This window comes from Leuresthes tenuis, unplaced genomic scaffold (genome assembly GCF_036924035.1).
Source record: "Leuresthes tenuis unplaced genomic scaffold, fLeuTen1.0.hap1 SCAF_9, whole genome shotgun sequence".
Taxonomy (NCBI): domain Eukaryota; kingdom Metazoa; phylum Chordata; class Actinopteri; order Atheriniformes; family Atherinopsidae; genus Leuresthes; species Leuresthes tenuis.
The window spans coordinates 3,223,515-3,345,231 of NW_027325363.1; the positions used below are offsets into that span (position 1 = coordinate 3,223,515).

A 121,717-nucleotide genomic window follows, 5' to 3' on the forward strand; every position below is an offset into this window, starting at 1 on the left:
GGTAACTAGATTAGCACCTAATCTATGAAGTACAGCTCTGAACTGAACTCTCTCTATTCCCAGCCCTTATACACCGATAGCTACCAAGAACAATCCATAAGAATCAATTATTCAAACTATGAAGGTGATGTTTCTTTGCCCAATAACCCATCATTTATTCCAATTAGTCTGACACAGAAATATATAAAATACCTCAGTTCAAGGGTTCTGACAGCAACAGTTCTCCAGACTGTCTTTCAAAGTTTTTCTTTTTCACTTTCAGTCCATTCCCTCAGTTTACAGATAACAGACAACTTGGCAAAGAACCAGTTTCACGTAGTATCGTTAAAGGACAAGCAGCCAGTCACAAAGACACACGTTTCCTTCTTGTTTTTTTTTTTAGTTGCAGCTATCTTTGATGTTTAAATGTCACAGTTCGGCAAAATAGAATTTTTTTGCAGCAACAAGGTGAAAATTTGGCATATCTCAGCATTGGTGTGCAGCGTGTCCTAAAAAAATGAACAAAAAATGAAAATGAAGCAGATGAACAGCATCTGAAAGAACCACAACATTGCACACATGCATCTGGACCTTCATTTGATCCATCTGTTGGCCCAAGCCTCATCAGCATGGACTTTATTAGGACTAAGACAGCTCATACAAACGTTTGCATCTAATTCCCGTTTTCCTGAGAATGTATGATGAAATGAAGGGGGTTTGACACCGTTCTGATCTGGAGGTGGGTGGGTCATATCGACTTCCTCGTAAGAGCAAAACAGCAATTTATGAGTCCACGATTCATGAAAATTATGATTAAATATTACATTTTATTATTCCTGAAGATTTCTACGAGTTATGCCCCATAAATCTTCACTAATCTAACCATTGTTGATCGACTGTTTGGTCTTTTTGTACATGATGAAACACTTTATTCCACTCCGGTCCAGTAGGCTATAAGAGTTCAGTGTGATCCATTGACTGGTGATCATATGACCCATTATTTTTTCAAGTAAACGCTCTTTACCAGAAAATGTCCCGGGTTAAATACCGCCCACTGAAGGGAAATCGAAACCTAAGAGTGTATAAAGTGAGGTCCGTTTAAAAAAAGCCATTTTGTTGCAAAGCCCAGGATCCTTTCCTGACTCACAGCAAGCTGGCTCCTGACAATGGCTTTTAATATGCAGACACCTTTTTACAACCCAGTAAGTAACCCAAATGTGTGCGTTTTGAACCTGTTTCCGTGAGAAATGGAGCGGTGTGGCAGATAGGGGTGTGATCAGGGTTTGTAGGTCCTGATCAGGCTTTCTGAAGAGAAACTGAATCCGTTATCAGACAACCTTTTTCGCTCTGTCTTTATGATAATAAGTTGTTTTGGAAACGTGCCATTTTTATTGTTATATTGTGTGATTCTTGCTACTGGAAGTGTTCTAACCACAGACAGAAATGAGTTTGGCAGATGTCTGTGTGTGTCTATCTTTAACAGTCCTGTATACATAAAGACTGAACCCATGTTGAACCACCAAATAACATCAAACATGTTAGAAATCACTCAAACCTTTTGAACGCACAAATACTGTTAAACTCGTCTTAACTGGATAAGTAGGCTGAGAAATCAGTGGCAACAGGTCTGCAGATGGTCCAGAACGCGGCGGCGCGTCTTGGATCAGCCTAAAAGAACACGTCCCCCTCTGTTCATTGAGCTCCTCTGGCTGCTCTGAGCCGTCTGCATCAGATTCAAGTCCCTGATGTTAGCTACAAAGAGCTTAATGGAACGGCTCCATCTACTTGAATGCTCTTGCAAAGGCAACTCGGTCCCTCCGTTCCTCCGTTAGCACTTACCTTGTACTTCCCTACCCCCTCTATCTCTGCACTTTATCTTTCTGCACCTCCTTCTATGCCTGCACCCTATCTCTACTCTGTCCCCTCTGACAGAGTCGGACTCCTGGGTTCCTTCTATGGAGCTTATTGTTAGCTTTTTATAAAGCTGTTATATCTTCATTTGTAAGTCGCTTTGGATAAAAGCGTCTGATAAATACAGAAACATAAGTTATTCTAACATGGCTTTATTTGTATGGATGAGCAATACTGTGCAAAGGTCTTGAGCCTTCATTCAGTTCTACAGATATTGCCTGGAAATCAGGAAATCCATGTAAACGTAAATGTAAATACAGAATATAAGGCAGAAACAGAGTTTTTTATCAGTTCTGAGCAGCTTTAAAGTGAACATCTGGTCAGAGCTCCTTTATCCTCCCACACAGCCTGAACCCTCTGAGACAAGCTTTCTGTCATATCTTTAAGGAGTCTTCAGGAATAGTTCTCCAGGCTTCTTGAAGGACATCCCAAAGCTCTTCTTTGGATGTGGGCTGCCTTTTGTTCCGTTCTCTGTCAGATGATCCCACACTGCTTCAATAATGTTGAGGTCCGGGCTCTGGGGAGGATTCATCCCTCCATAAGACCTGTTGCCACTGATTTTCAGTCCACTTCTTGTGTCATTTGGCACAGCTCAGCCTTTTCTCCCTGTTTCCCTTCCTTAAGAACGGCTTCTTGACAGCCACCCTTCCATGGAGCCCATTTCTGATGAGGCTTGGGCCAACAGTAGATGGATCAGCTGAAGGATGTGTCTTTGTGACGGGCTGCTAGTAACGAAATGCCTAAAAGATACAATTTAAAACTGAGTTGTCTGTTATGTGTGGAAGCGGCACTGGTTCATCCCTTGAGTTAGGTGCCTTGTTTATTCTTAAACGACTGAAAATATGTTGAATTTGGGAAGAAAAGCTGAATAAAGAATGTGTCTCAGTATGAATAGTGCACAACTTCAAAAGCAGCCAAAGTCTTGCAGCAGAACACAACAAAGCCAAGAGGTCAACAAATATTCAAAGTATTTGCTGCTGTCACAGTTTCACCGTGTGTGAAGTATTTTAATAAGATTAATATTTAACTTTTTATCTGTTGTCTGCAAAGTTACCCAGCCTACAGTTTGCTGTCAGATGACACTAACTACTCGTTAAAAGCAGTTCCTCTGTCTTTCAAAACGATTGTTTTAATGAAACAAGCCCTTGTGGTCTGGTGACTGAGATGGGAAGGATGCCAGCGTTTTATCAAGTTTCTGTTTCACAGCAGCCAGAGTTGAGCTGGTGCTGACTGCCAGACGTTTAGCAGTAATTTATTCCTCTTTGCTGCATGAAAAGCTGTTAATATGTCGAGCCCTGTCCACTCTAGAGAATCCCTTTCACTGGATCCATCCAAGGTGGCCTGCAGGAGGGAAAATCAATCGTCATCAGTGGGCGAGTTCTGCCTGGAGCTGACAGGTAATTTTTATCTCACAGAAACAAAAATGGCTGACTGAACAAGAATTGCTCTGCTTCACTTGTTGTCTCCACATCATCTAAAAAGTGTACTGGACCACTGAATAACACAGAAAACACTTACATTGTAGGAGACATTTTATTTGTTAATAATAAACCTCTCGGTTTTCCTCTTTTCCATTTAAACTCGTACCAAATCCAGCTGATCCTAACAACTCTGGATGAAAATGGCATCATGTGCAGAAGATGAAACACTGACTTCTCCTCTCAGGAGCTTTCATTTCATTGTTTTAGAAACCATGCAGACCTGCTGCATGCTTTTGCTTGTTTTTATTCACTTTGAATTCATTTTAATTATTTTATTTCTTTCTATTTATATTCTTTTACATATTTTTAAAGCTTTTATTTTATATAAAGTACTTTGAATGGTTTTGTACATGAAATGTGCTGCAAATAACTTTGACTTTGACTTTACTTTTCAAGCCTGAGGCAATATGAGTGCAACGTGTCAGATTTTCCTCATTTGTCTGCGTTAAAAACGCTGTTGGAGGCTTGTTGAAAAGATTTAAAACATGATTTTCAGCGGACTGGAGGACAGAAGTTGTCACCTTTTAATTGTCCAGAAAACTTTCAGAATATTTCTCACACAAAGTCTTAGGTTAGGGCATCTTAAGAGGGTTATTTTCTAAGTTCTGAAAAATGAATTTAAGCCAAATCCTGTCTTCTACTTTCCTCCAGGTTCCATGTGAATCTGCAGTGTGGTTCTTCGGCCGGAGCGGACATCGCGCTCCACATCAACCCACGTTACGAAGGTCAGGCCTTCGTGGTCACCAACACCCTCCAGCATGGCAGCTGGGGAAGTGAGGAGAGGAAGTACAGCTCACTTTTTCCTGCTGGCTCCCCCTTCAGCTTGATGATCACCGTCTCCCGTGATTCCTATCAGGTGTGTTGGATCACAAAGCTGCTCTGCTCAGTTAACTCGTTACTTATTTCATGCAAAACCGTTCAAAATGAAGCATTCATTCATTCACGCTGACAGAGTCCATCTATTCATGGAATTACTTCTGTGCAGCTTCTTTTTCTTCCATCAGTGAAAAAAAAGCATGTTTTTGGTTTCGTATGATTTCCTTGAAATGTTCCTTTTTGGCCATAAGTATCCTTGTCATTTAGAAAAAGAGCCGCAGATATGACGCCGTGTTTTCCCCTTTCTAGTTGAACGTAAATGGCTCCCACTTCATGGACTACAGGCACCGCATCCCATTCCAGCAGGTCGACACCATCTCTGCTGGTGGGAAACTGGAGATTTCCTCCATTGTGTTCCAGAACCCTGCGGTGAGGACGCCAAAAACAAAATCCTGCAGGCTGCATCTTGCCTTGTACGTCTCTGTGTTTGAAACAGTCTCTAACCATGTAGATAAAACAAGCACGTATGATTTATCTTTCTGTTTAGTTCCCCGCCCAGCCAGCATTTCCTGCTCATCCAGGGTTTGCTCCCCAGTTTGCTTTCCCCACCCAGGCTGCCTTCCCTTCTTTTCCAGGGTTCCCCTCTCAGCCTGCCTTCCCAGGGCAGCCTGCGTTTCCTCCTCAAATGCCTGTAAGTAAAAGTCCTTTTCTTTTAATTTTCAGCTCTTTCAGGAAGACAATAAAGTAAATTCAAGGGGAAAATTGATTTTGGTTTTACAAGCAAAAACTATTACTTTTCAACTGTAAAACAGCTCAGTTAATGAAACCATCTGAAATATAATGTATTGATTTGTTTTCTTGGGTTTAACACTTCTTATCTAGAATTTGAAGGGGTGAAAATCAGCACTTTGCCACATGTAGCTGTATATTTTCTTCTTTATCTCATGCCTCTGCTCAAATGATGTGATAGTGACAGTAAACTGGCAGTTAAAGATGCCCTTATATGTATTTATGTGTTTTTCTTTTCCATATCTGCACAGACTATACCGTACAGGAACTTCATTAGTGGTGGGCTCAATTCCGGCCGGATCATCACGATCCAGGGGACTGTAAACCCCAACGCCACCAGGTATGACTCAATAAAATGTTCTTGCCAGATTGTACTTTGAAACCAACATTGTTGAAATATAAATTAAAAAAATAACCGTACATCTGAAAACTGAGAGAGTGGGTTTAGAATTAAGCAACATATTCTGGCTCAGTTTAGCAGAAACACTTCCTGTATTAATAAAGGTTTTATTGTGCACACCTGAAAGTGCTGAATGTCCCTATAATGAAATTGGTTTTGTGGCTTCTGTCAATACAACAGTGATTTCTGTGAGAAGAGACAGTTTTCTCTGAGTAGCTGCAGGGATCATGACACATCGTTTCAGTTTGGTACGCTTAAGTTCCTGCTGAGGTTTAAATGCAGTATGCCAACAGTTCATGCAGCTTCCTCATGCAGACATTTCAGTTTCTGCACTGTGAGAACTGACTCTGGTAACCTCATACTGACTGATCACCAGATGGCATGAAGTGTCCCACTTCCCCATTTCTGTATCTGTCTGTGTCATAAAGGAAGTTTAATCTGCTTCATGAGGTTTCAGGGAATATTTGCTGTATGACATTATTTTTCTTCAATGGATGCTGAATCTGGTTTATATATATCTATGTTCTGTGTACCTTTTCTGTCTCTTATTATATAAGCAGGTATCGCACTACTCTGTACACCTGCATTTTATCTCTACCTCTAACAGAGTCTGAGTGTTTTTTCCTTCTATGTAGCTTATTGTTAGCTTTGATGTTAGCTGTAATGTTATATCTTCATTTGTAAGTCGCTTTGGATAAAAGTATCTGCTAAATGCATAAACATAAGCAAGTGTTCATCAGGTTGGAAAGGAGTTGGATACACACATTTGTTGCATTTGATCATGAGTGTAAGTGCCAGTTAAGCATTAATAATTTAAGTTAAAAACAGTTAAATATTAATTATGATTTCATTGTAATTCTATAGGTTTAGAGTATGTTGGTTTAAAATACACAATTAGTAATGTGTAAAAGGTTAAAAAATGTTTCTATGCTCTAATTTCTATGATGCGACGTCATTATATAACGTTAACTGCGGTAGGCTAATTGACTGTGTGTACTTGAGTTTTTTGAGTCAGAACATGGTGGAAGCAACACCTTATAGTCTGCTTTGTTGTTTTTAAGTAAACATTTTAAAAGACTAAGAAGTTGTCATCTCTCGTGTGGAAAAAGAGATGGTACAGAAAAGAAGAAATAAAGGAGTTTCACCACAATGAGCTAAGCAGTCTTTTCTGTCTCACCAGGTTTAATGTGAATCTTTGCTACCAGTCTGGCATTGCTCTGCATTACAATCCCCGTTTCAACGAGAACTGTGTGGTGAGGAACACCAAGCAGTGGGACCAGTGGGGCTCTGAGGAACGGGGCGGGGGCATGCCTTTCCGGCGGGGAAACGCTTTCACGGTATGCCACCAAACTAAAAACACCGCGCTGCCACCATACACTGACCTAAAACCTGTACTATGAAGCAGGTTTAGCAGCTTGGCGAAGTAACTTTCAGGTTGGGTCACTTCTCTCTGAGTTTTATCTGCATGGCAACTTATGCTGGAAGCTTAACCCGCTCTGGAGCTGGTTAGGTATAAAGATGGGAGATTACACCTGTGCCTTAGTAATGAATGATTACTCATGTTTGTATGACATGGCAGTTCCATTGATCAGCTTATTACTTTATTTATTCTCGTTGTCAGCCACCAACTATGTGAAAAAGGATGCAGACTGTAATCATTCTCTTTTCCTCCTTTTGTTATATTTACTTCCTGGTTTGGCTGCAGCAGTTGGTGTTTTTTTTTAGCCTGCTGTGTTCAGTCAGCTGCTCCCCACTCCAACCATTTTACATGTTTCTAGAGCCAGAGACCTCGATCAGCTTCCTGAGATCTCCATTGTCAGGGTCAGTTTAAGCCAAGTCACCAGTAAAATATCCTAAATATGTTGAATCTGCTTCGAAGAACAGGCCCCGGATCAGAGGGAGTTGTCTGCTTCTCACTGAAGGCACCGCAGCCTCAGCTGCCTGAAATGCTTTTTCTGTACTTCCTGATCTGATTTTTATGACTTAAGCTGCTTTGAACGATGACTTTTATTTCTTTCAGCTGACCATCTGTTGTGAGAAGCATGCCTTCCGGATCGTGGTGAATGGGACGAACGCACACGTCTATAAACACCGCTTCCAGCCTCTCCAGCAAATAACGAACATGGAGATTGATGGTGAAATCAGCCTGACGTCTGTGACTGTGTAGAGACCCGGGACCTGTGTCTGGTCATGACATCCTGGTTTCCCCAACAGAACACACTTATGTACTAAAGTATACATCGTTGCTGATTGATCGATCGGGTCATGGCATCGTTTCTCTGGTATAAAGGGTATAAATGGGTTTGAAGGCCTGAGATGGGCCACCAACAACTGCCAGTTCATTTTTGTAAGTTTTCAAAAGCAAAACTAATTTGTTAAAACTAACTAAAAAGGTTTTAGTAAGAAATGCAGCAAAGTCTTTTAAAAAAAAAAAAAATCCCCAAGAAGCAAAAAAGGTTTATTTAGAAAGAAGTCGTATGTTATTGATAAGCTGGAGATGTTGACTCCGTCTCTTCTGACTTTATTTAGCTGCATTTTAATCAGAGTAAAACACCAAAAACATAAAAGATAAAGTGAAAATATATGGATATAACCTTGATTTTATTACACATCCATTGCTTGTATTATGTGTGGTGTTGTACATATATAGCCTGCGTATTCATACAAAACACAATTTAAATTTTTATTAGACTGTGCTTTGCATCTCTGAAACGTAATTGTTCTTAAAGGCAAAAACCCACCAACTGAAACTTCACGCTGGGTTCTGATGATGGTCTGTGTGCATGTTACCCATGTTATGTTGAATGGTCAGTTTATAATGTAAGGGAATGCAAAAATATGCAAATATCCTCACTGGAATATGCAAACATTAATACTTTTTCCATTAAAAATAATGATGTCATGTATTGATCGACTGTTTCCTTCTTCACTAGTGAAGCAAATCTGAGGAGATATTTGGTAAAGTTCCAAAGAAGCAATGTGGATCAGACACATTTTAAATAACCAGTTTATTGAGAATAAGCTGGGCTGTGGAGATAGGCTACATTTTGAGTGGTGGTAATTCAGTAGAAGAAGTAGTTACCGTAACTGGAAGCAAGCCTCCAGGAGGAAAACAACGGTGGTGGACATCCCCAAGAGACATCTTCTGCAGGATTTACTTTAATCTCTGGGATATTATATCTGGAAAGATGCTGGTTGGTCTCATTATTTATTGCTGGCTCAGACCAGAAACTATAAATCTTTTGGGTCCTGTGAGTTGGGGTCTTTATGAATAGACTTTGCTTCCCTGAGATTCATATCTGACAAATTTGGAAGCTGGTTCTGCTCCTCGGACTCTTGATTCTTTGAGCCCATCCTGACCAGTTTTTGCTGGTCCCTGCTGTGCTACTGGGAGAAGCTGTTGCCATATGGGAGGTGTGGTCTACAAAAATGTTTCTGTAAGTGTCAAAGTAACATACATGTGAATGTCAGGATGTATTGTGGCGAGGTGAGCATGTCCAGACTTTACCTAAAAGTAGTTTTAATTTTAGGGTCGATTGGAGAATGGAACTACATTGTAGCTTCTAACTTTTTAAAATTATTGTAGCGGTTACATGCATGAAGTTAGGTATGTCTAACTCACCTGTAAATTTCAGTCTTAAACCAGTTTTGGGAGGTGCATTGCTCCTGGAAATAGGGAGGAATAGGAAATAGACTTTTTCACTCTGCTGTACTTTTACAGTCTTCATTGTGTGACTCTATTCAAACAGTTTATATGAACCCTAAATACTTAACTGACTTCCTTTCCAAAGACACTACTTTTGTTTCCGTAATTATGACTGATACTTTTCTCTTGTAAAGCCCCGGAGAATGTTTCATATTTCCTGTTCAGAATCACTGTGTTTGCTGCCACCTGCTGGTCAGTTCCCATAACTACACCTTGTTAAAGTACATATGATGTCGTCATCAGCCTGCGACAGCCTTCTTCTCCACACTGAAGGCAACATGATGGAAATCTCAAGTACTTCAAACATTTCTCTGAGAGAGTTTGGCTGCGAGCAGAGCTTACTGTCTCGACCCGATGGCTCTGCGTCTTTCGTGCAAGGTGAAACTAGCACCACGAACACTCTGATTTGGGTTAATGTTTTACTTTTGCTCTCATTTTGACTCAAGCCACACGACGCATCCTTCATATCAATCCGCTCGGCAAGTTGCATTTTTACTTTGTAAAGTTGTGTTAATTTTAAGAAAACACGTAAAGTTAAATTTTTTCAAACGTTGGATGTTTGGTTCCTAAATGATCTGCGGGTTTCAGTTCATGATAACCAACATACATGATGCATTTTCTCTTAGTGACACACAAATATCGTAAAGGTGTAAAACTCTTTTTAACGGGTGATGTAAAATGTCAAATACCACAGCATTTCAGTCAGGCTGAGGTCTGGACTCTGACTGGACCATTGCAACACCTTGATTCTTTTCTTTTTCCCACATTCTGCTGTAGATCTGCTGCTGTGTTTGGGATCTTTGTCCTGTTGATGAGCCAGTTTCAGCCCAGCTTTAGCTGTGGGACAGATGGCCTCACATCTGACTCTAGAACAGTCCTGGTCCTCAAGGCACACCACCCTGCATGTTTTCCATGTTTCCCTGCTCCAGCACACCTGATTCAAATGAATGGGTCGTCCTCAGCCTTCTGCAGAGCTTAAAGACCTGACACATTCATTTGAATCGGGTGTGCTGGAGCAGGGAAACATGGAAAATATGCAGGGTGGTGTGCCTTGAGGACCAGGATTGGGAAACATTGCTCTAGAATACTATCCAGAGGAGTTCATGGTGGACTCAATGCCTGCAAGGTGCCCAGGTCCTGTGGCTGCAGAACCAGCCCAGATCATCAGCCCTCCACCACCGTGCTTGACAGCTGGTATGAGGTGTTTGTGCTGATATGCTGTGTTTGGTTTCCTCCAAACGTGCTGCTGTGCATTAGGACCAAACATCTCCACTTTGCTCTGGTCTGTCCAAAGGACATTGTTCCAGAAGTCTTGAGCTTTGTTCAGATGCAGCTTTGCAAACCTAAGCTGTGCTGCCATGTTCTTTTTAGAGAGAAGAGGCTTTCTCCTGCAGCCCTTCCAAACAAGCCATCCTTGTTCAGTCTTTTTCTAACTGTGCTGCCATGACCTTTAACCTTTACCATGCTAACTGAGGCCTGTAGAGTCTGAGATGTAGCTCTGGGCTTTTTCACCTTGGGGTGAACTTGCTGGGACGTCCACTCCTGGGAAGATTGACAGCTGTCCTGAATGTTTTCCACTTGTGAATAATCTTTCTCTCTGTAGAATGATGGACTCCAGATAGTCTGGAAATGGCCTTATAACCCTTCCCAGACTGATGGGCAGCAACAGCTGCTTCTCTAAGATCATTGCTGATGTCTTTCCTCCTTGGCATCGTGTTAAAACACACCTGAAAACTGACAGAACTTCTGCTCACACTGACTGATGATCAGTTAATCAGAGCATTGATCAGCAGCACCAGACTGCTACATGATCCCTTATTTCCTCTGTAAGCAGTAAAAAAAACATATTTTCTGTGTATTTTGTTCTTCTATGAAGGAGATTCGAGTGTGATGGCCGGAGTTTATGGACCTGCTGAGGTTAAAGTCAGCAAGGAAATCTATGATCGGGCAACCCTGGAGGTGTTGGTTCAACCCAAAGTGGGACAGGCGAGTAAGTAAAAGAGCTATTTGTTTTCAAGAATCTCTGAATGTAATTTATTGAAAGTTTAACATAATGAAAGCAGCTTAAATCCTCACGTTATATGGAGAAAACTGCAGACATGAGTGCACTTCTTTATCATCTTTTGGAAAAAGCAGCAGCTCTAAGCCGTTCAGTTATTTAATCTTTTGTGAAATTAAGCAGTTTCAACTTGCTGTGTTAAAGAAACTCGCCCAAAGTCAGACCTGAGAAGAGCAAAAGTCATTACTGAGATTAGAAGCTGCAGTACCACAACCCACCACAGGGTGGAGGAAGTGAGCCATTTGCTTCCCGCTCTGCATCAGGTATCTCAACATGTTGGTTTTCTAGGTGTGAGGGAGCGATCACAAGAGCAGTACCTGCGAGAAACCTGTGAAGCATCTCTGCTCCTGTCCCTTCATCCTCGCTCTTCGCTCACTCTCATTCTGCAGGTGATACATGACGATGGTTCGGTATCCTTCACTTAAACTGTGGCTGGGAGTTAAATCTGCAGCTAGGACATAGGAATGTGTTTTTCTGGCGAGTGTTCTTCCTTACCTGCCCCTCAGCTCCTGTCCTGCTGCTTGAATGCAGCCTGTATGGCTCTTATGGATGCCGGGTTGCCCATGAGTTGCCTCTTCTGCGGAGTAACCTGTGCCATCAGTACCGATGGACAAATCATCACAGACCCTACTGCAGCTCAGGAAAAGGTACATCTGAGGCTTAACAAAGCATGTGGATATAAAAAACCCAACCTTTTGTCGAGTGATCAGTGTATTTACATGTTCCCTCAATAAAGTCAGTATTCACTCCATCCCTGTCTGGTTTTCACACTCAAAAGGAAAGCAGAGCTTTGATGACCTTCGCCATCGACAGCACAGAACGCCGAGTAATGATGTCATCGACCAGAGGATCTTTTTCAGTTCACGAGGTCAGTCGGTTAATTAGCTTTGTTTGGAGTGCGGCTGTGTTATTTTTTTGTGTTATTACTGCGTCTGAATCGTCAGATTTTTGCAGACTTTTGTTCTTTCTTCCCCCACAGCTGCAGCAGTGTGTGGCACTCAGTCAGAAAGCATCAGAGAAGATCTTCCAGTTCTACAGAGACTCAGTGAGACGGCGATACTCCAAAACCCTCTGATGGGAGAAGCAGCTCTCCTGTTTTACTTTTTCTTTTGCAGGCCATTTAAATGTAAATGATGATGTTGTAATAAAGATATGTGGAAATGAGATGGCTTCCACGTGAAAAGGAAAAGAGGAAAGATGAAAGTGCAAAACGAACAAGTGAATTTATTGGGATTCGTTGAGTTTCACTTTAATATTCACATGTAACACGAGGAGGTGACCCAGAACATGTCTTGTACCTGTAATTCAGTGCCGCTGGTTCAGCTGAAGAGGTTAAAACACTGAGACACCACAGATATGCGTAACACTCACAGTATGGTGATGACATCGGCTAAGTCTTGATACAACACTGGGGGCTGCAGAAAATGTAGCACTGGAGATATTTGCAGGTCAGCTGTTGTCTCTATAAAACTTTACAGCTAAATAGAAAATGTTGGCCTTCACCTCACAGTCTTTGCTTTAATATCTACCAGAGTTCCTCAGCTTAATGTTCTTATTAATGGCACGTTTAAGCTCATGCCAGTATGGCCATAGGTTGTCTTTTTTACCCCATTTTCAGCTGTTACTGCAGCAGTTAAGGACCAAATGAAGGAGGAGATTCACATTTGGAGCTGCACAAACGCACCATGCAGGCTTCACTTATGTCCCTGACTCATGCATCATCGGGCACAGGTAGCTCATCTGGACATTATTTCCACGTCTGCCTGCGAGAAGCCATTTCCTGATGCGTCTGACTTCTTTTTCTGGCGTAGAAAGCTGAACCTGAAGCGTTTAGTAACAGACTGTTTGCTTCTATTTGCAGAACAGCTCATAAAACGATCGTCCTCGAAGTCTGATGTATATTTTTGGCACTTTTTCTCTCAGGTCTGCAGCCGTTTATCTGTCATCACAACCTAGCAGCACTTTCTTTACTTCTATATTCTGAGCTTGCATTTTGTTTTCAAACCCCTTGAACTCCTAATTTGAACTTATATTAATATATAATGATACTCTTATTAGGATTTTCTAAAGACTCCATAAATACAGTGGGAACAATCCTTTCTGCAGTAAGTGATTGCTGATTGTGAAATCCTGATGAGCTTATCGAGGAATTTGGAAGCTTAGCTTCTGGCTCATCATACGTTTCAGCACCTTTCAGCCTTTTAGTGACAGTGCTGCCTCAGTCCATGAAGTCCATCAGGATTTATTTGCTGCCACGTCCTTATTGTGACCCTCTGGTAAATCTGCAGAGTCCATCCCAGGCAGACAACACCTGCATGTGCCACTTCTCCCTCTGCTTGGGACGAGATATCTACAGTTCTGAGGGAAAAAAGTCTGCATTTGCTGCTTTTTAACTTCACTTATGCCTAACAGGTGATGAAAAATACAACACAGAACTGACAATGAACACACTGAAGCTTCTACATGAAGTGACATCTTTTGCGATGTGAGGAACGTCCTCTGAGCTGAATTATGTCCTAATCCAAGCAGAAGTGACGATGATCTGGCTCTCCTGTTCTTTGTTTTCTTGAAATATGACGTCAGACAAGTCGACAAAGACTGTGATTATTTTACAGTTGCAGGTGAAATGCTGGCATGTGTTGTGTGTGAGAGGTCTGTCTTTCGTGTGCATCTCTGGGACAGAGTTGCTCTTACGGTGGTTTTCCAGACAGGTAGGAAATCAGTGCAGCGATGGCACAGATGTACGTTATGATTCCAAACACGATAGAGAGCACGGAGAGCCACAGAGCCTGGCGAGAGGCTGCGTTGGCACCCTGAAAATCCCCCTGAGCCGATGCCTTGTTGGTCTGAAAAACATAGGACAGCAAGATAAGGATTAGTGGTTTAAAAAATAGGAGAGAGGGGCATTTGTCATCATTCGTCATTGTCCTCCCTGGCTTATGCTTTCCTCTCACTCAGTCCAATCACACGCTAAGCCCATATTATGTTCCATTTCTGAATCACATTCAGCGTTTGTAACTCATGCATCACTTTGCCCTCCTCTTGTGCTTCCTCCTACTAGTCCTTGCCTCTGACTCTGACCCGTTTTGGGTGGCGTTCCACCATATAGGAAATCCATCACCATGAAGTCTCTTATTATGACTCTAATTAAACCTTAATGAAAGCCATTGATCTAATCAATGGCAGGTAGCTTCGCAAACGTGTGAATGGATTTTTTTTTCCTGCCCTCAGTAGGAGATAAAGGGGTTCGGGAGCCTTTTCACACTTACTGTAACAGTGAGTCATGACTAGCTTTTCTTCAACTTTGTCCTGGAGGAGACTCATCGTGGAAGCTAACACATTTCCAGATGTAGAGCAGCGCTTTTTCTTTCTGTTTCTGATAATTTGTCAGTACTTACTGCAGCTAAGCACCCAGTGTGCTGATTTTGGACAGCCAAAGGACTAAGACCTGATTATTCTGGTTTAAAATCTGCAGCAGGTTTGTGTGAACACAGATTTTTAGTTGATTTATTTTTCGCTGTGGTGGCTTTTTTAGATTCCTCACAGCAGGAAACATACTGACTGGGCTTAGAAAAATGAGCAAGAATTTTTGAGTTTTCATCAAAAATGCCTTTTTGCAATCCTCTGCCTTGATATGCCGCCATGTTGCAACGGTAAAGAGCTTTTAAGGAGGATGAATGGCCACGGAGCTCGTCGGTTGCTCTTTAATGTTACATCTGAATGTTTTTGCAGCCACGATAGCTTGAGTTGGTCACAATTAGACATTTGGACCACTTGATGTCACTATAATTGTCAGTACTGGTGCGAGAAGGGAGGAGGAGGACCCAGATGCAGACTTCTAAAAAGGTAACTGAGGTTTATTCCAAAACAAGGCATGAACAAAAAGCCGGATAATCAAAAACCTAAACTGCTGCAAAACTAACGAGACAAAGAAATAAACAAGACTATGAGAACAAAGACTAAGATTATGGTTAACAAACAAAACAAGACTATGGAACTATGAATTTAAATTAACAAGACTAGGATTAACTGTGAGGCTAAACCTGACTTGACAAAACGTGGCATGAAACATGGACTTAAGCGAAGTGAGGATTTTGCAATGATTGACGGTAACCAGGAGACTATATACTGTGGGGGGGTGATTGGTGATGACATGCAGCTGAAAACAGGTGACAGGAGGGAAAAAAAAGAACGGCAAAACGATAATCTGACCAGATTTATACTATACATACATGAGCAAGAGTACCCAGCAATTGTTTTTCAAGACCTTTTCTTCCACCTCAAAAGGAAGAAAAGCAATAATGAATTTACCTCCGACTGAACAACCCCAACAAAGGAATCTACATATGGCCGGGAAGGTTGTGAACATTCAAATAGCTTATTAAAATGAACAAAAACCATGCTTGAGTCTGTAAAAAGAGCAGCCTGCTACAGAAAATGAAGTGTTGCTGTAGATTGTTCAGTGCTGTGCTGCTTTGAAAGCAAAGGTGTGAGCCCTCCCTGTCTCAGCTATATTCTATAATGCTTTCACAGCATTTGTACACTGGACCTGTTGTTGGGCTACACGCAGTGCAGAGGCAAAGTAATCACCCTCACTTGTGAACAACAGCACCAAAATGCATTGTGTCAGCTCAGAACTGTGGGTGTGTTTGTGTGTACCTTCTGTGAAAGGTAAAAGGCAGCGATGCCCAGGGGCCAGAAGCAGCAGAGCATGGAGAAAAAGGCCAGACCCAAGTAGTCCTGAGGGATCATCAGCGGGAAGTTGCTCTCACTGTCTGTATCACTTAAGTCATCAATGGATGAGTCCTGGGATTTGAACAGAGAACATTTAGGGTGACGTTAGGGAACTGATTTTTACAGAGAAACACTTCAAACTGTGTCTGTTCCTGTGGATTTGATCAGGTTTGCCCTCATTTGGAAGTCTTTGAGATATCCCCCTTCTTACAGATGCAAATGTGAGCTTTATGGGCCGTTAAGAGAAAGTCGGGAATCATTTCTAAATGCTAAAAATGGGTTTTTATTCGGCTTTGTTGCAGCCCGATTACAGAGGTGTTAAGTTTGTGTGATTTGGTTCTCCTTATTAAAATGTCTTTCCATCCATGAAAATAGAACTGAACCGTGTATATAAACAGATTACACTAGAAGAATAAATTAGAAAATGTTTTCTTTTTAGTAATTTGAGTGAACTGACCATTTAAACCCAAAGCTTAGCCATTTCAGGCCATTTTACTCATTTTAAAAGCATACAAAGATAATCTGCTCCAAAGCTAAGTCACTGTTTATGGAAGCATGAAAAATCTGCTTTTTTTGTTACGTTCTGCTCACGTCTTCCTCAACAACTGGGAAACCTTGCTGGTGCCTGGAAGATAATGTGACTGAATGGGGTTTGTCTGAATGTGCACTGGCTCTGCTGACCGCAGGCAAATCGTGACTCATATGTCTTTTTGAAACAGCTGCATATTCAATCTGACTTCCTTGACCCTGCTGTTACTCTGGTTGTTTCATTCTGTGCAAGAACAAGCTCTCTATTACGATTTTCTTACATTTCAGCGACTGTTTCAGCACCAGAAACCTCGCAAAGACTGTCTTTCCTCGACATTAACTTGGTCTACATGAATATCACAACATGTAACCACTAATCATGTTTATTTTTTCCTCTCAGGGCTCTTCTACTGCAAAAAGATCTCAACTGCAACTGCCGTGTCTCACTGCATCACCAGAGTCTGGGGAAAAGCTCTTGAACATAACTCAAAGATGACATCCATCATGCTGACTACGATGTAAAATCTACACCTGCACGAGTGGCCATAGCTTTGCAGTAGTTGACTCAATAAGGTAAGAAATGCAACAAAACTATTTCTATATAAAGGCAGGTCATTCATTATTACATCAGTATTAGATTACATCAGTTTTCATGCATTTGGACCAAAAAATCTGTACAAAACAAACACATCTCTTACACTTTTTTGTGCATCTTTACTTTTATTAACCATCTAGGCTTGATGTGTTGGAAAATAACAGGTAATATTACGGTAACACACCACAGTGTTCATTTAAACTCAATGACAGACTGAAACATGTTGAATGAGGCCGCTGACCCTCACCATGAAGCTAACATCTCTGTCTGCTTTTCCTTTGTGGCCTCATCACAAAGCTAATAAACGCTGTGTGAAGAAATGATTGAGCGAAACACGGTTTCTTTTACGAGATCAGACCTGCTGTGGTAACGCCAGCATTGTTGCTGTTGACAGCAGAGCTGTTGTTTTTCATCGTCAGTCTCAAAAATATAAGTCACACTTCCTTTCATTACAATTATTAGATTTAAGGGCTTTTCCAACCACTCTAATGGCGACAAATCTAACGTTATTTAGGACCAGCAGGACAGGTGCTGTGAAAGCAGAGCATCTTATTTGTCAGTTTTTTCTTTCATATTCTTTCTTTAGGCTTTGTGTCTTTGTCCCGTTTGTTGATGTGAGCTGCTGTGCCTTTTAATTACACCTTGGTGATAAATAACGTGAATTTTCATTTTAATTTTAAGACTTTACACAAAACTGTCTAACTCTGCAGCAGCAACACATCTACAAACTCACCTGCTTGCCACTGAAGTGAGGCATGCTTAACATCTTCTAACTGCCTGCTGTTCACCACAGCCACTTACAACAGATCGCTTATCAGCAGCTTATAAAAAATACATTCGCTGACATGAGGTACCATTCAAAAGAGAGAGGTTTGAGCAACTTCAGATGCTTCTTTAGTCACAATGTAGGATTCAAAGCTGCTCTACAATCCCGTGACACACTGCAGTGTACAACCTTCATCTGACTACTTCTGGTGGATTCAAACCAAACACTGGTTCTGGACCGTCCTACAAAGTGGTTGTCACGGTGACAAGAAGCAGGGAAATCAATGTAATCAAAAGCCAGATATCCTGCTCATTTGTACGGTTGCTGAGGACGGGATGCTCCTGAGGTTATCATCCCGCTTCCACAGATTCTTCACAGACTTCCTCCTCAGTAGAAATTCATTGTTAAGGAATTCATGGGGGTTTTTTTGTACCAGATTGAGTCTTTTAGCTAAATATTTGAAGCAGGAGATGCTGTGTTGTGCCTTGTTGAGGTCACTGGAAGGTTTAATTCCCACAGGCCAGAGCATCTGCATCACTGCACAACTGCCAGCATTCACAACGAGACGCTCTCTCTTCTTCTGTCCTTGACGAGCAAACTGTGAACGAACTTTGTATCAACCAACTCCTGTGGATTTTTCCGGTGTGTCCACTTTCCATTGTTCTTAATACAAGAAATAATAAAGCCTTAAGCCTTCCAGATTACTTCACAGCAGGTAACTGGACTCTAATCTGACCTTGCTGGGAGGCTTTTTTCCCAACGAATGAAACAAGCAGACGTTTGTGACATTTGGAGCACATACGTTCTCATGCTGACTCATAACATTCAAGATGCTGATATGAAATCGACCCGGCACTCTCCATAACTCTGCAGCAGAAAAGCAGCCTTACATAACCAAGCCTTTTGACAGTAAGCATTCAAGTGCTACCTATCTTAAAAAAACATTGCCCGTATATCTATTTTCGGTTCCTCTTTGGCTTCCAGAATCTGTAAGAGGATGTGCAATTCCCTTGTTTTTTTTCCGTCAGAAACTGAAAGTATTTTGGTATAGTTACAAAAAACATTTGCACATATCTATTTTCGTCAGTTTCAAAGGCAAAACTAAATCAGCTTTATGATAATGTGACATTTAGTCAGCAGAGTGCGACTTGCTCACACATATTTATGTTTATCCTGTAAAAACAGAACCTAAAGAGGCCGACTTCCTTCCAAAAAAAGCCCCGTCTAATCTGATTTGTCAATTACGGTGGCCTGATTAAGCTCAACCTCTTGTTTTGCATCAGCTCTGCTGAAATTTGAAGTTTGAGGTACCTTTTAGTTTGATGCAAAGTTGACATTAACCCCTGGGGGCAACATTGGAATAAAAAACTTTTCCAGTAAACTCAAAAACATCATCAAGAATACAAACAAATAATTAGAATTTGAATGCAGTGCAAAGTCTTACATCAGAGTCAGGAAGCAGGTCGTCCTCATCATCCATGCTGTAGGACCCACTGTGGAAGTCCTGTGTCTCGGCCAGCAGCTTCCTCTCCAGCGTCGAGCCGGGCCGAATATCCACAAAGGTGGTCTCCAGGTAGTCTTTGCTGAGCAAGGAGTCTGTGTGGCCCCAGATGGGGGCCGCTGGGTAAAATGACTCCAGTGTGCGAGGTAAGGAGCAAGGGTCCAGCAGCTGCTGCTGCTGAAGCTCAGGAGGATGTCCACAATAGTTCCTCCAAGCTAACGGAGGGTAGGCCCTGTCCTCTTCACACTTAACCAAGATGCCCTTGAGCAGCCCACCGGGGGCCTGTCCTGGTGCAGGTTCCAGCCCCGGTCCAGAATCCCGGCTGTTATTAGTAGTTTCTCCCAGAAGAGGGTGCTCCAGCTCGTCTAGGTTATCCATCCCTCTCTTTTAATACCGTCCACACAAGAGGCCACCACATCAACAGCTAAATGTAATCTACAAATCAGTTGGCAGAGCGTCTCCCTAAAGAGTTTTTGCAATGGGTTTATACAAAGGCAGCTGCTTTGGTGGCTTTAGTGTGTCAGTGATAATCCATCTTTAATCCTATTCTTTAATTTTACTCTTATTACAGTGCTCGGGCCAGAGGACAACAACACATGCCAGATTTATGACAGAGTGAAATATCCGCTGGCGGTCTGCTTCTGTATACCACGAGATGTGTGCTGAAGTTTCGTTGAATAACTCAAGATGCTGTTTTCCTCACATGTCATCAGCAAGTTTTTAAAAGCTTGATGGTTCAGGGTTTGTCCCATTTCTGCCATTTCTCACCAGCATTCATAAAGTTGTCAATGTTGGATATTTTTTAACTTTCACACGCCATGAAACGATCAAATGTGATGATAAAGGAGCTTGATCAGGCCCAGATACGTCTCTGAAAGCTGTAGGCACTGCGCTTTCTGTGTGATTAGCCTGAAAAAGTTTGAAGTTATGCACATACGTCAGTCTTTCCCTGCAGCTGTTCCAGATGGAAGTGGGCAAGGACTTGTTAGCTGACAAATAACTCTAATAAGAGAAATGAAAAGGACCTCCAAGCTGCTGTGATATGCAACCAAAGTGTTTGTTGCTCAGTTTAAAAAAGTGCACTGAAACTTTCAAAAGACAGGGCCCCTGAAGATGACTGGACCGGCGCACAGCCAGGCTGTTTTGAAGCTTGAAATCACACAACCTCCAGCAGTATTCCAACTACTGGTGCAATGAACGGATTGGGGCCATATTTGAGGGCATTTAATCTGCAAAAGCAATGAGGCTCCAGAAATAGAATCCTATGGTGCAGGTCAGCAGGCCTGCCAACAGGCCTGTTCTTCTGTTGGTGCTGCAGGAAGCGATAATGAAGAAATCAAAGTGCTCTGGCTTTGATTTATGGCTGTGAACTTGCCACTCGGTATGGCATCACTCCAATAGGACATGTAAATTTAATGCACCCCATCCACACTGAAAGCTTTCCACTGGAGATGATGAGCTGGACGTGTTTCTGTCCGATGACAACAACGATGTCTGTTAAGAGAAGAACAAGGTCACAGAAAATATTTAGATTTCGCAGCTTAACTCAGGTTTTGTGCTCCAATTTGAGCTTATTTCTCCTCATTACTTGGGTTAACCTGAACTCTGACATTAACCTCGCATCCCACAAAGTGCTGCAAATCAAAGGGCTTTAACGTGAACACAGTGTCCTCAGGGCTCCTGAGGTGCTCGGAGGACTGTGGTTGCACTAACTGCGATGCCTCCATTAACAGTGTGCAGAAAGAAACCTGCAATGTTATTATTAATCATCTGATTTTCTCTGTGTTCACCACACAAGTGAAAATTCTCACGGTGAGAGTATGAGCCTTGATCAGTTTCGTTAATAAGCTCACACCACAGTGGAAGATTAGTGTGATCTGAGTGGCCTCCTATGAATAATGATAATAATAAGGACCTGCCAGAGGCTGCGTCTCTTGTTAAAACAGATATATGCGTGAGTGTGTTTGATCTCTATACCCTCAACCTGCACCTTCATGACAGATTTAAAAACTTCCTTGAGACATTGCCTGATGTTCACACTAAGATGGCGATTGTTTTCCAGTCCTCCAGACTCATAGTGAACATCTCGATCATATCCCAGTTCCTCACTGATCATTTTAATTAACTGTAACTGCAAACATTTCAATGCAGCAGGTCAGATCATATTCATGAGTCTAAATGTGTTCTTATTGATCGGCAGAAAGAGGCTGGAAACGAGCCGGGGTTTTCTTAAATAAGTGATCTTAATACATTCTGTTGTTACAGAAAATACATGTTAAAAACTGATGAAAACATGCTTCAAAGTCATCCGAAGCATGTGAAAATAATACAAACAAATCATGAATTCAGCTGAAAGTTATCAGTGACCCGGTACAGACAAAAACGAGATTTAACCAGCTGAGGCTCATCAGAGTTCGTCTGTCTGACTCTTTTTGTTCTTTTGTCAGCTTAAATGAAGATGGAGCAGAGGAGATTTAACCATTTTCCTCTTGTTCAGGCAGTGGAAAGTTGATGGATATCTTAATAAAACGGCTTGCAAATGACCATATGAATCAACACATCACAGTGAAAGTGTCATGAAACATGATTCTTAGTGAAGGATCGAGCCATCTGGATGGGAAGGCATCAAACAGGCCAGAGGAGTCCTGATACTTCCCAATGCTCCCCACACACCAGAAGACTTTGAAAAGACTCTGAAAGACTATCAGCTCACATCTAAAGACTAGAGTTTAGAGTTTTTAGTCCCAGACTAGCCTCAGACTAAAGATTTTACAAAGACTCTGAATCTTGTAGGGTCACTATTTACAAGACTACAATTATATTTTTTTTATTTTTTCCCATCATGCTCAGCAGAAGTTTTACAAAAATGGAGGAGAAGCAGCTTTTAGCTGCAGCTGCTCTTGTCTGTGCAGTGGTTTGTAATGAAAAACAGTCCATTTCCGCCTGCTTGTCGCTCGTTTTTCTACATCCGCCGACATGTTTGTTATTGACTGTCTGCTTTCCTGTTTCCGATGCTGTCAGAGCTCATCTATTGGTTGTTGATTGTGTTACTTCTCTGCAACCTGCGATAATATTAAACACATTTGATATGATCCCAAGCCCAAGACTAGGGAAAGACTGCAGATTAATACCTTAAACTTAACGATCCAGATGACGGGAGCGCGCCGAGACTCCAGTTAGACTCCTAAAGACTCCAGTTAGACTCCTAAAGACTCCAGTTAGACTCCAGTTAGACTCCTAAAGACTCCAGTTAGACTCCAGTTAGACTCCTAAAGACTCCAGTTAGACTCCTAAAGACTCCAGTTAGACTCCAGTTAGACCCCTAAAGACTCCAGTTAGACTCCTAAAGACTCCAGTTAGACTCCTAAAGACTCCAGTTAGACTCCAGTTAGACCCCTAAAGACTCCAGTTAGACTCCTAAAGACTCCAGTTAGACTCCAGTTAGACTCCTAAAGACTCCAGTTAGACTCCAGTTAGACTCCTAAAGACTCCAGTTAGACTCCTAAAGACTCCAGTTAGACTCCTAAAGACTCCAGTTAGACTCCTAAAGACTCCAGTTAGACTCCAGTTAGACCCCTAAAGACTCCAGTTAGACTCCTAAAGACTCCAGTTAGACTCCTAAAGACTCCAGTTAGACTCCAGTTAGACTCCTAAAGACTCCAGTTAGACTCCTAAAGACTCCAGTTAGACCCCTAAAGACTCCAGTTAGACTCCTAAAGACTCCAGTTAGACTCCTAAAGACTCCAGTTAGACTCCTAAAGACTCCAGTTAGACTCCTAAAGACTCCAGTTAGACTCCTAAAGACTCCAGTTAGACTCCTAAAGACTCAGTTTTTAGTCTGGGACTGTGGAAATCGTTTGGTGTAAACCCAGCATAACGCAACATAAAGGGTCTGGAGAGTTTATATCTCATCCGACCTAGTTCCTTCTATCAGGGATGCCCCGATTATGACATTCTGGGCCCAGACTGATGATACTGATGTCTTCGAACGAGCTCAGATTCTTTCATATAAATCTTCCTTTCACATGAAAAGATCGTTTGTATTCAGGAGAAAAACAGACTTTTCATACCAATGACTTTTCTGTGCTTGCAGGGCTCAACAATCTTTTTGTCAAACAAAATTAAATGTAAATAAATCTTGTCAGGGATCAAATCGATGCAGCAGACAAACATCAGCTGCTGGCATCAGATGATGTCATCATATTCGCTGACAGACTGCTTGTTAAATATTTCTTGTTAGGCTGATTTGTTGCAGCATCTCTACTTGTTACTCCTGTTTTAGAACTAGATCTAACAATGAATAAAGTACACATAAAGGTGCTTGTTTTGGAGTTTCAGGTTCTGGCTTTTCAGTTTTGCTGTTCAAACGACATTAATATGAAGGTCACAGTTCATTAGCACGAAAACAGCTATTTTCATTTTGTGTCTATTTCCTATTTACTATGAGAAAAGGTTTCATGTAAACATGCTATTTCCCTCATATTAATTCAAATTCAAACATCAAGAAGATGTTTCATTGGATGCAAAACCACAATATACTCTCCGGTTCAGGAGGAGTCATCAACATTTTCAATTATTTCCTGTAAAATGTCAAACTATGAGAACAATAAAACCTACTTTCATGTCATTGGCTGGCCAGAAACCTTTTTAATGGAGACTTATAAAGTGCAAAATAAAGAATTGGCTTTGCTGACCCATTCAGCTGTTTTAGTTTGTTAGATATAACCCAAAACTGTTTCATTAACAGCTGAACATAGCTGGAATTGATGGTGTTACTCAAAAAAATATGGAATCGCTCAATTGTGATGACAAAACTATTGATTCATGACCCAAAAAAAAGTGGCTTTCAGTGTCCACCTGTGCCTTTACAGGTAAATTAACTGTCATCCCCTTTGGTCCTTTACCTGACATCAATCTGATGTCATCAATGATTGTAGAAATGTGCTTGTTTTCCTCAGCCAGACATCTTTCTTTCTTTTTCTTCGGACCGAACTAGTTCCAGAATAATTTCTTTGTCCGATGCAAATAGTTAATTCATCTCTGAATATCACTTTCATCCAACCATGCTTCTCTTCAGCCCGCTTTAACCCTGTTTTCTTCTCTTTAGGTGCTAGTGAGGGTTAACTTTTGGCTTATCTGGATGGTATAAAAATCTAAATGAAATGAAATCTTGAACATCTTTTGTGTGATTTATCTTCTTCATAATAAAACAGCTGCATCCAAGAGTGGTGCCAATAATTTTGCCAGGTTTTGTATACTCACATGTGGCCGTGAAGACATATTCCAGGCTGAGAACATGTAAAACCAACTGTGTGTGATGGGAAATGCTGCTGTGAGCTGACAAATTAGAAGAGATGTAAAAGTCTTTTCAGTCACAGGAGGATAATAAAGTGTCAATTCAACAAACCACATAATATCTCATCAGTAAGTATTCATTCTGCATGGCAGAGTGCTTCACGGGCTCGAGATCAGTTCAGTGACTCGTTGCACGCTTCGCCGCGCCAAACTGAAGAAAAGGCATGGAATAATTGGGTGTTATGGGGCTGATGTGGAGCTAAGGACTGCTGCTTGCCTCACGAAGGCCGAGTACCTCTTATTCTGAACAAGCTGAGTGATTGTTCAGCACAGTAACGTCAACAGGAGGTCTGAGCAAACTGCCGCCCTCTCGACACACAAACACAAACCCACATCTGGATGTGTGGTGCGTGCGGCACACATGCATTTGTGCCCACTCATACACTAGTATTTGTAGCACTTTCCCTGCCTTCCCTCTCTTTTCTACCCCCTCCCTGTCCCTGCAGCCTCATTCCAGGAGAGATGCACTCAGCTTTATTACACCCCCTCCCTTCCTCACTCCCTCCACCTCTGCCCATCCACCATAAAAAGACTTCTGTCAGCTGTATTATAAGCCTGCCTCCTTTTCTGGTTCTGCAAAGCTCATAAACATCTAGTCAGGTGGAGGGGGAGCTTGCAAGGATGCCGCTGCAAATCACCATCAACACTTTTAAAAGAGATCCTCTTCTCTGTTGCTGCCTCTCTCCTTTTTAAGCCGCTGTTTTGTCAAATGCATGCTCTGCCACACATCTTGCATTACTTCTACCCTTCTTTAATCTGACTCCTTTCCCTTTTCATAATCCTGCTAAACTTTTGGCAAAGCCACTGTGCAAAGTGTGTCTCTTTTGGTGACATTTCCACTTGTGACATTAAAAAAAGAAATCCGCTTCTTAAGAAACTGAAACATGAAGCCAAAGCGAAATGTTGCTGCTGACTCTTACAGGGATTTTCAGCAACTCTGCAGTCTTTTCTCTGTCTCTCTGCATCATTCTGGAAGTACTGGCTGTAATATTTCAGCTGATACAGATCAAGGAGATGCAGATACAGTGAACACACTCGTACAAAAGAAATGCAACAGTGGCTGCAGGAAATTGCATGTGTACACTCTAATAAAAAGAGCTCTTAAAGAACAGAGAAGGCAGGCTGAGAAGAACAGAGCAGGCTTTGAGATATGCCAAAGAAACAGTCTGAGAACCAGAGTGGTGGTTAAATAGCCCTATTGATTTAATTTCCAAACCCTTCTCTCTGTCTGTCTCTGCCTTGATCTGTATGGAGTGGCTGCTGAGAGCAGAAGAAACTGAACAGAAAAGATAAGCAAAAAAAAAAAAAAAACAGGCAGGAACATAGAGCTCAGCCATGTTCCTATGGAAACGCATTCACCATCCAGTGGAGTGCTCACTGCAGGATAAATGAAGCAGAGGCTAATTTGCCATTTCAGAACTGTTCCTCTGCTCAGCTTGATGATAACTGGATGGGATAATTCCAGCATTGCCGTGCCTCCTAGTAAGGATATTTCTGTCAGTTTTAGACTGCAAAGGATGGATCATTTCCAATGAATTACTCTACGATAACAAATGAACGCAGTCGTGCCAGGTGCTGGCTTTATGTGACCCCCCCCCCCAGTGCAAAATGTGTGTATGACAGCAGGAGCTCATTAATCAGTCCACAGCATGCCCTGCTCTGACCCCAAACACACACACACAAACCAACACACTGAAGCCCTCCATGCCCACACACTACTACGACTGCATGGTCCATCTCTTTCTCAAACACACACACACACACACACACACACACACACACACACACACACACACACACACACACACACAAACTGCTTGCACAGCTGGTGCTCGTGTGCAATGAGGCCCAAGAAATGAGAAGTTACCCATCTGCAATATGTTGCACATGGCTCCAGCATCACTCTGCAGATTGTGTGGTCTGTTGTAGTCAGTGTTCTGTAATGTGAGTCTGCGAGCATCAAGGGACACGGTGTGCACGGCGTGCACGGTGTGCACGGCGTGCACGGTGTGTGCAGGGACAGGCTACAGCTTCAGTGTACATGTGTGTCCCTTGTGGCTCAGGGACAGTTAACATGTATAGATGCATCCTCACTATATGTGGCTGCTATCATGCAAAGGTTCCAAATACAGTCAACACATAAGAACAATTTTTGAGACGTCTCTTTTCTTCAAGTAAATTCCTTTTTTCTGAAACTCTGGCTTTATTTTCACACACTTCTCTGTATTCCTGTTGCAGGACTTCATCGCTTAAATGTTTCGACAAAGCTTTCCAGGCGGACAATCAGACATTTTAAACGAATCTCCAGTTTCAACATATCATCTAAACCCTTTACTGGAAATAGAAAACATAGAAATCAGATCTTTTTTTTCCCCCCGTCACATTTAAAGGTCTGACAGAAAGACAGCTTTGTGGTTTTTTTCTGTTATCATACAAGGAGCTGGTCTAAAGGTACCATGTTGTACTGGAGAGGGGGTGGAGTGATGATTCACTTTGAACGTTTTATAACTTTAGAGACAAAGAGAAAAAAGGGAGAAGAAACACAGACGCATGTTTGCTGTCATGATTTATGCGTTTTTCCTGTTCAGGGTTTTCCTATGTTTTGGTTTCCTTGTCGGTCTTTAGATCCTTCCTGTTTTATTTTCTAGTCTCCTCCATGTTTATTCTATTGAGTTTTACTTGCATCACACCTGGTTTTCATCACTGATTAGCGCTCACCTGTCTTCAGGTCCCTCATCACTCCCTCAGCACATTTACACCTGGCTTTTCAGTCGTTTATCATTGTTTCGTGTTACTCCTTTTCTTGCTTCTGGGTTATTTTCCTGTGGATTCTTAGTTTGCTCCTTGTTGATTCTCTGTTTAAATAAATCAGCTGATCATCACTAGTCACACATAGGTCCGCTCCTCCTTCAAATGCATGACAATTGCTTATCCACGACCCTAATTATTTTAAATAATCATAACTGCTGAATACCCTCAGTGTTAAAACAGCTTTTTCTTTAGTCTAACTATTATTGATTGTCACAGAACAATACAGAAGACATCCAAACTGCGACAGCTGTGCACGCTCGCGGCCTTCTCTCAACCAGCGTCATGAGGTAATCGCGTCTCTGCATTAGTTACCGACCTCAGAAATCACCAGTTAACGGCACCTCAGATCAGAGTCCACATGAATGCTTCACATGCTTCAAGTGGCAGAAACATCTCAATATCAACTGTTTGGGAATCCAGCTTTCATGGTCTGTTTTCATGGTGTTTGCATGTGTGTGTGCACGGTTCCCACTGCGAAGCACGGACGTTTTAGACTCCAGAGGATGGATACATGTGCAAACATGTGGGGAAGTTTACCGGTGACACTTCTGGCAAATTATTCAGATTTGAAGGCACACTTAAAGAGCATAATTTCCACTTAGCAGTGACATACCATCACATCTGATCTGTGCCTATTTTGAATAGAATTTGAATGTACTTTAATTAGTAAAATATGAAAATATTAAATAAGGAATTATCTGATTTATTAAGGGATTTAAAGTAGATTTAAAAAAGACCCCTGATGGTAAACTCATACAATAAACTATTTATTTGAGTTAAAATGAACTTGTTACTAAATTTTCCCAATGTGTATTCTTAAGAAGCTTTGTATTAAAATGAGTAATAGGATGAGGACTGCCTAACTAAGCATGGTATTTTTTAACTAAACAATGACCCAAAACACATCTCTGGACTCTCGAGGCTACTTAAGAGAGCTGCATCAGATGGCCTGGCCTCCACAATCACGCAGCCCAAAGCCAGCTGAGATGGTTTGAGATGAGCTGGACTGCAGAGTGAAAGAGAAGCAGCCAGCAGAGCTTCACATATCTGGGAGCTCCTATGGGACAGTTGGAAAAGCTTTCCAGGTGATTACCTCATTAGGCTGGCTGAGAGAACACCAAGAGGGTGCCTTCATCAAAGCAAAAAGTGGCTTCTTTGAAGTGCTTTGTTGTTATTTTTTTAATTCCAAATGCTTTGTCTCATAGTTTTGATGTCTTTAATGGTTTAATGAAATTAAAGAGAAATGAATAAAGAATTATGCATGCGTAGGTGTGTCTGAGGCCCTTAAAACCAAATGATGAACACTGCGGCTGACACTTGCCGGTTGTTGTTTGAAGAAATCTGTTGTCCCTTGTTAGAAATAAAGCCTGTGAACACGACTGCTAACACTGACGTGAGTTGACATGAGTTGCCAAACTGCCACAATGATTAGCGCAGCCTAAGACGCTGTACAGAGGCTGCACAGATGTTATCCAGACTGAGTTTACACCTGTCGTACTGCAGCATCGTGACCTGCACTTTCCTTTATGTTGAGTCTGTGCTGGCAAAAACTGAAGACTTTGATTTGGTTCAACTTTCTGGACATAGCAGTTGAAATTAAGGTCAAGTTAAGCCTTTAGGGAACACATTTTAATGTGATGCCCTCAAAAATAACCAAACAAGCATGTCATTATGATGCATGTGCAGCTGAATGAGGTAATTAGCTTTGAGCAGATCTCCACATGAGCAGTGATGTATAGGATCTCATCCTCATCATCACCCACAGAAGGCTTGGTGTTTGTACCCCCCTCCCCCACAGCACACCCCCAACAGAGAAAAGCCCTGCTCTTAATTAGGACTGCTGGCAAGCGAAATACACTGAACGTCCTTTGAAAGCTCTCGGAGCGCCTTTTGTCTTTCATGGCCCCTGCACACGTCCAGATTTTCTACCTGGACAAAGATGCAGGTCGTCTGCACGACTCTGCTGTGGTTCTGCACATTTGGCTTGTAGTACAGCACTAAAGAGCCACACAAAGGTAAACAAAGGAGCGGAGCTGTGCACACAGGGGGGCTGTTCTGCTGCCGCTGGGGTCCCGCTCCGAAGCAGCCTCCTCTCCTCCTCAAGTGTTTCATGGGAAAACTGCTAAAAAAAAAAGCTTTTTGATTGTGCTCTGGCTGATATGACACCGTGTAGTAGAAAAATCCAACTGAACAAATGATTGCCAAGAAACGTTTTATGTGAATAAATAATAATGACAAAATAATTGTTGAAAATGCTGTTTTACAAATATTATTCTATTATATTCTTGAGGCACGCCGTCATTCAACCTCTTATTTAATTTTCTGTCCTTAAATAACGATCACATGGAAAACACTGCGAGCTTTGCCTTTGTTTTCTCACCTTCACGTTGGATGCTCCGTTGTCTTGTCGAGATTAAACCTCCGAGGAGAAGCCCAGAAATGAAGCGTCCCACCTGAAACCGTCCGCAGGACAGCGTGCTGTCGGACACCGATCGTGCCTTACTACTTGCTCTCTTTCAGCGTGGGAGTGCGCAGAAGATGCGAGCGTGTGCGCGCGCGCGCGTAGCTGTGCGTGGCTAAATGTGAACAGAGGGTGTTTGTGTGGGAGTTGCAAATAAGCGTTGAGTAGAAGTCAAAGTTGTCAGCATTCCTTCAGCCGCTCGGATGAAGATGTTCCACCTGCGCAGCTCGGCGGCACGAACGTGCGTGCGTGCGTGCTTTGTCAAAGACTCTCCTCCTCTCCTGCACATCCCCGATGCTCTGCTCCTCCTCTCCTGCACATCCCCGATGCTCTGCTCCTCCTCTCCTGCACAGGAAGGAGAAGGTCTTCAATGTAATCCTCGTTGCTGCTACGAGCAACTTTCTTCTGCCTCTCTGACTTTCCAAAAGAGCCCTTCTTCCCCTCCTCTGTCCCTCTATCCTCCTGGTCTCCCCCCTGTCCTCTCCCTCTCGTTTTTTATCTCCCCTCAGCGCTGCTGCTTACCTTATTATGGCTGAAAAACTGGGTCCTAAAGCCTGCTCTCCGTTGCGTGACCGTGTTTGTTTAATTACTCAGTGGTCCTCGTATTAATAGCAAAAGGACAAACGTAAGCGAAGTGAGGATAATGTGCCTTAATAATGTGTCTTACTTCTTTAAGAGGATTACTGGGGTCAGTGCTTGATTTTGGGTTTAGTTCAGGATTGGGGTTAAGACTGTAGGGAGGTTTAAGGTTAGCCACAGTGACACAAATGTGTGTTTGCAGTTGATTTGAGGGTAGTGGACAAGCTGCAAATGCAATATCTGCAGGCAAAGTGCGAGTATGAGATGAGAAATGATGATGCTGAGTCAAACAAACGTAAAAGTGGACAAAGGCAGCAATGAAAGCAGCGAGGGAACAAAAGCTGAAGGAGGGAGGTGGTGATTATGAGGCAGAGAGATGCTCCACAGCAAGGATGACTCCACTCTCTGTCAGCCTTTTCGTGTCCACTTCACCCCGTGACCCTCTTTAGTCTCCCAGGCCAGTCCACATTAAGATCTCCAAGATGTAAAAAAAACCCGTCCCTGCTCCAGGCTCCTGCTTATTTAGCCTCTTTCAGGGGAGGATAAAGCTCAGGCATTGCTGGACACCATCAACCTAAAATCCACAGGGCTTACGCTGAGTATTTGATGAGGTGCACTGCTCTTAGCTTGAATCCCCCTCCCCCAGAAAGGGTTTAACATTTTGGCTGGTTCTTGTTTTTCTTCTGTTGTTTGGTTCTTACCAGCCGGTCAACAGAGCCGCAAATCTGCCAATCCGATGCTCTATTTGTCTTTGGCTGTCAGAGTGACAAACGGCCTCTCAGTCCATCATGAGGCAGAGATCAATACACTCTCTTTAGTCTGAGCACCCCCACCCCCCTCATTACTCTTTTTCCAGCTCTTCATTTCTTTCTTCATTTTCCCTCTCACCTATTTTTCCTCTCCTCTCCATCTTCCTCCATCTGCAGCTCTGTGTTTTACATGTTAGACCTGAGAAGGGGGGTGGGAAGCAGATTGATTCTGTGGTAGAAATAAAATGAGGGTACTGATGATAGGAGGAGAGCAGCGTATGCTTTGCTGGTGTAAAGATAACATTGTTCCCACAGTATTGTTTGCCATAGACATGAAGCAGCAGCCTGAATGTGAACAACCAAATTTCACTTCTATCAAATCCTAATATAACCATACAAAAAATGTTTAAAGGTACAAAATATCTGATATTAACGACTCACACTCGAAGCTATTTGTCTAAGCCTCTCCATCATACACATGCTTTTGTCTCATATAACAGAAAAAACAGAGAGTGCTGTGAGAAAGGCAGAAAACTGCGTCGGGAAGGTTGTAGAATAACCTGAGGCTTACGAAGGCATCTCACCTCTGTTGCATTATGTGCAAATAGAAACGAAATGAGGGGGTCAAGAAAGAGCAGCATGCAGAGAGGTGCAGCTGCAGAGGGAGCTCAGAGGAAACTCTTACTCTTCCCTTTTGCTTTGCCATTTACAGCTAATGCTCATCAGCAGTTATATGGTAAATTTAGCTAATAATGCTCTGATAGATCCCCACCTGGTGCCTTTCTGTGTGGAGTCTGCATGTTCTCCCCTTGTATGAATGGGTTCTCTCTGGGTTCTCCGGCTTCCTCCCACTGTCCAAAAAAACATGCATGTTTTTTTTTAATTGGTGCCTCTAAAATGATCCTTAGGAGTGAGTTTGTGTGGTTGTTTGTCTTGTTTGTCTCTGTGATGGACTGGCGACCTGAAAATGGATGGATGTATGCTCTAATAGTATTTTCAGTGTTTAATATCCAGATTTGGGGGAAGGTTAAAAGGTCCCTCCACACCCTAACCAGCTGCTACAAAAGAGCAGTGCATTCCCAGTTTGAAAGGGGACTGTTGTACTGCCTCTCTGTGGTATTTTGACCAAAGCTGTCACACACATTTCATTCAGATCTCAGAAAATTGTTTCAAATTGTGAGAAAAGGGCCATTTCAGACACGAGATATGAAACATTAATGGCTTCATTAGTCTGTGAAAGCACCGTTTTCACCGTTAGATCCAAAGTTTTCTCACAACAACATGTAATCACGCCATAACAATTTGTATCAACACACCAAGCGTGTAGCTGTTGTGTAAAACATAGCGACAGTGGATGGAAGCAGCTGAAAATGTTCCTTTTCTACATGCTTAAGCTTGTCGAACAGTGTCATAATGAACTGTGTTACTTGTGACAGTTTTATTGCAGTGATGGAGTAAGTGCAGTTATCAGATGGAGAAATGTGTTATATTTGACTTACTCATCGTTATTTGGCTTTTAGGAGAATAAGGAAAAACATGCAAGTGGAAGGTTTGGACAGCAATGTCATTATCTTTATTATCTAATAACACAACCTGTCACATTCCTCTGAAAGCTAATCATAAGCTGTATGTTGATGAAGATGTTCAGTAATCCAGGCCTTGGTAATCCTACTTGCTTGATAGAAAACAAAAGGACTTATTTTCTTGATTTTTAAAGACATTTTGCCTTTCAACCTGAAAGCCCTCCTCAGTATGCTTGACCCAATAATGCTATCAGTGCTGATCCAGTTGTGACTGCAGCAGTTCACACCTGAGCCATGTTGAAAGTAATCAGTTTCAACAACACTTTTAATGTGTTTTTAACCTGCACTTTAGAGTAAGTTGGTGGAAACAGTGATATTTAAAGAACGAACAATAAGTTCACAAACATGCAGTGTTTTTTTTTCCTTTCAAGAAGGTAAGTTTATTTTTAGAGCACAATTCGTACACAAGGCAATTCAAAGTGCTTTACAGCTACATAGAATCAGAAGAAGACAAATAAAATCATTCCACAAATATAAAAAATAATCATTAATTAATTAAATTAAAAGCAAAGAGTGCAGATAAATCCTTTCAGTTGTCATATGCACAGCTAAATAAACTGTTTTCAGCCTGGAGTTAAACATTGTCAGAGTTGAGGCCTGTTTCACATCTTCTGGAGGACTTTTCCAGATTTTAGGAGCATAAACCTGAAAGGCAGCCTCACCTGTTTAGTCCCGACTCTGGGCACCAGCAGGAGACGCCTCCCTGAGGTCCTCAGAGTCCCAGCTGGTTCTTATGGCTCTAACATGTCAGAGATGCACACGAGCAGAACTGTTTTAAAGTCTATTCTCTGAGCTGTTTTAAAGTCTATTCTCTGAGCTGTTTTAAAGTCTATTCTCTGAGCTGTTTTAAAGTCTATTCTCTGAGCTGTTTTAAAGTCTATCCTCTGAGCTGTTTTAAAGTCTATCCTCTGAGCTGTTTTAAAGTCTATTCTCTGAGCTGTTTTAAAGTCTATTCTCTGAGCTGTTTTAAAGTCTATTCTCTGAGCGACAGGAAGCCAGAGCAGAGACCTGAGCACCGGACTAATGTGGTCGTATTTCCTGGTTCCAGTCAGGACTCGAGCAGCAGCGTTCTGGATGTCCTGCAGCTGTCTTACAGTCCATTTAGAGCCCAGTGAGCAGCCGTTACAGCAGACTAACCTGCTGGAGACAAACACATGGATTAGTCTTTCTAAGTCTGGTTTAGACACTATTCCTTTTTTAGATGGTAAAAAGCTGCTGATGTTATTGATTACCCGGAGATTTCTGACTTTAACATTGTGGCACGGCGGCATTCAAAGGTCCCTGAGAACCCCGTCAGCTCCAACATCAAAATCCAAACACGACTGCCCAGTGAACAAAAAGTGATCGAGCTGCAGCAATACAGTGATCATTAGCCTGTCTGTCAGGTTTATAATGTGTTCTTATCAGCTTGTCTTGGGTTCATTCCCAGTTCTGACACTACGCATCCCAGTTTGTTTACTTCAAACAGGTTAAAATGCACCAACATTTTCATTTTTCATTTGCTTCCTATGATATGTAAACATTAGTCGATCCAAACTGGTCTCACTGCAGACACAAAACCTTCCAGAAGAACTGCAGACTCCTTATTCAGATATGACGCCAACACGTTTCATTCAATTCAATTCAGTTTTATTTATGAAGCACAACAAACGTCATCTCAAGGCACTTCAAAGATACGATCCAGTTCAAGTCAACTGCAGTCTAATCCGCTGTGATACAATCATAATCCAATCAAATCCAGCTCATACAAAGCCAATTTAAAAAAAGTTGCCGAGCTAAGGAAACCAACAGATTGCATGGAAATGCTCTCTCTGGTGTTTAATATATGTCACCAGCAGACAGCGGCACTCTAATCACTTTGCTGATCAAACATTTTCCATCAGCTGATTTGTGAATAAGGTGAAAGGTCAGCAGTGAAGTGAGAGACACACAACAGCATATCTGCACATACAGTAGAAGAAATTAAGACCTGAAATTAAGTTCTGTTACAACATTTTCTTTCTAGAAGAATACTGTGACAATGAAACCTCAGCAAAGATGAAGGTTAAGGAGGGTGAGAGGAAGGGTGTGGTTCAAGTGGGGCAGTAAGTAGCTCAATGTGGAGCCATGTTCACTCTCTGGGACGAACATGCATCCTGGCTGGTCGGATCTTTAGCACTAAATGTGTCAATTCACACATTCACCAGTTCATGTGGGGACGATTCAGCTGCTCTGCATGCAAATAAATTCAGATAATGTGAGACAGTCAGCTGTGCAACAATCAACAGGTCTATGATGTTTCTGCAAAAATACATTCAGTAACTGAACCGTTTCGTTATTCAGACATTCACGTGTTTCACATTTAATTTTTTAGGGTAAACCTCTAAAAAGCTGACGCTTTTAAACTCTAAACGCTGTTTTTTTTATCATGAACCTGAAGAGAAGCCTGAAAAATAACATTTACTTACAATATATGTGAACTTTATAGCCTGTAATGCACTCCAAGGCCCTGATATTTCATCAGACCACCTTGAATTTTAAGCTCTCATTGTGGCGTTGTTTCAATAAGTTTCAGCAATGTGAAAACGTTCATCTAGACTTTATTTAATTTTTCATCAAAATGTTGTTTCTATGATCGGAGAGTTGGACGTACATCCCAAAGATTCTCAACAGGGTGACTCTCTCGACTCTGTTGAGGTCATTTCATGTGTGAAAATGATGATCTCAGGCTTTTTTGAGTTCAGAAATGTAATAAAATGTCTTTTCAGCCGGTGTATGGCCTCAATATGACATTCATTTAATCAGTGTAGATTCCAAATGCATTTGCTGAAGTGTCTTGGAAGCAGTTCTCTCAGCCCTGTTATTGTCTTTTCTGTTGTGGAGCAGCCCCGCCGCTCTGGGGGATATATCGATATTTTAGCAGGATGTAATCTATTATCCTTGTTACAAAGAAGCGCTAACAAGAGATCCTGCTTGTGTGCCAAGCACTCTGAGCAAAATGCAAATGCAGCAGCTCAATCTTCCGTCTGGTCTGCACACAGCTGATGAGGGTTGATTTGTGTGCAGATGCTGGCTTTTATGCACCACCAGAGAAAATGTTGCATTTGTACTTCCATGCCTCCCTGAAAGACAATGCATGGGGGAGGCTGGGACTCATGACTCTTTCATTTCTTTCCATGAATGCCCTGGTTCTGCTCTCAAGCTCTGGAGGGAAGCCTAAATTATCTATGGTACATGAGTGGAGAAATGCTGTGGGACACAAGGACAACAGAGTCGGGAAAGCTCAGCAGGAGACGCATATACAGGAGTGTTTATGCACTGAAACACTCAGGTTTAGTATATTCATTTCAATTCAGTTTGACCCATGTTGCCACCAGTCACGACAAAATAATCTCAAACCCATTTTAATCCAGTTCATTATAATCTAAATCCAAGTAAACTATCTATATCCACAGTTGTGTTGTATGCGATTTCCGCTTCTTGTGTTTGTTTTTGTTTGTTTGTGTGTTTGTTTTTTCTCTGCTTGTCTGCTTTCAGGTGCTCCTGGTGGCTGGATTCCCCTCAGAGACCATGGATTGTTGTCTGTTTTGTTTTTTTACAGGTGTAGCAGCTGGTTGTCTGGTTTTTGTTTCTATTTTTGTTCTGTTTCCTCTTCTTTCCTCTTCTTCTTTCCTTGTCCCCCGGTCCGGTTCGGCTCTATTACATGTCATATATTGTAAACAGAAAAAAAATCCAAGTAAACTATTTAAAGACGCAGTGTAACAATACTAAATAGCTACAAAAAACATTATACTATGTTAATAAAAACTGTTTCTTTATTAGTATCTAATCACTGCTTAATTTTCTATTTTTTATTACCTTAGAATCAACAAATCCTCCTGTTGAAATGATCACACTGGAGTTTGATTCATGTCCTTGAATAAGACCCAGAGGTGTTTCCTCTACCTCCCCTCCAACCGGAAAGAGGAAAATACGACTTATGTGAGTGGACCAAAGGATATTCTTAAGTGCTTCATTTCCTCAGAAGGAGCCAGGTGGATGGTAAGATATCTCATTGTAAGATACATTCTTAATGACCGAGCTCCATCATATCTTAAAGATTTAATTGTAAGGTATTTTCCTAACGGAGCACTTTGCTCCCAAACTGCAGGTTTACTTGTTGTTCCCAGAGTTTCTAAAAGTAGAATGGGAGGCAGAGCCTTCAGTTATCAGGCCCCTCTCTTGTGGAATAAGCTGCCAGTAAATGTCCGGGAAGCAGACACCCTTTCCATTTTTAAGATTAGGCTTAAAACTTTCCTTTTTGATAAAGCTTATAGTTAGGGATGGCTCAGGTGATCCTGAAACATCCCATAGTTAAGCTGCTATAGGCTTAGACTGCTGGGGGACCTCATCTGTCACACCTTTCCTCACTTTGCTCTCTTTTTCTCCCTGTTTAATTTCTCAATTGATATTATGTACATGTGACATTATTGTGGTTATTAACTTGTGTTTCCCTGTTCCAGCAGGTATCCTTTGAATGGTGTTATGGTGTTTTTCCCCCCTCTTTTCTGTCTTCTCTGACTTCTCAAACCCCAGCTGGTCGAGGCGGATGGCCACCCTTCCTGGTTCTGGTTCTGCCAGAGGTTTCTTCCTGGTTCTGCCAGAGGTTTCTTCCTGGTTCTGGTTCTGCCAGAGGTTTCTTCCTGGTTCTGCCAGAGGTTTCTTCCTGGTTCTGGTTCTGCCAGAGGTTTCTTCCTGGTTCTGGTTCTGCCAGAGGTTTCTTCCTGTTAAAGGGAGTCGTTCCTTTCCACAGTCCCTCAGGCTCAGGACGGGAGATTGGACTGAAGACCAGTTGCGGTGCAATCTGTTGGTTTCCTTAGCTAGGATATTATTTTTGAATTGGCTCTTTATGAATTAATTGGATTATGATTACAATGAATTGAATTCCAATTGGCTTGAATTGGACTATATTATTTAAGTGCCTTGAGATGACAATTGTTGTAATTTGGCGCTATATAAATAAAATTAAATTTAATTGAATTGGTACCATTATGTACAGTGCTTTTAACCACAGGAAACAACTGTTTTCCCACTTCTGAGTTATGCTCTGTCAATATATTGCAACAGTTTACTAATACACTTCCTGGTGGGGTTTAGCCAATGACATTACCTGATTAGGGTGAGAAAGCAATCAATGTTAGATATTAAATACATTGTTTTTAAAGTGTTTTAAAGCCATTTCTGGGGTTGCCAGTCAACAAACTGTCCCTTCCCTGTTGGTTTAGCCAATAACATCCCTTTGTTGGAACTAGAAATGAAAACTACTTGGTTAAGATTAAAAATATCATGGCTGAGGCTGAAATACATCCTTTTTAAGATGCCACAGTCCTCTTAATGGATGCCCTTTTCATGCAATACATGCTATTCCTCTCACATCCACTAGAGGTTGTACATTTTTTAAATGTAATTGCAGGTAATTCCAGAAACAACAACACATTAAGTTGTTTTTGAGAGGAGGATAGTCTCACCTTCAGATTCTTATATCCTGTGTTTTGAGCCAAATTGTCTTATGGTAGCATGCTAACACACATATGTAAACACTGTACATGTTAGCATGCCGATGCTAACATTTAGCCAAAAATAAATGTTAAATAAACAAAAATGTTTGTAGGTCTGTAGACTCTTACAGTTGGTGCTCTCTGCTCCAGTATATGTTGAACTGCATCATGAGCACAGAACATGATCACAAGTCTTATTCATCTTATTACACAGCAGGCAGCCCAGGTCAAGTTGTCTGATGAGCACTTTACCGAAAAAAGGCTGCATGAGGTCAGCACACAAAATGATGATATTACACAATTCTCCTCTGCGCTCCACCCCCTGTTCTTCTCTCTCCCTCATTTTATTTCATGGCCTGTAATTTATTTTCACAGTTGCAGCAAAGTTGCCCACACATTCCCTCTCCTTCCCTCTGTTATTCATTAACCTCAGAGTGAACTGAAACAGCCCCTTGCTATAAACATTTGAAAGGGACAACAGAACAGCCACTAATCAAATCAGACAGCCAGTAAATACCAGCGCATGCACACATAACCGAGAATACTCAGCACACACTCAGGCTTGCAGGCACACACACACACACACATGCATGTACAGTGCTTACAGAGAATTTCTGCAAGATTTTGATGACTGTAATGAAATAAAGGCCTAATAGGTCATTAAAGGGGATTAGATTTGCGAAGTGAGAGAAGAGCCTTAGTGAGGCAATAGCTTGAGTTTAATCATGTGCGTAAGAGAGGGAAAGTAAGGAGGAAATAGGCAAGGAGACTGAAAAAGGAGGCAACAAAGAGGAAAACATTCGAAAAGAGGGTGAGAGACAGAGGATGGGATAGAGGTCTTCAGGCCTACTGGCAATTAAAATGATTAATATCCTCCCACAAAGGAGGTGGGAGTGTGTGTCTGTGACAGTGTGTGTGTGTTTGGGGGATGCTTGGTTTAATGGAGTCAAATTAAGAATAATTGCTGCACATACAGTATGTCTGTAAAGGGCTGAAATAAGCTGGGAGCAGCCAATAGAGAGAGTAGACGAGACAAAGTAATATGCAGAGGTTGTTCACATAAAGCAATGATACCCAGAAACGAGCTGTGGCAGTGAGGGAGGGTAAGAAACAAAGAAGAGCCACAGAGGATTTTTTTATTTACAAAGAGCAAACAAAAGCTTTAGTGGAAGCTTACAAATGTCTGTTCCACAAAATAATTCCCTGATGGTGCTCTTAATGAGGCTCTGACCCTGCACCAGAGCAGTGCTTCCTGTCAAAGGATTAGATCAACATTTGAAAAATATGCTGGCCTCAAAGTGAAGTTTGAGGACAAGACTGATCCATCTCACCTCTGTCTGCTTGGCAGAAGCAGATATTTTGCACAAAGGCAATAAACAGGGAAAAGACATTGAGGTTTTAAGAGGCTTTTTGCCCTAAAGCAATGGCTTGACAGCACACACCATCTAACAAATGATTTCTCTCAGTGGTACAAAATCCAACCAGATCTTGGATGTACAAACTGCATTTCCAGAACAGTTGGGATTTTCTTTAATGCAGCAAAAACTAAGATCTGTAGAACTTTGACGGCAAAAGAAACAAGTCATCAAAGCAGGTTGAATGTATTTGAAAACAGAAACAAATCGAGAATTCGATGCAGCTGCACACTCAGTAAAAGTTGTTATAGAGTCATGTTGTTCCTTCAGCTTCCTTTGAATGACACTTTTTAATGGTTTGGGAACTGAGGATATTAATTATTGCAGGTTTTTAAAGGAATCTGTATCCATTCATGCTGAATCCAAGACAACAACAACCACAAGTTCTCCTCTTCATGATGCTCCAACATCTGCAGCAGGAGACAGATGTGGACTGCAGGCAGGCAGCCGAGCTCACACACTCTGTGTGTCTGAAGCTGCTGGAAGTCCTGCAGAATGAGGTCTGGCATCGTCCTGCTGAAATAACCACGGACCTCCCGGGAAAAGACGGCACCTTGATGGCAGCATCTGTCTCTACAGAACTCCAACATCCAGCTGTGCATCAGTGGTACCTTCACCCAGATGAAGCCCTCCATGCCCTGGACTCTGATGCAGCCCCAGACCATCACAGACGCTGGCTTTAAACCTTTCTCTGAGAACAGCTGGATGCTCTTTCTCAGCAGTTTTTCCCAGAAGCAGCTGAAACGTGGACTCATCTGCCCACAGAACACGTGTCCACTGTCTTTCTGTCCATCTGAGATGAGCTGGAGTCCAGAGAACTGGGCCGTGGTTCTGCACAGAGCTGATATATGGCTTCCTCCTGGTGTGATACAGCTTCAGCTCACATTTCTGGATGCAGCCGTGGACTGTGTTGAGTGAAAAATGCTTTTCCAAGCTCCTCCTGGCCTTTCCACACTGAGATTTCCCCAGACTCCCTGAACTTTTCACAATATCCTGCTCTGTAGATGCTGAAAGACCAAAGTTCTTGATGATTCTCTGATGGAGCCACGACCCATCCTTGTAGGAAAGACTAAACCTTTGGCGGATGCTCCTTTTATACCCAATCATGACACCCTCACCTGTCAGCAGGTAATCTGCTGGTTGGAGAATCTTCCAGAATGCTTTTACTTGTATTTTGTGTAAGTAACAAGTTTCCTCTCTCTTAACTTGTTTTGAGTGTGTTGCTGGCAACAAATGATGAAATTTAGCTTTATTTTAATCCCAAAATGGTTCACACAGACATTGCAATTGCAGATATAAACTCAGTTAATCTTGGGCACGTAATCTTCGAGCAGGAACCCCAGAAAGAGGCCTGGGGCTGAACAGGTTAAGTGGAATGGTACCCAGGGGACAAAGGGAAGAGATGGAGTGGGGATGGTATACAAGAGAAAAACGAGGGGGAAGGACGTGAGAAGAAAAAGTGAAGGACACACAGAGGAAAGTGAGATGATAGTGAGAAAGGCTGTTTCTGGTTTTAGAGTGGAGGAGGTTGTTGTGAGAGAAGATGGCAGGGTTTTTAACAGCATGGCTCTTGCTTCGCCTGCTCTGACGCACTTGTCGTCCTGAAGGCCTGAATGATTTATTAAAGTAAGGAGTGGCAGAGAGGAGGGCAGCCAGGCGAGCTCTGATTAACTAGGGGAGCGAGGGAGGACAAGCACTCCTCTATTATTCATTACACCACAGGAAGAAGCGTGGCAGGAACGGAAAAAGGAAAAGACAGAAACACAAGTGGAGGCAACATTTTTGTAGGCTCCTTGTCCCGTCTTTAGTTTCTTTTTTCATAAATCTTGGGTCGTGTCCTTGATACGGACCTGATGGAGTTCAGTGTAACTGTTTTAGCAGGGCCACAAACCTGTCTGCTCATCTGTGTCTGAGTGACACAGCGTTTGCCTCAAAGGCTGTTTGCTGGCTCTCTTACAAGCTCAACAAATGGGAGACACAGAGAAGCTCTGATTTGGACTGCGGGAAACCAGACATGCACAGGTGCTGTGTGTTTACAGCCAGACAAACACACACTTGTTTGTTGTCTCTAAATAATGAAGCACTGCTTTTTCTGAGATCGCATTATGAGATACTTTACGGCTGCAGGTCTAGCAGAAGTGATCTCCCCATAAGGATAAGTGAAAGAGACATCTGCTCAATACTTTATAAGCAGACACATACAACATTGATGACCTGTGGGTCACAGGGTTGCTGTCTCAAAGGTAAAGCATGTCAAACCTCAGGCACGTCTGTGGCAATGTCTTGGATATGGCATTATTTTAAAGTGAGGTCTCTGCAGTCGTGTGATAAAGAAAACACACCCTCTTTTATTTCCAAGGATTAATGGATCAGGGCATAATCAGAAGTAATCTAGCTCTTACCAGTTCTTAAAATGACATGAACAACAGTCTTAGGTGAACAACAACACATGACATACAGGATTACACTGTCTGAACAAGAATAGAGCAAAATGCTGAAGCAGTGTGTGAAAAACTAAATGAACCCCATGATCCAACAGCTTGTGGAAGCACCTTTCTGTGCATCATGACCAAACATCTCCACTTTGCTCTGGTCTGTCCAAAGGACATTGTTCCAGAAGTCTTGAGCTTTGTTCAGATGCAGCTTTGCAAACCTAAGCTGTGCTGCCATGTTCTTTTTAGAGAGAAGAGGCTTTCTCCTGCAGCCCCTCCAAACAAGCCATCCTTGTTCAGTCTTTTTCTAACTGTGCTGTCATGACCTTTAACCTTTAATATGCTAACTGAGGCCTGTGGAGTCTGAGATGTAGCTCTGGGCTTTTTCACCTTGGGGTGAACTTGCTGGGACGTCCACTCCTGGGAAGATTGACAGCTGTCCTGAATGTTTTCCACTTGTGAATAATCTTTCTCTCTGTAGAATGATGGACTCCAGATAGTTTGGAAATGGCCTTATAACCCTTCCCAGACTGATGGGCAGCAACAGCTGCTTCTCTAAGATCATTGCTGATGTCTTTCCTCCTTGGCATCATGTTAACACACACCTGAAAACTGACAGAACTCCTGCTTTTATAGAGCTGCTCACACTAACTGAGGATCAGTTAATCAGAGCATCGATCGGCAGCACCTGGCTGTTACTGACCCTCCTAATTCCTGTGGAAGCAGGAAGGCTTCACTTAGTTTTTCACACACTTGCTTCTGCATTTTGGCTTTTTTTTTAACGATAATGACAAAGTGTTTTATGTCAGGCGTTGTTGTTTCTCTGAAATTATATTTTCCTCCCTTTAAGACCAGGTCAGTAACAGAAGCTTTTACATTATGTCCTCATTAGTAAACCGATCCTTACTGATAAGTAGAATTAAAACAGGGTGTACTTTCTTTTCACATGACTGCATGTTTTCCTGCTTTATGTAGAAGTGAACAGACTTCAGGTTGTATTCCTGTCAGTCGGTGCAGGTAAAATGTCACACGTTCCACATGGATGGATAGTTTATAGATTATTCTTACATCTCTCCTCAAGCATCCTATCAAACAGAAAATTGACTGATGTGTTCACTAAGATATTCCATACCTCTACCGCACTCATCCATTTGATTGTCTCAGCTTTTCGATTTCTCCATTCAGAGATTGGCTGGCTTTGGTCTTTGCTTCACAACAATAAAGCTCATCTGCTCTTATGAACAATTATGTACTTGTATGAGCACAGGAATGTCCTGCCATGTCTCGTGGGCTTGTCAGGTTTTCAAAATGGCTGACATGTCTGAGATCAAAGAATATGAGGGGTTGCGAGTCAGTGGTTAATGCAGTTAGGAATGAGATGCTCCAGGCTGGGGAAGAGACCAAGCTGCTCCTTCAACCTGAACCACTGGCTGCAGACTACATCACAAGCAGTTCATTTAGCTCCAACCTGCTTATAATGGTGTTTCAATGAGGCATCAAATGAGTTCTGCTTGAACAGAATCAGCACCGCTGCAGATACTTTTCTTTTACCAGAGAAGCACCCTTAAAGAAAAGCAGGGAAAAAGAAGCGCCTTGACTTTGACTGAATGCTTTTGGCCAAATGAATCCAAAAAATGTGCTCATTTGTTGTTGCAGGCGGAGGAAGTGTGACACATAGTAATAAGTTAAAGATAAACTCCTGCACTGTTTATTGCAGTCTAATCTCACAGTTTGGAAATAGATATATTTCAGTTTCTGCAACAACCACAGATTTAAACAGCAAAAACCTTTCTGGGTAATGCAAAAGTTACTTCTGAGAAAATGTAAAAACATGCAGAGAGGGTGATACATTGACTCCTATTAATCTTTCTTTGTTGAGGATTTCTGATCATAAATCACATGATCTCGCCTCTTAAATTCAGTTGTTGACTTGGACGAAAAAAAAGGAAATAATATATGAGTACAACATGTTTCTTTTTCCTGTACATTGATCCTAAAGTTGGGGCCAAGAGGAGGTAAAATATTCTGCCACATAGCACTTAACCTCTCAGTCAACTTACATCCCTTCAATTATTAACCAGAAACACTGAATTAATTCACCACAGCTTCACACCACAGTGTGAGTAAATTGTAAATGTATGCATTTGTCTCAGCATCATCATCTGTATAATCCACATAACATGTAACAAAAATATTAAAAGTGTAGCAGCAAACAGTGTTAAAGGCACACAAGGTGTTTTCCTAAAATGAGTGGAGTTACAGAGAGGCTGCGGATGAAAAGGCCCGTGTCAGACTTCATTAATGAAAATACTCTTAATTAAACTTAATAAAACATAATTAAACATAATAGTGTAACTAACTGATTCCTTAAGCATCACGGCTGTCGCCTGGATGCTCTGTGGTGTAAAAGAAAAGAGAAGAAATAAGCAAAAATAACTTTAAACTAGAACAATAGAGGATTACAAATAATGCCCAAAAGAGAAGTGATAAATGTTGGTCTTTCATATCTGATCATCCCAGCAACAGTTGCTTCTCTAAGATGATAGAGAAGCTGATGTCTTTCCTCCTTAGCATCGTGTTAACACACACCTGAATGCTGCAGAGCAGCAATCTGACTGCCTTTATAGAGGAGCTCACACTGACCGATGATCAATTAATCAGAGCATTGATACGCAGCACCTGGCTGCTACTTACCCTCTTAATTCCAGTGGAAGGATTAAGGGTTCACTTAGTTTTTCACACACTTTTTTTAACTAAATAAATAATAACACTGTGTTTTATCTGATTTCAAGACCTGGTAAAGACCAGATACTGTTTTGTTTGTATGTATTTTCATTATTTTTCTATTTGAAACATAAAACCTTCCAGTGGAAGGAGGGTGTACTGTCTTTTTCACAGGTGACCACCAGATCTGAATTTAAACTTGGCTACACGGCGCCATCTGCTGGTAAGCTGGTCAGTGACGGACACAGTTTCAGTTAAATTTAAATGACAACTCGAAACCAGAATTAGATTTTTTTTAATACTTAAACACTTAGTCACTTGGTCTATTTAAGAAATGGTTATATTTCAGCATTCCCCGGCAACAAAGATGTTGGAAAAGAAATAATAATTGCATCACACTTGTTTTACACACACACACATCCAGAAAATGACCTGTTTCACTGTCAGAGAAAATAACACTCCCTTTCCAACATGAGTTATCTTTACAGCAAGCATAGAAATAGAACAAAAGAATTGTGCAAGTACTGAAACAAACCAGAAACCATCAAAATACTAATAATTCCATACTGCTGGAAGTGCTATGGGAAGTCTACTGCAGCCACATTGGTTTTAAAAAACAAAAAAAACTACCTAAACTTACAAAATCACATTTGGCTACCGAAGTCATGAACATGGTGATTATTAGGACTAATCATCCTCTGTTGTCACAGGCTAGCTAAGGCATCCATGTAAGCTAACAATCATATCTGCACAGATTACACTTCAGAAATACTATGAAAAAAGCGGCTCTTTCACTTAGTGATGGGTCATGAATGTAAGAGCAGACATGTCTGTAATGAGAGGGTCCAACTCAGCCAGGCAGCCTGTTTCTAAACTGGGCGATCATGGGTTTGTTGATGCCAGCGTTGACCTCGCTGATGGATGGACTGAGCACCAGCAGTCACTGTTTGCATTCTGATAAGTAACCAGCCAGTGAGTCGATTAAGTCAACTTCTGACCTGACCACAGCTGAGCAGGACGACACAGAACATGATCCTTTTATAAGCTTCGGAAAGCTCAACTGAGAGGTAATGTAGAGTTGTGGCTTTACATGATAAATACCCTAAAGCAGAGCCAGTATACATGAAAAGTGAGTTATCCTTGTCAGTAAATGTCAAAAACTAATTCTGCAAGACAGACACAAACAGCCATGATCTTGATCTTCAAGAAACCACTTAGCAGAGAGATTTTGGACGGACCTTTGGGAAAAGCTGAAAAAAGAAAAAGACACATGTCACTCTTTTTTTCTGCTTCACTACGACCGTTTTCACACATGCACCTCAGCTCTGAAAGGGGGCAGAACGTGCAGAAAACCCATCTGGCTTAAAAGAAGCCTGAAGATCAGTGAGTTGTGTGATTTTACAGCAGCAAACACTTTACGTTTCTTTTCTGCTGACTTGTATGTTGCTCACCACATGTGTGACGATATTATGCATATATTCAGATACATATGGTCTTGAGCAACAGGAGAACACTCATAAAAAAGCGTAATCGTCCTTTCTCAATGTGAAGATAAGGCTCCTTGACACAAAGCTGTCTCGGCACGCTTTTTGTCCTGTGTTTGCACAGGTATTACTCATGTTTCCAGGTGTGACAATACACCTCCTGCTCTGAAGTGAGTATATGAAAAAGCAGCTGTGGAAGAAGCCTGGAATGGATGTTTAAGCATATTCTCCAGAAAACCTTCATGTGTTCATGTGTGAAAACGGCATATTTATGTTGTTGACCCACTTATTGAAAGACCAATATCTTACCCCAAAATAGTTATTGGGAACAAAGCCTTCCCTTCCACAAAGGGATGTCCACCACCACTCAGATCCTTCAGGTTTCTTCAGGATGGTGACCATGTCTCCCTCTTTGAAGCTCAGCTCATCGGCTGCCTGAGCTGGGTAGCTCCACAGAGCATACAGCACTCCGCTGTTCTCCACCCCCATGGCCTCTTCCATACCTGAAACCATGAAGAAAGCAGGATATATACAGATGATTTACAATTAAAGTACCAGAATCTTTCACAATAGCTTCATTGTTAAACCTGTCTTTAATATGTTAGTGGGTGGAGCCACCGTGATGTCATCCATTAGTTTGTGAACAGACATTTTGAAGCACGAGGAGAATAAAAAGACAATGACACATGCTGTTGAAGCATAACCCAGCTGAAACTTTGTACTGACCATGAATGGACATAGATTTAATTAATTTAAATGTTTAGTTCCTAAACAAAGTATCATTTAAAAACAGCTGATAAAACACAATTTGAATATGCCTTTATCCAAACTTTTGAGTCCAAAATCATGCCCTTTTTGCACCAAATTAAGGTTAAAGATTAATTAATAATTAATAGATTAAAGTTTCGGTTGGATTTTAGAAAATTTCTCAATTTGCATTTTCCACATCTTTACTTGGGTATGAATAAGTTTTAAAGTGAAAATCTTTTGACACACTGCCAGTAAAAACAGATGTGACATGAAACATAAACAGAAGATTTAATCTTCATTAAAATGATCAGTAACATCAAAGTCAACTTCCAGGAATGTGACTGTGGCAAAACTGAGTCAACCACCAGTTAAAACCACAGATTAAAACCACACAACACTGAGCTTAACATTTTAATACTTCCACCCCGTCAAGTTTAGCTCACACAACTATTATTTGCATGCTGGCAGACGATTCGATTGAAAAGGTGTTTATTGCATGTGTCGCCTCACCCCTGAGGAGACTTTCACACTCCTCAAAGCCGTTTGCGTAAGGATCACATTTTTGAGAGGCGGTAGCGCCATCGCTCTCCGTCCTGGCCATGACAGCAGCTCCATTCCTTATCAAATACTCACACAGACTACGGTCATTACACGAGGCTGCGCAATGCAGCGGGGTCCTGAGGGCCAAACAAACAGCAGCAATCAGCTACAAGCAGGAACAAAGTCCTGAAAAATCCTCACTTTGGACATCTCTGTACCTGACATAACCTCAGATGAACAGTTACACAAACCTTTCATAACGTTTGAAAGAAAGGATGCAAGTTTAAAAGTAAATACTGACCAGCCATGGCTGTCTGGTGCACTAACGTTGGCTCCAATGCGGACCAGGAAGTCCACCACGTTGTAATGCCCCCCACAGATGGCATTATGTAAGCCAGTGATGCCCTCATCATTCGGCTGGCTGGGGTCAGTCATCTGTGGAAAATATTCAACACAAGTAAACCTCAACTGTACTGAAAGACAAAGCTTTCTACCCCTTTTTACATATAAAGTCGCTAAACCAAAAGCTTTTCTTCCATGTCTAAAACCAACAAAACTGCAAGAATGTCCTTGAGAAACCCCAGACTTCTAAAAGCTATTGTGCTGACTTGCAGGCAAAGAGGAAACATTACTCATAGGAATGCATGCTCAGCGTACCGTCCTTCAGAAACTGTAATGTTTCAATTCATCTTAGTGTCAAAATCTACAGCTGGAACACCACTTGTAGCTATTCACTCAGCTGCCTCTGAGTTTTCTCACTATGAAACATGTCAATGGACTCTGATAAGAAACTAAAACTGTGGAAAACAGTGTACCTGAAATAACAGAGTGCATTATTTCCTTTGTTCTAATGTAACTATAATTACTCAGGTAAGTGATCCTTTAATATCAATAGAGCTTATCCTGTAAAACAACTGTTTTATCACTGAAAAATGTATAATTTGTATGATTGCTGACTGGGTTTAGGTCCAATCTCGCCCCCTTGGCACTGCCTTTGCGTCTATCTCACAGGGATAAGTAACCATTTCCTATTGGGTAACAAAGAGCATCAAAATCCCCCCAAACACTCCAGAGCGAGATGACCACTACTCCTTAATTCATCTAAAGAAAATCTGCCTGTTCTTCTGGGGTTGGGCTTTAGTATTTTGGGATCATTAACGGGAGGAGCTCGACTGAAACTCAACACACGCACCTGCTGCACAGCCCTCTGCACCGTGTCCAGCTCCCCCACGAGCGCTCCATCCAGGAGCAGGATCAGCGGGCTGAGACGAGCTCGCCTCCCAGAACTCTTGCGATCCTGTTTGGGCCGCCGCAGAATTGAGTGGTAATTCTGAAGGAACACACAGATAAGTTGAACCAGACATAAAGAAAAGTCCTACCACAGAGAAAAATGTGTGAGGTGACTTCTTACTTTGACATCTTGTGGAATCAATGCGGACGACTGAGATGGACGTTTGGGGGGGGGGCGTGCAGCAATGTCTTCCCCATCAGAGGAGCTGCTGGTCTCGCTTTCATGCTCCTCCTTTTGGCGGTTATCCTTCTTCCGAAAAAGCTTGTTGATGAGGTTTTTGTACTGGTTTGGCTGGTAGTGCGAGGCCTTCTTCAGGCGCTGTGAATGATCCACAGATCCGCGTCTCTTTAGTGCCCGAGGGATTTCAGCTCTGATGCGAAGCAGTTCTTCCAGACTGGGGATCTCTTGGCTTTGGGCCTCAGGGGCCACAACTGGCTGCAGCCTGGTGGGGCTCAGGGGACGGGGTGCAGGGGGCGTGGTGTGCTGGACCTCCCCGCCACCCGCTGGCATGGCAGGATTCTCCATAATCGTTGGAAAACTATGACTATATTCCAGGCGCTCTAACTCTGCTTCAACGTCCCCTGGGTTCAGTGCTGCAAACATGGATACAAACCACATTTATAGCACAAAGCTATGCCGATACATCATAGAAATGTCCTGGTAGTGGCAGGTATTAAAAGGTGTTTTACCGTCACTGTAAATAGCTGGCTGTCTCAGCTCAGGAGGCTGCTGCTGTGGCTGGAAAACAGGTTGATGATAGAAGTCCCTCTGAGCGGGTACGGCTGGTTGGTAAGATGCCGCGTGTCCTTCTCCTCCCAGGACTTTGGGGTGGTGGGTTGCCATTGCCTCCCAATGAGGGTTTTGAAGACGCAGGATGACAGAGAGAGGAATGGGCTTACGCTGGCGGGACTGAGCAGAAGCCGGAGGAATAGAAATGCGGGAGATGGGCTGAAAGTTGTATGGGGAGATTGCCTGGGGCGAAGCATCTGGTGGTACTGATATACGAGCATTACGGGGGAGAGAACTGTAGGAACCCTGGTGGAAATTTGGACGTAGATCCTGTAAACACATTAAAAAACAGTTTAAAGACTACTGTATTAACAGGACTGACAGGTTTTGGTTTTGGCATTGTGTGTTTGCACATGCCAAAGATGGTTTTCTGTCACAACATACTTTGGAGTATCTAATCCAGCGGGTCACAAGCACAAACATGCCAAGATGGGAGATTATCCAATTACAAGCTGCGTTAGATGTCACAAAACCAGGAAGAAATGTCATGATTTGTTTTTTTTTTTAATTGAAGATATAAAAAAAAGCCAACCCATTGACTCCTCAGTTTGTTCTCATCTGTGAAGAACAATGTGAGGAGACCTGAAGTCACTTGCATTTTGTTGATATCTGAGGCTTTTCAAGAGCTCAAGGGGCTTAGGAGTAACATTTAAAGTAATATTGCCCACCTTTTTGGGGCTTGAGGAGCGAGGAGGGCCATCGAGATTGGATTCTCGCCAGTTGCTATTTGGCACAGACTGCCGCAGCCACTCCGTCTCTGCAATAAGAAAGTGTTCAGATTAAAGGGAAGAGACTGATTCAAATCAGACAAAGAAAAAGTAGAAGAAATCAACCCACTATCATAGGTGTGGTGAGGTTTCTTCTCGTAGGACACATCCAGATCAGTTTCATTCCACTTGCTTGGACTTTTTTGCCGTTGCATGTTCTCATCTTAGATAAAGGGATCGAAAGTGACAATAATAAAAATAATCCAAGGTTGTAACACACAAAAATAGTTCTATTGCTTGAAAGAAGGATTATCATTAACTAAAAATGATGAAAAAGGGAACAAACATTATTTTAACTTGTGATAATTAGAATTATTTATCTCATTGGATAAGAACAGCCTCTTACCTGGTTGCCTGAAACTTGTGAAATTTCGAGGAAGTGTGCTGGATGCTGACTGATTGAGAGGCAAAGGAGAGAGACTTCTGAAAAGCAGCGGAGAGGGAACCCTGTCGTGCCGGGGTGACCTACCGCCCATGTGGCTGCTCTCATAAGGACTCAGCAGGTTAAAAGAGCGATCCGGTGAACCGTGCGGTTGAGTGTGAGGTAACTGTTTGAGTCTCTCAGGAGAAATCAAGTAGCTGTCGGATGCAATTCGAGGAAGTGGAGAGTGTGTCTTCCTACTGATCTTTGGAGATGAGACTGGGCTGTTGGAGAGGCCAGGAGGTGATGATGTATTTCTGCGACTCAGGATGCCAGAGTCAACAGGATGAACCAATGTTGAGCTTGAAGAGAAAGGTTTCGAACGGGGGCTGCCATTAGAACTGTGATCTGACACATATGAAGAGCTGGAGATGCTGTAGGATTCTGCAGATTTAGGCTCCTCTCTGGAGAGAGTGGAACTGGTCTGAGGAGAGATGATTTTTTGTTACATTACAATAAGATTTAAGTTTAATTTCAGCAAGAATGAGTTAACCCTTTATTTTATTTACAGCTTGTTGTCGTGAACAGTTACTGGCAGTACATGAAATCCTTCCATTTTCTATTCCCGCTTAATCCAATTCAGCCTTTCTGTCATTGAGCAAGAGTACACCCAGGATAGGTTACACAGAGGCAAACCGTGCAGTTTCAATTCATTGCATGAAATTGAGATCAGGCTGAGGTCTGGACTCTGACTGGACCATTGCAGCACCTTGATTCTTTCCTTTTTCCCACATTCTGCTGTAGATCTGCTGCTGTGTTTGGGATCTTTGTCCTGTTGATGAGCCAGTTTCAGCCCAGCTTTAGCTGTGGGACAGATGGCCTCACATCTGACTCTAGAATACTTTGGTATCCAGAGGAGTTCATGGTGGACTCAATGACTGCAAGGTGCCCAGGTCCTGTGGCTGCAGAACCAGCCCAGATCATCAGCCCTCCACCACCGTGCTTGACAGCTGGTATGAGGTGTTTGTGCTGATATGCTGTGTTTGGTTTCCTCCAAACGTGCTGCTGTGCATTATGACCAAACATCTCCACTTTGCTCTGGTCTGTCCAAAGGACATTGTTCCAGAAGTCTTGTGCTTTGTTCAGATTCTGTTTCGACTGTTTTGACCGAAACTCTTGTCATTAAAAGAAAAGCTGATGCAGATCAGTGGTAAAAACAAGCTAATTTCCCCACTTTTTAACAAAAATGCTTGCCGAAATTAAATTCAAATTGATATATTTTACACCGTGCCATAATTTCTCTTTTTATAAATAATATGTATGTAATTACAATGTAATACAAAACATTTACCCAAACCGAGCTAAACAAGGAGATTAATGTAAACGTAATGTGTGTATATGTGTGTACCTGAGACCCAGATGTTGTGTTGTTGTTGTTGGAGGAGGCCTCATTCAGCAGGGAGTCAAATTCTCTGGACAGCTCGTCTGCTACAGCCAGCGAGGCATTCAGGTCATCATTCATGGTCTGGACTGAATATGAACCACAGAAGTAGCACAGACAATTAGAGCAGGACATTACTCCCATGTGCACAAATAAAAGCTGAGCCAAAAGACAAATAAAGGGTCTGTGGAAACTCACACAGCATGTTGCTGCCGTAGCTTCCCTGAGAGCTCATGGCTGGAAGGTGGTAGAGCTCTGCTCCTGAAAGAGAAAAACAGTGCAGCTGTCAGGAAAAAAAGTAGCTCTCTTTTTTTTATTTCCCTAATCACAACGCTTTCACCATTTTGTGGCATTCGTGTGCATTGAGAGACATTTTATAGGCAATCCCCATGTAAAATATAACAATATAACAATAGGGTTCCACTTAGTCTAAGACACTTTTACACACTAGCATTAAGTCTTGTCTTTGTACGTTAAAGTGTTAACGCCTCCCCTTTCTCCTCTGCTGTATACACCCATCTGTAACCTCCTTCAAGCGCTAAACGAAATAACCTGAATGCTCGCCGTGTCTAAACAAGTCACTCATCTCTGACAGTGTTGGCAGTGAAAAACAGCAATTTAACAGATGGTTGCTCATTTAACTCGCTCACTTAAATCAGTGGTGCAGGTTTTACAGCATAACCTCAGACATGACTGATCGGCCTGAACGCCAGTTTCAGACGGTAAAAAACACAGCTGGTTGTGTGGATGACACATTGTAGGCGGCAAATACTGGAAAAACTGTATCGGTTTGTCCCGTCGGGATGCAAAAAGTTCCTTGAGAACTGAGAATCTGCTTGATAACATTCCTGTTAAATTATCCATATAAAGAAGTAAATTATCGTCAGATATCTTGATTATTCCATATTACAATAAAATTACTGCTCTGTAGCAAATACTTCATAAAACACGATAAGTTATTAGTGCATCTTTGACTCTGAAATGCTCAAGAACCTGTTCAAGTACTTTGACTATTATGGAGAATATTTAGTTAGTAAGACTTCCGAGTCTTCATGTGGTTTAAGATAAAAGCTTCGTAGTCTAAACAGAACATGATATTCATATCAGACAAAAAGAAAATGTTTGCATATTAAGGCTGACTGTTGTTAAATTGTTATTTGTCGCAGCAGATGTACATGTTTCCTGTTAAAAACAGATGCAAAAGGGGCAGCAACCCACTGCAAAAAGACCAACTTACTCCAACCACTTTTTGTTCATTCTTGGGTTAAATACTTGTTTATAGCTGAGATAAAGTAAAATGCACAAATAGAAATACGTAGGCATTTAATTTGACTTCATGAAAACATTTAATTACTGAAAACATAACATCTTACCAAGAATAAGCCCTGCGTGTGATACCAGATGTGTTTTTACAGAAAATATTAAGTGCAGCTTAAACCTAGACCAAGCTGAACCAACATTATCCTTCGCTGCCTCTGGATGAGCAGACAACACCAGCTGACCACTGGCCAGGGCTGAAGGGGAAAAAGTGTTATATAAGACCAACAAATGAAAGTGTACAGCTCAGTCTGATAATAAGCGTCCTTCACACTGTGTGTTGTACTTGACTGAGCAAGAACTTGTCATAGTTCTGTCAGGCCTGTTTGCAGGCTCACATTCCTCACCACGCCTCCCAAAAAGGCATTCTCCAACACGGCCTCTTATCTCTGTCAAGAGCAGCTCACACAGAAAGACTCACTGATGCACAAAGGTCAACCCTGAACCCTCCCATAACTGCCTGGCAATACATTTACCAAAGCGCTTCGCTGCTTGCTGGACTGAATGTGCTGATTGTAGTGCTCATGCACAGCCACATCACTCTCAAAACTAGGTTTGATTTAATTCTATTCAAGATGTAATTATTAAATGCTTTTGCGAATAAAACACTTTCGTATTTCCCCTTTTTATCAATTCTGACTTCAGGAAATAAGGAAAAGTGTTATAAGTAATCAAGAAACAGACAGTGAAAAGTCATGAACCAGCCTTCATTTCTTCATAATTTGCTTCGGGGGATCCAGGCTGTCATATAATATTGAGCAATAGTTCCCCAGGCGTTTGCGTTCTTTTTCAGTTATGTCCGTGTACCTAAACACTTTCAGTGAAAAGAGATCTTTTGTTTGTTAAAGCCACTTAACACCGGCCTATGAATCATTCCAGTTTTAAAATAAACACCTTACTTAAAAGATGAACTGGTGTCCACATACTGGACAACTTTGCAGGTTTTAAATAGTATCTTTGTTTCTGGGTCCAGAATCAGAACACAGCTGGACAAAGTGATTTTAAAAGAGCAATAGATTAAAACTGGACAAGTGGAGGACAAAAGAAGAAGTGTCAGGCCTAAAAAACTATCTCCAGCAGATGAACAGGATCTGAAAGTGATGTCCTTAAGAAAGAGGAAAAAATCCAGCTGTGACCTGACAGGACCTGAGAGATGCATCTGGACCTTCAGCTGATCCATCTACTGTTGGCCCAAGCCTCATCAGAAATGGTCTCCATGGAAGGGTGGCTGTCAAGAAGCCGTTCTTAAGGAAGGGAAACAGGGAGAAAAGGCTGAGCTGTGCCAAATGACACAAGAAGTGGACTGAAAATCAGTGGCAACAGGTCTTATGGAGGGATGAATCCTCCCCAGAGCCCGGACCTCAACATTATTGAAGCAGTGTGGGATCATCTGACAGAGAACGGAACAAAAGGCAGCCCACATCCAAAGAAGAGCTTTGGGATGTCCTTCAAGAAGCCTGGAGAACTATTCCTGAAGACTCCTTAAAGAAATGACAGAAAGCTGGTCTCAGAGGGTTCAGGCTGTGTTGGAGAATAAAGGAGCTCAGACCAGATATTCACTTTAAAGCTGCTTAGAACTGAACAAACTCTGTTTTCTTACATACTGTATTTTTATATATGCTTGTACTTGTAAATAATCACGGCTCCTATTTCCTTTTGTCTTTATAAAATATAAATAAGGAATGGCTCTAGACTTTTTCATTCTATATGCTTGTTTCCTTGAACTCATTTTGAAATTGAGAGAAAATGGCTTTCTCTCCTTTCTCCTTGTTTATGTTTTATCTCCACAAGTCATGTCAGGCATGTGCTTCTCATTTCCCTTCTCTCCCCTTATCAGGGCGTTTTACTGTGTGCAAATAAGCCAAGCTGAAAAATGAATAAAAAGATGAAAAAACAGAGACTAAACTTTCCATTATGAGTGTTTATTTAAACCCTTTTGTGGGAGCAGCAGCCGCCACACATGCAGTATGCAGAGTGTGCTAACTGTTAACATTCTGTAAACATGCATTAGAGGATGTAAAGATAAACATATGGGCTAACTTATGATTAATCATCTTAAAGTTTAAAGTGAACTGACAGCTTGAAGCCACTGTGGCATCAGTTTCGTCTATTCCTGGCTCGCTGCTCACTTTGCTTTCTCCAGAGGTTTTGTGGAAAACCTCATATTCATTTTCATTCCAATTCCTTTCCAGTGCATAAATTAAAATGTCCTCTGGTTTGACTAATTGTACAATTAACTCTGGCAGTGCAGCCAAGAGGAAAGCCACAAGACGAAAACGTGACTCAAAAGAACAACCTTATGCAAACGAAACTCAGAAAATGTGTAAAAGGACACCGTGAAAAGCTAAAGGGTTCCGTGGGAGGCAGAATTTAGGGTTTGAAGACAATAATCATTAGCCTTTGAAGAATGCCAGGGTGTGTCTGATTATAACTGTAAGCAGTCCCTCCCTTTTCCCATTCATGACCTCTTACAACAATTGAAGATTACACATCCAAGTGAGTCTCTAGTTTCTGCTGAACTCCTTATTTCCATCCGACTATTCATTCATTTCCTCGTTATCCCGTTTCACAATTGTCGGTTCCTCCCATGTGTCCTTCCTCCAGACCTTTCTGCCTGTGTTGAGGTTGGGAATTTGGCCAGGACAAAAGTATTTAAGAAAAATCTGATAAAACCATTTTTCTTTGGGACTTCTTTGACCATAAAACCTGAGTCTGTACAGACAACACAACCCATGTAAATCCACCAATGAGCTGACTGGACTATAATCTCCATAAGCTTTCACACAACTTGATTTGAGACAAAAGGAATATCATTACTTCTGTCAGAATACCAACAACAAAGACACCATTAGATGTAATGTTTACACAGCCTCGCCACTATCTCAGGTAATAGGTATCGCTTTAAAAGAAAAAAGGACATGACAGGATTCTGATGGGACATTAACCGTGTGGGAGGTACAGTGTCACCATTGAGTAAAATATCAGGAATCTGTGTCATAGGGCTGATATCATGATGCACCAATGGTTTCATCATAATTATCTGCAACCCATACAAAGGGACTCTTATCCAAAAGCTTATTCAGTTAAATTCCCTTAAGACTCAAAAATGAGAACTAATCTGCTTTGAAAAGACGAGTTCCAGGTTTTCTCTCCCAGATACCATGAGTGGAAAACTGATTAACGCTGCCTTGATTTACCTGCGTAGACTTTCAGGCTTCAACAGTTGTTTTTAACAAAAAAAACTCCACCTAAAGCTCTTTGTATGACACCTTGACCTTAGTCATTAGATTGCTCACCCGTGTACGTAATCTGTCCATGACAGTAACTGTCATTATCAAAGATCGTACTCAATACAATCACCTGATCCTCTCAAGCTATGGATGACAAACTAATCCCTGCAGACCTAATAGAACACAGACTTTGTATATCTTAGTCCAAAAGTGTTTCTGAGACGATAATGTCACTTTTCATGCTGCACCTTAACTTGCATACATTCCTCTTTTTGGCTCATGATGTTGCAGACCTTACTTTGACTTAATGCTGTCGAGCTTTGTGCCAGTAATCCGCTTCGAGAGCAATGCTGTTCTGCACAGCATGTGGCTCAGGAATCTCTCGGCGCCACACAAAATAACTGACATTTTTAGCAGGTTGCATTCCCATTCTGGTTCCAAGAGTTTATCATGCTCAAGCTGCGGAGCACAGCAGGGTCATTTGCATGTGTGTACATGCAGGCTTTTAAAATTATAGGTGCTATGAATAGAGTTTTCATTATAATTTCTATGGCAACAGGTTGCAGCAAGTGCATGGTACAATGCAACTTGGCTGGTTTTGAACTTTGATGAAGCACAGAAGTTGGAAAAGTTCCACTTGAACAGGAAGGTTTGGTTTGCTTGCAGTTATGCAGGGTTTAGTCATGTAAATGAGGCTGACACAGTTCAGCACAGAACATGCAGTCACTTGAATCAATGCATGAGAAACTTCACCTTCAGACTACTGGTAAGAAAAGTTACTAAGAGCAGGTCATAAAATGGACAACATCACACAATAACATCACATAAAACAACTCCTACAGGTCAGTGCGGTTCGGATGTCTGTCTTTAGGGTTTGTTTGGAGCAGATAGCTGTGAGTGGTGCACAGCAGCACATCGGTTTGTCAATGTCCAGCTAAATTCTGAGCAGCGCTTGAGGTATGGTATGCCATGCACCGCTGGCAACATCTGATTTTCATTAAAGAACAAGCTCCTCCTCGCATACAAAACTCCTCACAAGGAACAAGAAAACCATGAAGAAATCTACGCAGGCGAAGTACTGAAAATGCGTTTATACGACTTAAAACTGGCTGCAAAGTAAAAAATAATAAAAAATAAAAAAAGCCACACCAACTATTCTCAACAACACAGACATGATATCCAAATGAAACATAATTAATCGTGAGTCTTTACCTCTCGCAGTATTTTCCACGCAGATAGGCGCAGTCTGCCTGCGCTGCGCCACGAAGGAAAGTAGAAACTTTCTTCTCTGAAAAACTTGAGAGTTCGTCTGTTCTTTTGTTCCAAACTCGGGAGGAAATTTGTGGTCCGTTCAAAGCCTCTCTTCTTCCTGGAGTCGGATTGTTCTCTCCTGCTACGGCTGCTTCAGACGTGAAGTCATAGCTGCGCACTGCCTTGAGTTATTTTGGCTCATAGTCCTGCCCCTTGTCTCCCTGTGCAGCTGTAATCCGAGCCAGGTGTTTCAACCACAGCTGGCCCAGGTGAGGCTTGCAGTTGTTTTCGAGGTGACCCATTTGATTGACATTATCTGTGACCCAGGCGTGTTTATATTTCCCGATATATATATTAAAAATATATTTTACAGACATATAATGGGCGATAAATGAATTAAGATAAATAATGTACAACAAACACGAGATACATGTACTGAATGGAAAGGTTTATTTAATTTATTTTACTTTTCTATCATTATCATGTCTAAATGAAAGTCACAGCATACTTTTACATAAAGAAAAATGTACATCGTATGGGAAATAAACTAAAAACAACAACCCTAATGAAAGATGAATATGTTTTTAAAAATGCAGACCGCTTGTGTTTTGTCCAATCAACTTAATTTAATTCCAGAAAATAAACAAATGAATAAATGTTCTGGCACTGACGGACTGACGGTCAAAGGGATGACGGATACCGCCTCTGGACAAGGTTAACGTTGCATTTGTGAATGGAACTCTGTATTGTAGTGCTTCACAAAGACTTCCCACAACAGTCCCTTGTTCGTGTGGTTATGTCAGCGACTGATTCTTAGATCACAGGTTTCCAGCCAGCTTAGGCTTGATCCCTGATATGCAAGAACATTCCACCAGAATCCTTGATTTCGTTTATACTATGCACTACAGAGAGAAAATAATTCAATGAATTTTCTCTCACACGTTTGCTTATGAACTGGATATCTTCTATCCATATTTTCTCCTCGGCCTCCTTATTCTTCTTTAGGGTTAAATGGCAGCTGGCATCATAAGAGTTGTATGACTGACAACTTCTGGAACAAGTTCTTCGTCTACCTTCTTAATTTATTTAAAAAATTTTGGATTTTTTTAAGAATCCTATGCCATGATGTTCCTTGTATCTGACGATGATTATTCTAGTGGTTATAGTTAAACTTCTTCTTCATAAAACATATCATGATTATAAACTCAACTCTTGTCTCTTGTTGATTACAATAATCACATTATCAAGACTGATGCTTCCCTGTTATATATGTTGTATCAGTTAATTTACTATGACTTGTTATTTCCCCACTTCATATCATACCCTAACTAATTCCTCCTTTTATTGAATACAAGTGTCTATCATTGCTAGACTCTATATTGTTGCCAATCCGGTTACCTCTGCTTATTAACCAAACTCTATGATCTGATCCTGCCCAGCTTTGTTCCCAGGCATCCCAGCCCTTTGTGGATTTTCAAACCTCGTATTTTAGCCTCCATACCAGCTATGTTTTTTAATGTGTTGAAAGTCTGCAATGTTAAAATGGAAGTGTATTAAAATATGAACATATACATTAAACAAAAAGGGATTTATACAAAAGCACGATCTTGTATCGTCGTATCTTATGATCTAGATAAAATGGAATCAGTCAAAGAATTATCGGATATATTATTATCCGCATTGGTGTCAAAATAAATTAAAAAAAAGACATACTTTGTCGTTGGGGTGGGTCCGAATAAAGTTAAAAAACTAGGAACTGGGAACTTGTGCGGATTTGTCAATAACTCATTACGTCATTACGTAAGCTTTACGTGCTCCGCCCCACTATAGTGAAGCGTTTCCGTCAAGATGGTTGTCGGTGCCTTCCCTATTGCCAAGCTCCTCTACCTCGGAGTGAGGCAGATGGGAAAGCCTGTGGCGAACCGGATAAAAGCTGGTGCCCGGAGAAGCGAGTTCTTTAAGAACTACATCTGTCTGCCGCCGGCACAGCGTGAGTAACCGAGCTAACGGCCGCTATATGCTATAAGTTCACTGCCAGTCACCCCGACGTTTGACACAGCTACGACAACCAATGAGATTCAACCTGTCGTGAATGATTATCCAATCATTTTTATAGTTCTTTCTGTTCGACCAATGGCAGCCAGGCAAGCTTCAAGAGGGTGGGTCCAGTATGTCATTGAACAGACTGTTGTGAGGACATGGCAGGACAGAAGCTTTCCAAACCTGTTCAGTGTGACATTTAGATTAGTAAAAATGTATTGCTAGGCATTGCGGTCTATTTTTAATGCACATTAGATGCTTTTCTGTTTAGTACTTCAAAATGCTGCCTGAACGACAAGTAAAGCTAATCGGACACCATCAACTTATGCTGAGCTGAATTGTCAGGATACTCCTCCTAGAGGAATTTATAAGGCCAAGACAAATTATCATCAACCATTGTGAAAATCTTTCCATAAAAGACTGACCTACCTTTAAACTTGCCTTTGAAAGAAGAGACTGAAAGAACCTGACAGAATACATAACCCTAAAACATGAACAATGACACCTTGACTTAGTATTTGAAAATGTTCAGATTACATTTAGTTGTACAATCACACAGCTAATCACAATGTTATGTTAACACATCCATCTCTAGGCATAAATGTATCCCCACATTCAGTATATTTTCATTTATTGACCCCGACTCAGGTCATCTGATGCCTCAGTGCAAGTATCAAACCTTAACTGGCACGTTCTTGTGTTTATCGCCTCAGTTTATCATTGGATTGAGATGAGAACAAAGATGCGGATCATGGGCTTTCGGGGGTCCACCATTAAGCCACTGAACGAGGAGGCGGCTGCAGAGCTCGGCGCTGAGTTGCTCGGAGAGGCGATCATCTTCTTCATTGGTGGAGGATGTATGGTGTTGGAGTACAGCAGGCAGGCTACCAACTCGCGCCGCAAGGAGGAGGAGCTAAATGAGACCATCACAAGCCTTCAGACTCAGATGGCAGAGTTAACGCTAACGACTGAGACGCTCAGTGCTCAGCTGAGAGAAGTCAACAGGCTGCTGCTTTCCTTTCCTGCCCCCACCAAAAAGTGACTGAATTAGTTCAGTGCTGTGCAGCGTTGCATATTGTACGCCTGTGTGTGAAGGAGTGAAAGTGCACCAACAAACTATTGTCATATGTACAGCCTGATAGCTACCTTGCTCCACTCTCTGTCCCCTGCCGTGGTTGAGTGGAGGAGGTGGGCATCAGTGCGCTGTGTGATTTTGGGGCTATAATTTGCTCTTGTTTTGAGCAACTACCGTAGTTGTAAAATGGGATTGCTATGATATTCATAGTGAATTTCTATGGTTGACATTGCATGTTCATTACAAAGTTAATTGTACATAAAGATGTACAGCACTAGGCAATGGTGACCTTAAAGTTAATATATTTTGTAACAGCTCCAGCATATTGCTTTGTCTTTTTGGGAAGTACTTGATTTCATGATTTATTGGCTTCATTACTATTGATTTATACATTATCTGAATTAAAAAAAAAACACAATCAGACTAAACTAACAATATCATCATCATCACCATATGATTGTATGATTTTTGAGAGGATCGACACCTACAGTTTCATGTACATTTCATGTTGTGAACACCAGTTCATGCAAACTGTAAAGAGAGATGGAAATAAAATGATTTGCTGTCTGTTAATCTGTGTCATCTTAAGTATCCTGATCATAAAGCAATAAAACAACATTAATCAGCATAAACTAGCTGTACTTTCCAATTTTAGTGTGTTCAAAGCGCCTGATAAATAAAGGAAAGTGTATATGGGTTAATATGTAGGGCTTGATCCCCCAAAATTCTGATCTAAAAATGCAAAGTGCGGACACAACCAGTATTACAATGTATAGTATACATAAAAGTCTCAGCGGAAGCTCAATGACAACGCGCATGTGCAAAGGTTTGTCAACTTCCGGCTAATGACGCTAGGAGGCGGTAGCGGTTCTTTCAGATTTCTACCACGACTGATCCACACAACTCACGTAAGAGGAGGTAGGCTTCTATTTTGTTTTTTAATCATAATTAGCTTCATGACTTTATTACAAACCAGGCACAGAATGCATTGGCTGCAGGACTTGCATAAACAACAATAGTGGCGCGTTAAACGTGCATATTCTCTGAGTTAAAGTCACTTTTTCTGCAACGGTTGGTGATACTTTAGCAAATGCTAGGCTAACAGGGTCGTTAGCTAAATTGAGACGACTCGAGGCGAGGCTGTAGAAATAATTCGGTAGTAGTTTTGCGTTTTAAACTTATAGTCTTATTGAAAAGGCTGAGCTGAACCGTGTGTTGTTTGGTTAATAGACCTGTGGCATTGTTCAGCTAATGGTGAAATAACTGTGCAGCGCTGCTAGCCTGCCCAAACAGTTTGCTAACTGTTTGGATGTGAGACCGAACCACACATCGATTTAAAGGGGAACTCTGGTATTTTTAAACCTAGACCCTATTTCTGGCATGAAATACGTTTATCAACTCACCGAGAAGCTATTCAGATAACTCGCGATCGGCATATATCCATATAACAGAGAAAGGGGCAGGGACGATGCAGCCTCTAAATAAGGCATTATCTGTCTTTATTTCACCAATACTTTAAGAAGAATGAATGAATGAACGTGTGCTATAGCTCTGTTAGCTCATAGGAGCTGTTATGTGGCTACTTGCGGCTACAGGAGAGCTAGTGGAGGGATTTCTACACAGGCACTCTACTGGGACCACTTCATCCACACGCCCCCCTGCAGCACAGTTTATTTACTCCGTGCTCTGTGACAGTCGGATAACTTCACACAGAGTTTGCTACTGCTAGTTTTGTGCAACGTGACAGGATATTTATCAAATTTTGACAATGTGAACAACGACTTTCAGTAAGATGGACGTTTTTACTGGAGTGAATGAGCTGTGCTGCAGCCATGCTGTGGATGAAGTCGTCCCAGTAGAGTGCCTGTGTAGAAATCCCTCCGTTAGCTCTCCTATAGCTGCAAGTAGCCACATAACAGCAGCTATGAGCTAACAGAGCTATAGTACGTGTTTGTTCATTCAGTGCTCTTAAAATATTGGCGAAATAAAGACAGATAATGCCTTATTTAGAGGTTGCATCGTCCCTGCCCTGCGAGTTATCTAAATATCTCCTGAAGGACTCAGACTTTTGCCAAACTGTTCGCAGTGAGTAGATGAACGTGTTTCATGCATGAAATAAGGTATGGGTTTAAAAATATCGGAGTTCCCCTTTAAAAGTTTCATGCCGTGTATTACAAGATAGTAAGAACTAAAAGTTCTGGATCAACTTTTTTTTATGTGCAGAAGCAGCTGAAGACTACGGCGATGATGATGGTGAAGATAATCCACCTCCAATAATAAGAACCTCCATAATCCACACAAGTCGAGCCCTACGAAGCTCAGCAGACTTCAGACACGAGTCGTGACATGCCTGACTTCACAGCAGATGAGGATTTTCAGGGATCTAACATGGCGCCTGAAGAAGAGACCAAGCCACAGGTGAAGGTTGAAGAGGAGAGCATCGAGATCAGACATGGTAATTTTCCACTAAACATAATGTGTACACATTTTTTGGCTACTGGAGCAATTCTTGGGTTTATGATCCTTGATGCCACGGCTGATTGACTGATGATGTAGTCACCATAATCATTCTGATGAGAACATATGGTTTGGTGACATTGTTCACAGCATTGTGAAAAGATGTTTACTTTGTGTTTTTGCCACGGATGATTTGTCTGTATTTATTTGTGCTATAACCCATACATACTTATTTTTTACCAATTTAGAAGTCAAAGTGGAGGTCAAAACAGAAGAAGATGTTGGTCCTGCTGGGGCTGGAGAGCAAGACAGCCAGGAAACAGAACAGCAGCCCGAACAAGATGCTGCAGACCAGGCCGAGCAAGTCAAAGCGGAAGCTGACAGAGGTGGAAACTACAGCCGCAAGAGACCGTACGAGGAGAGCAGAGGCTACAGCTACTATGAACACCGCGAGGAGAAGAGGTGAGTCGGGTTTGGCATGGGGCTTCCAGCTGGTGTTCTGAATCAACACAAATGAAATCAAATGACATGTTCACCTGTAAACTTATCAACAATAGTGACTGCGTTTCCCAGATTCAATCGTTCTTAAGGGCTTAAGCAGGCTCTTAAGAAGGAGTGCTAAGATAGGGGTGTTTCCCAGACGCGTTCTTAACTGCCTTCTTAAGATCCCGCCAAAGAAGCTTCTTAAGAAGCTCTTAGTGAGAGCTTTCCAACACTGTGGTCCTGAAACCAAATCAATGCAAGGCAAATCCATCACCCACCACTTTACCAGTGCATAAATCACACACAACGCCCTGTGGTCCCCACACACAGGTGCAATTGGGTGATTCTCACGAAATTGCATTTTGACATGTCTGTAAGGATTTGACAGACTAAACTACTAAAACAATCATACTTTTGTACTATATATCAAACTATGGTATGTACTAATTGTAGGACTACTGTTGTCATTGCATTTGATGGATAACTCTATTTTTTATGACAACATTTCAACCTTAAAGTTCATTGCCGTAACGTGTCCGGGCTGTTATTTATTTTATTTATATTTATTTAATATGTTTATTATCTTAAACCCAAAATTATCACAATACATCTCCATAATTTAACACATATATAAATAGAAAAAATGGTTGGGGTTATACCCTTTAACTGGCAGTGTTGCCATTTTGGGCCAGCTATTCGTGAATAATTATTTTCTGGGCCAAATAACAACATGAACAATTCATTTCCGTAACAATGATATTTGGCTCCATTAAAGGGGAACTCCGGTATTTTTAAACCTCGACCTTATTTCTGGCATGAAATACGTTCATCTGCTCACCGAGAACAGTTTGGTGAAAGTCGGCATCCTTCTGAAGATATTTTGATACTCGCGATCGGCGTATGTCAATATAACGGAGTTAATGGAGCAGAGACAATGCAGCCTCTAAATAAGACATTATCCGTCTTTATTTCACCAATACTTTAAGAAGAATGAATGAATAAACGAACGTGTACTATAGCTCTGTTAGCATATAGCTACTGTTATGTGGCTACTTGCAGCTAACGGACGGAATTCTCTACTGGGACGACTTCATCGAAACGCATGACTGCAGCACAGAATGAATGGCAGTTCCATGTATATAATTCATTGCCGTAACGCTCCGCATTCATTACCGTAACATATGCAACGCTGTTACTGTTATGAAATGAAGTGTTTCGGTAATGAATTATATTTGTATAATCAGGGCTACAAATGCTGTGGTTTATTTTCTAGGGGTTATACTGTACTGTAGCAGCATTCCTTCTCATATCTACTAACTACCTCGCTAGCTGTGGCCATTTTAGCCAATTACATTTTTTTTCCTTTAAAAATTCATAAAAAAAATTACAGGGTCCCTTCATTAACATAAGTTAGTACATTATTAAGCATTAACTGTTTTCAGATATATTAGTAATTATTGTGTATTACTTAGGAAACACAAGGTACCCTTATTGTAAAGTGTTACCATATTAGAAATAGACTTGTATCAAGACCAGCGGTATTCTATAATGTTGTATAACCTTTGTTATTAAGATCAGGAGATGTGGCGAAACATAGAGCAGCCAGAGAAGCGACAAAGGCAAGGGTGCAGAAGCACAGAGAAAAGATTCAGTCTGATCCAGACCTTGTAGAAGAATACAGAAGGAAGGAAAGAGAGAGGTTAGTACTGTGTGTGTGTGCGAGCGAGAGCAAGCACCAGGACTCCTGAGGCTCTGTTATCCAATCACTTTCCAGATAAATCAGAAATGGGGATTCAGGGGTTGCGGTTTAGGGGTTGATTTGAGATTTGGGAGATAGAAAACACATACATTTGCAATTCAATTGTAAGAAATGTGTTATTGAATTTAATATATTTTTTAATACATGTAGGTATAAAAATAGAAAAGAGAAGGGACTTTTAAAGTCTGTCGGAGAACGTTCTGCTGAACAGCAAAAAGAACAAAGAGCAAAGTGGAATGAAAACTCAAAGAGGTACAAGAAGAAGAAAAAATGCCTCCAGGCAATTCTGAACGACAGCCCTCCATCTTATGTCTCCGGCATTGATGTCCAGCCCATGGAGTCCGCAGGTGGGAATCGGTTCTACACCCGCTCTACCAGGATCCCAGGGAACCACAAAGTGTGGTACTTCAAAGAAAACATCCTGGACCTGATCCCTGGGACGATGCCAACTACATAGTCGGCCAGGCACTTCAGTGTTGCCGAAGAGATTTGGGCAAAACATGAATAAGGGAGGGTTGAAAAGTTATGGATTGTTTGATTATTGTATTGATTCTTATTATCTAATCATCCAGTAATTCTAACGTTGCCTTACATAATAAACAGTAAAAAAGAGTGGACCATATAGCCTAATTTGTGACTACTAAAAACATGGCTTCTATGTATGAATGCAGTTTGAGGTCATTACCGTAACACTTGCACTATATGTTAATATTTGGATGGGAATGAGTGATACCTTCAAATTTTATTTTTGTACAGGAACTATTTGTCAAGTCTTTTCAGATTACTGAATTGACTTTTTTTTTATTATTTGTGAAATTTACACTACAGGAAAGATTTGGTGTTAAAAAAAAGGTAATTTTGTTACGGTAATGAACATAACACCTAAAATTATTGTATCAATAAAAACATTTATGAATGTTTACACTATGTGGCTATTCTGAACTTTTAATAGAACATGCATGAAAAAAATAAAAGGTCTACCTTTCATACATATTCAGTTGAAATTCAATTGAAAATTTGTGACATAATAAACTTATTTGGTCAACAAATCAACAAAACATTCCAAAAATGTATTTAAAAAAAAACATGTATTGATCACTCATTTTAATTGAGACCCTGCTTAATACTAATGAGAGAAAAAACTAGCAAAATTTACCTAACTTTGTTTTTGCAAAAGTTAAGACAGTTTCTTGAGAATCACCCAATTAGGCTATGCGCGCCTGTGTGAGACCACAGCAAACAGGTGTATCCAAGTAGTAAACAAGCTCATTAACGCATATATATATATACCCCCTGTGGCTAGGCACACACATGTGAGAATGGAAAAAGCAGCCAGCAAACGGAGCAAGAGGTCACCCTCGTTTACCGCAAAGGAGATGGCCATATTAGTGGACGAGGTCTGGCAGCACCGTGAGGTGTTGTTTGGGGGAACAAAGGGCAAAAAAGACATTGCATTGAAGAACCGAATTTGGCAGGCCATAGCCCAAAAGATGTCCTCCTCTAGTCCCTGTGGCCTGCGAGACTGGGTTGCTGTGAGAAAGAAGTGGCAGGAGTTCCAAAGCCAAACCAAAAAAAAGAGTGCAAAGGTGAGGCGGGAGAGCACAGGTGCTGGTGCTCCAACCCTCACTCCCGACGAGGAAAAAGCCCTTTTCATCATTGGAAAGACGGCTCCTGAAGGCATTAATGGGGGCATCGATCTGCTGGGGGACGAGGGGCTCTCAGAAAACACAGAGGGCGAGGAGGAGGAGGAGCCATCTGGGAGCAGAGCAGCGACATACACGTCCCCAGGAGAGGACACCCCCCCACAATCGAGTCCTGTCCCCGCGCGCCAACCAGCAGGGCCCGGTGTCCGCATGCGGGGAGGCTTACCAGGGCGGCCCCCCATAACAACCTGCTCCTGCAGCGAGACGCGCCAGCATCTGGAGAGTGAGAAACTGGCGGTGCTGCGGAGGATAGAGGGCCAACTGGAGAAACAGACCGCCCTCCAGGAGGAGATGGTGCAGATCAAACGCCAGAAGTTGAAGCTGCAGTGGAGACAGCTGGCACTTGCCGAGGCACAGTTCAACCGTCCAGTAGTTCTCCCCCAGGATGGAGGTAAGGGGCATTTAAATTTTTCTTTTTTTTTTCTTTCTCCGCATTGCACAGTGTATCCGATTCGATTTCACTCATCAATCTCCCTTCATTGCAGGTGATGCAGACGCCCAGTAACGGTGCCACCGCTTTTTGTTTCTTGGTTTTTTAATAAACTACTTTTCCTTTTCAACCATGTGTTGTGTGGATCATTTTGCGTCATTTCCTAGCTTTCAAGCCCTTGATAGTTGACTTGGGTTGTGTGATGGTAGTGGGTTTAATGTTGGGAGTAGGGTGGTGCTGATATCAGTGACTGGTGGTGACGGGGTAGGGGCTGATAGACATCAAGAGATTCACAAGCTCCTCTCTGGTCTGGACACCAGCTTGGTGGAGTGCTGCTCGGGATTCGCAGGGGGTGGGGTTGGGGGGCATTCCTCTTCCACAGGAGGCGGCTCATCTGTGCCAACGCGCACTGCTCTGTTGTGCAGCATGGCTGTGACAACACTCACAGGTGACAAGCGCAGCCTCCCCGACGAACAATGGAATCATCGGTAATGAGACTTCCACCTGCCAAACACCCATTCAATGTGGGTCCTGGTGTGTGTTTGGGGGGGCCTCATTGAACCTCTCCTCCGGTGGTGTTGCTGGGTTGGTTATCGGTGTCACGAGGTAACTCCGGAGAGGGCAGCCACTGTCCCTGAGGAAGATGCTCCTGCCGAACTCTCCTCTGCCAGCCTTCTGCCCCACACGAAGCTGTGGTGTGTGCCTCCTGGCAACGATGTCTGTGATGAGGCCATCGTGGTCCACCGAGTGTTGATGGCAGCGTGTTGTTTCCTCCCAATCCACCAGGGAGGGATTGGGATCAGTGTGCCATCCACACCAATCACCCGGGGGATCCCAGCCATGGCATGAAATCCACGGTGGATCTGGCGGACCTCATCTCGTGTGGTGGGTATTCTGATGTGTGTCCAGGCATGGCGCAGGAGGATCGGTGTCAGTGCTGCCACACTCCGATGCCTTGCTGAGGCCGGTGCCGCCCCCCACCACCTCCAGGAAGCTCCCCACTGCATAAAAACGCAGCGCGGCCAGGAGCTGCACCTCCGGGCTGAGGGCAACAATGCAGCGGGTTGCCCTCTGAATGTGTGGTGACACTCGCGTGACGAGGTGTTGGGTCTCCACACGGGGAAGCCGGTACTTGGACTGGACAGCCCGGTCCGACAGCCCGTTAAGTGGGGAGAAGTGCTAACGCACAGAAGCATTTATGTAAACCATGGCTTCGTGCACGCCGACGCTGTTGGTTAGCAGCGAGAATATACTGCATTGGTGTCTCACAAGCGTGGACTTCAGCAACGCCTTTATATGGACCAGCAGGTGGCGCCTCTCTTGATGAGGTTCCAGGTTAAATCACACCTGTCAGTTTCCCTGATATCTGTGAAGTACCACAGGGTTGATAATGTTTTTATAGCTACTGTAAACTCGTATGCAGATGCCGAATGTGTGTGAAAACTAATGAGTGATAGTATGATTCATTTTATTTATGTAGCTACAGGAAAACATGCACAATTCTTTATTTTTATATTGTTATTTTTCTTGCATCAGTGTTGTGCAACTATGAACGCACATTCATCATTACGAAAGGTTTTAGTATTCCTTTGAGCGTCAGATATAACTTTACCTGACGCGGCTGCAGGGAGCGTTTGGTCGCTAAGAAGGCTGTTAAGAGTGGGTCAGGACGATCTTACGTTTCCCTCTTAGTGAAAGATCTTCTTAAGCTAAGAACGACTCTTGGAAACACGTTCTTCTTTCACAGCGCTCTTAAGACCGCTCCAAAGAAGCTCTTGGCACGTAAGAGCTTCTTAACGAATCTGGGAAACGCGGCCGGTGGCTGTATGGGTTGTTAACTTGATACTCTGTCAATGGTTCACAGATCCCGAACTCCGCAGCCTCCTGCTGAAGACGAGGAAGGGAACATAGATGGCACTCTTGTTACAATTGATACATGTAAGTTCAACCTCTTCCATGTTTGATTTAAAAACCCACCCAGGTCCATGTTTCAAATCCTTGGTAATGAAAGCAGACATTCAGGCAGACAGTTGTAAGTGGGTCTTGTAACAGTATAGCCAATAGCATAATCATGTTGTCAAACATATAATACAAATTTATCCTATCAGCGCTGTCAAAATAATTCCACGAAGGGCAACAATTGTATTGCCCCAAGGCTAAACTAAGGCAGTTAGAGTCTCAACAGGTGTAATTTTTCTACTTGACAGCAAGCAAAATGACAACCCTGATGAGACCGAGTCCTAACTCCGTAAGATCTCTCCTTCAAGACCCATTTGAGAAGAGAACTTTGATGGAGAAGCTTCGGGTAAAGGAGCTGGGCCCGGATCAACCTGACCTCGCTATCAAACAGCTGGCAAGCGAGAAGGGAAAGCGGTATACGAGAGGCTTCTCTCGTAACTGGTACACCAGAAAGACTTGGCTGGCTGGATGCAACCATGCTAACGCTTTATTTTGTTTTCCATGTATGCTTTTTAAAACGACTGGGACAGAAGCCTCCTGGACTGTTACAGGTGTAAGGGATATGAAACATCTTTCTGAGAAAATAAAGAAACACGAGAACACCAGAGCACACATGGATAACTCTGTGAAGCTGGCCATATTAGGACGGCAGAACATCGCTATGCAGCTGGATGACTGCCACAGGCTCTCTGTGAGGAAGCACAACGAGGAGGTGGATAAAAACCGACATGTTTTATCCAAAATAATTGATTGTGTGAAGTTTTGTGGTGCCTTTGAGCTGGCCTTGCGTGGACATGATGAGACAGATTCGTCAGAAAACCCCGGTATTTTCCGGGGTCTGGTAGATTTTGTTGCCTCCCTGGATAACGTGCTGGAGGAGCACCTGAAGACGGCGACTGTGTTTAAGGGGACGTCGAAGAAGGTCCAGAACGAGCTGCTCGACTGTATGCTGTCCGTGGTGAGGAGTTATATTCAGGAAGAAGTGAAGAACGCCAATTTTGTCGCCATTCAAGCAGACGAGACGACGGACATTTCCACCCACTGTCAGCTGGTGCTCGTGCTGCGCTACATTGATGGCAACAATGAAATACAGGAGCGGTTTATGGAGTTCATTAACATCCAGAATGCATCCGCCGAGACCATCAGCTCAGCGCTCCTGGAGAGGCTCCACACCATCCTCCCAGAGGGACAGAAGGCCAAGCTCATCGCCCAGGCTTATGACGGGGCTGCTGTAATGAGGGGGGCCACCGGCGATGTGCAGCGCAAAATCATGGATGTGTACGAAAATGCTCATTACGTCCACTGCTACGCACATCAGCTGATCCTCATCATGCAGCAGGCAACATCCCACATGCCCAGGATTGGTACATTTTTCTCCGACCTCGCTGGATTTTCTGCCTTCTTCTCCAGGTCACCAAAGCGAACGGCTGTTCTGGACCAGGTGGTTTCACACAGAGCCTCCATGACGCGCTGGAACTTCCACAGCCGAGCTGTAAACACCGTGTTCGAGCACAAGGACGACCTGCTGAAGTGTTTCCAGACCATCAGAGACTCTCGAAACTTTGATCATCACACTGTCAGAGAGGCTGGGGGCTTTGTGAGGATGCTGGAGGATGAGACTTTCTGTTTTCTTCTGGCACTGTTCCACAAAATCATGCCTCATGTGGACATGCTCTTCAACCAGCTGCAGAAGAGGGACATCGACCCTGTCTGGATTAAAGCTCTTCTTCAGAGGTTCAAAGACAGCATGCTCAAGATCAGGTAAATAATTACATTTAGTATTAACTCCGAAAGTTTAGTTGCTCACCCAAGTCTGTAAAAGCCTTAAATTGTCTTGTCATCATAGCAGATTATTCCTATAGGGCACATCAGATTTAATTTTTTAGGCCTTTAAAGGAAAACTAAGATTTGAAAAATAATCTGTTTGAAACTGTCAACAGTTTGCATCAGATCTCCAACGTGAACTTCTTGAAGAGAAAACTTTTGAGTTTTATTATAAACTTAATGTTGTAATCCAGACTGTTAGTCATACCGGCCAAATTCACCTTAGATTGAGATTATTTAGCTGTTTCACAAAGATTTGTAGTGCATAAAAACATCAGTCATGCAAAGTTAACTTGTGAAACTTTACTTTGGACCAGGATGTCCATCCCCTCTCTCTGTGAGGACAGGACAGCTGGACAGCCACAGAAGAGACAGAAGATTCTGGGACCAGGAGAACAACAGCGGCTGGCTACAGAAGTAAGTCATATTTTCTTTTTAAAAAAGCTGGACTTGGTGCACAAGATCTTATTTACCACAGATAATTTGGACGAATGATGCAGCTGACAGTCTGTAATTGATATTTCCATTAATTTAGTTTGTATTCTTATTGTGGTCACATGATGCTGTTTTTGACAGATCGATATTGGTTATCTGGTTGGGGAATGATAGAAATGCTAGAGTTGTAACTTTCTTTAAAATAAAATCTTTGAATGTTTGTTTCAGGTATGTGATACCATCCTGGTGCATGCTGAGGAGCGCTTTGCCTTCACTCAGCACCTCGTCAGTGCAACACTGCTGCATGCAGAACTGTTTCCTCAACACAGCGCGAGATTTCCCGAGGCAGCGCTGGACACGACTGTGGAGGCGTATCCGATGCTGGACAAGGCCAAGCTCAAAACAGAGCTGTCCCTCATCTATGAGAACAGTGAATTCAAAGCTTGTAGCGGAGCGGTGCCTCTGTACCAGTTCTTCATGGAGAACAACCTTCAGGGCATTTTCTCAGAGACTGTCAGCCTTCTCAAGATCCTCATGACGACACCCATGACAACGGCTGAGTCTGAGAGGTGCTTCTCCACTCTGAAGAGGATCAAGACCTTCCTGAGAAACTCCATGACGCAGGATCGTCTCAATGCTCTGGCTATGCTCTCCATGGAGAAGAAACTTGTCCGGGACATTCCTGACTTTAATAAATGGGTCATTGAGAAGTTTGCCATGCAGAAGGAGAGGACAGAAAAATTCCTCTACAAATGAACAGAGGAACACGACATAACCTTGATTCGTAGATAGTTACACTCAACCATGTTTGGCTGGATTGTTCTGGGAGGAATCAAAGTGTTTAATCAGTTCACTCTTCAGGTTCTAGTGTTCATTAATTTGTCTTTAAAGCATTACTACTAAATGTAATAATCACTGTTTGGTGAGCACTGTTCAGCATGTCTGGACATTTCTTTTGGTGTTCCTCAGGGGTCGGTGTTGGGCCCTAAATTGTTCATTTTGTGTATTAATGATTTGTATCCAAAGTGCTGAGGCTGGTATTGTTTGCTGATGACACCAATATTTTTTGTTCTGGCACTAATGTTCAAACTCTGATAAGGGAGGTTAATACAGAACTGAGTCAATTAAAATCATGATTCAATAGAAATAAATTATCTTTAAATCTGAAGAAAACAGAACTAACACATACATTGGAATTAAGTTGGATGGGGTTACTGTTTTCTTGGGGTGACGAATAAATCTGCTGGAAATCACATATTAACTATGTCCAAACTAAAGTGTCAAGAAGTATTTCAGTATTAAATAAAGCAAAGATGGTATTTGATCATAAATCGCTCCGCGTTCTCTATTGTTCACTAGTTCTTCCATATTCACATTACTGTGCAGAGGTGTGGAAAATAACTATGCAAGTACTATATATCCATTAATTATTCTGCAGAAGAAAGCTTCATTCATTGGGCAGGATACAGCGATCATACAAATCCTTTGTTCTTACAATCAAAAATGTTAGAATCAAAAGATTTTGTGGAATCACAGACAGCACAAGTAATATTTAAAGCAAAAAATTATTTATTGCCAAGAAATATTCAAAAATGAATCACAAAAAGGGTTATAATTTAAGGGTGGCGTGAAGCTATGGAACAATTCGAATATGGGACCAAACGAGTTTAAAAAGAGGTGCAGAGAGACGACTTTTACAAAGTACAAGAATGAAGATGTCTGACTTTCACCAGGCATTTATTGTTATACATTTAATTTATTTATTTTCTTCAGTTTGAATATCCGTCCATCCATTTTCTATACCGTCAATCTGTCAGTCGGGTAGCGGGTGGGCTGGAGTCTATCCCCAGTTTGAATATGTATAATATAAATCTATAGAAAAAAAAACTTTATTTTTGATACAGATTCATGTCACAAAATGTTTTTGTATTGTATTATAACTATATTAATGGAAAGTAAATAATTGAAATAATTGTGGGGGATGGGGTGGGATTAAACAAGATTGTACTTCTTCACACTTTATTTTGGATATGGAAAACAAATTGTTATATTTTTTCCAGTTTTTAAAAGTAGTTTTGTATTTCTTTTTCTTTTTATGTTGTCTAAGACTGTTACTATTGTTTCCTTTTTTTTGCAGGTTCGAAATAAAACTTTTACTCATCATCATCAAATGCAGATGTGTTGTAAAATTCCTGCCAAGAGGTTGAGTGAGGTTAGAGATTTTTGAAAGAAAGGTTTATTTTGACGAGCCTACACCCAAAGTACGTAACTCCCATGCTTATTATCTCATGAGGGTGGGGAAAATGTACGCAAAGTGGGAACCGTATTGACATTAAGGCCCTTTGATAATCTGAAGAAAGGTGAACTCAGGAGAGTGCTCGAGTGCAAACAGCAGCCACAGACTTCTGCACAAACACCATAACCTGCAACCTTGTATCTGTGAACTTTGTCAGGTTTTTATTTCAGTCATCTCCCTGCAAATCGTAACTGGTGTGTCAAACTTTTAAATCTTAAAGCAGGAAACCGTGATATAAATTCAAAGCATTTTCTATAAATTACACGCCCTTCTTTGGCTTCTTTTCAGACAACTGTGATCAGCACAGTGGATATCCCACCAGGCGATCATCTTCTTCATTGGTGGAGGATGTATGGTGTTGGAGTACAGCAGGCAGGCTACCAACTCTCGCCGCAAGGAGGAGGAGCTAAATGAGACCATCACAAGCCTTCAGACTCAGATGGCAGAGTTAACGCTAACGACTCAGTGCTCAGCTGAGAGAAGTCAACAGGCTGCTGCTTTCTTTTCCTGCCCCCACCAAAAAGTGACTGAATTAGTTCAGTGCTGTGCAGCGTTGCATATTGTACGCCTGTGTGTGAAGGAGTGAAAGTGCACCAACAAACTATTGTCATATGTACAGCCTGATAGCTACCTTGCTCCACTCTCTGTCCCCTGCCGTGGTTGGGTGGAGGAGGTGGGCATCAGTGCGCTGTGTGATTTTGGGGCTATAATTTGCTCTTGTTTTGAGCAACTACCGTAGTTGTAAAATGGGATTGCTATGATATTCATAGTGAATTTCTATGGTTGACATTGCATGTTCATTACAAAGTTAATTGTACATAAAGATGTACAGCACTAGGCAATGGTGACCTTAAAGTTAATATATTTTGTAACAGCTCCAGCATATTACTTTGTCTTTTTGGGAAGTACTTGATTTCATGATTTATTGGCTTCATTTTCAAGGGACTATTGATTTATACATTATCTGAACTTAAAAAAAACAAATTCAGACTAAACAAACAATATCATCATCATCACCATATGATTGTATTTTTATATTTTTTAGAGAGGATCTACAGCTACAGTTTCATGTATATTTCATGTTGTGAACACCAGTTCATGCAAACTGTAAAGAGAGATGGTATGAAATAAAATGATTTGCTGTCTTGTTAATGTCGAAGTTACATGTTTTATCAAGCTGAGGATTGATTCGGACTTTTCTTTGGATTGGAGCAATGTGCTGTTTGGAGTTCACGATGTAGGGGGTAGGCAACAGAGATAACTGCATATCACAAATTTAATAATCATTTAAGGGACATATCACATACACAAGGCTAAATTCAGCCACTCAAAACCCCGTTTTCTGCCATTACGAGGAGGGAGAAGGCAATATATCCAAAACATCTGTTACAACAGAAAAGCTATTAAAACACATGAATTGTGCTCATTATTCAATGCTTTTATTTAAATAATCCCCTGGCTGCTGTTTGTTTGGTTGCTTGTACGTTAATAACTGCCGTTGTTCAAATTGTTGTTAATAAAGATTGGCGGAAAAAAACTATGGACGTAACGCTGCGCTGCGACACCGCTGCTGATCGCTGAGAGCGCCGCGTAAGGAGCGTCTCTTGCCATCATTCCTTTGAACTTCTATATTTGACCAGCCGTTGATGAGAAGTAGAGGATAGATGGTAAGATCAACAAGTTGTCCCACGTCCGAAAAGCAAAGTCAACTGTTGTTTTCTTTATATACAGTTTATCGCGGCATCTCGCGATTATCGCGGGATCTCTCGCGTGAATACGCTGGCTCAGCCAGCGCTCAGCTGCCGTTACGCGCCCGGTGGGAATTGACGCCGGGCAGAGGACGAAGTAAAACCGTGGCGCAGCCGTTAACGCGGCGCTTTCGCCCCCTGTTACTGTTCAACTCGCGTAAAAGTAGGTAGGCATCAATACTGTTTTTGAATCATAGTTAGCTTCAGGACTTTATTACAAACCAGGCACAGAATGCATTGGCTGCAGGACTTGCATAAACAACAATAGTGGCGCGTTAAACGTGCATATTCTCTGAGTTAAAGTCACTTTTTCTGTAATAGTTGGTGATACTTTAGCAAATGCTAGGCTAACAGGGTTACCGCCGTTAGCTAAATTAAGGCGAGAAACAACTATATGGAATAATTGAGTGGTAGTTTTGCGTTTTAGAATTATAGTCTTATTAAAAAAGTGTGAGCTGAACCGTGTGTTGTTTGGTTAATAGACCCGTGGCATTGTTAAGTTAATGGTGAAATAACTGTGCAGCGCTGCTAGCCTGCCCAAACAGTTAAATATCCACTTTGGATGTGAGGCGGCGCCACAGTTGTATTGAAAGGTTGGTATCACAAGATAGGGTAAGAACTAAAAGTTCTGTATCTATGTTTTTTATGTGCAGAAGCAGCTGAAGACTATGGCAATGATGATGATGGTGAAGATAATCCACCTCCAATAATAAGAACCTCCATAATCCACAGAAGTCGAGCCCGACGAAGCTCAGCAGACTTCAGACACGAGTCGTGACATGCCTGACTTCACAGCAGATGAGGATATTCAGGGATCTAACATGGCGCCTGAAGAAGAGACCAAGCCAGAGGTGAAGGTTGAGGAGGAGAGCATCGAGATCAGGCAAGGTCATTGTCCACTAAACATAATGTGTACACATTTTTTGGCTACTGGAGTAAGTCTTGGGTTTATGATCCTTGATGCCACGGATGATTGACTGATGATGTAGTCACCATAATCATTCTGATGAGAACATATGGTTTGGTGACATTGTTCACAGCATTGTGAAAAGATGTTTACTTCGTGTGTTAAAAATGTGATTTGTCTGTATTTATGTGTGCTATAACCCATACATACTTATTTTACCAATTTAGAAGTCAAAGTGGAGGTCAAAATGGAAGAAGATGTTGGTCCTGCTGGGGATGGAGAGCAAGACAGCCAGGAAACAGAACAGCAGCCTGAGCAAGTGGAAGGTGACAGAGGTGGAAACTTCAGCTGTCAATCGATCAAAGGGTCACAGAGGGTCGGCAGCATGTACAAAGAGAGACTAATTGTTGAAGTTGAACAGCATACCATCATTTATGACACATCACATCCTTTTTATAAGGACATTGCAAGAAAGGAGAAAGCGTGGCAATTAATTTCAGGAGTTTTGGGAGTGGATGGTGAGTACAAACTGCTAATTAAGATTATAAAAATGTGATTTTAAATCAACTTTACAGAAACTGCCTTTGAGTATCTGTAAAAAGTTTAATATTTATTAATATAGCACATTGCATAGTTATTGCCCTGATCAGTGCAAAGTTACGGAACATTTTTAATGACTTTAAAATATTTGTTTTCTTTTGAAACACTTGACTGAATAACTTTTAAACTGTCAACAATTTGTTTTTATTTGAAACTTTCTGGAAAAAAAGAAATACATAGAAAAAAAAGTTCACCCAGCTGTGGTATTAAAGGTGTATATAAATGTGTAATACTATTGTACCTATTGAAGATGTGTTAAATACTGTTGATATCAGCTTTCAGTCTACGTCTCACATGCTAACGTTAATTGCTAACAAAATTAGTTTACAATGGGGTGTAAACTCAATGGGGGTGGTAGCTCACACCTAGCATACAACAATACAACAGCAGACTCATTTTTAAATGTTTTATTTACAAAGAGCGATGACATCTTTAGAACAGTACATCTGTAATGAGCATGATAAAGAACAAGCAACATCTGGATCGCAAAAAACATCTATTTATCGCACTATTTTGAAATGCTTTCACACCGTCCTGTCCTGCCAAGGCACACTGCCTTGTGGGGAGTTGAAATAGGTGGAGAAGATCTCCCTCACATTACAGGCCTCCCTTGAGGCCCTGTTTCCTCCCATGTTCCGTACTGGTGACAGTTTTTTTCCCTGTTGCTCCGCCTCCTCCAGCAACCTCACAGTCTCTCTCGGGCTAAGCAGGAAGTTATGGAGAATGCATGCAGCCAGAACGAGGGTGTCCACGTTTTGCGGGTGGAGGTTGATCCTGCGATGCAGCACTCTCCACCTGGAGGACAGAATGCCAAAAGCATCCTCAACCACCATCCTTGCCCTTGAAAGTCTGTTGTTAAATATCCTCTTTTGGCGAGTGAGGTTCAAACTGGGATACGGTCTCATTAAGTACGGCTTCAGTGGGAAGGCTGCATCACCCACCATCACATGTGGCACATCACCCAAGTGAGCAGCACCAGGCAGAGAGGCACTGGGTGGAACATCAAGTGTTTGGGTCTCCATTCCTCTCCCCAGAGCTGACCCAGCATATGCACCGCCATCACTGGTCCTTCCGAAGTCCCCCACTTGAATGACCCTGAACCTGTAGTTTGAGTCCACAAGTGCCAAAAGCACGATGGAGTTGAAATACTGACTTCCAGTCAGTGGTGGGGCTTGGATGGTCACATGCTTCCCATCTATTGCTCCCAGGCAGTTTGGAAAATTCCACTTTTTCCAGAAGCCGTCTGCCACCTCCTCCCAAGTGTCTCGTGTTGGCCTGGGAAGGAACCTCTCCATCATGATTTTTTCAATGGCAGCGCACACCATGTGGACTGAGTTCCTAACTGTAGTGCACCCCAGGCGGTAGCTATAGGCCAGACTAGCGAGTGAGTCCCCAGAAGCCATGTACCTGTGAGGGAAGAAGCAAATAAATCTAAGTTATATGTGAACATGTTTTATTCACCTCTACTTTCTTTCAGCTGACACATGTAAAACCAGGTGGAAGGCGTTAAGAGATACATTTGTAAGAAACCGAAAAAAGCCCCTCCCCAGTGGATCGGCGGGTGGCACGCAAAGGGAATGGAAGTATTCTGAGATAATGTCCTTCCTGTTGCCACACATCCAACCAAGAAGGTATGTATAAATGACTTAAACAACAGTAAATGTCATCAAAGTACTGAAGCCTCAAACCATATTGATAACAGTAATTGTGTTGTAAAAAATGTGTCTTCAAAGTGAGAACTTGTATATAAAACTGTTATGTTCATAGGCAAATGTGTCATTTTTTTCTCTCTTTTGTTTTTATATAGTTCAAAAAGCAACTTGAGCCTGATACAAGAGGAAGAAGAAAGGTCGGCCACCCCTCAGTCATTATCGGGGTCTGAGGATAGATCCAGCACCCCTGGCATTTCCCTTCCACCGTCATCTACATCCTCATCGGCTACATCTACGTCCCAAAGCAGCAGGGACAGGGCTTCAAGGCCGGCTGTTGCAGCACAGCTTCCCCGGAAAAGCAGAAGGGGCCAAAGACAGGACACAGACATCGGGGAGCGGCTGATGTCTTTGTTGGAGCAGCCAGTGCCCAAACCACACATGCCTGACGGGGAGCTGGACGAGGCTTACCACTTTGCATTGAGCATCGTGCCGATGTTGCACCGATTAAATAAAGACCGGCGGCAACGAGCCAAAATTGAGATTCTCACTGTATTACATAATCTTGAAAGCGGCCAGACTCAACAACAACCTCCATCTATACTTCCCCCCGCTCCGGGACAATCATCTCACCCCCCACAATTTCAACCTCTGCCTACTCCTCGAACACCGTTACCCTCCCCCCACTCCAAGACACTCCAGCCATTTTCAGCCAGTTCACCCCCAGCCACAAACGGGGTGGTTCACACGAATGCTCCTGAGGACTGGGAAGATCTTAATGCCATGGGGCAAATCTACTCAGACACATAATACATGTAAATAGTTGTGACAAATGCAAGACTTTTGAAAAGCTCTTTAATATTTTTCACTTTTGCTATTTTTAAACAGTTACTTTGTATATCTGTTACGCTCATTTGTTAACATTTTTATTTGAGTGTGAATTCGGGAAGTATTAAAACATGTTTCTCTGATTTCATTGTTTACCTCAGTGCTACAGCCAGTCTCTGCTTAGGCTCTATGGCAGCTCTGTAGTTTGTCCTTTGCGTCGTCACTTCAGGGCCGATGAGAGACAGAAGTTCGTCCATCTGCTCTGCACTCATTCTGAAATACTGATGGTGGCGTTGGCTGTCCAGCCTCAGTTCAGCCACCAGATGGTAAAAATCGCCTTGTTGTCTTCTTTGCTGGTTGAAGGGATGAACCCAAAGCCGACTCCTTCTCCCTCTGCCCCTCTTCTGCAGTCCTTCGAGTAGGAGAACTAATGCGAGTGTCCGCCTTCTGCTAACAGGCACTGTATGTGAACAATGCACATGAAATGATTATGATGACTGAAACTTTTTGTTTTATAATCAAAAACAAACCCACAAATCATTGATCTATGTCTTATTCATTCATAACTGGACTTTTAACAGTATTAAGTATGTAATTACAGAGTCAATATAGCACAAGAAAGTAGTCCATAATAAAACTACAGTTAGATAAATATAGAAACTGACTAGCTCACCGACCCATGATGGAGGCAGGAAAGTAGGGGATAGATGGTCAGCTCAACAGGTTCTTCCCCGTCGGAGAAGCAAAGCAGGCTGTTTGTTGTTGTTTCATTTATACACACACTCCATCGCGGGATCTCGTGGTCTCGTTTACGTTCCGAATTATCGCGGGATCTCGCTGCCGTTACGCGCCCGGTGGAGGACGGAGCAAAACCGTGGCGCAGCGCGTACACCCCCCGGTGGAATCCCCCAGTAAGGCTCTTTGATTATCTGAAGAAAGGTGAACTCAGGACAGTGCTCTAACTTTACAAACGTGCAAACAGCAGCTATAGACTTCTGCACAAACACCATAACCTGCAGTCTCGTGTACTTTGTTTTGTCTTTGTTTTTCATCTCTTTGCCAAATGTTACAGGTGTGTCAAAAAAGGTGCAACTTCAAAATAAAAGCTCATTTTCCCGCCTCAATGCAAGTATCTGGGGGTCATAATTTGCTCTTGTTTTTAGTAACTAGTTGTAAAATGGGATTGCTATGATATTCATAGTGAATTTCTCCAGTTGACTTTGCATGTTCTTTGCAAACTTAATTGTACATAAAGATGTACAGCACTAGGCAATGGTGACCTTAAGAGTTAATATATTTTGTAACAGCTCCAGTATATAACTTAATCTTTTTGGCAAGTACTTGATTTCATGATTTATTGGCTTCACATTTAATTGACTATTAATTTGTACATTTTATGAACTTAAAAAAACACAATCAGACTAAACTAACAATATCATCATGTGATTGAGAGGATCTACACCTACAGTTTCATGTTCATTTCATGTTGTGAACACCATTTCATGTGAACTATAATAAGAGATGGTATGAAATAAAATGATATGCTGTCTGTTAATTGGTGTCATCTTAAGTATCCTGATCATAAACCTATCAAACAACATTAATCAGCATAAACAAGCTGTATTTTAAAACTTTGGTGCGCCGGATAAATATCAGAGAGTGTAACCCTCCACAAATTCTCATCTAAAAATGCAAAGTGCGGACACAACCAGTATTACAATGTTTAGTATACATAAAAGTCTCAACGGAAGCTCAACGACAACGCGCATGTGCAAAGGTTTGTCAACTTCCGGCTAATGACGCTAGGAGGCGGTAGCGGTTCTTTCAGACTTCTACCACGACTTACCCGCGCAACTCGCGTAAGAGGAGGTAGGCCTCAATTTTATTTTTAAATCATAGTTAGCTCCAGGACTTTATTACAAACCAGGTACAGAATGCATTGGATGCAGGACTTGCATAAACAACAATAGTGGCGCGTTAAACGTGCATATTCTCTGAGTTAAAGTCACTTTTTCTGCAACGGTTGGTGATACTTTAGCAAATGCTAGGCTAACAGGGTCGTTAGCTAAATTAAGACGACTTGAGGCGAGAAACAACTGTAGAAATAATTCAGTGGTAGTTTTGCGTTTTAGAATTATAGTCTTGTTGAAAAGTGTGAGCTGAACCGTGTGTTTTTTGGTTAATAGACCCGTGGCATTGTTAAGTTAATGGTGAAATAACTGTGCAGCGCTGCTAGCCTGCCCAAACAGTTACGTATCCTGTTTGGATGTGAGACCGCGCAACACACATCGATTTGAAAGTTGCATGCCTTGTTTGTAAGCTGTTCCCAACCATTTTCTGTTTCTTCTGTTTTGTCGTTAAAGATTCACAACAACCATCCAACTAACAGACAGTCAAAAACACCATGAGTTTAGACGTGAAGAAACTGAAAGTAAACGAGTTAAAGGATGAGCTCCAGCGCCGAGGCCTTGATGCCAGAGGCCTGAAGGCAGATTTGGTGGAGAGGCTGAAATCTGCCCTGGAGGCTGAAGCTCAAGCTGATCCCTCAGAGCAGGGAGAGGCAGGGGAGCAGGATGAATACAATCAGGACTACCAAGAAAATGAAGATGGAGATGGAGATGATGCTCAAGAACAAGGTACAGCCATTTACAGAGGAGCTTCTTTGTTCTTTAATACACATTAATGCCAGAAACGTATAGTTTCATCTCATATTACACTTTTCTATAGGGCAAATAAGTTATAGTAAGCGTTCACAAGGGATTTCCATGTGGAGAATATACATAGAGACACTGAAAGTGCTATTTTAAGTGCAATAAATGCAGTGTGTGTAATATTCTGAGCCATAACATGTTGTTGACCTGGTTTCTGGTTTGGCTTTTGATATTTAAGGAGTTGCTTTAAAACCAGGATATAGGCTATCAATGATGAAATGACAATCCTTGTAATATGGACACAAACAGATGCTAAAACAAATGAAGACCACTGCAAGAAATGGTCACTGATACGACAATTACAAGGAATAATGTAACAATAATTTTAAGCCACAGTGAAGAATTGCATTAAAAGTTATAACCTGATAAATGTGTGTTTGCAGAGTTTCGCTTAGTCATTTAACCATTGTTTAACTGTTGTTTTAAAAGATTGGTATTACAAGATAGAGTAAGAACTAAAAGTTTTATGTGCAGAAGCAGCTGAGGACTATGGTGATGATGATGATGATGACGAAGAAGACGGGGCTGAAGATAATCCACCTCAAGAGGAAGATGAGGGGAGAGATTCAGGTGGATACTATGAGGAAGAGGAGACAGAAGTCGAGCCCTACGAAGCTCAGCAGACTTCAGACACGAGTCGTGACATGCCTGACTTCACAGCAGATGACGATATTCAGGGATCTAACATGACACCTGAAGAAGAGACCAAGCCAGAGGTGAAGGTGGAGGAGAAGAGCGTTGAGATCAGACAAGGTAATTATCCACTAAACATAATGTGTGCACATTTTTTGGCTACTGGAGCAATTCTTGGGTTTATGATCCTTGATGCCACGGATGATTGACTGTATTTATGTGTGCTATAACCCATCCATACTAATTTTACCAATTTAGAAGTCAAAGTGGAGGTAAAAACAGAAGAAAATGTTGGTCCTGCTGGGGATGGAGAGCAAGACAACCAGGAAACAGAACAGCAGCCCGAGCAAGATGCTGCAGACCAGGCCGAGCAAGTCAAAGCGGAAGGTGACAGAGGTGGAAACTACAGCCGCAAGAGACCGTACGAGGAGAGCAGAGGCTACAGCTACTATGAACACCGCGAGGAGAAGAGGTCAGTCGGGCTTCCAGCTGGTGTTCTGAATCAACACAAATGAAATCAAATGACATGTTCACCTGTAAACTTATCACCAATAGTGGCTGTATGGGTTGTTAACTTGATACTCTGTCAATGGTTCACAGATCCCGAACGCCGCAGCCTCCTGCTGAAGACGAGGAAGAGAACATCGATGACACTCTTGTAACAATTGATACATGTAAGTTCAGCCTCTTCCTCACCCAATCCCCCGTTTCAGATCCTGGGTAATGAAAGCAGACATTCAGGCAGACAGTTGTATTTTCCACACTTTTCCGGTTGCTATCACGGTCGCAACATCAATTTCTGTCTTTGTCGACATATTCTGTCGATCTTTGTTCAAGCGGTGCTCTGTCTTTTGTCTGTGCTGAACTGCCACAACACTGCAGCTGAGCTCCAGTCAGCTCTTTGCTGTAGGGACACCAAAGCACTGGAGTCCTGAAATATTCCAGAGAGGTTCCTGAGCGGTGCCACCCGGGCTTCTTCTTAAGTGATTCAAACTAAATGTACAGTTAAAGTGTAAAACAGAGAAGTGCTGCACAAGTTCTGAATCAAAGAGCCTCAAATCAGTGAAATGCAGCGATAAAGAGGAACGTTTTAAGGTTTGAGTTGACGCAGACCTGCAGTTATCTGGGACTTTGTTCCACATGTACGGTCGGTTATAACCGAATGCAGCCTCTCCATGTTTAGTTCAGAGATTGTAGCCCCCCTCTGGTATAAATCTCTGGAACATTAGTGAGTGAGATCATGTTTGAACACGTCAGCAAATATTCCTGAATAATTGTTGTGTGTTTTCTGTGTGATTGAGTGAGATTTTCCTCTCTGCCAACCTTGAGTCCACTTTCAAATTCTTTGCTGCAAATTTGGATGTGTTCAGACACGTGATTTACTGATATTTGCTCCATAAAGAGTCTCATCTGCTGTTCCAAACCTCCCAGCATAATGTCTGCATCATGAGCCGCCTCTTACTCTTGTTTAAAAACTTTGCTGTCTCATATTCCATCTGTATTTATATTCATTCAGAACCTAAGGTTTCATATAAATGGATTAGAAGAACAGTACATTCACTACTATTCTCTTTTGGTTTTTGTTGAGCTTTTTTGTCTGGTAGCTGTGGAATAGATAGAGATGTCACCAGAAAGCCTGTTTAGCTGCTGAATCAGATGACTTCACCATTTTGCATGTATGCAAAGTGGGAACCGTATTGACATTAAGGCCCTTTGATAATCTGAAGAAAGGTGAACTCAGGAGAGTGTTGGAGCTTTACAAACAGCAGCCACAGACTTCTGCACAAACACCATAACCTGCAGTCTTGTATCTGTGAACTTTGTCAAGTCAAAAAGTGTCAAAAAAGATCTAACTTAAAAAGAAAAGCTAATTTTTAAGCAGAAAACACAGCATTTTCTATGAATTACACACACTTCTTTGGCTTCTTTTCAGACAACTGTGATCTGCACTTCAAAGTGTCCCGGGATCGATACAGCGGATATCCACTGACCATCGAAGGCTTCGCTTACCTGTGGGCCGGAGCACGAGCCAGTCATGGTGTCTCCCAGGGCCGCGTGTGTTACGAGATGAAGGTAATTTCCAAAGAATCGGTGTTGTGAGCACACGCCATCGTGTTCATTCACGTTAATATTGAATGATGTGATCCATGCATAACAGAAAGTTATAATTGTTAGAAAAATTAGGTTTAAATCCCTTGTTTATGGGCAAAGAGAAAAGTTCTTCAGAAGCTGACATCATGCTCTGACTGATGAGCACTCAACAGTGTTTTAGCTCTTTTTAGCCCTTCAGCTCATCCTCAGGAGGACGGAGTACTGCCTGCATGGCCCAAACATGCAGGAAGAAGCTGTTTGAACCCTCTTTTTTTGTTTTTTTCAGTTAAAAGCTTTTTGTTAATGCTGTATTAAAAGGCTTAGCTGTTTGGTACAAATGTAAAAACACTTGAGACTGACAGAAGTGGAAGCACAATCTTTGCTGCTGGGGTTAGCATGCATGCTACATCTGACCCTGTCGTCACACATGTTCCAGATGGTTGTACATCACAAGCCATAATCTTTGTGTTTAGCAGTTCTTTAGTCTAAGCACCAGTTTTTATACCTTCTCCTCGATTTTTCCTTCCTTCAGATCAATGAAGAGATTCCTGTGAAGCACCTGCCCAGCAGCGAGCCTGATCCCCATGTGGTCAGAATCGGATGGTCCCTGAACCACTGCAGCACTCAGCTTGGTGAGAAGAGCACATTTACAAAAAAAAAACCTCATGTAGACATGTTAGACTGCTTCTCACAACCAGGCTAATAAACCCAGATAATACGCCTGGCTTCAGTGGTCCAGTTGTATTATTTACAGACAAATAAGTGAAGTCTTTTTGTTAAGTATGTGCTGATAAAGCCAAATTCTCATTAAAGCTGCTCTCATTCATATATTTATATATATTTTTGCTTCTTTTGCCTGACAGCCCATTATAGCTACTAGTCAACTCGTGGTTGCTCATTTCAAGGCTGCCGCTCTGCTCTAATAAAATCCTGGTTTTATAACCACAGCTGACAAAACCACCATTAAAGTAACTGAAAGACAACGTGTGTGTGCAGTGAATTCAGCGGTACTGACATGATCTCCCACAGAGAAGGTTGGAAGCATCTGAAATATCTGGAATATCACTGCTGAGGATGTATTTTAGTCAGTAGCTGTTCTTCTCCCGTATGACAGTGGTCTGATGAAGCGGTCCGAGCTGTAACCGCGAGCGTGTGACAGGAGTCAAAGTGGAAGTCCTTCTAAATGGAGATTGTGTGCTTTGCTTTGTCATGTTTTAGGTGAGGAGCCCTTCTCTTTCGGATATGGAGGGACAGGAAAAAAATCCTCTGACTGCAAGTTTGCAGACTATGGTGAAAAGTTTGGTGAAAATGACGTCATTGGCTGCTACATTGTAAGTAATCATAACAGTTAAAACGTTTTTAAAAGCTTCTTAAGTATTTCTAATTGCTGCTTTTTTTTAGTCTTTGCAACATAACGTTTTTAGGTGGTCTTTAGTGCAATAAACCTCGTTATTTTAACAAGTTATGCTTCCGATTTCTTTCTCTGCCTCATGGCTGTAATGACAGGACTTTGAAAGTGAAGACGAAGTGCAGATGGGCTTCTCCAAGAACGGAGTGTATATGGGTGTGGCTTTCCGAACCACCAAGGAAGAACTGGCAGGACGTGCCCTGTTCCCTCATGTGCTGGTGAAGAATTGTGCCGTTGAGTTCAACTTTGGACAGAGACAGGAGCCTTACTTCCCCCCCATGGAGGGATACACCTACATCCACAATCTCAGCATGGAGGACAAGATCAGAGGCACCAAGGGACCTGCCAGCAAATCTGAATGCGAGGTAGGGCAGCATTGAATTTCTTTGGACACAGGACAATACTTGAATGATAAATGGAATGCATCCTAAATAACAAATGACACTGCAGACATTTCTATTATTAATACAATAATTTATCCCGTGGAATCGTCCCTTGTTTCAGATTTTGATGATGGTGGGTCTGCCTGCCTGTGGAAAGACCACATGGGCCATAAAGCACGCAGAATCTAACCCTGAGAAGAAATACAACATCCTGGGCACAAACGCCATCATGGACAAGATGAAGGTCTGTTTTCACAACCGTCACAGTTAAAGGGGAAGTTCGTGTTTGTTTTTTTTTAAAACTAGATATATTTTATTTACCTGTCAGCCGTATCCATGGCTGCCTCATTTTCTTGTTTGGTAGAGTTGTTAACAGCTTTCTCTGCACATGTTTGTGTAAGTCTCTACCTAAATCATCCCGTGCTTCTTGTTCAGCATCATTTGGTCCATTAAAGGGGAACTCCGGTGTTTTTAAACCTTATTTCTGGCATGAAATACGTTCATCTACTCACCGAGAACAGTTTGGTGAAAGTCGGCGTCCTTCAGAAGATATTTAGATAACTGGAGATCCATATAACGGAGTGAACGGGGCTTAGAGGATGCAGCCTCTAAATAAGCCTCTAAATAATCTGTCTTTATTTCACCAATACTTGAAGAAGAATGAATTTAATATCAGCCCCCCGATAGCCCCGGATAACAACAACACAGCAGCTATGAGCTAACAGAGCTATAGCACACGTTCGTTCATTCATTCTTCTTAAAGTATTGGTGAAATAAAGACAGATAATGCCTTATTTAGAGGCATTTCATGCCATAAATAAAACCCAGTTTTTAAAAAAAAAAAAACTTCTCTTTTAAAGCAAACATTCAAAACCGTTTGCTTGACATGACTTTGCCACTGTTTGCCGTGAAGGTGATGGGTCTGCGGCGCCAGAAGAACTACGCCGGGCGCTGGGATGTTCTGATCCAGCAGGCCACCCAGTGTCTGAACAGACTGATCGAGATCGCCGCTCGCAAGAGACGCAACTACATCCTGGATCAGGTACTGCTCCTCGACCTACACTCTGTTCTCATACTCACCACAGTCAGTCAATGTGCCCTGATGATCACTTTTTCTCTAATGGATTATTTATTTATCTTTCAGGGGGTCTCTGTGTATTATAGAGTAGAAGAAGCATTGATCACCCTCTTGTCACTTGCTTGTCATGCATTGTAAAAGAAACTGATTATCATAAGTGACAGAATATGTCATGTTTTCATCCTTCAGTATAAATGCACTTGCTATTTCTTGTCATAATACAGTATTGTTTGTCTTGTGAATTTCAACAATGTACAAGTAAACCATGACTATGTAAAGATGTTGAGAAACAAGTAAGCTCTGACTGGTGAGTAAGAAAAACACCTTCTGTTGCTAATTTGATAAGACAGAGTTGATGGCTTTTTAAAAGCCTTTTTAAGTGAGATACATGGAACATTTGAGTGTGTTTTTTAATAAATTGACCCTGAAGGTAAGTACTGACTAACAGTTTTAGATTTTCAGATCCTTTTGTTCAGCAAATGTGAAAAAAGGTAGGTGGGTCAGGCGGCTCTGTGGCTTTTCCCTGGACACTGTGAGTATGAGCAGGTAGGTTGTATCTGTCTGTTGTTGTCTGGAATGGGACTCGAATTCGTTTGAAGAGGAGGTAAGTCGAGGTGAGTGGGGGGGACCCATCATAGAGTAGTTTAATTGGGAAATTAGTTCAACTGCTGCACCTGTAATTAAGAATTCAGAGGAAAATGGTTGATTTGTAGACGTTAATGCACATATTTTTAGTTTTGCTTCCATCACAGATCTTGTTACGGTTCTAAGCTTCTGAATTAGCCACAGATTAATAGCTAATATATATATATTTCTGTACGTTTTTGTAACTTCACTCACATCCCAAAAGCTATTTTAAAGCCCCGATAAACCCTTGATTTTATTTATAGTAAGAGTATGATGCCCCCTGCCTCTCGGATCTTAGAATGAGACGCAGCAGTAACGCCACACGATGAAGTTTTTCATTAACCGCATGTCATTTTGCTACATATTCGTAAAAGGGTCGCGGAGAGTGGGCAGTTCTGTGTGCTGCTGTGCGTCACATTCTGGGTAGTAGTTCCTATATCGAGCATCTTCAACACGCATGCTGCTTTTCTACTAACCGTGAAATCCCAGGGGAAAAAAACGCTAATGACCAGTTGGAGTTTCCTGTCGAGAAGCTGAACAACCAAGCTAACAAATAAGTGCTACTTCAAGGAAATGTGTAGGAACAGGACATTTTCAAGCTCGATCTGCAGAAACTGTGACCCCCCCACTGCTTGCCAAATGCAGATATTGTTTTTATTGTGGCCTCATTTGTTTAAACTCGCAGTTTGGAACTGAAATGTGTTAACTTTGCTGCTGCTGTGAGGTCCGACTGTTTTGTATGTTGTCATGTAAATGGTCCTACGAGCCCCCGCTGTGTCTGTAACGATCAGACCGCAGTTATCTGTCACTGATTTATTCTTAAAGAGATGTTCCAAACAATTTTTATACCCGCTTCATCCAATTTAGGGTAGCAGAGAGGCTGGAGCATATCCCAGGTGTCATTGGGCTCCTTGGACAGGTCGCCGGTCGTTAAAGAGTCGTTTAGAAATGGAAACCGAACGCTTCGTGCTGTTCTGCCTGTTCAGTGAAATTTTAAAGGTACAAACAAAACACCAGATATTCCACAAGCATGCCTTAGAGGAGGTGAACCAGACTGGGATCTGTATATAACTTTATCTTTATCACAGCAGGGTGTGATGAGTCATGCTGGGAAGTTGATGCTTGTGGGAATGTTACAAAAACGCAACATTCAACGTACTCGGTTAATTTTAGTTAGACGGGATACCTCTGTTTTAGCCACATAGCATAGAGTCGCCTCATCGTAAGTTAGAGACAAACGGTAGCTCGTTAAGTTAATTAGCTGCGATGACATCATGTTGTTTTAAGGCTACATTATTACCCAGAAAATCTGCTAGTTTGTCATGAGTTATGGTGGCGAGGACAATAATCCCACGCTGCTTTATGAGATCGTCTCCGAAGCCTCGTTATTGTTCTGATGAATCGATTCTGCAGCAGTAGAAATGCATTCTGTAGCTCTAACAAATAATGATGACAGAAGGACGACTTTTGTTGTAAAATATTGGTTAGTTTGTTCAGAGAGAGCTGTCTACTGTTGGTTAGAAGGAATAAGTTCTGTGCGTCTTTGATTGTTGGTGCTGAATCCACAGTTTTAATTCCGACTTTGTTCTTTACGTAACTTGTAAATTATCCTGGTCAAGACGTTGTTAAAAAGCTGCCGTGACGAGCTATGTTCAATTAGCTGAAGATCCGTGATGTTCCCTGAAACGTTTCATACTAAAGTGACAGCTTTCATCTCAATGAAAACAATGAGCTTTGACCCTTTACTCGACCCTGACAGTTTTCTTAGGCCTGTGGTTTCAAATAATCAATCCTCTGTTTGATATAAAACTTTGCTGGGATATTTGACTCTTTTACATCGGTAAACAGATCCGTTTATCTCAGTTTAGCTACATTAAAGCTATTCCTGATGATAGTGATTCCCTTTATGTGGGTATAGAATCATCTTTTCTGCATTGTTTGCAGCTGCTGCTAAATGCGGTGACTTGTCTGTTTATGCGCCATATAACAGCTCACGTGCTTTACTTCGTGTTTGTTACTGAATTGATTTTAAGACCTGATCTGAAACTTGTATCGTTGTGCTCTTGCTGTAACACGGAGGACGGCTAATAACATGCATGTAGATGATGTTCTAATCGCAAACACTGGAGACCGCGCTGCTTACTTACCTGTTCATGTACGAAGCTGCTCAGACCGTAGAAGCTTTCAGGATGCTGTTGAGGATGCTGCTCAGACCCATCTCTGCTCTTTTTGATCAGAAGAGAGTTTGACATTGAAATTGAATCCAGTTGTGTTTTCATGTGATTTTGCTGCGTTTACTCTGTTGTTTTGTCTGTTTTGCTGATTTCACCCACTTTAACTTATTGTGTTTTGTTGCTCATGATTTGTTCAAATTTAAACTTTCAGGTACTTGAAATCTTCCTGTCACCTTGTAACCAATAGAAATAATCCAGATTAATGATTATTTGACTTTGATGTGAATTGGAATTGATGGTGTTGTCATGGTAACACGACAGTTTTTAATATATTGTGGGGTCGACACTGTTTTGTGGCTGTAGGAAGTCTGGATTTAAATGCTCGCCGCCTGCACGAAAATCTCCCTTTAAAGCCTCCAGTATTAACACTTTGAAGACATTTACAAATGACAAGTTGCCTTTGCATGGATACGAAATGTGCTTAAATATCAGCGTGGATGTCTGCTTTTATTGGTTCGTTTGAGTCTTGCCTATCTCAGTGCTTTAGAAAACTGAGAAAACAGAAAGTATAGCCAGGTTTGATGGTTGTGGGGTCCCTCTTTTTGTAATTAACATTCATCAGCAGTCACTGGGTCCCTGGATGCAGCAGCTGAGAGGTGAGTCTGTGGAGTGACGAGAGGCCACTAGTACCTGAAAAAAACGTAGACTGACATCCAAGCCAAACCTCTCTCACTTGATTATTGCAGGGTTCCAGCTTCCTTCCAGTGGAAAGCCATTACAAGTAAACAATAACAAACAAGCTTCTACTTCTTTCTTGTCACCATTGCTAGACAAATGTATATGGATCAGCAAGGAGACGAAAAATGCGTCCTTTTGAAGGTTTTCAACGCAAGGCTATTGTAATTTGTCCCACGGACGAGGATTTTAAAGAACGAACATTAAAGCAAACCAATGAGCAGGGGAAGGATGTGCCCGATCATGCTGTTTTAGAAATGAAAGGTAGGAATGCTGTGGAAACCACAAATAAAACACCAGATCTACTTTTTACTTTTTTCTATGTGTTGTCTCTAAAATCAAACTTGGAAGATGTCCCCTCCCCCTTTTCCCCGTCATAGCCTTTGGCCAGATATCAGACCTGGACATTTTTTTAAACAGTCCACATAAAATTGATTCTTATTTTTGCCCTCTTTGCCACTTGTCATTCAGCTTACTTCTAAAGCACTGCAAACTGAGACTTGGGCCCTGTTGAGGTCGTGTAAAAGCACAGCTAATAATGTACAATCGGCTTCCTCGAAAAAGGTGTTTCCAAATGGGAAAACTTGCAAGCAAGACACATGGTGGAATTGTTGGAAGTTAATTTGTAAGATCGTCACATGAGCAGTCCTTGGTTTGCAGTGCTGTTTCACCAATCTTTTAGTTGTCCCTTTTGTCCCCCTCCCCACCTCTACTGAAGCCCCCTCCCTCTCCTATGTCTGCTACAACAAATGTTTCCTCCATGCTTCTTGGAGGTGATGTTTGTTCCCTTTACCTTGTCATCTGCCGTAATTTTCTGCTCTTAGTTTCTCTAATTTGCACTGCCCATGTATTGTAGTAATTAGTTTTTGTTTTGTCTTCCGGTGGTGTGGCTGCTCTGGTCCTCACTACATCCCCCCTGCCCCTCTCTTTCTCTCTTTCTCTGTGCCTCTCCATCCATCTCTGGCTGGATGGGCTGTCTTTGTCCTCCTCCTGTGGTCATCTCTGTCACTCTACAAGCCAACTTTACTCTCCCCGAGCCTTGCGACTTCCTGGAGGCGGTGACCTACGTTGAACTGCAGTCTGACGAGGCTGAAAAGCTGGTGAAGCAGTACAATGAGGATGGTCGCAAGGCTGGCCCACCCCCTGAGAAACGCTTTGACAACAGGCAGGGTGGGTTCCGCGGCCGTGGTGGTGGCGGTGGTGGTAACTTCCAGCGGTATGACAACCGTGATGGGTCCCGCGGTAGCTACCAAAGCCGCAGTGGAGACGGAGGAAGTGGATACAGAGGAGGTGAGACGCCTGTTTTGCACTCAGAAGAGTTAAATTTCACATTCCCTTTCAGAGTGATAGATTTTTAATTCATTTTTTTATGTTAAGCGCAAATTAGTTTCAATAACAATTTATTATCAGAAAGTGTTTGATTTTAACAACAAATCCTATGTAACAAATGTGTTATGCATTCATAAGGTCATAAGAAAAGACATTAACAGACAGGAAGGGCAGGAAGAGACATGGAACTAAGGTTCATGGTGCTGTTTCTGCTGGAGTTTCTTGTTGGCAACAAAACAAAGCATTCAGCTGGACAACAAAGTCAAATTCAGATCATTAGTAAGCTAGTTTACTCACTAAACCGGCACAAAAATGTTTTATTTTCAGACTTCAGTGGCACTCAAAGCCACTGAAGACAATAATATGATCCCATAGGAATGTTGTAACGTTACCTCAGTGAAAACTGAATCAACACTATGCTGTGTACAGATTTAAAAGTCAGATGTAAAAGAGGCATGTTCACCAACATCTTACTGTGTGATGCAATAGGGTGAAAGAAGGAAGAATAAACCTAACCCTAATCCGTTCATAGTATGGATCCCAGAGCCACAAATGTTTGATGGTTGTAGTATTGCCCTTTTTATATATATATATATATATATATATATATATATATATATATATATATATATATATATATTTTTAAAACTCATACATGATGACTACTGCTTCCGCTTTTCATTGTTCATGCTGTTTTGTCTTGAGTTCATGTAAGAACAGCAAAATTGTGATTTGAGTATAAAAAAAAGCTTGAATTTTAATGTACTTTAATGTTTCTGTATCCTGTAAAGTCACATAGATGTTTATTGTAACATGATTTTTGTGTCGCAGGCTACAATCGCGGCAGCTATAACCAGAACAGGTGGGGCAACAGCTACCGTGACGGAGGCTCTGAGGCACGTGGTGGATACAGCCGCAACCAGCAGTCAGGAGGAAGCTACAATCGCCCAGCTCCTTACAACAAAGGAGGATACAACCAGGTAATGACATGATCTTTGAAGCAGTAAAGGGGATGTAAAAAAGAAAAGCAACTGCTAAATAATTATCTTGTCATCAGCAGGGCTACAGCCAGAGCTACAATCAGGGCTACAACCAGGGCAGCTACAACCAGAATTACTATGGCAACTACAGTCAGTACCCCGCATACAGTCAGAGCTACAGCCAGACACCTGCCACTGCACAGACGTACAACCACCACCAGCAACAGCCAGCGCAACAACCGCAGCAGCAGCAGCAACCGCAGAGCTACAACCAGCAATATCAGCAGGTGGATGTTGCATCTTCCTACGTTTGTGCACGTCATCGGACGGGTGATACAGCGCTAAAGTCTGACAGTTCAGAAAGATGAGACACGAGAAAGAAATTAATGCCTTTCACAGGTTCAGGTCCACTTGTAGAGTAGCAGGAAGAGTGAGAGGGAGCGGTCTTAACCCTTTATAGGGCAAGTGACTGTTTTTGATCACTTCCCACACATGTTATACCCCCCCTCGTTCTCGCTGTCAGTGAGATCAACAAACGTGTGGTCTTCACCAAGCCAATCAGCAAAGATCACCCTACGTCGCGGTATACATCGTCGTAGCATTTAAACCAATCAGCAGAGACCAGGAACGCGGCAAACTTTCTTTTTTTCTGATGGCGGAAAAAAAACGCTCCGTCGGCTCATCTCGCGGTAGAAATTTGATCTGTAAAACAAACCTAACCATGGTAAGTAGATGACACTCACACATTTTACAGTTGAATAGTTGTGCTAAGTCATAAGTGTTGTTTTATGGAGATCTTAGGGAAAGTAGTGAAATTACAACGTGAAAAATGCGATGACCATATTTGGTCATACGCCCGTTTATAGTAAACATTGGAAGTGTCCATTTTTGGACATTTCCCAACCAGGTAACAAGCTTTACTTTCCTTAACAAATAAGATCATTCAGCTTAGGAAAGTATGTGTTAATGTTGCCTAAGATTTTTATGTAACTTTGCAGCTATTTAGACCAGCTATAAATAGGGGATATGAGGGATTTTGTCAGTCTATGACTGTTTAAACAGTTTTTATTTTTTAGATTAATTAACTTTGGTTTTTATAAGTCTATATAGTGCTTCAGAGAGAATTTGAACCCATTTCTAGAAATTTTGAGGCTATAAATATTTCAGTTTATGACCATATAACAGTTTTATTCTGTCTTTATTTTGTAGTTTTCTGGGATTTCTACTGGGAGCTTTGGCAAGCGGAAGAGGACATCTGTCATGCCAGCCCACCCTTTCATCAGTGATGATGAGGACGAAGATGATGATGATGATGATGATGTCACTGACCCTGACTTTGTCCCACTTGACCACAACCAGGACATTCCAGGCTCAAGTGATATGGTCCCCTCTGCCAAGAGGAAATCTCAGCAGCGTGCAGTGGAGGTGCTGCAGGACAGTGACAGTTATGGTGAAGACAGTGAGGAGGATGATAACGAGCAGCCAGCACCACAGGGCAAGAGTCCCAGCAAACCCAGTAAGACAGCAGCCAGGCCGACCACCTGGCACAAAGTTGACCTGAACAACCCACCCCTGCCTGAATACCAGCATCCCACCCCTGACACCATTCAAACCCCTTTTCAGTACTTCACAAGGTACTTTGATGCCCAAGTCATCGGTCATATCACATATCAAACCAACTTGTATGCCGCTCAAAAGGACATCAACACCACCTTCACCACCGATGAGAATGAAATAATGGCCTTTCTGGCTATCCTCATATACATGGGGGTTGTTGAGCTTCCAGCTGTTGAAGATTACTGGGCCACGGAGACCAGGGTCCCTCAAGTTGCCAACCTGATGCCTTCAAAGAGATTCAAGCTGCTGACGAGAGTTATTCACTTCAATGACAACACAGAGATCCCTGGCACCAGTGATCGCTTCTTCAAAGTCCGGCCGTTGTTCAGCTTCCTCTCTACTGCCTTCAGGCATGAGCCGCAGACACCCAAGCAATCTGTGGGTGAGATCATTGTTGCTTTCAAAGGGATGACAGCTGGCAATCTGAGGAAGTACACTAGAAACAAGCCTGACAAGTGGGGTTTTAAATTGTTCGCCAGGGCCTCTGAAGATGGCTTTGTCCATGACATGGTGCTGTACCAGGGCAAGACTACCCTGGAAGCCCATGATGTCCCCCTGTCACCTCAACAAAAGGCCTTGGGAGCCATCAGCCAGATTGTCTCTGCCCTGGCCAGCACCATGTCCTCCCCCACCACCACAGCCATCTTTGCTGACCATTTCTTCACCAGCTTGGAGCTAGTGCGGTACCTCCGAGACCAGAATTGCAGGTACACCGGGATAACCAGGGACAATAGAACCAGAAACCTTCCACTCAAGTCCATCAAGGAGATGGAGAACGAGGCTGTGCCTCGCGGCACGTGTGACTACGTCTCCAGCGATGACGGGATACTGGTTGTACGGTGGAAGGACAACAGAATAGTCACTCTGCTGTCGACAGACATGGGGGTGGAGCCGGTGTCATCAGTCTTTAGGTACAACAGTGAAACCAAGACAAAGGAGCCTGTGAGCTGTCCAGCTGTCATCAGGAGTTATAATGCCCACATGGGGGGCATCGGCAAAAGCGACATGCTGGTACACCTCTACCGCACCCCTATGAAGTCAAAGAGGTGGTACATGCGTCTCTTTGCTTACACCATTGATGTCAGCCTCACAAATGCCTGGGTTTTGTACAAGCGTGACTGCAAGGCCCTCGGTGTGAATGGCAAGTCTCTCAAAGACTTCAGAGTCCAGGTGTTCCGGGATGCCAGCAACCAGAGGTCGGCCACGTCCAGCTCCAGAAGAGGCTCATCTTCATCTGTTGACAGCTGGACCCCCAGTGATGAGGATGTCCCTATGCCTGTCCGGGGACAACGCAGCCACACCCCAAACAGGGCTTTGCGGTTTGATCTGTCCCTGTTCCATGCACCTATACACGCTAAACGCCAGACCTGCAAGCACTGCAGCAGGAAAGGCAACATTTACAGGTCAAACATGCTCTGCAGGATCTGCAAGGTCCACCTCTGCTTGAACAGTGAGCGTAACTGCTTTGTGAAATACCACCAAGAAAAGCACTGATGTTCTAATGAAGAAGTTCACCAGTTTGTATTCATGGATTGTATGATGTTCCAATGTTCTGAAAAAAGCCAGCGTTTCTGTTTACAGTTTATAAGCTACTTGTTCTAAAATAAACACTTCTTGCAGTTTGTGTTTTTTATGTGTTTTTTACTTCCTGGATTTTTTTTCTTTTCTTCCCACAAACGGGCAAGGAACCAAAAATGATCACTTCGTGAATTCTACCGTCGATTCTCCGAGAATAACAATCTATGGTTGAGATATTTTAATGAGTTTGCAGATGCTGCAATAAACATAGAGGAAGACTTCACCGGCACCAGATCTGTGCTGGTCCAGAGCAGAGAACAGAACCGGACCGTCGCAGTGGACTGTTTTGTCCGCTTAATTCACGAGAACGCGTTTGAAAACGTAGTTTAATACGAACGCGGATGCAGTTGAAGCAGTAATCATCAAATATGAACATCTTCTAACTGCTACATTTCTTTCCCCTGTCTTCAGTATGCTCAGCAGTGGCAGCAGTACTACCAGAACCAGAACCAGTGGAACCAGTATTACAGCCAGTACGGTGGATATCCTGGACAGGGAAGCCAAGGCTCGTCTTCTGGTTCCCAGTAGCCTCGTCCTGCTTCTGCACCTGCATCCGCCACTGTCCCCCAACACCTCTGACCTCTGCAGCAAATTGATTTTTGTACAGTCCCACGTTAAGTCACATTACGTTTCGTCTGGTTTGACACGGTAGCCTTCATTCCTCTCCTATCAATGTGCGCATAAAATTGTAAACAGTTTGATGTCTCCTTGTTATTTTTACTGAATTGAGTCTTACTTTAAACATTGATTGTGAGGTGGTAGATGATAGCTCGCGAAACATTAAATGAATGTTAATGATTATGCATCTAATGTGGATGTCAGGACTACATTTCTGACAGATTGAAGAGGTAATTGTATATTTTTAGGATGCAAAGTGTGAAAAATGACAGGGAAAAGAGCAGCAATGCCCGAGTCATTTCGCCTGCTTTGAGAAGCTTAACAAAGAACAAAATGCATGCTTTTTACCTTCATGACCTTTTCCAATGTCTTGCTCTTTACTTTTCACTTATCGAGTGAGCACATTTAATTTACCGCAATAGAAACCAAGCATTATGGAGTTTTTTTTTTTTTATATAGGTGTTGATACTGTAGTATTTAATCCAGCCTTTGATTAAGATTTTTTTGCCATTCTTGTTGGGAAAGTTGTATTTGCAGGTTTTTTTTTTCTTCCTTTGTGATTGCTGTTTGTTGAGTCCGGTAGTTAAATCCTGTTCTGTCAAGCCAGTTCTTTTCTAACTTTAAACGAAAACCTGATTTTGACCAGTTCCGCAAGCTGTCTTGTCTTTATACAATAAACACAGTTGTATACACCTGAAGAGGTTTGGGAAGCCTTGTTGTTCTGTGAATGAATGAAGTCGAACACAACAGATACTTTTCATCATTGTTGACGTTTCTTATATTTCATTAAAAGTGAAAACAGCTGAAAAGAAAGACGCTGAAAACAATTTTCAAATCCCCGGGACTGTTTTTGTTCCAGTGCAGTCCTCCTGAAGTCCAAAATGTTTTCAGGGCAGGAAATAAACACTTTGTTTGCTGCAAACTAAAGAGGAAAATGTAATCAAGCACTTTCCAGAAACCGATCTGACCAGGTCAAGATCCCATAAAGGTGGCTGATTGTGGACAAATGCACCATATCAAATATTAAGGGCTTCGGTGGTATGCTTTGTCTGATCTAATGGTACCTGTGAGAGACTTGTCTTATGGAATGTGTGCATCACTCAATCCTAAGCCAAATAAATAGCATTAATACGTATTTTAGCCTTAAAATTCATGATCAGAGTCGTCATATAGCTGCCAAAGTTAAACTGACCCAGAATTTTGTTGAGGTTAGCGTTCATTTCCTCTCCTGCACTTATAACGTTTCCACATGATCAGGAATTATGTGAAGATTTGTCATTAAAGGCTCTGTGGAGTTTGAGAAGAAGTGTAGCACCAGAAATCAAAGGCACCGGTTTAGATATGAGATGTTCATAAATTACAGAAGAAAAAAAATCTGTTTGAAGCCTAATATTCAAACTGGAAAGACTGAAAAAAAAAAAAAGGACAAGGTCACAACTATTGTTAAAACACAAAGCAGTCCGTTAAGGGTGGGTGGTATTCCAGTGTGGAAGGATCTGTAAGTCTCATCAGTTCAACACCAGCTCTGTCAGAGATGCTGTGGTGGCTGTGTGTCTGTCTGCGTGGGGAAACCAGCGCTCAGTCCGGCTCTCTGCTTTTGTCTTTGTGCAGATGCAGCTCCTCTATCTTCTCCTGAAGGAAGGAAACGGGCATGGAGCAACCTCTGGCTCTGTGTGGCAGTGTGTTGGCCTGCAACACAAACCAGTGACAACTTTATTAGCAAGAAAATCGTCCACAAACATGTACAAAAAAGGCTTGAGAAGAAACAGTGGGTTATTTAGGGATTAAATGAACACCGTTTTTCTATTTGAAAGATAAAATGAGGCTGAAATCCAGCCACATTAGACAAGCTGGACACAGAGAGGATCGTTTTCTTTGATTTATTTTTGCCTGGCCTCTCTTGTGGAATAAGCTGCCAGTAAATGTCCGGGAAGCAGACACCCTTTCCACTTTTAAGATCAGGCTTAAAACTTTCCTGTTTGATAAAGCTTATAGTTAGGGATGGCTCAGGTGACCCTGAAACATCCCATAGTTAAGCTGCTATAGGCCCAGACTGCTGGGGGACCTCATCTGTCCCACCTTTCCTCACTTTGCTCTCTTTTTCCCCCTGTTTTATTTCTCAAATGATTTTATGTCCATGTGACATTATTGTGGTTATTAACTTGTTTCCCTGTTCCAGCAGGTATCCTTTGAATGGTGTTATGGTGTTTTTCCCCCCTCTTTTCTGTCTTTTCTGTCTTCTCAAACCCCAGCTGGTCCAGGCGGATGGACCCTTCCTGGTTCTGGTTCTGCCAGAGGTTTCTTCCTGAGTCTGGTTCTGCCAGAGGTTTCTTCCTGAGTCTGGTTCTGCCAGAGGTTTCTTCCTGGTTCTGGTTCTGCCAGAGGGTTCTTCCTGGTTCTGCCAGAGGGTTCTTCCTGGTTCTGCCAGAGATTTCTTCCTGGTTCTGCCAGAGGTTTCTTCCTGAGTCTGGTTCTGCCAGAGGTTTCTTCCTGGTTCTGCCAGAGGTTTCTTCCTGAGTCTGGTTCTGCCAGAGTTTCTTCCTGGTTCTGGTTCTGCCAGAGGTTTCTTCCTGGTTCTGGTTCTGCCAGAGGTTTCTTCCTGGTTCTGGTTCTGCCAGAGGTTTCTTCCTGTTAAAGGGAGTCGTTCCTTTCCACAGTCCCTCAGGCTCAGGACGGGAGATTGGACTGAAGACAAGTTTCGGTCCAATCTGTTGGTTTCCTTAGCTCGGATATTATTTTTGAATTGGCTCCATATGAATTCATTGGATTATGATTACAATGAATTGAATTCCAATTGGCTTGAATTGGACTATATTACTTAAGTGCCTTGAGATGACAATTGTTGTAATCTGGCGCTTTATAAATAAAATTGAATTGAATATATATGAAAGTTACAGTGCATCTGCGAGTGTTAGCGATCGATCAACCATCTTTTAGTTTCTACTGTTGCATCTCAGGTTCTTAACCTTAAAGAATCTAAAAGCTCTTACTCTGTGGGGCTAATGTACTGATTTATTATCATTCAACTGCATTATTCACAAGCATTTAGACCTAAAAGTAGGATAAAAGGCCAGAGAAAGTCAAATCCTTTACTCCCTTATGAAGACTTTTCAAGGGCGGAGAGTTTCTGGCACAACTTCACCTACTTTCAAGGTGCATGAGTCAAAAAGTAAGGCGCTCAGTTTACAGCTCTACTTTGTTTTCCCAGCATGATTCAGTTTGTGACCTTCCTGACGAAGGATAAGGACCCTGATGAAGGCCGCAGCCGGCTCTTGCTCGTCAAATAAAACCTCACCCTTCTCTCTGGAGACACATGTACAACAGAGTTGAGGTAGTTCCCTCTTTTGTCCTTCTTCTCTGGCGTCCACAGTCCAGGATCTGTCTGAGTGGAGCGATTCGATAGCGGCGCGTCGCCGGTGTTATTTGTCCAGTCCGAAGTGCCCCGGTTTTGTTCCGTCTCGTTACTTTGGGGGAAAACAAAGGTCTCCTCTTCCGAACCTGCCGGAGAACACGACACATCAGTGCACTGAGATCACCCGAGCGTTTTAAGGACAGCTCATGATGGAGAAAGTACGTACTCCAGTTGTTGCCCTTGGCTTTTGAGATGGGGGCAGGGGTGCAGGGGCAGGATCCAGATGTGTTTTTGTGTTTCTTCAGGCACTCCATCCCCACCAGATCTCTGCAGTGTTTGTGGCAGTTTATTCCACAGTCTGGGACAGAAAAAGGCAAGAATTGAACAGAAGTTATTCAGCAGATACAAGGAGGAGATTAAAGAAGAGTTTTTCAATCTGCCTTTTTCCACAAATGCTTGTAAAGCTGAGGTTATTACCCATCTATTCGAGGTGGAAATCAGATTTTATCTCTCTTATGTAAACCTTTAAACTTACGTCTGATTAAGCTTAGTGAAAGATTCTTTATTGCATACTTGTGCAAAAATAAAAGTACAGCATTTGTCAGTTCTAATGTTTTTAAGGTTAGGACATAAAGAAAATCCACCCCATGATTCAGCAGCAGCTTCAGCAGCAGTGAGCTGCAGTGATGGTTTCCTGTGTGACGTTATCAGTCTCTCTCATGGTTCTGGAGGAATCTCGGCCACTCTTCTCTCCAGAGCTGCTTCAGCTCATGGAGGTTTGCAGCTTTGGTTTCTGCACAGCTCTCTTAAGGTCCCACCACAGCATTTCAGTCAGGCTGAGCTCTGGACTCTGACTGGACCATTGCAACACCTTGATTCTTTTCTTTTTCACACATTCTGCTGTAGATCTGCTGCTGTGTTTGGGATCTTTTTGTTTTACTGTCCTCACAATGCGCCCATAGACCTTTATAGCTCTGCACTAACCTTTACGAAACCCTACCTTTGGTATGACCTCCTCTGTATTCCCTAAGGCTCCCTTCATCCTGTCCACCCAACACTTCCCCACTTGTATTTTCTTTGTTTTGGCTGTTCTTCCCTTCTGTCGTCTCCCTGCTTCTGTTGTCTCCTCGTGCCTCACTGCTGCCATTATTGTCTGTAATATACTTATCATGATTAGTTAGGGATAGGTTAAGAGATCCAGACTGAACTTGGTTTGGCTTTGTTACTGTATAAGTGGAAATCTGAGCAAAATCCAACAAGTCTTTTACCTTTTGTTGGTCAAGGGTCTGCACCTTTAAACTAAAGCACACAGTGCAACTGTTCTGTGTAACAAACCAAATCCAAAGATGGAAACTTGACCACATTAGCACTGGTTTTGTTACAGTAGTGCATCACATTCACGGACAAACTGGGTTAAAGGTTGTAATTTTCATCATCACTGAGTGAACTTCCTGTTTGATGCTTGACCCTTCCATCGAAAAAAGGCTCACTTATTTGGTCTTTTTCTGAAACCACCCTAAATCTGACGATTATCCACAGTAACGAGGACAGATTTTTTTGTTCTTATATAATTTTGGCCACTGAAATCTCTCTGTGAGGGTGTCACACCTTCCTGTGACGAAGCTGAATACTCCTGAGGAACAATTCAATCGTGCCGACTGTGATTTTTAGGGGTTCATAGGGGAGCCTTACCTTTACAGTGGTATCCCTGTTTGATGACACCCCACAGCTAAAAGAGAGCAGGCGTCATGTTTAGATGCAGGTCGACAGACCATTCGTGTGAAACCAAAAACACAAACAAGCCATACTCACAAAGCCTCCACATGTGTCACAGAAAGTGGGCCGCTTGTATGTGGTTTCATGGAAGTTATGCGCGTCATTGAAGTTGTAGCCCAGCTTGGCACATACAGACATTCCCCTCATGAAGTAAGAGGTGATTTCCTCACGGCTGATTTGCCCCTCCCTGAGCAGAAAATTTTCAAGATTACAGCCAACAAAGTAGGTAAGTTGAGGCTTTGAGGAACTGTTTCCTTTGATTTGCTTCATCGTCTTGGTGGGAGGCCTCTCTGTGGCGTTTGTGCTTCCTCACCTGTCAGTTTCTTGAGTGCAGAAGGAGAAGGGGAAGTTGGCAACAATTTTTTCAAATTCCTCCAGTGAAATGTAGCCGTCCTTGTTCTGGTCGTAGTTTTTCATAATGGACTGCAGGGGGCGACAGAGCACGCGGAGTTTCAGCCATACTCGTAGGGGAACACTGCCATAGTTCTGCTTTAGGCTGCCATTTAATAAGGAAGTGAAAGACGGGAGGTTGTTGCAAAGTCACATACTCACATCCACCATCTGTTTTACATGTTTAGATATAGTGTCAGGGTCCAGCCTGGGGGTGACCCCCGATCCCCATTCTGCCACGACTGGCGGTTTAACTGGAGTTACAGCCTGTGGACCGACAGATGCAGGACTGTGAGAAACAAGAAGAAAGAGCACACCCACCGCATAACACACTTCCCTAACGTACAGCACTTTGATGTGGCTGACTTTGATGATTTCAGCACCGAGTCTTTGCTTTTGTTTTGAAGAAGATATCCCACCCACAGACAGTACCCAAACGTACATTGTTTTGTGCAAACAGATGAAAGCGAACATTCATAAAGCTCATCTCAGCTCTACGCACCTGGAGTTTGGGGTTCTTGGGTTCCTTGGTGTATGAAAGTTCATAGATCTCATCTTCGGTGTAGTACAAATCCAGAGAGAGCTGAAGCATTAAAGGGGACACATGATGGAAAAAGTCCTTTTTCTGTGCTTGGCAGCATATGTTTGGGTGTGTGAAGCTGAATTTAATGGTGGAAAGATTAGCTTTTTTTATAATATCATTACACATTATAGAAGATCCCAGGAAATTGTGTCGGCTTGTAAAAAGAGGACATAATGCTAATGTTTCTTTTTTGTAATTCATTCTGCTTTTGAGGCGGCTTCTCATTTGAATTCCTGAAAGTCAGCTGCTGGTTTCTGTGTCATACCGTGAGGAGATGCAGAAGGTCTTTGTTGGCCTCGAACGGAGGCGTGCAGCTGTGAATGGCCAGCAGGTCGTTGATGTTGCTGTACAGGTGCTGCAGCTTGCTCAGGTTGATCTTTTCTTTATCTATGTAGTCCGGCAGAGCTTCATTGAGCGAGATGAGATCCTTCAGGTGAACACCCAGAATGGGGACCTTGAAGCCCCGGCACTCGTTGTAAACCCTCCTGTAGTTGCTGAAGTTGCTGCGTGAGGAGAGCAGCTCTGTCATTTCACTCAGGGCCTGAAAGAGAGCAAAGAAATGGAAATATAACAAGGCAGCTTAAGAAATTCAACTACATATTTTTATGTTTAACACAATAAACAGTAATCGTGGGTAAAATTAATCTAACCAGGTCAGGTTGGATTCAAGTATTTGTCACTTTTTTAGGGTCTGAATGATGCTGTTTTTTCTTCAAATGCTTAATTTACACTTTAGTTACCTTTTTAAATGAGTGTTGTCATCCTTTTGTTTAAGAGGCAACGATACAGAAGCATGAAGTCCAGAAATATGAGACTGGCAAATAGCTTTTATTCACAAGCAGTTAGACCTGAGAGCCCACATTGTTCCTTTTTTACTTTGTTGTTCGAGCACACGCTCATTTGGTCCATATAACTGCTATTTACCCATTTACCCATAGTGTAGCCACCTGTTTTAACATGTACTTGACAATAAAGTCTCTGTTTTGTGGGGCTGGCACTTCTCAGCTTGTTTCGACTCGTTATTAAAGAGCCCCTATTAGTCCCATTTAAGGGTTAATGACGTTACTTTGAGGATTAAAAACCCCTCTGTGCTGCACTTTGTGATGAGGACAGAACTTGTTACGTTACTGTTAAACCATGGAAAGCTTCCCAAATGGTGGTTTCTGTAATCTAAACAAGTGCTAATCTGCTGAAACTGAGATCTCTATTTACAATATTTACAATAAAAATCACTGGGTTTTCCTATCTTGCTTGAAAAATCCCAACTTCTCCGGTCTTAACCGGCATAATGTCCGGGTTGTTGGAGCAGTGGACAGGCTTTCCCTCAGCTGTAGTGCAGGTTAAGTTAAAGGCAAACAGTTGGGCCAACGCATTTAGTTACATTTTAACTATATTATAAAGCATAAAGGGATTGTTTTATAGAAACAGCTTTAATAGATATATTTTGGGGTTTGATCAATGCCCAGAGAAAGACTTTATATTAAAGTAATTAGTCTCCTGCTTCACATTGCTACACCACCTCTTGTCACCCAGTGTCTGAAACACAGTTTTAGCGCCTCTTTTTGAGGGCTCTCAACTAAAAAACTCAACAACCAGCAGTGGTGAGCATCCCCTGTTGTGTCTTCTCAACACGCTGCAAAGACAACTTCCTACTGCTGGCCACAACGTTTAATCTCTGTAAGACAGAGCTCGAAGAGTGCGTTTTCTGTTGTTAGTGTCAAATAGTGCTGGTCTGGTTTCTCTTTAATCATGACTATCTATTGGTTCCCACTCTGTTCAGCCCTGTTGTTGTTGCTGATGTTCACTATTGCTCCAGATGTGTCCAAGATCTGATTCTTGGCTCGGTATGTCGGGAGACTTTAAGGATCTCCTCCTGAATTGATCAAATTGGTCAATAACAGCTGAGTGAGGCGGCAGCTTACTCTGCTCTTTGAGGCATACCACAGCAGTCACTGAACTGATGTTACGTACATACATTACATGACTGTGCAGAAACGTAACAGAAGAAAAGCAGCGACTGTAAACAAGGTGTTTCAGGAAGTTTAAAAGCAGAACGCACTGCGGGTGAACTCCGTTTGGTGTGAACTTTAGGCTTTGCAGCCCAATTATCTGCACAAAAACAACGACTCAAACGGGAAATGTACCACCTTCATCTTCTTTAAGAGCTGATTTGTTTATCTGTCATTTGAGCCCCTCTTTCTCCATCAGGATTGCAGTCTGTTTGGGATGGAGACTCAGGGTGGTGTGTTTTATTTTGGGATCTTTCATTCGGATGAACTTTAGGTCTGGATGCACAGCATCTTTCATTCCTCGTTATGAGCTCAAGCAACTAAGAATAAAGAATTCCTATCAGGACATAGACGTGAGGAAGGAATCTCATATACCTACAAATGCACAAAAACAGAGTTTTTCCTGTAATTATAAAGAGTTACATTGATTTCTGGGACCGACAGCCATAATCAAACTGAAAACCATACATTACCCAGCATGTACAGACGGTTTGACTAATGTAATGTCTGAACATTTGGGGAACATTTATACCAATTCAACCAAACAGAAACGTTCTGCAAAGGCTTATAGACAGTTGGAGAACGTTCAGGGAATCAAAACAGCAACTAAAAACTCAACCTATATAGAGAAACTTTCCTGGTGAATCATGTAACCAAAAAAATACCAAAATCAGCTTTGGGGCAATTTTCCCTCAACCGAAAAATAATGTTCAAACAAGCAAATGCCAGAGAAATGTTTTCTGAAAAGGACTCCCAAAGGTTCCCCTATGGTAGATGTTCAGAGAACGTTACGGGAAGCGACCATCGTTATATTTAAATGAGAAAGACTCTCCTGGAGATGTCACAGAATCAGGACCATCGTGATTACCAGGAAGAGAAAGAAAACTCAGTTACTATGAGACACTGAAAGCAAAAGTTCAGAAAGAAGAACGATTCAAGGAAAAGTAGTTGAATCATCATCTAAAGTAGATGAATCATCGCAGCTTTGTGGTAAAACAAAGGGGTTGTGTGTAATATTTGAAATACCTTAGTGATGTCAGGAGGCAGCAGGTTTGACGTGTCTTTGAGGCGAGAGATTGAACTGTGACAGAGGCCCCCGGTTACTGCCATTAGAGTGTTAAAGTTTTGCAGAGCTCTCAGTTTCTACAGAGGAGAGGGCAGAATCAGTGACAAACTAGAACAGCTGCAGCCACCCAGACAACGCCTTTCTTTGCCTCTGGGCCGGCTCTTTTGACGTTTGTCCCCTCAGCAGGTTTACCTGAGCCACGTGGATGAACTTGGTGAAGACCTGGGCTCTCTGCTGGGCTGTGTGTCTGCTGAGGATCATCAGCTGGACCCACTGGGACACTCCATTACACATCATGACCGACCGCTCCAGAGCAGGGTTGTCTCTCACCGAACCTCGCACCACATAGCTGTGATAGTCCAAGAACTGGCAATTTGGATCAGAGATACCAGACAGGAAATAAGTCAGACTGAGATCCTCACACAGAATTTAACTCAGTCTTTGGCCAACAAGAGGCCACAAAAACGCTGTAAAACCCCCCAAATTAATGTCAAGCAAGCAAAACGGTGTGGGGCTGGAGACCAAAGCCGTGAACTGCGGTACCTCAGCGCCCGGGTGCTCTTGGGCAGTTTCAAGCCCGGGAATGTGCAAAACAAAAGTCAGTGTACTGAAAACGAAGGCACACAGATTTAAGTCTCACAAACTTTGAGTGTTGCTATAATGCACTGAAAGACTTTCACTTCTTTTTGTTTTAACTTCACTACTTTTTTAGGCAAACTTGTGATCAGTCTAGGTTTTAATTGATATATTTATATGTTTTTACTGGCATACTGGGAGGTATTTTTGGCCCTCAGCTAAAACATGTCCATCATTTAAACCTCTGAATGAATATGCATCTTTCTCAACCCTAAATGAAACCTCTGGAAACCTCTGGAGCGATCACCACTCATGACTTTGGACTCGACTGTCTTCTTAGATTTACTCACAATTTTTCCTGAAAACTCATTGGCACATTGAGATATTGACCTGATATTATGTTTGTGATTCAAGCCGAGGTTTCCCACCTTTGCTAAATGTTTATATCTTGTAATTTTCTGCATTCTGACAGACCTCAGATCTGTGAGGCATGACAACATGATGAAGCCTTATTAAAGAGATATTTACTCTTTACACAGCCACCCTGCAATGTCAGCAGCACTGACCCTAATATAATGTATATAATAATAATATTATAACAGCTTTATCTTTACGAGCCCATGTACTAACTGGTGGTATTACCTGATATGTCTCTGCTGTCTTTCCTCTTTTTGTCTCTTGCTTGCTGCTGTAACGTGTGAATTTCCCCATTGCGGGACAATAAAGGAAATCTAATCTAATCTAATCTAATCTAATCTAACCCCAGATGAGCAAATGTAGTGACAAAGTAAAGTCTAAAATATAGCATTCGCTCAAACTTCTGCTAAGTTTGAATTGTATTAAATGGAGAGAATTTGCTCTTATAGCCCATCAGGATTCCTGCTCTCCACTGGAAGTAATAAACCGACTGCTCATCACAACCCCGTTAAAATATATTGAACCGATGTGGACAGCTGTGAGAAGCCTGAACTTACTGAAACATTACAGAAGTTCTTAAACTCAAGGTAGCTGAGATGCTCAGCCATCTCATCCGGCTCCATGTGGTCGAAGATCAAAGACACCTTCCTCTTTTTCACAGAAGGTGAAGGTGCCTGGGACACGTTCACATGAGGGTTTCTGGGAAAAGAAGGCAAAGAAACGGGGTAATAATAGATAATAATAATAGAATAAAGCTTGTTCTATTTATGGAAAAACTTGTTGAAGGTGTGTTTTGGGTGGAGACTCAAAAAACAACATGACTCACAAGCAGGAAGTGTCGATGAGGTGCGAGTGTGTCTTTTCTCCATCGAGCCGGACGAGAGCCCACAGGTCCCCCATGGTCTGTTCAAGGAGGGGGTCCGCCTCAAATACCGCCGGGAACTGGCTAATCCACAGCCTTGCCCCGAAGCAAAACAGAAAACATGTTTACGACTCGCAAATAAAGCGGGATAACCAGTCCTGCCACTCTCACATGCCTGCTGTCCTCACTGACCTGACGAAGCTGCAGATCTGTGGTCGCCTGGGTTCCCTTTTGTCGGAAGGACAGTCCTTATACGTGAGAAAAAGAGTCAAGGATCCAAACACACTGTGCTTAACAGCAGCAGGGATATATATGCACATTTCAAATCTGCTTTGCAGGAGTGCAAAACAAAGCCATGCCTGTTTCCTGATCTGATTAATCAACCTGAACATGTGACTGGGAGCGGCGTACGAATGGGGCCAATGTACCATACTGAGCAATGTTAGAGGATATAAGGTGAGAAGTTTCTGGGCGAACATCTGAGACGAAACGACCCAGCTGTGCATCATCAGGGTCATGTGGACCAGCTGGGAGCCTCTGGGGCTGGAAATCTTTCCCTCTGAATCTGCAAGCAAAGCAAAACAGCACATTTACATTTACACAAGACGGATTAATCTGGTTCCACACAAGAAAAGCTACGAGATGAACCGAGGCTCAGCTGTCAGTCAGCAATGCTTTGAGTTCATTTCACCTCAGTGCAGCACAGGTGTCTTCTTGCATTTTGCCAACTTTATGGGAGTCACCCAAAGAAAGGATTTAATGGAAAAAGGGTTTAATTTTTCATACCCACACACAGGAAGATAGTGCTACCCATCTGTGACTGCCTGCTGTGACTTTGTATTTAAATGACTTGTTTTAAGTTATTTCTGTTCATATAGAGCTTTCAGTTTAGTTGTAGATACAGTCCCGTGAAAGAAAGTACACTGACTTCCAACAGCAAGGTCTTATGTATCAGAAAATCATTTAAAAAAAATTATGAGGTCTTTATGAGGTCTTAAAATGTAATTAATACAGCCTCCAATGAACACCACGACATATCACACTGTGTCATTATCTATTGAACTAAAACTGATACAAAACGCAGGAGCAGTGTGTGAAAAACTAAGTGAACCCCTGATCCAGCAGCTCCAGAAGCAGTGTGTGAAAAACTAAGTGAACCCCTGATCCAGCAGCTCCAGAAGCAGTGTGTGAAAAACTAAGTGAACCCCTGATCCAGCAGCTTCAGCAGCAGTGAGTGTAAAACTAAGTGAACCCCTGATCCAGCAGCTTCAGCAGCAGTGAGCTGCAGTAATGGTTTCCTGTGGGACGTTATCAGTCTCTCTCATGGTTCTGGAGGAATCTCGGCCACTCTTCTCTCCAGCGCTGCTTCAGCTCATTGAGGTTTGCAGCATTGGTTTCTGCACAGCTCTCTTAAGGTCCCACCACAGCATTTCAGTCAGGCTGAGGTCTGGACTCTGACTGGACCATTGCAACACCTTGATTCTCCTGCAGCCCTTCCAAACAAGCCATCCTTGTTCAGTCTTTTTCTAGCTGTGCTGTCATGACCTTTAACCTTTAACATGCTAACTGAGGCCTGTAGAGTCTGAGATGTAGCTCTGGGCTTCTTCACCTTGGGGTGAACTTGCTGGGACGTCCACTCCTGGGAAGATTGACAGCTGTCCTGAATGTTTTCCACTTGTGAATAATCTTTCTCTCTGTAGAATGATGGACTCCAGATAGTTTGGAAATGGCCTTATAACCCTTCCCAGACTGATGGGCAGCAACAGCTGCTTCTCTGAGATCATTGCTGGTGTCTTTCCTCCTTGGCATCGTGTTAAAACACACCTGAATGCTGCAGAGCAGCAAACTGAATACATTTCTGCTTTTATAGAGGCGCTCACACTTAGTCGTGATCAGTTAATCAGTGCATTTGATTAGCTGCACCTGGCTGCTACTTTCCCTCTTTATTTCTATCCAAGCAGTAAGGATTTAATTAGTTTCGCACACTGCTACAGCATTTTGTTTAATAACTAGTGACAATATATTTTGTTTTTCATCTGAGGTTGTATTTATCTCATTTAAATACCAGAGTGGGCTTTCTTTTCACATATAATATACTCAGTGATACACTGACATGAAAATCAGCAAATCTAACATAAAATAAATGTCTTCTACATTAAATTATAGGTGTCCAAAGATGTTAATTTTTTATTTGAAAGAACCAATGATTAGAAAGAATGAGGATGCAAAAAAAGGCAGAGAGGAAGGAGGTGTGCATACTGGCTGGTTTCTGCAGCTCAACAGAACAAAGCTTGATTGTATGAGATGGGCCTTTATCCGTCTCACTCCCTGGCTTCCCTCCTCACTTTCTCTCATCCCTCAATTATATAACCTTGTTGTGATGAAGAATAAAATCACGTGACAAACTTTGGGAACACATGCGTTTACGTAGAGACAGAGACGAACCAAAGCTGTTCAGACAGCGCTGTATGAGCTCATCCAGGCTGGCAGCACTGGCGCTGGGAGCAGAGCTGGGGCTCTGCAGGGCCCTGCTGATGTCCTGGGGACAGGGACATGTGTTTCTTCTCCGCTGGACCAGCTTCCTGCTCTTCAGCACACCAGGAGTCTCCGCGTTCGGCTTCCTGTGAGAAACAGCGAAAGAAAGAGAGGCAGAAAGCATAAGTTGCTTCGAAATAAGTAGAGCAATGTGTGGTGAGATAGTGCAGGTCAGCATCTGAGGAAACGCAGCTCCCCACATCTGATAAAGTGTTACAGCTCTGCAGCTATCTGAGCTGTCATGCAGAAGCAGAGCAACTGCAAACATGCAGCTCCTCCACCACCAGTGTTCTTTCGCCTGAAGCTGACACTCAAACAGATAGCATTTTCAGTATTGTTGTTCCTTACGTTGGTATCACAGGGTTAGATGAAATTAATCCATTTGTGAGTTGTAGTTTCACTTGTAGAACTCTTTTGATTGAAAAGTTGTGATGGGGATTTATTTTTTAAGTGTATTTTTTTCTTTGGGACTTTCAGTTCTACAATATATTGTGTTCAACTTCTTTTACTATAATGAGTGTTGAGAGGATATAATATCGGCTAATTCAGTATATGGTGTCTAAATCACTGCTCGTAGCCCTTTTTCTCACATCCCACAGTGCAGTAGGGCTGTCAGCAAAAATCAGGTCAGAGCAAATTTAATTTAAAAACGTGCCATTGATTGATACAACTTATGGTTTAAAGCACCGACACACAGAAAGTTTCAAACTGTGAGGGAAAAGTGACAGCCCTGCACTGAGGCTGGACTAATAATGCCCTCTCAAATACCCTTTTTTTGTGTTTCACGATTAGATTTATGCTTCCTCTTCAGATCAGAGGCAAAGTTGAGCAATTTCTGACTGGATTTCACAATAACCAGTCTTTCTTTTTCTTTTTGCATTAATCTAAAGTGGTATTTTCTCCTTAGTTTTGCAAAAAAAAGAGTTGAGGAAGAGAGTCCCTTTGCCAAAGAATGGATTTTTAATCAGAATTGTCAAACTGTACATTAACCTTCTTTTGAAAGGTGATAAAACTTAAATGGTTGCTGTTAACTGCTTAAAATCTTCATTCATCCATACGGACGGTGAACATTTCGTAATGACAGAAAACTGTCGGACTTCAAAACTGCAGCTATTGTGATGACATTACCAGGAAATGCTGTGAGTTCAGAGAAGTCAGATAAGTTCCCTGAATGACCAGACCTACATCCCCTTCTCTTAACCTGCGCGTTTGTGTGCAGCTCATTTCCCCGGCCCACTCACATTTTCAGCACAGACACGCACATGTTCAGAATGCAACTCAGCTGACGCACGCGGCCACACCTCCAGTCACGCAAAAGATTAGGTTTGCTTTATGTAAAACACACGAGAGGCGTAATTTCATCCAGAAGACCGGGTGACATTCACTGATCTATTTATACCACCAGCTGCCCGTATGTGCTGCTCCATGCAGTTACAACAGCTCGGCGAGCCGAGCCCGTCATGACCCCGGCTCTCTGCATCATGGTAGTCCAGCTGCAGGTGGCCGCTCTTCAAACCCGCTGGACAATAAAAGTTCCCCTCATCTTCGCCTCATTACACTGTCTTCTGATTTCAAAACACTCAACAGTACAGCACGTACCGCTGTGATTTATATATACAGCAAGGATGGGCAAACCTGATGATTCACATGGAGCTCAGAAACGGAAACCAAAGAAGAACACAGTTCAGGTGCTTGTGCTTGTTTCAATAATACCTCAGACGCCTGTTAGACTGCAACAATACTTCTGTCTGTGCTTCAGATAACTTGTATTCTCCACATCCTGCAACTGTCAGTTTTAATTTGCTGTACAGACTGTTCAGCCGTGCTTTTGGGCTGCTCTCTATTTTTGAGAGAGGATATTTCATAATTTGAAACTGAGTTATGTAAATCCTCATTTTTGAATTTGTAGCCACTGCCTGAATTAGCTCCTCACTTTCCCTTATCTCTCAGTTATATAACCTTGTTGTGTTGAGGAGCAAAGACACATAACAAACTATGGGAACACGTGCATATATGTTGGGACAGAAACTGACCAAAGCAGTTTAGTCAGCGCTGCATGAGCTCATCTGGCTCTGCAGGGCCCTGCTGATGTCTTAAAGACTGGAGCATGTGTTCCTTTTCTACTGCACTACCTTCCATGCCTGTGACAGGAGTTGTGCTGCGTCTCACCTTCTTTTTTCATTCACCCGGGAAGCAATTCTGAAGCAATCCTTTGAAAAGCGATGAACAGTTATTATAACATAGTGTCACCAGAGGGTTGCAGCACAGGCTGCGTTGCCAGTGGCAGGAATTTAGTAGATGAAGTAGAAACAACTACTAACAACTGCTAAAACTACGCAGACCAGTTTATTTTCTTCAATTCAGTCAATAAAAACATGACTGATCCACATTTGTGATTCGCAGATTTTCTGAAAGATCGCTTCAGACTTGTTTTGCTCGGAAATGGAAACCTGGCGGTTCTGCTACCCTAAAAAAGACGTCAGCTTTATGGCAGAATATGTTGCTCACAGAGAGGGGCTGATGCTTTTTGCAGGTTGGTGCAGGGATAAACAACCTGGTGCTGAATATCGATTTTTTTTAGGACAACTACTGTGGAGAACGCTCAGGACACGGAGTTCCTGGGGCATGGGCATGTGGCAGATACCATTTCCTGCTCATTACACTCAACTGAAGGCTCATCTCAACGTATTAATCTTCTCTATCTTCTTCGAGGGGACCATGGACAGTGTTTGACCAGCAGCATCTCTTTCTGGGACACGAAGAACACTAACGTGTCAGACAGAAAGGCCCTGAGGAGATTGGTGAGGATAGCAGAGAGGATAACTGAGCTCACACTTCCCTCTATAGAGGAGCCAGCTCAGAAATGCCAACTCAGTCAGCTGACCACAATCTTAAAGAGACTCCACTCATTGATGCTGCTATTTCTGGCTTGTTTTTGGAATAGTTAATGATTGAGGTCATCATTTCTATTGCACTGCTTTTTCTGCTTTTTTAAGCAAACCGTGCACATGATTTTGTTCTGCTTTGTGCTAAATAACAATAAAAGGAATCTGGAATCTTGAGAAGCTGTGTGGATAATTCGTCATTAATGGTCCCATCACAGATGTAGAAGTAACCCCCGCCAGCATGTAGCATTTTTCCACTTCATCTCAAACCACTTTAAAAGAGCTTCTTAAATGTTAGCGCCGTAAAATGCAACATTTGTAGAGATGTTTCTACTTTTTCCTCCTCACAGGTACTCATGACCCCGGAGCTGAATGTCGCTGATCTGTGGTTCCTGGCCCAACCAACAACAGACAAACCCTGACAGTGTTTGTTTTGGTGTTGCTGTCCCAGACAGCTGACGGCCACTTTGCCAGTAGTTTGCTCAAATGGAATTATTGAGTTTTCTTACATTATGTGGCTTTTTTTTGCTGTGAATTGGCACAATACGAAATTTAAGTGAACACCTGTTGAACTATTATGACTCTTTACTTCTGGATGTTTTAAAATCTCTGGGATCCGCTTTTTATGCACAATCATATTAGTGTATCCGATCGATTTCGACATTAGATCTGATGTTTTTGCATTCTTTTCATTTAGATGTGCGGTTTAAAGGGTTTGCAGTTCATTGCATTCTGCTTTTACTTTCATTTTATGCAGCATTGAAACTTTTTTTGGCTGCAAAGTTGTTTTTGAAAAACTGAGTCATCTGATTTTACTCCATCTTGTTAATTTCATAGTAAAATTGCAGTAAAATTAGATCTGAAATTATATTAGTTCAGTCTAAATGGCAGCGTAATATTTGTTTAGACGCATAACCATTTGACTCTATTTGATTAAACTTATGTTGCGCTGGTAAACATTGACCAAACTGGGCTGAAAGCTTATTGAATTACATTTTGATACAGGGCTAATGTGACTTTGCCCATATCTCCAGGTGGGGAGAGACACACAGCGGTTTGATATAGATCTACAAAACCTTGGTAGCCTGCTGGCTATATATTACTCTGCTATTAAACTGGACTACTGACAGGTTTTCTCATCACCTCTGTGCTGCTTAAACTACTTAAGAAGAAACTAAAATATTTGAGATCAACAATATTTGTGGCCATCTTTGTGTAATGGGATCTATTCAGCCGGCAGAAGTGGGCTCAAACACTGAAAAAATGCCATTAATATCCCTGAGCCCTACCAAGCTATGCAGTAGTTAGATTCATCCACCAGTTGATTTATTTCCACATGATAATCAGTGTGAAACAAAATCGATCGTGTTTATAACTAACAAAATTAAATGAAATTTGGTTAAGAATTAGACAGATTACTGTTGATTATGAGACCAAACGTATGGTGAAAATGTACATCAGCAGCCAAAGGAGAATCAAGGTTTTGTTAATGCATGCAGGCTGATGGATAGGGGGGGGGTTTAGTTTTCTATAATACTAGTTTTATATGAGCTTGCACATATCACACTGGACAGCAGCTAGCATCTGGTAGCGACATGCTAAGCTAGTTAGCAGCTACAGCCCCCAGTATCCATGGTGGCAGCAGCCAAGAGGCTGCGAATAGCTGCTGGTGAAGCGGTACATTTCTAATGTTGTTGAAAGTGATTCAAACTATTACCATTCTGATATTTCCACTGTTATTTAGTATGTTTGTGCGTTAAATGTCATTGGTATAGCATCAGTGGCTAACTTCTCCTCACACCTCATTTGTCACTGGTTGCCACTTAACTGCACAGCTCCGGCCAGCAAGTAGTAAGGATTGGTTCCTTTAAAGTTCACCGTGATACATACAGGCTGTCTGACCTTGTGTTCCTAAAACAAAAGGTGGTGTGCTGCAGATTCAAATAAAGAATCTCCAGCCACAGCATAGATTTTGCTGATTCGTGATGGGATATTTTAATTAAGTTTGCCCTTGTCGTCTGGCCTCTCAGGGAATCTCTGCATGTATTATATCTCCTTTGGCATTTTTGACCCACAAACCCCACCTTTTGTGGTACGTTTTGTTAGATAAATTGATGAACAGTCCGTGCTTAAGTGTTCTGTAATGATTAAGAAGCAACAGATTAGTCAATTTAAGAAACTGAAACCGGCATTTCTTTTTGTTCTCTAAAATAAAAACACGAAGATCTCCTTTAACATTATCTTACATGTATTATTACCATTTTAGTGTAAATTAATTAAGTAATTAAACAGAAATGTAATTACTTGGTGCAGCCATTTACTATTTAGACTTGCAATTGTGTTTTTTTCTTATTTCAGTGTCCTTTAAAACCTTTCAGCTCTGATCTCGGCTCAGGATGAACCCACCTGCTGTCGAAGCAGTTACATATATGAGGAGACACCGTCGCAACTACAAACAGAAACGCTGATGGGGAAATGTTGTTGATGTCACAACGTCTGTCAGGGAAATTCCCCCCGAGTGCTGAGCAGGTAACACAGAACTGCTGTCAAAGGTCTATTTTCTGTATAATAAGCCTTTAAGAGGCATAGTGTTGGTAAACGGAGTCACGGTGCCATGCAAATCTGAACACAGCAAGAGTTACTGTTAGGGCATTTGCATTCAGCTTTTCATGAGAGTAAAAAACTCAGATAATAATTCTGCTCTATGTTTCCCAGAGCGACCATGGAAGCAAGCTTTATGGTGAAAAGATAAATGCTGATGAACTTGGATGTAATAGAATAATGACTGTTTTAGGAAGACCTTTCACACATCTTCCTCTGTCACCCACTTCTTCCCACTTCCCTCGTTCTTGTTCTATTGAAGCCTTTTAGGAAACAACTTCTCTCTTTTTCTTTTTTCTGTGGAAATCCCCCCTCTCACTGCCTTTCCCATCTCGTCTCGCTCAGGGCTCCTGGCTACAGATTCAGTCTGCCCCCCACTTTCTCCCTCTCTTGCTCTCACACTGACAGGAGGATATGCAAATTCCTCTCTTTCTTTCCTTAATTGATTAATTGAACCCCAGGCCCTTTGAAGGCCTTGTTTGTGTACTGCTCTCTTTCCCTCGCTCTCCCCTCTGACAGCCTGCACTCTTGTTCCCTCTGCATGAAGCGGACGAATTTCCTGCATTGGGACATTCATTCATTTGCTTCATAAATAAAACCGTCTTCACAGACAATTGTAGTTAAAATCATAAAAATTGCAGCAAATACCCATGAAACGTACTGGCTGTTTGGTTCATAGTTTGAGGTGATTAAACAAGTTTTAAATGTTTGTCGTGACAGAAAAGTCATGCCTGTGCAAGCACACGCCTTCTCGCACGTTCTTGCGCAAACACATTGATCATTTTATTGTGCAAACGTTTTGTGCCAACACTAATTAAAAGGCTTGCTTCCAAGGAGAAAAACCTTTTTATAATCTTTAAAGGTGTTCTTGTGCGACTGGGTATCACCTGCTTCTTCACTTATTTTCAGTTCAATCCCTGTACCATTTTCAGAGGAATGTGTTTATTGTTTGTTAAGCCACTAAACTCTGACCTATAAATGATTCAAGCTTAAAAAATGTTCCTAACTCAAGGGATGAACCAGTGTTGTGTCGACACATAACAGACAACTTAGCAAAAAAGCCATTTTAAACTGGATCTTTAGGCACTTTGTTACGAGCAGCCTGTCACAAAGACACATCATTTGTTCCCATTTCTTTAGTTGCATCTATGGAAAACAGCAAAGAAAACACAGTTTGACAGACAGAAAATAGGATTTCTGCAGCAACAAGGTGATTCCCAAAGAGCTATTAGCTGAAAACTTGGCATATCTCAGCATGGTGTGCAGTGTGTCCTTAAAACATTTGAGGAAACTGGACAAGTGGAGGACAAAAGAAGAAGTGTCAGGCCTAAAAAACTATCTCCAGCAGATGAACAGGATCTGAAAGTGATGTCCTTAAGAAAGAGGAAAAAATCCAGCAAAGACCTGACAGGACCTGAGAGATGCATCTGGACCTTCAGCTGATCCATCTACTGTTGGCCCAAGCCTCATCAGAAATGGTCTCCATGGAAGGGTGGCTGTCAAGAAGCCATTCTTAAGGAAGGGAAACATGGAGAAAAGGCTGAGCTGTGCCAAATGACACAAGAAGTGGACTGAAAATCAGTGGGAACAGGTCTTATGGAGGGATGAATCCTCCCCAGAGCCCGGACCTCAACATTATTGAAGCAGTGTGGGATCATCTGACAGAGAACGGAACAAAAGGCAGCCCACATCCAAAGAAGAGCTTTGGGATGTCCTTCAAGAAGCCTGGAGAACTATTCCTGAAGACTCCTTAAAGAAACGACAGTAAAGGCATATTACTGCCTTAACATTCAACACCCTTTATTCCAGAGAATCAGATAAGGCCTGTGGTCACAACTACAGCAGTGAAAAAAGTACCACAAAAAACTAAACTGAGCGGTATCTACTCCAACGTCAAATACAAACATCACTGCAGAGCTGACATGACAAAAAGAAAAGAATAACGAGACAAAACAGACCAGAAAAAAAGCTCTTTTCCATGGAAAGGTGAGCAGGCACACTCAGCCGCTGAATGTTGAGGCAAACTTGTGTGCAGTACACACAAATAATTTGAGAAGTTGACATTTCTGTCAGGTATGCAGGTCAAAGACATTTACTTTTCTTTCAACACAAACTTGTGTCGGCTCTCAGCCTAGATTCAAACAGATAGCATGACACACAGACTCACTGGAAGCGGGAAATAAAACCGAACGCCCTGTTTCTCTTTAACTTGTCGAGAGCCTTTGCACAAACCACAATGCATCTGACATATCGCCTCAAGTTCACACATCACTGCTGCACACAAAACACTCGCTGCTGACACATACTTAGACTAAGTTGCAAGTGGAGCTGATAGACCCAGACTCTGAATCTTAATGCAGTCTCACTTTCTATTCTTTTGCTAATTACCTCTTGGTCTTGTTCATGGCAGAGTTCTTCTCCTCAGCAACACTCCCCCTCCACTGGCGATCTGCACTTGCATCTGAGCGTGTCCCTACAGCTCCATGGTTGACCCTGCTCCTCCTCCTTCTCCTCCTGAGTGTTTATGTGCTCAGGACAGCCAGAGCAGGAACAGCGTGGAGAGCTGCTGGGAATGAGGGCTGCTCACGTACCAGTCATCGACCAAAACTCCACGCCTGAACCCTGCTTATCAAACCTTTCTCTATGTCAGTTAAGACTCCTCTCTCGCTGCTCTGTGAAGATTTCTATCAACCACAAATCAGCAACGAAGCAGACCTCATACTGCCATTTCCTGCAACAGAGCACAGTTGATAGAAAGCGCCTCAGACAGGCTCTAAAGTACAATGCAATAACTAATAGTAGCCAAGCATTTGTTCCTTCAACATAAACAAGTCAGCATCTTAATGGAGGAACTGGCTCTGGTAGATAGGGGAACTCACACTAGTTTCTGTTTGTGCGCATGTGTGTGTGTGTGTGTGTGTGCAGGGAGGGGGAGGGTGGGGAGAGCTCTGAACACAAATGCAATACCAAGAGAGGAAGGAGGAGGAGAGGTGAGACAGATAGTGATGAGCAATCATATGAGCACCATCAGAAAGAGACCACACCTAAATGTCACTTTTTGGTGCATTTTTTTCTGATCCTGACAAAAGAAGAAGCTCTCCAGTAATACTGTTGAATCCTGACTTCTGGATTTGGTCTCCAGGGTCCCCAAAACATGTCTATCATCCTGATTTCTGCTTTTTTAAACTCCCACTGTCATTTCTCAGGGTGGCGAGTGATTAAACAGGGAGGTAGTGTTTGTGCTTGTGAATGTGGCTGTGCAGCTGGACCGGGGAGACTCAAAGGAATCCTTGTTTTATCACACCAAAAGGAAGAAGCAACCAAACAGGGGACATTAATGTCCCCCCAAGTCTGCAGAGGTGGCTTCTTTTCTGAAGGAAGCTGAGTGGCTGGCATTCAGGAGAAGGGGAAGATGCACAGAGATGCATAGAGTGGGGCTCGTGCAGACTGTGCATGCCAAGTTCAAAACACCTGGAACCTGCTACAATATCACAGAGGAAAAGAAAAAAAACTCTTTATGCTTTTTCCCGACAGTGTTGTAATTTTAGTGTAATCTTAAGTAATACTTATTTAAAACAGGAAGTGTTGAGTTCAGCTCAGCTGCTGGTGGCCCAACTTTTTTTCATTTTTTTTTTTATCACAACTCAACAGAAATGACTCTGTGTGGCTCTGCCAGTGTGAGCCTGAAGTCTCCCGTCACCTCTCATGCGTGGCTTGTTTTGTAATTAACGTGCTCGGTGCTGCTTGTTCTGAAGATTTTATTCTGCTATGGCTCGTAAACAGGAGGTCGTAACACTAAAGTGCAACAGTGATGACGAACAGTGAAAGCAACGGTGGTTTACAGGAGGTTTCATTAAGGGCACGTTGATTTGAAAGTTCACTTTACTTCACGGTCCGCTATGTTTCGTGGAATTTCAAGTTTCAACAAACCCACAAGATACACTGAATTGGGCTTTAGCTATTTATTTTTAACAGGCCTATATTCAAATCATCATTTTGAGGTCAGACTTCACCGTAAGAGATGTCAGTACAATTCTTGGAACAATGTCGCCTCCTTCTGGCAAGGTGCCGCAACTGCGCTTCAGTGTATGGAAAGCCAAAAGGGTCATATTTGGCTCACGTTGCAACACCAACCCAGACCTATTTAAGTATTTATAAACTCAGTTACATACACTGTCTGGCATCCAGTAAGCGCCACCTTGTGTTTGAATAATGTAAGACATTAATTAGAAGTCTGGTTCTGCTTATCAAACATGAGGTGGCATTTTATGATACTGGTGGAGTTTCACAAAAATCTCCAACTTCAGGTTTTCACAGCCAATAAATTTGAATTTCTGTCACCCAATGAATAAATAACAAGGACAGATCTTAATAATTAAGCACAAATCTCTGGTTGGCA

General features: G+C 42.2%; 10 protein-coding genes across 12 annotated transcripts; 6 read left to right on the plus strand and 4 right to left on the minus strand.

Annotated features, from left to right (window-relative positions):
• The first annotated feature begins 1,075 nt into the window (after window positions 1-1,075).
• LOC140313921 (galectin-9-like) lies at window positions 1,076-7,591 on the plus strand. Its single transcript, XM_072391910.1, has 8 exons — window positions 1,076-1,181; window positions 3,199-3,287; window positions 4,023-4,227; window positions 4,497-4,616; window positions 4,735-4,878; window positions 5,228-5,316; window positions 6,557-6,713; window positions 7,397-7,591. Exons 1-8 carry the CDS (start codon window positions 1,146-1,148, stop codon window positions 7,541-7,543), a joined length of 987 nt encoding a protein of 328 aa, XP_072248011.1. The 5' UTR covers window positions 1,076-1,145; the 3' UTR covers window positions 7,544-7,591.
• A 1,743-nt stretch (window positions 7,592-9,334) lies between these two features.
• On the plus strand, window positions 9,335-12,302 carry exosc5 (exosome component 5). The gene is made up of 6 exons (XM_072391667.1): window positions 9,335-9,460; window positions 10,959-11,072; window positions 11,430-11,551; window positions 11,648-11,788; window positions 11,920-12,009; window positions 12,121-12,302. Exons 1-6 carry the CDS (start codon window positions 9,361-9,363, stop codon window positions 12,214-12,216), a joined length of 663 nt encoding a protein of 220 aa, XP_072247768.1. The 5' UTR covers window positions 9,335-9,360; the 3' UTR covers window positions 12,217-12,302.
• Window positions 12,303-12,345: 43 nt separating this feature from the next.
• Window positions 12,346-30,365, minus strand: tmem91 (transmembrane protein 91). The gene is made up of 4 exons (XM_072391668.1): window positions 29,812-30,365; window positions 19,209-20,759; window positions 15,801-15,947; window positions 12,346-13,987 (listed from the first exon to the last, which is right to left on the minus strand). Exons 2-4 carry the CDS (start codon window positions 19,641-19,643, stop codon window positions 13,832-13,834), a joined length of 738 nt encoding a protein of 245 aa, XP_072247769.1. The 5' UTR covers window positions 19,644-20,759; window positions 29,812-30,365; the 3' UTR covers window positions 12,346-13,831.
• A 13,528-nt stretch (window positions 30,366-43,893) lies between these two features.
• Window positions 43,894-58,339, minus strand: ppp1r13l (protein phosphatase 1, regulatory subunit 13 like). Its single transcript, XM_072391897.1, has 13 exons — window positions 58,073-58,339; window positions 52,512-52,574; window positions 52,281-52,402; window positions 50,858-51,356; window positions 50,582-50,674; window positions 50,413-50,501; window positions 49,645-50,014; window positions 49,076-49,548; window positions 48,857-48,994; window positions 47,966-48,099; window positions 47,635-47,801; window positions 46,684-46,877; window positions 43,894-46,140 (listed from the first exon to the last, which is right to left on the minus strand). The coding sequence occupies exons 2-13, from the start codon at window positions 52,546-52,548 to the stop codon at window positions 46,105-46,107; spliced, it is 2,352 nt and encodes a 783-aa protein (XP_072247998.1). The 5' UTR covers window positions 52,549-52,574; window positions 58,073-58,339; the 3' UTR covers window positions 43,894-46,104.
• Window positions 58,340-59,917: 1,578 nt separating this feature from the next.
• Window positions 59,918-61,787, plus strand: opa3 (outer mitochondrial membrane lipid metabolism regulator OPA3). The gene is made up of 2 exons (XM_072391669.1): window positions 59,918-60,101; window positions 60,865-61,787. Exons 1-2 carry the CDS (start codon window positions 59,960-59,962, stop codon window positions 61,191-61,193), a joined length of 471 nt encoding a protein of 156 aa, XP_072247770.1. The 5' UTR covers window positions 59,918-59,959; the 3' UTR covers window positions 61,194-61,787.
• Window positions 61,788-62,092: 305 nt separating this feature from the next.
• On the plus strand, window positions 62,093-74,336 carry LOC140313915 (zinc finger MYM-type protein 1-like). Its single transcript, XM_072391901.1, has 7 exons — window positions 62,093-62,144; window positions 63,450-63,681; window positions 63,932-64,145; window positions 69,923-69,996; window positions 70,266-71,778; window positions 72,159-72,258; window positions 72,505-74,336. The coding sequence occupies exons 2-7, from the start codon at window positions 63,573-63,575 to the stop codon at window positions 73,030-73,032; spliced, it is 2,538 nt and encodes an 845-aa protein (XP_072248002.1). The 5' UTR covers window positions 62,093-62,144; window positions 63,450-63,572; the 3' UTR covers window positions 73,033-74,336.
• A 3,930-nt stretch (window positions 74,337-78,266) lies between these two features.
• LOC140313917 (uncharacterized) lies at window positions 78,267-81,108 on the minus strand. Its single transcript, XM_072391903.1, has 3 exons — window positions 80,982-81,108; window positions 80,461-80,764; window positions 78,267-79,234 (listed from the first exon to the last, which is right to left on the minus strand). The coding sequence occupies exons 1-3, from the start codon at window positions 80,983-80,985 to the stop codon at window positions 78,352-78,354; spliced, it is 1,191 nt and encodes a 396-aa protein (XP_072248004.1). The 5' UTR covers window positions 80,986-81,108; the 3' UTR covers window positions 78,267-78,351.
• Window positions 81,109-82,083: 975 nt separating this feature from the next.
• hnrnpul1 (heterogeneous nuclear ribonucleoprotein U-like 1) lies at window positions 82,084-98,964 on the plus strand. Of its 3 annotated transcripts, none has more exons than XM_072391898.1 (16): window positions 82,084-82,173; window positions 82,668-82,940; window positions 83,490-83,768; window positions 83,907-84,120; window positions 84,249-84,322; window positions 85,582-85,721; window positions 86,272-86,371; window positions 86,958-87,070; window positions 87,246-87,512; window positions 87,652-87,774; window positions 88,444-88,572; window positions 92,240-92,408; window positions 93,162-93,434; window positions 94,305-94,453; window positions 94,531-94,740; window positions 98,060-98,964. In XM_072391898.1, the coding sequence occupies exons 2-16, from the start codon at window positions 82,709-82,711 to the stop codon at window positions 98,174-98,176; spliced, it is 2,589 nt and encodes an 862-aa protein (XP_072247999.1). In that variant the 5' UTR covers window positions 82,084-82,173; window positions 82,668-82,708; the 3' UTR covers window positions 98,177-98,964. The 3 variants fall into 3 exon arrangements, with proteins under 3 accessions (XP_072247999.1, XP_072248000.1, XP_072248001.1); XM_072391899.1 differs by having other exon boundaries at window positions 94,534-94,740; XM_072391900.1 differs by having other exon boundaries at window positions 83,493-83,768.
• On the plus strand, window positions 94,760-98,047 carry LOC140313916 (piggyBac transposable element-derived protein 2-like). Its single transcript, XM_072391902.1, has 2 exons — window positions 94,760-95,177; window positions 95,663-98,047. Exons 1-2 carry the CDS (start codon window positions 95,106-95,108, stop codon window positions 97,562-97,564), a joined length of 1,974 nt encoding a protein of 657 aa, XP_072248003.1. The 5' UTR covers window positions 94,760-95,105; the 3' UTR covers window positions 97,565-98,047.
• Window positions 98,752-120,181, minus strand: rasgrp4 (RAS guanyl releasing protein 4). Its single transcript, XM_072391904.1, has 17 exons — window positions 119,707-120,181; window positions 111,743-111,918; window positions 109,751-109,862; window positions 109,490-109,552; window positions 109,262-109,393; window positions 108,993-109,134; window positions 107,635-107,808; window positions 107,403-107,519; window positions 104,633-104,908; window positions 104,287-104,367; window positions 103,947-104,051; window positions 103,708-103,817; window positions 103,431-103,581; window positions 103,311-103,347; window positions 101,845-101,976; window positions 101,562-101,764; window positions 98,752-99,955 (listed from the first exon to the last, which is right to left on the minus strand). The coding sequence occupies exons 1-17, from the start codon at window positions 119,721-119,723 to the stop codon at window positions 99,845-99,847; spliced, it is 2,139 nt and encodes a 712-aa protein (XP_072248005.1). The 5' UTR covers window positions 119,724-120,181; the 3' UTR covers window positions 98,752-99,844.
• Between the last annotated feature and the right edge of the window lie 1,536 nt (window positions 120,182-121,717).

Excerpts from the sequence above, each read along its gene's own strand:
- LOC140313921 (XM_072391910.1), top strand. The coding sequence starts at position 1,146 with ATGGCTTTTAATATGCAGACACCTTTTTACAACCCA. Across the intron at positions 1,182-3,198 it reads AGACACCTTTTTACAACCCA|AGAATCCCTTTCACTGGATC; the intron begins GTAAGTAACCCA and ends TGTCCACTCTAG. Across the intron at positions 6,714-7,396 it reads GGCGGGGAAACGCTTTCACG|CTGACCATCTGTTGTGAGAA; the intron begins GTATGCCACCAA and ends TATTTCTTTCAG.
- exosc5 (XM_072391667.1), top strand. The coding sequence starts at position 9,361 with ATGATGGAAATCTCAAGTACTTCAAACATTTCTCTGAGAGAGTTTGGC. Across the intron at positions 11,073-11,429 it reads ACCCAAAGTGGGACAGGCGA|GTGTGAGGGAGCGATCACAA; the intron begins GTAAGTAAAAGA and ends TTGGTTTTCTAG. Across the intron at positions 12,010-12,120 it reads GATCTTTTTCAGTTCACGAG|CTGCAGCAGTGTGTGGCACT; the intron begins GTCAGTCGGTTA and ends CTTCCCCCACAG.
- tmem91 (XM_072391668.1), bottom strand. The coding sequence starts at position 19,643 with ATGGATAACCTAGACGAGCTGGAGCACCCTCTTCTGGGAGAAACTACT. Across the intron at positions 15,948-19,208 it reads ACCTGCTTCCTGACTCTGAT|GACTCATCCATTGATGACTT; the intron begins GTAAGACTTTGC and ends TTCAAATCCCAG. Across the intron at positions 13,988-15,800 it reads CCTTTTACCTTTCACAGAAG|ACCAACAAGGCATCGGCTCA; the intron begins GTACACACAAAC and ends TATGTTTTTCAG.
- ppp1r13l (XM_072391897.1), bottom strand. The coding sequence starts at position 52,548 with ATGAGCTCTCAGGGAAGCTACGGCAGCAACATGCTGT. Across the intron at positions 50,502-50,581 it reads ACCTCACCACACCTATGATA|AGACGGAGTGGCTGCGGCAG; the intron begins GTGGGTTGATTT and ends TTCTTATTGCAG. Across the intron at positions 48,995-49,075 it reads TGATTCCACAAGATGTCAAA|AATTACCACTCAATTCTGCG; the intron begins GTAAGAAGTCAC and ends GTGTTCCTTCAG.
- opa3 (XM_072391669.1), top strand. The coding sequence starts at position 59,960 with ATGGTTGTCGGTGCCTTCCCTATTGCCAAGCTCCTCTACCTCGGAGTG. Across the intron at positions 60,102-60,864 it reads CTGTCTGCCGCCGGCACAGC|TTTATCATTGGATTGAGATG; the intron begins GTGAGTAACCGA and ends TTATCGCCTCAG.
- LOC140313915 (XM_072391901.1), top strand. The coding sequence starts at position 63,573 with ATGCCTGACTTCACAGCAGATGAGGATTTTCAGGGATCTAACATGGCG. Across the intron at positions 64,146-69,922 it reads GAACACCGCGAGGAGAAGAG|ATCCCGAACTCCGCAGCCTC; the intron begins GTGAGTCGGGTT and ends AATGGTTCACAG. Across the intron at positions 72,259-72,504 it reads AACAGCGGCTGGCTACAGAA|GTATGTGATACCATCCTGGT; the intron begins GTAAGTCATATT and ends TGTTTGTTTCAG.
- LOC140313917 (XM_072391903.1), bottom strand. Across the intron at positions 79,235-80,460 it reads AGACTGGCTGTAGCACTGAG|GTACATGGCTTCTGGGGACT; the intron begins GTAAACAATGAA and ends CTTCCCTCACAG.
- hnrnpul1 (XM_072391898.1), top strand. The coding sequence starts at position 82,709 with ATGAGTTTAGACGTGAAGAAACTGAAAGTAAACGAGTTAAAGGATGAG. Across the intron at positions 84,121-84,248 it reads GAACACCGCGAGGAGAAGAG|ATCCCGAACGCCGCAGCCTC; the intron begins GTCAGTCGGGCT and ends AATGGTTCACAG. Across the intron at positions 87,071-87,245 it reads ACGTCATTGGCTGCTACATT|GACTTTGAAAGTGAAGACGA; the intron begins GTAAGTAATCAT and ends CTGTAATGACAG.
- LOC140313916 (XM_072391902.1), top strand. The coding sequence starts at position 95,106 with ATGGCGGAAAAAAAACGCTCCGTCGGCTCATCTCGCGGTAGAAATTTG. Across the intron at positions 95,178-95,662 it reads GTAAAACAAACCTAACCATG|TTTTCTGGGATTTCTACTGG; the intron begins GTAAGTAGATGA and ends TTTATTTTGTAG.
- rasgrp4 (XM_072391904.1), bottom strand. Across the intron at positions 109,863-111,742 it reads GCGCTGTCTGAACAGCTTTG|ATTCAGAGGGAAAGATTTCC; the intron begins GTTCGTCTCTGT and ends CTTTGCTTGCAG. Across the intron at positions 109,135-109,261 it reads CTCATCGACACTTCCTGCTT|AAACCCTCATGTGAACGTGT; the intron begins GTGAGTCATGTT and ends TTCTTTTCCCAG.